Source organism: Ammospiza caudacuta, chromosome 2 (assembly GCF_027887145.1).
Source record: "Ammospiza caudacuta isolate bAmmCau1 chromosome 2, bAmmCau1.pri, whole genome shotgun sequence".
NCBI lineage: Eukaryota > Metazoa > Chordata > Aves > Passeriformes > Passerellidae > Ammospiza > Ammospiza caudacuta.
In genome coordinates, this window is record NC_080594.1 from 12,383,957 (window position 1) to 12,528,135 (window position 144,179).

The 144,179-nt window shown below is 37.3% G+C and overlaps 2 protein-coding genes across 6 annotated transcripts; one reads left to right on the forward strand and one right to left on the reverse strand.

Moving 5' to 3' along the window:
- Positions 1-19,851: 19,851 nt before the first annotated feature.
- CHODL (chondrolectin) lies at positions 19,852-46,554 on the forward strand. Of its 5 annotated transcripts, none has more exons than XM_058800103.1 (8): positions 19,852-20,014; positions 35,227-35,539; positions 36,229-36,386; positions 40,113-40,160; positions 40,529-40,612; positions 41,931-42,033; positions 44,444-44,646; positions 46,058-46,554. In XM_058800103.1, the coding sequence occupies exons 1-7, from the start codon at positions 19,927-19,929 to the stop codon at positions 44,607-44,609; spliced, it is 960 nt and encodes a 319-aa protein (XP_058656086.1). In that variant the 5' UTR covers positions 19,852-19,926; the 3' UTR covers positions 44,610-44,646; positions 46,058-46,554. The 5 variants fall into 5 exon arrangements, with proteins under 5 accessions (XP_058656086.1, XP_058656089.1, XP_058656088.1 ...); XM_058800106.1 differs by having other exon boundaries at positions 44,444-44,522; XM_058800105.1 differs by lacking the exon at positions 44,444-44,646.
- Positions 46,555-50,363: 3,809 nt separating this feature from the next.
- TMPRSS15 (transmembrane serine protease 15) lies at positions 50,364-101,977 on the reverse strand. Its single transcript, XM_058824669.1, has 28 exons — positions 101,833-101,977; positions 98,995-99,125; positions 98,539-98,606; positions 97,713-97,754; positions 95,345-95,481; positions 93,566-93,610; positions 92,513-92,550; positions 90,259-90,364; positions 87,908-88,027; positions 83,041-83,149; positions 80,184-80,293; positions 79,172-79,309; positions 78,443-78,592; positions 76,100-76,202; positions 75,485-75,635; positions 74,144-74,285; positions 70,730-70,819; positions 69,358-69,483; positions 68,784-68,915; positions 66,218-66,328; positions 63,179-63,311; positions 59,326-59,421; positions 56,020-56,069; positions 55,307-55,481; positions 53,564-53,745; positions 53,272-53,367; positions 52,231-52,370; positions 50,364-50,519 (listed from the first exon to the last, which is right to left on the reverse strand). Exons 1-28 carry the CDS (start codon positions 101,975-101,977, stop codon positions 50,364-50,366), a joined length of 3,222 nt encoding a protein of 1,073 aa, XP_058680652.1.
- Positions 101,978-144,179: the final 42,202 nt, after the last annotated feature.

Below are 144,179 nucleotides of genomic sequence, written 5' to 3' on the forward strand. Positions count from 1 at the left end.
AGTCGGATTCATCATTCCTTCTGATGATGGAGGTCCCAGAAAATACAACAGTCCTCCTCTTCAGGCTTCAGCGGGCTTGCACAGCAGACTTCTTAAACAGTGTGGGAAGGCAGGAGTCAAATAAGCACAGTGTGTAAGGTATGGAGAGAGCAATCAAGTTTAAAACAGAAAATTCAAGAGCCTTCACGGATTTGATGAATAATATAGGCATAATTGAAATAAATATTCCCAGATAACATGGAATTTGAGTTTCATTGTTCTAAATCACTAATGGCTAGAAATTGAAAACTGTAGCATTATTATTATTATATTAACTTTATTGGCAATTCAGTTTTCCAAAAACCTACCAATCTTCTTGTCTATGCACAGTAGCTTGCCTTTCTTTCAGATCTCAGCAACAAAGCTCAAACTGCCCTTGCACTGGTTAGCCTGGAAGAATACCACAGGACTCAGGACTCTGTGATCCCCATCATGGTTAATTTAGGGGAGTGCCTCTGTGTTGTGGATGTCATGTGACAGCTATCCAGTCAATATCTGTACAGCCAGCTACAGTCTGTGGATGTACCTGCAGTCAATGTGCATCAATATTGAGTAAATGGATATTGTCTTGTTCCACTGGAATATTGTATGCACCTGCTCAGGAACTGCAGCTGTATTAATGAGAATATTAAAGTGCATATCCAAGGGACTCTTCAAACCTAAGTGCATATTCCAGTCCTGACTGTTGTCACTGATTGAGAAATATGTATTTTGACCAGGGCTCTGTCAGAATTCCAGGGATCTTTGAGCTGAAGAACCTCACTGTGGCTGGGTTCTACACTGGCAGCTGTGCCCTGACCATAGATCTTTCTCATACAGCATCACCTCAGGGTTCCCAGCATCAGAAATTAGATTTTATAACTGCTATCACCCTTTTTGGTCTACTAATGAATAGTTATCTGCATTGTGAGTGCATTTCTTATGGGATGTGAAAAGAACTGGCACCTCCTCAGGGCAAAGCAGCTCTTGAGCTTCTTGCTGTGCACATAAGAACAGACCTCTGCCCCTGTGCTGGTAACCTGAGCTAACCTGACTGCAGCAGAAATGTGTTGCATTTTTTTGCCAGCCCTCCTACATCCCATGATGAACTCTGACAGTGAATTTCATCTCTTCAGCCCACTTCTGAGCAGTACCCACAGTAATAAGGAACTGTGGCAAGGAGTGCAATGGGATATTTTTGGAAATGGGAAAACCCCTCAATTTTCCATAAGACAATAAAATATACTACTGCATGCACTTCAGCAAAAAATTCACAACCTGGCCTTCAGTGTTTCTTTTTTTTAACTGTTGGAAAATGAACAGTATGCTGAAGTTCCATTTTAACTGGTTTTCCTCATTAATTTGGCCTCATTTCACAAATGCAGACTGCTTGTACCAAGCTTTTCTACGCTGCTTTTACTTTCTCTCTCTAGTGTGCCAATAAAAGTGTTTTTCATCTGAAGTCTTGTATTTATTACTTTCAGTCTCACTTAAAGGAATAAATCTATCATGGAGCAAAGTGCAAGTCAATAAAGTAATGTACATAGATCAGAAAAACTTACCAGCTAAGGTAGCTAGTATGTTAGAGAAAATAGAATTCCTTGAAATATACAGTAAGGTAATATTCTTAACTGTAGTTGTAAATTCTGCAGTGAACCAATAAAAGCTTGCTTTTATGCTCTAATAAAAGTCAGTTTTAAATATCTTAGGATGCCTTAGCCTGTTTCAACCTCATCCCTACAGAATTGCTCCTTTGAATTAAATAGAAAATACATTTTATCAAATTTTCTTTAAAAAAATCTTTATTGTTACTATGGCTTCCACAGAAAATCTGTAATGAAGACCTCTATATCCCAAAAGCTCCAGACTCACTAAAACTATATGGTTACATAAAATAATGACCTGGAGGGGAGCTATAGAAATAAAATAAATACCCACAGCCACTTAAGCTGTGCATCTTCTTCTGTTTTTCTGGATGGCTCAGCATAAGCCAGAATGAGCCAAAGCTTACCTTAATGGAGTGATCCTTTGGCTACCTAATTCAATTGGCAGGAAGGTTTCACTCTCTCTTTTTATTTTTTTTTTTTTTTTCAGATGTTTTGCTGGGAATTTGAAAAGCCCAGACAGCAAAGGGATCTATTTGGTGGACTTATCTCTCAGTGTGTGGGCTGAGTGGTTGGCTAGACAACCTTTGGGCTGGCTTCTGTCAAAAATTTTGATGGAACCATCACGCCATCCACGGGAACAAAATACCATCTGTAGTGGGCATTATGAGTGCACTAAAAAACAGGCAGATGAACAGGCACACATGGACATTTGTCAAGTAAACTGCATGGCAGTATGAAAGGCAGAAAAGGCCTTGGCTCTGTGCAAGCCTCGCTCAGCAATAACAAAAACATCTCTACATTATCAGCCAAGTGTTCAGCACAAACCCAAAGCACAGCCCCACTCCAGCCTCTGTGGAGACAATTAACTCTACCCCACCCAAGACCAGCACAAACTCCTAGAGTTTTCTTCAAGATAAGGAATGGTTTGCAAGACTTGGGTATTGCAAATAGCTCCTCTCAGACAGGCCATATGGCCCTGCCACACCACACTGGTTTCAGGATTCTGGGTACGCTGAGCGTCGGTGACTTTCAGATTACATTTGCTCAGTTCACATGCAAAACAGTGTTTTGTTTGGATTTTATTACTAGCAGTTCTGTCACAGCATGCTTAAATCTGAAAGCCAAGCTACTTTTTTTCTTCCCAGCTCATGCATTTTCCAGTAGAAATGAGGTCTCTGGTGGCCTAATTTCACCCCTGCTCAAACTGACAATAGTCTTGTCCTTAATAAGGGCTTCAATCTATGCAATTTTGCATAAGGTGTAAGAGATGAGGGGGTTACACATATGTTATGACAGAAGAACTGACAACCAGATGTAAATCATTCTCTTTTTGTATTGGCACAGCAGCAGGAAAAAAAGAAGAAACCACATACCTGGCAACACTTGCTCCATTTAGATGTGCAACAGGAACACTCAGACAAAGCAAAATCAGAAGTCTTTTCCCCAATCACTTTTCTGACAATTTCATAATGACACAAATTTTGTGTAGTTTGACTGTGCTCTGTGCACATTCATCAGGTTTTGTTCTAGGGTGTTTAACACCGCACCTCTTTTAGTACTGAATGCATTTTTTGCCATTATCATTTCCAGTTCTTCTGAACCTGACATTTTTTTTCAGATTGAGCTTATTTGTGCAAATGGCATACTGCAAACAGTCTGTGAGTACACTATAAAATTCTTTAAAAAAAAAATTATTTTCACTGGTTAGCATTATGATAAGAGTTTAGATATTGCAGTGACTAAACATGTAGATATTTAGCAGCTAAGTTATGAATATTAAATGTTGATGAAATATTTTGTAATATTGAAGACAATAGAAAAACAGAACTGTTTTTACTGCCTTATCTACCAGCTGGAAAGGTTGTCAAGATTTCCAAGTGCTTGATGATGTCCAGTGACACAGCTCAGAAGACTAATTACCAGCCAAGCCAAAAGGCAGATGAAAGGATATATTTTTCTCTTTGAGGAGAAATGAGACTGACTAATTTGCAGAAGAAACTTATCAAGAGGGAATATTCTGCTCTGATGTTCTGTTTTGACTATGCACAATGTCTTAGCAAAGACAATACAAACAAAACACTACTATTAAAATAGAAGCAAAAAGATCCTCTATGCAAGTAGATATCAGCTCCTTGCTGGAATGATTTGTGCCCAGCATTATTATTTATGCTGCTCAGCTGCCCTGAAGCTCTGATTGCTGTTACCACCTTTGCTAGGATGATCCAGAAGGAAATCCTGTCTGCCTCAAATCAGATGCTTCTTTTAAAAGAAAAAGACTGATAACTGGTGTAAGGGCAGTGCTGTCAACCTTACTTTGCTGATTGGGATCTGAAGTACTGCTTGAAACATTCCAGGATTCTGAAAAAGCTAGAAATGAAGCCCGTATGGCCACAGTGACAAAACCACCCTTTCTTATCATTGGTCAGGACAAGGGGGAATGCTTTCAAACTTAAAGATATTAGGTTTAGATTAAATATTAGGAAAAAAAATCTTTACTGTGAGGATGGCAAGATGCTGGCATATTTGTCCAGAGATGCTGTGGTTGCCCCATGCCTGGAAGAGTTCAAAGCCAGGCTGGATGGAGCTCTGAGCAATCCAGTCTGGTGAAAGCTGTCTCTATTTTACCAGGGGGGTAGGAATGAGATGATCTTTAAAGTCTCTTCCAAGCCAGGCCATTATCAGCAATTATGGTGGGTTGAAATGAAATAGGAGCTTTGAGCAGTATCTCTGAGCAAAGGTAAAAGAAAAAAGAAAAAAAGAAGAGAAGAGAAGAGAAGAGAAGAGAAGAGAAGAGAAGAGAAGAGAAGAGAAGAGAAGAGAAGAGAAGAGAAGAGAAGAGAAGAGAAGAGAAGAGAAGAGAAGAGGTCCAAGTTTCTCTGCTGAACACAACAAGGATGTGTAACAGACCCTTGGGACTCAGCATGTGCTGCAGTTCCAGGGCACATTTCACTGTACATGAATTACAGTCTGACCCAGCACCAGCAATGGCCCTGTGGCTGGGAAGCTTCTGAAGAGCTGCAGCACAGGTCTCTGAGAAGCAGTGAGACACATTCTTGAGCCTCATTTCAATCCTTAAGTTCCTGACTGTGTTTCCTTAGAAACAAACCTAAGGCTAAAAGTCTTCCAGAAAAGGGCTACATATGCTTTTATCAACCTCAGTGTAATTTTAGTTTTCTACAGGATTTGTCCTTCCCACCTTCTTGCATCTGTCCTTGTGCTTATTCTTTGTCACACTGTTCTCACCTGAAATTAGCCACTGTCAAGCGCAGAGGCTCAGAAATGGTCATTGTGGGAGAAAAAACTTCACTTGTTTTGATTTTCTTAGTAGGTGATTCCACTGCAGCATTTAGTTTCAGGTTAAAAACTTTGCTTTCATTATGAACTAGAAGTAAGGCATTACTGATCAGATCTGTATTTATATATATATATATATATATATATATATATATATATATATATATATGCTGTGCTGCTATTGTAATTATTGGTCTTGAGTCTTCTCACTTACATTTCATTTTAGGACTTGCAGGTAGAAAAATTAGCCTATTCCTTCCTCCAGAGGGAAAATTCTGCTTTCTGATCAAGTCTATTTAAATTGTCAGAATTGAATCCACAGCATGCAGAGAAGTGTGTGTTCCAGAAAAGCACCTTCCCTAACTTCAGTACTTTTTATGACCATTTAGTTCACCTTTGTTCTCTTCCTCTATTTCACAAAGATGACGTGAGTAATGATTATTATATTAGCTCTGGTACCATGAATGCTACAGCAGACTTACAGCATAATTCTCTTCCTCCTTAGGGAACTGATATTTTTAATCGCAGCATAAGAAAACCTAGTCTGTAGCCAGAATATTTTTCCCTATTTCTGTTTCTTTATTTGTTGTTTTGATGCAATAAATTGATTAGATAGGCTAGCCAGTAGTTTCATAATCCTGTTCTGAGCCTACCAGAATTAATTAATGTTCACATGATACTATTCAGGAAGTATGTTTTAAAAAGCAGAGTACTCATTATGATATAATTGTCAAGGATGCAAATTCACATGGAATAATTGCCAGTAGTTATAGGGATATTGCAAATGGGCAGCACAGCTCTCAGGTGAGGAGGTGTCCAGAGTGCAATGTGTGGTCCTGTGTGAGGCTCTTCTCCCTCATCAGATCTGATTCTCCCTCCTCAGATCTGATTTCCCCTGTCCTGGCTGCAGGTATCAGTGTAATATCAGTGCAGAGGATGTCAAACAGCTACAGAATGGGTCTCAGTGAAATGGGAAATAGCATTAACTGGCTTCACCACCCCATGTGTCAAGTGTGCTCAGTGCCCAGTCCCAACACAGTCTGGTGTTTAACACAGTCCTTTAAAAAATACTTGAGACAGTTTTGATCCAATACTCTTGCCTCAAATAATCCAAAATTAATAAAAAAGGCACGTGAAAATGCATCTGGAGACCTTGTTAGCAGCTTGTTTGCTGTCTGGTAAACATTTCTCAGCATCCACAACAGAAGTAACTTGATAGCTGCACTTACAGACTGCCAAACTGGGCTTTATGTCCATCTTGTCCAGCTTGGTTTTGGTGCTGCACTTTTACCTGGTCTGTCCCACCACAAAAGAAGAGGAAAACCTCAGATTTTGTTAGTGCACAAACACAAGCAGCTTTCATCAAGAACTTTCTAGCACACCCAGAATTTTTTAAAATTTATTGCCGAGGTCAGTGCTGAAGGGTTTTCTCTCAGTCTAATCTCTCTAAGCCCAAAAAGTCAGCCAGTGATGACTCAAGCCCTTCTTATTACAACAACATCACAGAGCTTCTCAAATTTATTAGTGAATCAAAGGGTCATCTGAGGTACTTAAACACTACGAAATTCTGAACACTACAGGATTCTGGAAACGGTGGTGTTCCTATGGATAATTCCTCAGTGTCCTGGCTGCAGAGACTGGGCACAGTTTAGCACCATGTGGGCAGAGCCAAGTGGAAAAAAAATCAGGCTTTGGGACTATCTAATTGCAGCCTTGCTGTGCCTGAAGGGAGTTTGCAAAAGAGATGGAGAGACTATTCACAAGGGCCTGGAGTGACAGGACAAGGGGGAATGGCTTCACACTGGCAGAGAATAGATTTAGATTAAAGATAAGGAAGAAATTCTTTCATGTGAGGGTGGTGAGGCACTGAAACAGGTTTCCCAGAGAAGCTGTGTCTGCCCCTGGGTCCCTGGAGGTGTTCAAGGCCAGGCTGGATGGAGCTCTGAGCAACCTGGCCCAGTGGAAGATGTCCCTGCCCACAGCAGGGGAGCTGGAATAAGGAGCTATTTAAGGTCCCTTCCAACCATTCTACAATTCAATGAGGATTCTGTGGCTTCAAGGTGACATTTAAAGAATTATATTCTTTGTCAAAACACAAAGTCTTGGAATAAACTAACATTTATACTCTGCCACTTTTGTTTTGCACCTTGTATCTGCAGTGGTACATGTGAGTACTGCACACCTTAGGAGCTCTATAGCCCTGAGTTCCTGAAACACATTAACAGCACTGGAATGGGCTAAGGCATACAAATCAGTGTTAAAGGAAAAGTGGTTGCCACAGTGCTGGGATAGAGCTAAATGTGATCTTCAGAGGCTATTAAGTTAATGCTGTATCATATTGAACAAAGTAAAGTTAGCCCCTGATGATTCATGTCCTTTCCACCACAGCTTAATAAATGGATACAGAAGTTATATTGATTTTCATGGATGAGCAAGTAGATCTGAAATCTGAAAACTTGATGAATTATAAATTATGGAATATGGACCATGTGTGATGATCTCATAACCGAGTGAGAAGTCTATTGCTTGAAGAAAGTATGCTGAACTAAAAAGAGTTATTTTGACACACTATCACAATATGTTTTTTCTCTTTCTTTCTTTCTTTCTTTCTTTCTTTCTTTCTTTCTTTCTTTCTTTCTTTCAATACAGTTTGTCAAACTTCTCCTTGTTCTCATTGGGATTCTCAGAAGCTTTGACTCTATCTGCAGAAAGTTCTAATGTGGAATACCTAGTTTGTCTTAAAATGGAAAGTATTAACAGGAAAGTAGCAATGCGAAAAGGGCAACTTCATTCAATACCACTGAATGAAGAAATATGAAGAAAAACTAAGTTTTTGTTGTTTTTTAAATGTGAATTTGACAATCAGGTTCCAGATTCATTGTAATTAGAATCATGAGGAAAAAAAAATTACGAGCAATTTTCTACACAATAGTTTCCTCTGGATTTACTTTGTGGGGGATTTCAACCATTATTCCTATAAAATAAATTTACTTTTCCTAATACAGAAGGGAAAATTCTCAAACTTGTAACTCAGATTTTAACCAAAATTAAGAATTTTCCTAAGTAAATTTTTGCCAGCTTGCCCTGCAACTGTGAAAATATTAGACTTATTAAAGGCCTGAAGATGAAAGCAGACTCTCTTGTTTATTTTTTGTGCTCTACGTGATCAGATCAAAAGTATTAAACAGAGGAGCACTGAATCATCAGAAATGATACTGCACAGGTTATTCAGAGGTCAGGAAGGTGCAAAAGGGAATTTAGTTTCCTTGTGTTTCCTGATGTCTGCAAATTAGTTTAAAAAGTCATTGAGGAGATTTTGAGACTTTTAAAATAGAGGATATTCTCCTTAAATTCATTGCTCATGTTTCACTGTTTTAGTTCTTTTCCCTCTATACCCCTGGAGAATGGCAGTGTAGTGACACTCTTAGAAGGGCCACAATTTTTGCTCAGTATTTATCAGCAATGCTTTTTAACTATAAGTATTAATTTTTAAATAGAATTTTGTCCATGACCTTATTCACATTGACTAAAGAAGAATCCACTCTTCTCCAGAAGACCACATCATGTGTCTCAAAACCATCCCACACACAGCTCCATGAGGTCATGGCAGCCTGGGAACATATGCAGGATATTTGGGAATATTTCTGTTGCATCATGTCAATCAAGATCAATAAAGCCCCAAAGAGATATTGAGTTTGAATTATTTGTGGAAAGAGGATTCCAAAGTCTTGGCTCATTCAAGTCATCAGCAAGCACCTCATGGGCTTCAAGGGAAGAAGGGCAAGCTCTGTGACACACATGTGGTGAGAATAGGATGCCTTTACATTTTTCAGATTTTTTTTATAACATCTAGATCAGAAAAACTAGATTTAAGGTGTTCAGGTACTCAAAACTTCTGAAATTTAGCTCCTGTAACAAACAGCAGAACCTCTCATTCCTAGCCTCTGTGTTTCAAGATGGAAAACAATTTTTATGTGAATGGAAAACTAGGAAGAACACTTAAGAAGAGAGAAAAAACACCAAAAGTTAAAGTAAAAATTCATTTCCACTCAGATTTTCCTACAGCAAAGCTGTTGCAAGTTTTCAAAGATGCCTTGTGGTTATATTAATTTCCTTAACATGCTTAGGAGACAGGTAGAAATAAAGTGCCTTGCAGCATATGCAATTTATCTCATACCTTTTTCTGATGTTTTTAAGGCCTAGACAAGAACAATTATTTCCTGAGTTAATTCAGCACCACAACATTCCCATAGCCAACTAAGACCACTAATTCTATCACAGTCCCCATGCATCTACTTGGCTGCAATTCTGTAGTCCATCTTACTGAAAAAACACTCTCAGGTTTTGCATATTAGGCAGCTGGAACAGCCACAAACACTAAGATGTTTTGCATTTAATGATTTAATCAATTTTGCTCCCTGCTCTCTACAGAGAGGAATTGTGTGCAGCCAACATTGGTGGAATAGAAATTGGGGCAACGAAGAGGGATAAAAGAGAGGTAAAGCAGCATCCAAAGGAAAATATTCATCTAGTGAATGATCATGATGTACTGGAATTATCTCCATGAGTGGGAAATTTACTTTTAACTTGAAAAATAACAAATATTTAATCATGAAAGCAAAAAAAGTCGAGGATTAAACAGTATGATTCTGTTGGGAGTTGAATTGCTCAATTTGAGTGCAGGACAGGAGATTGGCCTCATGCAAAAATCCAGGAAGAAGGGAAAGGAGAATCTACAAAGAAAGAAGAGGAAAATTGCCTGATATTAATTTTTTAAAAAATAATTATATGGAGGAATAAGAAAGTAGCTGTTGTGCATTTACGGGTGCCAAGACACTTTCCTGACACCCCCCTGACCCCAGTAGGCACATTCATAATATTTCAATTACTTGTTTATTTCCTCACAGAAAAACCCAAGTCAACCCAAACAAACAATTCAAACACTTAAAAAAGGCACAAGTACCTAAACTTGATCACTTGGCTAACGTTAAGCTAGTAAGATACAGCAATCTAACAATCCTGACTGTATCAGTCAGGACTCTTTAAATTCCAGCAAAAACATGGATACATGCACCAAATGACATGACCAATGTCTTTTTCAGTTTTATGGCTGAAAAAGCTTGCGCAGAACATAGGAATTAGTAGGTTTTTGCATTGCTTTGTGACAGAAAAACTCATGCTTATAGCACTTGATTATTTTATAGATATCATCACTCTATTTCAGTTGTGGGGAATATTATACTCTAATATGTACACACAGGTAGAATATGTACTAACATATATTACTGTATAACTACATATCTCTGTCTATATAATCTATATTCTCTGATACTTGACACATTTGTATCTCTTTGAAACTAAATGTTAAAAAAATATAGTTTTCAAGATTTTTCTCCTATTAAAGTAATCCTAATTAATCAACAACTCCAAAAGAACAGATATTTAGTCCATAATGTGAGCTTTCAAAGATGAATGAGCAGGTTTTCTGTTGCTTCTTATAGGTATAGTTTAATTTCTCATGAGCAGTTCTACTGCTCTGATGCTGCCAGAACTAAGATAATAGACACCAAAGGCTGACTCCATAGTAGCTTTTAGTCTTTTTTATTTCACTGTTATTTCTTATTTAGTTTTATTTAGCTGAACTGTGAAAAGTAACTTTTATTGTTAGTTAAATAGTATATTTACCTCAGCAAAGTACTTGTTAACAATATTTTGATAAAAAGAGAATCCAAACCCATTCAGAGACACTGGCCTTCACTTGGGAAGATGATCCAAAAAGGCTAAGAGTAATCCTTAATTTTCTCACCTGTGGGGCTGTCCATATGGTGGAAGCTTTGTTGGCAAGACCAAGTCAGCAGTTTCACTACATCCATTCCTCAGTAGCTGAGTTGCAAAACTGTAGCTCACTTGCAAAACTGAGGGCAAGGGGTCACACCACATACAGAAGAATGGCCTGGTAACTCCAAAAGAAATAACGAGCATTGTAATCAGTTTTGTGCAGCAAATTTCCTCCAAGAGGACATGAAGCAATTTCCATCTCATCTCCTCATGGATACTACCTGTCATTTGATGTTCAACTGTGGAGACCTGAAGGCATTCCAAGTTTGGAAACTCACAAACCCATGGGTCAGTTTGTGCAATATAGTGTTTGACAAGAATCATTTTAATGAGCATATATCCTTAAGGTATGCCACATATTTAAAGTCAGAGAATGTATTGCACAAGCTTATTACGTGGAGCTTTTGTTGTACCGAGTGCAGCCAGCACTCTTGAAGTGCCTGTGTTTGTTTTTACTTAGGTTTGCTTAGGATAAAGTCCCTCAGATGTTTGTTTTTGAAGTAGTATCCTGGGTAGCATATCCTCTTGCAAGAAAAATAAGCTTTGTCAAATGTTCTTAAGCATCAGAATCTTCTTCTATAAAGATACATATTCTTTTCCAGGCTTTTACTAATCCAACTTTTTGTATAGGAATTTTTATGTTTAATTTCTAGATTTCTTTTTTTGTGATGCAGATTCCATCAATTTGCTTTCCTTGAACAAAGTCTTCAACTTTTGAAAGAATGGAAGCTTTAATTCAACAATGTAGTCTCATGAGATTATTCAGTCTTCTCTGTAACGATGAAGTAAAATCTACTGATTGGACTTGAGAGGCTGTTTTTTTTTATTATTTCATGTATGTAATCCATTCCACTAGCTGATGCAGAGTATTTTATGTGGATTAATTTCCCCCTTCCCCAAGTGGATGTCAAGAAGTTATAGGGATTAAGTGATGGAAAAGAGGAAAACAGAACAATTTAAGAGCTGTAGTGTGTTCAGATGGTGTCAGTTGCCAAAGCTCAGTTTTGGACAGAAAGCAAAGTCTCCAGAATTCCTGGCATCCCTAGCATTGATTAAACCTTATTGGGAATGCAAGAGCAGTAATTATAACTGGCACTCTTGCTTCTGCAAGGTAGGGAGGATCACAAATAGCTTAGCTCATGAAAAAAGATACTAGATATGTGTCTAGAAGAAAATGAATTCTCTGTCCTGCTGAATCAGCCACCTTATTGCTGCAGAGCTGAATTAGCAACAAGTGACATCTGCAACAGAATTAAGCCCAGCTCTCCAGGAATTAGAATCCTGAAACAGTGAGGAGTTGCTGCCACCATCATCACCTTCTAAAATACTCAGAGTTGTGAGGCCATGGTAGTTCTCCCCGTTGAAGGCAGATCTATGATGGAGCAATGCCCTGAGGTGTAAGTAGTGTTTCCTCTGAGAACCCCACAATTTGTTCAAGACAAAAAAATCCATGGGGGTCATTGGTTTAGTGTTACATGTTAGATTAGAACAGCAATACGACATTTGGGACAGCTTCTTCCAGAGTTCATCATCACAGCTCATTTGCTTCCAGTCAGAGAGCTAGATCATGTTAAGAATGAGCCATACTTTCTTGTCTTTTAAATGAAATGCTAAAAGGCCACTCAACAAGGCAATGTAAGGTATGAATGAAAGGCAGTAATCTTGCTAGAGCTGAACATTTTCCATAATTGGAATTGTAAAGGTTACATGTGCTTGATCTAACAAGTCTATGCTTGTAGGTTTTGCCTAATTTGCATCTAGGTAGCAGCCAGACTCTAGTTTTTCTCCACCCCATCCTCTTCCTCTTCTCAAGCTGTATTCATGTCACTATAGGACATGAAACAACATGAGTGCACACACCGCTGCTCTCAAGGTGAAAAAGAAAAGGGAAGTTTATTTTCTGACTCCAACATTTATAGTTTTCCAAAAGTGACAGTGGATTGATGGTGAAAGTGCCACCTCTCCAATGACACTGGACAAACCAACAGTCCATCAAATTTCTCCTCCTCCATGAAAGAATGCAAAACAATGAGTTATTTACAGAAAATGTGTGAGAAAGTTCACTACAAGAATGTCAACATCAGAAGGCTTAGAAAACCTTAAAAAATCAGGGTGACATATTCATACAAGCTGCCCATCTTCATTGCAGAAAATTTTCACTTTTAAACTGTTCCAATACACAAAAAAAATCCCAAATGTACACAAGTCTGAGGCATTGACTGCACAGACAGAAAGGCCTTGGCACCCCATTATCAGCAGCTGAAGCACAAGAGGAGGGCAGCATTCTCCTCATCACCTCCTATGCTTCCAGAGAGGGGCAGCTTTGGGGAGCCTTGAATTTCAGCACTTGGGGTTAAAACAAAGCCAAGGCTGTGAAGAAATGTGCAAGAAATGTGTTCTGTGTGGGAATGAAAAGACCAAGGTAGCAAGGGCAGCAGCACCTAACCATTACACTTCAGCAGTGAAGCTTAAGAATTAGGATGATTCCTTCTCATAGAGAGGAATTAAAGAGGTGAGCCACTGGATGTGAAGTTCACAGTTATCCTTCAGTGTTCTGAGGCTTTAGCCTGCTGTTGTACTACAGACACCTGCAGTGTCTCTGATCTTGGCCTCTCTCCCATCAAATTTGCGTTGAAGAAGTTACACACCAGAGGGTTGTCCTCTCCCTAAATTGAGCTCTTTCTTAGTGGAAATCTGGACTTAAATGATAGAAGTTTAATCAGATCTGGTGTCTGCACATGAGGATGTCATGAGCCTGGGAGGCAATGTAAAGATTTCAAGCTATGAGCCTTTTCAAGGCCAGCAAGGAAATGCAGGTCAGAGATCCAGGGATTTCTTACTTCTACTTCAGTCCCAGGCAGAGACTGCCAGGCTGGAAGTTCACACAAGGTTGGGAAGCATTGACTACATAACACTAAATATAACCTGACTTTCTTTTGTCAGGCCTCTTGTGTGGAATTTTGGTGTGGCTCTCCAAGAAGGATAATGATTTTTTTCCAGGAAACCTGTTTCTCCTTGAGATTTTAAGTGGTATTTTTATGGCTGGCAAGAGTGGACCAGAAGGGCAGCAGGAAAAACTTGAATCATCAGCTGCTGACATTCAAATAGCCCCTGGAGCCACATGAGATAATCTTGTAGGTTTCTGGTGTCTCTTTTGCTTTGCTCATGTATTTTGGCCTCAGTTGGTCCTGACTCCATTAACTCAGAGTCCACAAAGCTCAGGCAGCAGATGTGTCAGAAGTCACCTCTGCACACATGTTTATTGCACTTTGGGTGTTTTCATCTTGATATTGAGCATATTTGGTCTGCTTTGACACAACACACAACATACTCTCTTTGGGGTGATGTTGCCAGCACCAACATTGCCCCTTCTGCTTGAAAGGGAGAGGAACACATTCACCGCAAACTCATAACACAAAGTGTGGTGAGAGTTTTTGCAAACAAATTGCAAAATTTGATCAGAATGCATTAGAAAACAGGAGAAGGCTGTGAAACAAAGGTCTTATGTTCTCTGCTTCCTGAACGCTGATTTTAGCTTAGTTTGTTAAAAAGTTCAGACATTGACAAAACCAAAGACAGGGGAACAAGCAAGACTCCTTGTTCTACTCAAGAAATACAAAGTCCTTTCCAGAGAAGAAGAGAGAGAAGACATCCCTCCCACTCCACAGCAGCCTGAGTACTCTTACTTCTTCATCTGATGGTGGATCCCGTGTGTCAGCATCAAGACTTAACAGAACCTTGCTGTTTGGGACACCAGGACTGAACAGCACTGCAGAGTTGCTTTCATGGCATTTTGGGGCTTGCAGGACATGATTCACACTCATCATGAGGAGCAAGAATGAGCTGCAGTTTTATCAGCATCTGCAGAGTTCAGGAGACCAACTGCTGAAGGAAGAGGGTTCAGACAGGGTAGCATTGAAGGATTCTTGCAGAAACACCCTTAGAATTATCAAACTGGGATAAAAGGGTGAAGTGCAGAGGAGCAGAATAAGCATTGGTAGAGCCAAGGAGAAGAGAGAAGCTTTGCAATGAAGCACTAGAAAGAAAAAATTACTATGCACTCAAAAGCAATACATGACATTCCTTTTGTCTCCACAGCCTTGAACACTTTCTCTTGGTAGGTACAAATGCCTCCAGGGGAAAGAAGAAACAGCAAAACACAACCCACAGCTCAGTTCCACACGGAAAGGAAAGATCCTGAGGCTGTCAGGTGATCTCTACTGCTGAGCAGACCTGAGTCATCTTTATTGGCCAGGGCATCTCCTCTAAATCACATTTTCTTTTCAAATGCCTGAAAGCAGTTTAGAAGGAAAGAATGGGTGTGTTGGCCCAGGAGTCATGTTTTAATAAACAGAGAAAGTTTTTAGGGGAAAATAAGCACAAAATCAGATTAAACAATCAAAGGGTCTCAGCAAGAGGGAAATGTGCAGTACATATTTCATGCAAGTTACAAGACACGTAAATACTGTTAGTGGCTGTAATACATAGCTGTCATCACCTCTGGTAGGCAGAGAAAACAGGATAACACTATGAAAGAGGAATATTAATCTCAATACTTTTACTCTCACAAATTTCCTGTGTGAATTTGACAATCACCAATAACCAGGGCTTGAGTTCTCATTCAAGCCAAGGATCAAATAAAGATATGCACATGCTTGTTCTCATCCAAAGATAGAACTTAAATTCCTCCAGTAGAGACCAGCTGGACTTGGAAGCTGGGCATATCTCATAAGAGAATATTGCTATGCACTTGTTGCTTCCACTGAGAAGACAGGAAAAGAAAGGGCTAGACATTTGACTCAGCTGTTAATTCCAGTGAACAAGTACTTTTACCCAGAAAAATAAATTTTGAACAATAGTTGTTTTCATTTACCTCCTTGCCTTGAATATGTTTTCATAGCAAAGTTCTGAAGTTGTCAAAATGTTCTTTTTTGGCAGTTTGAAACTCAGTTTACTATCTCAGTTTGGGACAGAACTGCAGACTTAGAATTGCTGCTGGTTTGAGAATCAGGCATAATTAACATGCAGAATTCCATTACTGATCAGTCTGATCCAAGCCCAAGAGATATTAATAATTTGGGCCTCTATCCATGAAGATTTTGCTGAGGAACTAGATTTAATGGGACTTTAAGGGGTGGTGTGTGTGGGGGAAGCATGTCATTTTAGTAGATGTAAGATATCACAGTTTAAAAATATTAAAAAAATTTGTGAACTTAAAATTTTTGTGCTGATATATAAAAAAGTCCAGTGGCCTTTAAGAAATCCTGTTTATCTAAAGCGTTTTGCTCTTTCTTTTTCTTTTTTTTTTTTTTTAAGCTACTTCTGCTATATGTTACATCTAAATGGATTATAATAGAAGGAAATTCAATTACCTTGGTGCTCCTTGGCAGAGCTCGTTGTAGCTGTCAGTCCTGCTGCATTGCACGTTCAGCAGGCACAGTGGCATTTTGTGCTGTGCAATGCAGCACTCTGCAGAAACACCCGAGGCAGTGCTGAATTGGCTGTCCTGGGAGCTGCACAGCCCCAGGTGGGAACTCTGCCAGGGGAGCTGGGGGACCCCTGGCCCCAGCCAGGCAAACCAGTAGCTACCTGAGATCCAAGTAGTTTGGGAATTCCTAAGCCACACCACATTGTGCAGGGTGGACGTAAATTCTGAAGGCACTTGAATACCAAATAATGGTACAGTTCCATTCTCCTCTCCTGTTCCCCTTTTATTTATTTATTTATTTTTCTTTTGACTTGCATTAAACTTATGGGTGAATGCTACCTCAGTTAATGCAAAAAGGGGTGAAGGAAACTCAAAATTTTTTGCCATCCCCTTCCCTCCTCTAGTACATCTTATATTTTCTCAAATGTTTTTAGCATCAGTACTGAATTCTTTTCCGTAGCTACAGAATAAATAACCCATTAAAAATATAATGCCATCATGGCCCCCAGAAACTTGGCAGAAGGAGCTAAGTAGCTTAAACCATTTTTGTAAGCCAATGAGATATCAAATTGGTGGAGTTCTAGCAAAGTTATCTAATAAATTACCCATGTGCAAGCCACTGCTTTCTCCTCCTACTTTCAGGAGCAGGGCAGCTCCAAAGACTAAACTCATGGGCAAATGCCAGAATGATTTTACATATGAGTGAGAAAACTAAAAAGAAAATATTCATTGCTGACAAATGAACTCAGGAAACAACTGTAACTCAGATTTTAAACAGAATTTCATGAAAGTAGAGTATAGAGCTCTGCCACTTTGGGGAATCACAAAGTAGGGGAACTCTTCAGCTGCTGCAAAGAACAACTATTCCAACTTAATGTACTTTTTTTACCCTTCTAGGTTTATTTGAAAACTGATTAGTGATACTGAATAGTAGTAATCTTTAAAATTGTCCAAATCTGGTCTTTCAAGTTCATAAAGCAATGAGAAACTTTTGGTGATCATATTTATAAAAAAATGATTTACCTACTTTTTGGAACAACATTGCTCAATTTTACTTATTTTCTTCTTCTATCTATTAAATAATTTCACTCAGAAGAAAAGTTACCTTAGAAAAGCACCTAGCCCTGATTTGAAGATAGAAACATTTTGAAAGCTTCATATTCAGCTAAACTGTTCTCTTTCCAATTTCTTATTTTCTAAATGAGGAAATAAAAGTTTGCAACATGGCAAATTAATGATGCCAGAAAAAGCACAGTTCTCCTTCAAAGAGTAATTTCATGGACATACAAGTTGCTAGGATTTAGCCAAAATAATTATAACATTTTAATGCACTGAATGTTATTCATATTCTGGGTACCAAAATCTTGAAATATGTATTGTTAGGCTTCAGAATTAGAATGCAATTATTGAATTTCCTAAAATTCTAGGTTGCCCAGTCACTTCACAACACTGTATACAATTTTGGCTAATGAACCAGCACAAAGCATGTCAGAAAGGTGATGCATATTTACTAAAGACAGAATTTGTTGTGTTTCCCTTGCATCCTGCTAATTTCATTGGAAAAGAGGTGGTGTGGATGCCTGGAGCCTTTCTTTAGCTGTGCAAATATGCAATTGCTGCATTTCAAAATGACTTTAGGGGCTGGCAAGCTAAGAGAACTTGCAAGGGTGTAAGAAAAAGATAGAGGACCTTTTCAGTATCTATGCATGGTGTTCAACATATGATTCCCATCAGGTTTGTCCCTTATTATCCATTCATCATTTCTGAGACAGCAGGAGACTCAATGTTCCAGAAAACTAGCAACACCTTTCTAAATTCTCCCACCTCCTTTGGCTGGACATCACTTGAGATCCAAGATTATTTGAAGAAACTTGAACTCCCTCATGTTAGCAACTTAGGAGAAGGTTAAAAACATACGGACTACCAAAAATGCTTTAAAATTCGCATTGTATTCATCCTAGGTCTGGATTGTGCTCTTCTCTTTCTGCATCAGTTTTATATGAAGGAAAGGTTGAATCTCAGATGCCATGGAGATTCAAGGTAACTTCTCCATTTCAGAATTTATTGTTCAGTATGATCACTGCTCAACTTACCTATAGACACAGAGAAAAATTAGTTATTGCTTGGAAGAATAAATTCACTTGGAAAAATATCTGTATCAGTCAAACAAACAAATAACTCTGCTATTAAATCGAAAAAGTTGGTAGCAAAACACAACAGTGCTTGAAAAAATTTTCCAATGCTACTTATGAACCTCAAGGATTTGGGGCCTTTTTTAGTAAAAAACTGATCTTAGGTAGTTTTAAGGCAGCTAGGAATCCATCAAATGTTTTAAAATCCATAATAATCTGAGATGTATTGACTTCTAAACCTGGCTATAAACATCCAAAAGGAAATTGACTTAACAATGTGCCATATATGATTTTTGAGTTTTGAGAAAGATGAAATTAACTGGTAAACCATCTAGTAATTTGCATACAAGATGTCCCTTAAGAACATCTGCAGTGATCTATCACATTTAAAAGCAAAGTAAACGAAGTACACGAGTAACCACAGAAATGTTTGAATTGTATTTGTTGATAAAACATCAGTGTGACTCTGAAGAATGAACAAGTCTTGAAAGTGGTCCTTTGAGGAGATCCAGAGAATTACCAGTGCATTTTTGGAGTGTCAGCAATGTGGATTTAACTACAGTATCTTCTGGGGCAATGAGAAAAGGGGACTTTCCAGTATGTATACTTCTAGTCTAGAATATGTATGTGCTTTCCAGGTTACCTATATACATATATATAGGTAACATTCTCAAGCTGGCAACGGGACATTTTTATTCTTCTTAGACAAAACACAGACCAGGAAGGTCTACAAAGCACTTAACAGCTATGAAGTCCAAACCTGGGTATGGATCACACTCCTAAGCCACGGGGACAGTGACTAACCCTAAATGACCCGGCAGCGGGGCTGGGAGGGACCCGCCGCTCTGCAGCCTCCAACCAGGAGCGGGAAACAACCGCACACCGGGAACCTGTGCCCGAACTTCTGCGGGGAAGGGGCTGGGCAGGAGGGACTGGGGCTGGATCAGGGGCTGGGGCTGGGACAGGGCTTGCGGGCAAGGGCTGGGATAGGGGTTGGGAAAGGGGCTGGATCAGAGGCAGGCGCTGGGATAGGGGTTGGGGCAAGGGTTGGAACTGGGATAGGGGTTGGAGCTGGGGGTGGATCAGGAGCTGGGGCTGGGACAGGCGTTGGGGCTGGGACAGGGTTTGGGGCAGGCGCTGGGAAAGGGGTTGGGAAAGGGGTTTGATCAGGGGCTGGGTCTGGGATAGGAGTTGGGGCAAGGGCTGGGATAGGAGTTGGGGCAAGGGCTGGAGCAGGGACAGGATTTGGGGCTGGGACAGGGGTTGGGGCAGGGATAAGGGTTGGGGCAGGGGCTGGCGCTGGGGCTGGGATAGGGGTTGGGGCAGGGATAAGGGTTGGGGCAGGGATAGGGGTTGGGACAGGGGCAGGATCAGAGGTTTGGGCTGGGACAGGGTTTGGGGCAGGGATAGGGGTTGAGGCAGGGGCTGTCGCTGTCGCTGGGGCTGAGGGCGGTGCGGGGGCGGTCCCTCCCCGGGGGAAGCAGATAAATGCAGGGCGGCGGGCGGCGGGGAGGTGGCGGAGGGCAGCAGCGGAGCCGGGTGCGCGTCCCTGGCTCCCCGCCGGCATCGCCCTGCCCTGAGCGCCTCTCGGAGCCAGCGGGGCAGCGCCATGGGGGCCGCAGGAGGGCTGGGGCTGGCCGTGCTGGCGGCCGCGGTGCTGTGCGGGCCGGGGGCGCTCGCCGGGCGCGTCCTCAGCGGTGAGTGCGCGGAGCGGGAGCGGTGCGGGAGCGCAGCGCTCCGGGGCGGACCCGGGACCGAGCCCCCCTGGCCGAACCCGGCACCGAGCCCGCTGGCCGGACCCGAGATCGGACCCGGGACCGAGCCCGCTGCCGAACCCCCGCATCGGCGGCGAGCGAGCGCTGGGAGCGCATCCCGGGCGCACCTGGCCCGGCGGAGCGGGGATGCTGCTGCTGCTGCTGCAGGGAACGCGGGGGGATGCGGGGCCAGCGCGGGGTTGCGGGCTCCCGAGGCAGCCCCAAGCCCTCTCCTGCCCCGGTTCATTGCCGGCTGCGTTCGAATTGCCTGAAAAGATGGAGCGTCTTGCGAGGAGCGTCTGTCTGTGCGCTGAGTTTTGTTGGCGGCTGGACGGGGATGTTTCTTCTTTGTGTGCGCTGTTGTTGGGAGGAGAGGGCAAACTTTGAAGAGCGTGCGGTGTAAAATAGTTTTGTTGGGTGTGGGTGAGTCCGCAACTCTCAAAACCAAAGGGAAGACAATAGTTTAGAAACCTGTATCTAGCATTGGAGCTTAGGTTTAGTTTAAGAGCTGTAGACTCCCACTGTGTGTTTGCAGTATACAGGTGTATATGCTCAGAAACTGCTAAATTTAGTGAAAAGACCCCTTTTAAGCTTACTTTGGTTCAGACCCTCCAGACTAAAGCTGACAGGCTCTTGGGGGTATGTTGTGTGTGTGCTATACATCCATGCATTTGCCTGGAAACAAAGATTTACACTCTCCACTCTGTTTCTTAGCAAGTTGTGTGTGTATATGTGGGTAAGAACGTGGCTCTTACAAACTATTTCCAAATCATTTGTATACTTTTGTTTCAGAGGCTGTAACAGTAGCATATCAACAAAACTTTTTTGTAGGTTTTTTTTGTTTGTTGCAAGCATTTGATTGCTGAATTCAGATAACTTTCTTAGTTGCAGTCACTGGATCATTTTGATGATGCTCCATTTGAAGCAGGTTCTAATGCTACAGCTGAGATGGGCTCTTAGGGGTTTGGTAAAACAGGATCTTCAGGAAATAATAGCTAAGTAGCAGTGCTTCCAACACTTTGAAAAAGCTTGTTTGCCTCAACAATAACCTGAAATGTTTCATCTACCTCTGTTATACTGTGAATTATACTGGCTTGTATAATTCATAATTGTATAATAATAACATCAAAGCCCTAAGTATTACAATTTCTGTGATTGCTATGTAACACTGGGGTTTTTTTAAGGAATAGTGAAGATTAATTATCTATGAGATGCATTTGGCATTAGCAGCCTCAGTGCAGGAATCCATGTGGCTGAGGAAACCCAGTCCCTTAATCTTCCAGCTGCAGCTTCTGTGTTTAACTGAGACATGGGAAACTGAGGTGCAGCTTTTAAAGCCATGTGTGACGTGTGTATACTGCTTTGTCAGACTGTTCCTAGATGCACATTAGGCTTTGGGGATTTTGGGAGGACACAGACTCTGCCCCACATTTCCCTGAAGCATTTCAAACCATATGATGAGCCTCATGTCACTGAATCATGCTGATAATTCTTGTCTGGTAGAATACAGGAGAGGGTTTGAAGCCACTTACAGATAGAACCATTTTATGTATTATTAGTTCATTGGTTGAAGTTGTATTCATTAGATAAAGGTTTCCTAGACAGTAACAGCCACATTTATTTATTTATGCTTATTGCAGATAATCTTATGTACTGGAAGAACTTCTTTCCCCCTCCTTTCTTTCTCTCAAGGACCACACCCATATCCTGGCACATGCACATGGATAGGTGCAGTGCTAGCAGTAGCTGACACTATTTTAGGCAAGAAATAGTACCACTGAATAATTGGGCAGTGTGTGCTGCCACCTGACTCCCATCTATCTTACCTCTCTCTTGCATAAGAACCAGCAGTTTGGACTTAAGCAAGCTTATGTTTGAAACCTTAAGTCTGAAACCTTATGTTTGAAACCTTTAAGTCTATAACTTAAACAGATTTATTCCTAAAAAAAAAATAAATAAATGTTTATGCTTCAGTCATGATTAATAATCTGGCATAGTAGGAAATTCCATTGCTCTCATTCCAAATAAATAAATAGCTCCTATCACTCCCCTAAGCTGTTTGTGAGGCTGCTTGAACGCTGGCTGGACCTTGTGAAGAGTCCCATTGACTGCAGAAAGTTTGCAGCAGACCTAGCAATAACTCCAGATTTACTACCATTTTGATCACAGTGTCAAGAGGACAGAGAAGAAAAGGCTGCCTTTTCATAATGTAATTTTTTAAAGTAAAGGGTTTCTGTTGCTTTTCCCAAGTATATTAGATTTCCTAGGATATAATTAAAACCATTGTTGGCATCAAGCAATTTGTTTTCTGGTGTTATTTCTTTGCCATCTTTAATTTGGGAAGTCTTAAACAGTGATGCAAAATGCTTTTTAATTTTTAATGTATCTAGACAGATGTTTTGTGAGCAGTGCTCAAAGCCTCCATATCCAACTGTCTAGTGTTGCCTGAGAATTGATTCCTATAGGCAAAAAAACCCAAAGCAGTCTCAGGAGAAAGTGCTGAGTCTGCCTTGCTGTCCCATGACATCATAAAGAACATGAAGTGATGATAATGCAGTTTGCAAAGATGCAATTACTTTAAGTATCTATTGGGCAGGAGAGATGCAAGCTAATCTTATTACTAATCATTTAACAGCCTATGTATTAATCATAGATATTATAGCTTAATGACTGCTGTTTGTCTAGTTGTATTTCTGCAGCTTTTAAAGTTTTGCTTTTTCCTATTGCTGTGCATCAATAGCAGATTAAATAGTGATTTATTTTAAAACAGTATGTATCTATTTTGGTGCAAAAGTACTTGGATATATAAAACACTAAATGAGGAAAAACACTTGGTGAGTCAGGAAAATACCAGAGTTGCCCTTAAACTATAGGCTTTGTTGCTTCAGATGCCTTTAAGGAAGTGAATATATGAATTCACATGGCTTATGATCCGATTTGAGTTCTGCATAAAGTACTGCAAAGTAAGAGAATTAAAGCAGTGTCTTCATAAATACTGGACTGATGACAGATAACAAACCCTTTCTCAAAAGATGCATAATGTAGTTTAATTTTTTTGGCCGGCTTATTACACCTGAGTTTTGTCTGTCAAAGTGCAAGCATTTTCTCTAGATGAAACCTTCTACTATAAAGTTGTGGGTTGTATTTTTTTTTTTTTTTTTGTTGTGAACTGTAAATTTCCAGATAGAAATGCAGCTCAGAATTTGAAAGGATAAAACCTGACAAAAAACCTGACATCTCATCTACATGTGCAACAGCTGTGTGTTGAACACATTTTGTTGGAAATATGTAGCATTTAATTCTGTACTACAAAAGATTTTCTTGGATAGGCATACCCAGATAGTACAAGATCCTTTTTCACAGCTGAAGGTCTCAGGAATCACTAAAGCTGAGACTTGGAGAAGTGCAGGAGAAGCTGGGCACTGAATTCCTTTATTATTCCTTAGACTTCTTTATTATTTCTTCTCCTTGTCCAGCTGTATTGAGCACTGTCTTCTTGGGGGCAAATCAATGAGCTGAGCTCTTAGAGTGAAATGAGGTGATGATTTTGGATATAATAGGTGTTTCTGCTAAACACACCTTGCTGCAAACCAAGAAGTTCCACAATACACTGTGGAATGAGAACCCAGTGGTGGAGTCCTTCTGTAGCAGGGTAGAAATATCCAAGTACTTAAATCAGTTTCTAGAGTCAGATTTCTGTATTAGAGGTGATCCCCCTCTCTGTCAGCCATGTATAGCTTACCTTCCCCATGAGTGAGAGTTGTGCAGGTTGGCCAGGCTGCAGTTCTGTTCAAGGATAAGGAAAGGGATGTGGAAAATCCTCGTGCTGTGTCTCAGACCAGCATGCTACTTTTCCAGGAATACAGCTTTTTTGCTCACAGCATTTTGTTCAAAAATAGAAAGGCATTGGAAAGCTCAAACTCACAATTGTCAAGTCCTAGTTTTCCACTTGGCTAAAGAGCCCAAGAGGAAACCCCTGCCATGGAGGGAGCTATGGTAAAAACCCTGTGGGATGGTGTGGACAATCTGCTTGCTTTCACATGGCTTTTCTTGCTCCCAGAGAGAGAAAGCTGGGCTCTTGCCTGGTTCAACTCATGTTCTGTACCTTGATTTTAACTCTCTGTAGGTCAGGTCTGATCCTATGCATGTCAAACTTCTCAATTAGAAGATGTTTGCAGGGGAACATGCTTTGGTTCATAAAGGGTTCTGTACAGCATTATTTTTCTGAAACTAATTCCCATAATGGCTTTCTCTTTGCAAATCTCTGATGGATCAGAAAAGAAGGTAGATGCTAATGTACAATAGGTAAGATGAAACAATCCTTTGATAGTAATTGCTACACTCTAATCCCATTATAATCTAATTCTTACCTCTCACTCACTAGTTGGAAGTTGAGTTTCTTGCTGTAGCAGTCCCTACTGCCATCACTGACAAACAGTGGGACCTACAGTTCTGACCAATATTAATGAATCCTAACTAAAAGGTTGGCATGTCTCTAAGTAAATCTGAATGTAGCTGCAGTATCCAGCTATATAGGCTCACTTTATAAGGAGGGAAGGAAAAAAGTTGATATTTTAAAAGTGAGATTAATTTCATTTTAATTTGGATTTTAAATATACTGCAGATCTTCACTAATGGATGCTGCTGTCTGTGTTTGTTTTGTTCAGCTGTCTACACAGTGAGGTCAGTGAGTCAGTTTAGCTATGGACAGGTTATTGGGAAGGATTTATGGTTGGTGAGATGAATCCCACACTCATGTATTTCAAGGACTACATGTAATGTGAATTAACCAGTGCTGCTTTGCCTCTGAATTTTCTCTTAGTGTAAATTATAATTTAAAATATTCTAACAGACTTCTCCTCCCCTCAAACTTCCCCTCAATTTTTGCCTTAAGTGAACTGTCATCAATTTTAAGATTCCATGTGGATTGGCTTTTCCCACTTTCTTAGGAGCAGTGAATGAGCAAGGCTTTGCTTGTTGCTTTCTCTTTTAATTGTGCAATTGCCACAAAAAGAAAGCACTCTACACTCATGTGCTGAAATGCATAAAGGGTGTTACACCCTAGGAAGCTCTTAAACCAAGGAAATTAATATAATTTGCAGCCATATATATTAACCAAATCTACTACAAATACTTTGGTAACAAATTCATGAAAGTACACCTACTTGGAAAAAAGGCATTCAAGTTTCACTGAAAATTACTGAGAATGGATGATGCTTGCTATGAAAAATAATTGAGAAGGAGTATGTTTTCTCTCTTCTCGTTTTTTCTTAATTTGATACAGGGGGGATCTGCTGACTGGGGAAATTTGCTTTGACCATCAGGAAAATGTTTTTTTACCCAGAGGGTGGTTGAGCCCAGGAACAGGCTCCCCAGGGAGGTGGTCACTGGTCACACCAAACCTGAGAAACCTCAAGAAGAGTTGGCCAACACTCTTGGTGGGGTTCTTGGGGATGGTCCTGTTCAGGGCCAGGAGTTGGACTTGATGATCCTTGGGGGTCTCTTCCAAATGAATGACACTCTGTGATTCTGTGACCAAAGAGTTGTGAAATATTTCCTTCTGGAGGCAAAAATAAGAAATAAGCCATCAGCAGAAACTGTCAGAAGTGCCTACATTTATGCCTGGGAGAAAACCTGTTGAGGGAACTGACTGATGAGTACAAAAGTGGATATTTGTGAAAATGTCTGCTGGTTTGGGATAGGAGAATAAAACTATTCCCTGCTCCCCTTGGCAGGCACACACACTTAAAGCATTCAGGCTACATTTTTTGTCTATTATGTCTATTCCACAGCAAGTTAACAAAAACTTCTTAGCTGCCATATTATGCCTGTCTTTAAACTTCTGTGAATTTTGTTCTGGGCTTCATGGATACACAGAAAACTATTGATGAATGGGCTTAATTTGAATCACAGAACTGTTTGGGTTGGAAAGGACCTTAAAGATCATCTCATTCCAACTCTCTACCATGGGCAGGGACACCTTCCAGTAGACCAGATTGCTCAGGGCTCCATCCAACCTGACCTTGAACACTTCCAGGGATGGGACATCCACAGTTTCTCTGGGCCAGTCTTGTCAGTATTTATGCTTTTTTAATAAACAGCTGAAATTGTAGATTACTTGGTGTGTCTTCAGGTTATGATATATAAAAAAATTATTGTGTCACTGTGTTTATAAGAATTAACCCATATGTTATAAGAATTAAAAAAAAACAAACAAAGCAAACCCACTGCTAACAGCTTCAGCTGTTAAGGGGGTGTTTTGTTTGGTTGGTTTTTTTTGTTCTAAGGTTTTAAAGTTCTGGGTAAAAGAATCCACATCCCAGAGCAGACTTGTAGATATGTAACTCTTTCCAACACACTCTATATCCCCTCTTATTTTGAATAGGTTCAAATAGATGCCGTTGACACTTGGGTGTTATCATTTGCCTGATCCTGTCCAAGTTTTTGCTTAAAAAAGGGAAGGCAATTGGTATATTTAGGGGGTTGTTTTAGCAACTATGTTGCCACTTTTTGTGAGCCCCCAGGACAGTGCAGCTGTGAGCTGGCCCCTTAGAGAAGGAAGTGGCTGACTGCCATGGCGAGCCCTGTGATATACACCTGTAAAGTTCACATGATCAGAAGAAAGGAAAATAGTTATTACAGGAAAAGCTAAATGGATCTCATGCTTGAAATTTATGATGTGTTAGATAGCTGAAACCAGAGCTGATGCCAAAATGAAGATATGTTTCACTTAGAAGAAAGGAAACCTGTCAGGGCTTTAATGATTTGACCTGGGGGGAAAAAGAAATAGTTTTTGGGAAATACTTTAGAGACTTTTTTTTGACTCTGAGTTATGACTTGAATCAGTGACTAAAACTTTTCCAAAAAAATGGATATTAATTTTCCAGCTGAAGACACCCTGTATTGATTAATGTAATTGTATGTTTTCCTGCAATGGTAATTATGGAGGGTGAAGTGTTGATTAGCTTCTAATGAGGTTTAGACATCAAGCTACTTCTTTACAGCTTTGTTGTCAATGGCCTGAGTTCCCTCCTTTGTGCACCAGGGCTGAGAAGCTAAGTACAAGAAATAAATGTGTGTTGTTTTCTTTGGGAAATAAGTGAATTGCTGTGTGAAGATGGCAGCTTTCATGCTGGCTGGTATTCCAGTTCCAGTACATCAAGAACAAGCCTGAAGCACCACATCAGGGATTTTGAAAATCCAGACAAATTTTGATCTGCTGTGGAAAAGGCAAATTCTCAAATTCTCCCACCAATTTATTCAACACGATGAAGAAGATTTTGCAGGACAAGCAATCTTCCTGCATCCTCCCAAGACATAGAAAAGCACAGGTTCTGGGCTCACAGAAGTTTTGACAAACCTCCCAAAAATAACCTGCTTAGAGCAATACTTGTCATATGTGTGCTCTTAACCACCCATGACCAGCAATCTTGCTGCATTGTGCAGGCAAGCTCTCAGATCCAATTTTAATTGCACTTCCATTCAACTGATGGCAAAATCCAGGTGTTAGAAATGAGTAACATTTAATATATAAATGGACACTGCCAGGTGCTCCTTTGCACTGTCTCCTTCTTGATTGCTTGGTTTTTTTAAAGGTGTAGCTATTATGGGTCTATTGAGGACAGTTGTCATTCAGAAATAAGCCCACTCCCTGTTCCCAAAAGTTCTTAGAAACACAATAACTGATCTAGTAGAGGCTAACATAAGGGTGAAAACCCATTTTCAGCAATAAATCTACTGAAAATCACTTGCCATGGGAAAAGGAAAAAATAAAGTCAAGGACTGGACAGGAAAAATGCATCTTTTATAGCTTCATATTCAAATAACTGTATGGATGGTATAATACAGTAGTTTGATTTTACTTAAAACTTCATCATCCCTGGGTTTTTTTCTCTTTGCAAAAGTTTCATTAATCCTACAGACACCTGTTTGTCTGAAGACCTCTTGCATCATCTTTGCTAATTCACAAGATATGGGATGGTTAATGGCTGAAGTTACATTATCTGGCTTGTGTTTGAGAGAGAATAGAAAAAAAAAATCCTATTTATCATTTCAGACTTGCTGTCTATGAATGCATCCATAACTTTTACTTGCACAAGAATTTAGCAAGAAGGATGTCCACGACAAGAAGTATTTTAAGAATGGCTGATAGATGAGTTTTGCAGTTTTGAGGCTGGGGGAGCCTCCATTTAGGCACCTTAGACATGGTCTTCGTGCTCTGATGTGATGCACACAAACTGTCTGCTGTGCACATCTGCCTGAAGCACAGCTGCTGGACAGGCAAATGTGGCCCTCAGGGTTTTTTTATATAAGCCATTAAAAGTGAACTGGAACCTTTGAAAATTTTTCACCCTGGGAAATCACTTAAGAAAAAGCTCTATGATGACATTTTAGGCATAATCCTTAATCCAGAATAAATCAATAACAACTTTCTTTTCCCTCAGAAGGCTTGGGTTTTCAGGAGGATTGGAGGAAAAAGTACCTGCTAAGGGATGGAAGAGATTGCTGTGAAGATATCAGATAAAGGCTGGCATGTGATCTGTACAGCAGGTTTTATTTGAATGTCAAATTTATGAGCATGTGGAATTCCTTAAACTGCTCAGGACTGTGAGCTGAGAAACATCAGTGGTTTGAACACTGGCTCAGCTGGAGAATGATGTGTCTTGAGTGTTACAAACTTTGGGAGAAAAGATGGCAGCTTGCTTTTATCATAAATGCAGACAGAATGTAATTATAAAATGTTATCACAGTTTTTTTTTAAAGTAATATTAATAATAAAAAAATATATTTGGTGGATGGACGCAAATATGATACAGTAAAACATCAACAGGAATAATGTAATATAGCAAAATGTGAGCAGCAGCTGAACCCAGGCAAAATCTGACTGGGTGATTCAAAGACCATCTGACAAGATGCATCATCTTTGGAACAAAATGTGATTAGGAAAATTTATTACCACTTAGTCTCTTCCTGGCCATGTTCTGGAGTGCATCATTGGGACTTGGTGTGGGGACAGGTGAAAACAAATTGTGCCCAGCATCCTGCATGTTGGTTAGTGATCCCTGAGGTCGCTGAGCTCATGCAAGCTCAAGGCCAAGACTAGTCTTCATAACACAGGCAGAGAAGATTTTGGTTAATTGCCATAGATTTCTGTTTTGCTATTTCATTATCTCTTTCACTTAAGTCCTTGTGTTTTTGTTTGTCACTTTGTTTTCAGAGGTCTCCATCAGGCTCTTGTTGCTCTGGTTATTGTTAAATATTTCACACTGCTTTTTGCCAAGTGCTCTTCTGATTTTTCTGCTGAATCCATTACCTTGGGGAGAAAAAAAGTCAAAATACAACAACATAATGGCTTTGTGCATTCATTTTTTTCTCTCTTCACATATGCTGTGCACATGCAATGGCTGACCTAATGTAGGTGGATGCTAATGGTATCAAACCCTGGATTGCAGGTTAGTTTGTAAAGTTCAAGAAGGGTTAGTTTGTAAGGTTCAAGAGGAAGAGGAATGGGATTTATCAGCAGGGAGCTTATCTTCTACCTGATGTCTTCAAAGACTCCAGCTAAGCGAGGTGTGTCATTCAAAATGACCTCTGTGCCCCTCATGGGCCTGTGGGCGTTTAGTTTAGTAATAAGCCTGATGCTCTTAGGGAGAGAAGTCTTTGGCCTGGGTATTTTATCAGCAATTTTGCTTCTTAATGACACTTTGCTGTAACTTCTGTCATGACAGTAAACAAGGAACCTATTATTTGTTTAATGAAGCATGGTTATTAAAGCATAATGGAGATATAACTGATTGAAATAACAGCTTGCTATTTGCTTATTTGTTTTTTTTTTTCTTGAAGGAGATTTTCTTTCCCCCCTGTACAATTATCTGTAGAAATATTTTAATGAGTAATTTAGTTTAAATATATATTTTTTCTGAGGCTGATATCTAAACATTCTACTATGGAGCTTCTGGGAAGCACCCAAAGATGAAAATTGACCCATATAGATGGTAGCTAGCACTTTCTGGAGCAAATCCTGTTCACTTGCTTTCATCAGCTAATGGGATGATGACACCAAAAAAGGATTATTCACGTTGGTAGTATCTTAGTGTGATTCATTCCAATAGTCTTGCTTAGAAATCTTGTTTCTATTCAATTGTGATAGAAAAATTGGAACTCTGTTTATACAGCTGAAATAACAAAATGTTGCTGTAGAACTGACTGTGGAGTCTGCTGAAAGATCTTAGAATAAGGTAAAGTAGCACATAGTTGATATTTCTGTACTTGTCTCCTGTACAATGTGGTCCGTTCTGTCATTTTTTAGTGGTAAATTATTTCTGCTTTGTAGTTCAGAAATTAGTAGTGAGAGAAAAAAATTGAAGCTTTAAAACCTGACATCTCAGTGTGTTCCGAGAAGAGCACTAAAATGTCAACTGATTTGCCAGCTATTAAGGCACAACTGCAGATTTCCATTAACACATTTATCTGCCACAGTGGAACTGGTTCAAAGTCTGCTTCAAAAGAAGAAAGAAAAGATTCAGAGTAGGTCACTGCCTAAACACAGGGATTAAATTAACTAGAACAAGAGAAATTCACAGCTTCTTCCAGAAAGCTTACTGCTCTGCCTCACACACTTCATTCACACTCTTTGGGTCTATGGGTCTTAATGCCAATTATTTCTTTGTTTCTTGCTGTTTTCTCTATTGGTTTCTGGAGGTATATTCTTGCAGAAATGATCAGCCTGTGAGGAAGAAATTATTTATTTTGCCACAGGTAGAGAGAGAAAAAGAAATGAAAGAACAGTTGGATTTCATTCAAATTTTCATTTTTTCAATTCTTTCACTTTATAAAACTTGATTTTAGAGTTACTTAACCCTGCCCAAACACCTGCAATAAAAACGGTGTCTTTAAAAATTATTCTGGTCAGTTTAAGGGAAGAAGGAAAACGTCTTCCACAAGTCCTCAAGGTTTTAACCTGCAAGCCCTTGGATAGAAATTGGGCCTTCACATCTGTATTCTGACGGCTCTGAGAGGGCTCCCTGCTTTGAGTGCACAATGGGAACAGGCTGGGCACATATTAAGGGCTACAGTAGCTCTTTGCCTTTGTGCATCACAAATGCTTGTCATCCTCCTTGCTGCTCCAGAGAGTCCCAGCTGGTTTCCTTGTGTGGATGATGAGCATTGATGCAGCCCCTGTATTGGACCAGAACACAGCACCGCTTATGGATACAGGCCTTGGAGCAGGTCAGAAACAGCACTTGCTGTGACCTGATGGTCTTCAAGGTCTTTGCCAGCCTAAAAGATTCTATGATTGTGTTTGAGTCCCTATTTAGCAGCTGACTGGCAGATGAGCATCCTGAGAAAGCTCAGCCAGCAAGGATCCATTTCTTCTGATAGAAGGTTTGGCCCAGATTTTGGGATAGTCATAGAAAAGCAGAGGCTGTGCATGAGAACAGAGTGTGAGTGGAGCACTTCAGCCACCTGAGAAACATGCAGGGATGGGAGTGGATTGTGTGTTATTAAAGGCAAAGTTAGCTGTTTTTCCATGTGTCACAGACATCTTTTATGGAAAATCCTTTCCTTAGGATTTTTCCTCCTGAGAAGCTGAGAGGCCTCAGCAACAAACTGTAAACAATGATAATCTGCTGCTGTGGAATGCAACAGGTGCATCTGTGATTGGTCTCATGTGGTTGTTTGTAATTAATGGCCAATCACAGCCCAGCTGGCTCAGACAGAGTCCAAGCCACAAACCTTTGTTATCATTCTTTCTTATTCTATTCTTAGCTAACCTTCTGATGAAATCCTTTCTTCTATTCTTTTAGTATAGTTTTAATATAATATATATCATAAAATAATAAATCAAGCCTTCTGAAACATGGAATCAGATCCTCGTATCCTCGTCTGTTCCCTCATTCTAAGACCCCTGTGAACACAGTCACACCCATGAGAGGGAGGAACAGCACGGGAATATGAGCCATAGTGATCAGTCTGCTCATCACAGCTGGTTGAAAATTCCTGCATGACTGAAACTGTGACCAGGATATTTTGACACCTGAATTTGCTCATAACTTACTACTGGATGTCAAGGGGGAGTATGTGCACAGAATGAAAGGAACCAAGGAAAGTTTATTTCAAAGATTGTCCGGGAAAATAAAAAGAGCAAGACAATGGACAAAGCACTCTTCCTAAATTTACATGTACATCTTGAATTAATGCTTAGAATCCAATCTTCAACTACAGGGAAAGGGGTGGTCACTTTTCCTTGGAAGTGATTAGTGTCCTGTGTAATTCAGTGCTGGGCTGTGGCTGTTTGTGCTGCTGTGTACACATGTGTACTCTGGCAATGAGCCATTGTCACTCACCCAGCAGTGAGGGTCAAAATGTGATCAGCTCCTCCTTCCCTGTGCACTCTGTCTTGTCAGTGAGACACAGCTCCTGGGGGGAAATCGATCATGTTAGCAAAATTGGAATTTCAGCATTGTAGAGGAAGGGAATGAGCTGGGATTTCATTTCAACAATGAGCTTTCATTGTTGCACTTTGCACGTTGGAACATTTAGACTTATCACTTTGTTACTTTGATAATAGTAGTATTTTTTGTTGAAGAAGTCCAGGAGGAAGCCCATTATTTCCTATGCACCTCTGTTAAATGGAATGTCCCTTGCTTCAGCGTCACTGCCCATCTAGGACTGTGGTCCTTCCTGCATTTATTGGGACCAAGGCTCCTAACCTATGTGAGTAAAGGGAAATATCAGGAAAGAAATTATGGCATGCATGGTGTTGTCAGGACATTATCAGAGAAAGTCAAAATTGGCACTCTCTGCCTGGTCTCGGAGCCTGGCTTTTCCCATATCTGTGGCACAAGCTTGTCCTTTTTTTAGACTGTTCTTGTTCCTGTTTTATTTTGGTAGATTAATTACTGATAAACAGCTAAATTTTCAGAAGTCTGTCTGCCAAGGTAAGAATGAGATTAAAAGATACTTTTCTTCCTGATAGTCCTTTTCCAGATGAACTTTAATAGGGTAAAGTGAAGGTTTCAGAGCTTGTTGTTTTTTTTTTTTTAATAGAGATATTACAAGAATTTTTGGAAACCCTAGAAAGTTAAGCATGGTATATCCTTACTGCTCCTATAATTTAGCTTTCTACAACAGAAATGGTTCCAAAAAGATGAGTTATTTTCAGACTTAGCTAAAAGTCAAGAGCTGATCCTGTTTTTCCATTTGTATATTAATGCATCTTTGATGCAATCTGCTTATTCTCTGCAAATACTTGAAATTTGAAATTATGCTCTGTGCAAATACAGAGATGTCTTCAACTCAGCCCTTGTGCTGTCTGCTATTGGAAATATCCTACGTATTAAATACAAAATTAAGCATTGATAATGCAAAAAAATTGAAGTTTATGTAGCTTTTAAGTTTTTTTTTTTTTTTTTTTTTTTTTTTTTTTTTTTTTTTTTTTACTTTGATAATTACTCTTTGAGCAGAGGAAAACATTGCCTGGGAAAACATAAATATAGCTGAAGTTATGTGAGGATGTTGCTGTTTCCCAATTGCAATTTTTTTAAGGTGAAACAGAATAAATCATGTTTAGATGTTATTTACATGAATCACATATCTGGTTTTGCTTAAAAGTGAGACTAAATACGAGATTTTCAGATGCAAATCTGATACAGTACAATAAATTACTGTACTTTGTGCTGGTGTGGCTTTACCTCAAGTGCTGTGAGCAGTTTTGGGTGCCTCAATATAAGAAGGATACAAAGCTCCTAAAGAGTGCCCAAAGGAGAGCTATGAGGATAGAGAAGGACCTTGAGGGGAAGCTCTATGAGGACTTACTCAGGTCACTTGGTCTGTTCCACCTGGAGGAGTCTGAGAGGGGACCTCATTGTGGTCTTCAACATCCTGACAAGAGGAAGTGGAGAGGCAGACACTGATCTTGTCCCTCTGGTGATCAGTGATAGGACCTGGGGAATGGCCTGAAATTGTGACTGTGTCAGGGGAGATTTAAATTGGATATCAGGAAAAGTTTTTTCACCCAGAGGGTGGCTGGGCACTGGAACAGGCTCCCCAGGGCAGTGGTCACAGCACAAACCTGACAGAGCTCAAGAAGCTTTTGGAAAACACTCTCAGGCACATGGTGTGACTCTTGGGCTGTTTTTCACAGGGCTGGAGTTGGAACTCAGTGGTCCTCAGTGATCCCTTCCAGCTCAGCATGTTGTGTGATTGTCAGATTTTCCAGTAAAATAGTGACTTTTGTTGATTTCTAAACAGTCTAGCCTGGTAGTTTTTTATTAGTTTGGTATCCTTCAGTCATTCTTACTTAACAAAATAAATTTTCCTACTTTTCTCCTCCAATGATAAATTTCTATACTGGAAAAGCTTGCTTTTATTTTTTTTTTAAAGAGATGGTTATATTTAGAAGCCTTATTCTGTCCCTAAATAAACATACTGGAGTTCAGTTGTGGCTGATAAGTGAGTGTGTTAATTCCTCATCTTGTATATCTTGAATAAACTCTAGAGAGTTGAAAATTATAATTATTTTTCCTTTTTAGGAAACAGACTTTCTAACAGACTTAGGAAACAAATCTTTCTCAGACAAAGAACTGTAAGGAGCAGACTTTCTCCTCCCATAGACTTTACAGGTTGTGCCTCAGCCCATTGAAGTGAAGAGTTCCTATGGGTTTCTCTCATATACAGCCTCTCAAAATTAAGGTATCAAAAAAAAAAATCAGCTGCTTCTTGCCACTAAACATGTGTATTTGAAACTTTTTTTTTTCAAATTGAATAGCTCTGATTGCACAATAAAAGTGAAGTTGGTCCATTAGTATGCAATAGTCAAGGAAATACACTCCAAACAGATCCTGGCTATAACAGAGAGGCCTGATGGTACAGTCATTATAAAGTAAATATTTTTCTAGAGCCTATTGGGAATCTTCAGTGTTTTGGAGAGTTTCACAGGCCATGGCAAGATGGCATAGATTCCCATGAACTGTGTGCTGTTTGAAATTTAAATTAGAGCACAGGATTTCAGTGGTGCTAGGTTATCACCATGAATCCTCTCAGGCAAAAATCTCCCGTCCTTCACCAGCATACGCATGAAGTGCTGTATTCTTTTCTTGCAGCTTTGGTGTTCATCACTGTGCTCTGAACAGCCCCATGTGTTTGTTTTTCAGGCCAGAAGGTGTGCTATGGTGCCTTCAAGCACTCCTGTTACAAACTAGCCTATTTCCAGGACTTGTCTAGACGCGTGGGCTTCCAGGAGGCCCGCCAGGCCTGTGAAATCGATGGCGGGGCTCTGCTGAGCTTGGAAAGTGAAGCTGAGCAGCAGCTGATAGAAAACATGCTGCAGAACCTCACCAAATCAGGCTCTGGGATTTCTGATGGTGATTTCTGGATTGGGCTGTGGAGGAGCGGCGATGGACTGGCCACGTCGAGTGCCTGCCCCGACCTCTACCAGTGGGCCGATGGAAGTATGTCACCATTCAGGTAAGGCCGTGAAACTGCTCCTTGAGAAGGTTCCAAGGAAAGAAATAGTCCCTGAAATGCTAAACCTTGCTTGACAGCATGAAGTTTGTGGCATCTCCCCCTTGACTTGTCCAGATGAAGGGTAGCTGGCAATCGGGGTTTTGAATTTGAAGATGTGACAGGATGGCATTCTGTGTGTGGCTTCAGCCTACGAATTTCTTTGCTCCCACCCCCAGAGTTTGCCTCTGCAGGATGTTTGGAGGTTGTTCTGCCACACACAGAGTCCTTTAGGTGTGGTCTGAAAGCAGGCAGGTAAATTCTGCAAGGCTCTGGCCACCTCAAATCAGGGAGCCAGCCACCAAATAAATTACTGTGAGATGCTGAGTGTAAATTGTTCTATTTCTACCCTTTTTGAAAATCCTTTAACTTCCTGATGAGGCCAAAGGCCAGAGTAGCAGCAACTCATAGAACTGAAAACAAGGGGACAGATAAGAGTCTTATAGGGAGGAAAGTAGAGCAGTAGGGTGTTATTTCTGCAGAGGTGCTTTGATCAGAATTGTTTAATATTCAGAGATATTCTTGGGTCTTTCACAGAAGGGTTGTGGGAAATGAAGGATGCCTTTGATGATGATGGGACTGTTTGGGTTGATATTTCTACATTGATGCAAATTCTGTTCTTTGTCATCCTGAACCTTATCTTCAAAAACTAGAAACTGGTACACAGATGAGCCTTCCTGTGGAAGCGAAGCCTGTGTGGTGATGTATCACCAGCCAACTGCAAACCCTGGTCTGGGAGGGCCATACCTTTATCAATGGAACGATGACAGATGCAACATGAAGCACAATTTTATCTGCAAATATGCACCAGGTAGGTAAAACTGAAGTTATATTTCACTGGTGGGACGTTGTTTAGGAAAACAATTGTCTCTTGGTTTGTAAGGGAATCTTCAAGTATCTTTTGGCCTGTGGTACTGGTTCCTTTGGTGTGTGCCTGAGCTGGCATTAACAGGGGATATTGCATGTCAATAACAACTATTAAAATACATTTTTAATACATTTAAATAAACCTGTTTATATCTAATAAGAATGATTCGAAAGTTAGCTTCACTATCATGCATTCCCAGGGTTTTTTGATTTAATTAATTCCCTTACAAAGTGTTTTAAGTGAGCATTTTTCTACTTTCTAGGTAGGATGACTATGACATCTTGGTCCTACTGTAAAAAATATAGCACTGTCCTCGTAGTTGCAGCTCTCCCATTTTATACCATCTTACATGTGGTGGTTGTTTTAAGAAGTTATGGCTTGAAGAACGAAGTCCAGAACAGCAGGAAAAATTTCTGCATTCATGCATGAAGACTTAGAGAGATATGAAAAGCAGATGGATGCTAGTTGAGATGGTGACAGAAAAAACAGATCTTAGGCAATTTGGCTGTACTTTCAGACATGACATAAGTTCTGTATATGTCAATAGAGGAAAAGTGAACTATAAACTAGAACAAAAACCAGAAAGGACATAAAAAGTAAACTTTCCAGTTTGAGCCTGTAAAATTTTCTGTTCTTGGCCATACTTAAAGTAAATGCAAACGTGTTTTTCAGCAGGACCATGCAAATGTTTTCAAATAATTTTGGTGTGTTTGTTTTTCAAAACTAAGCTAAAAAAACGCATATGATATTATGGATTTATTTCATTTATTAATTAATAAAAACTCAAGAGGTGGCCCTTGGGAATCTCATGAGGTTTAACAGACCAAGTCCAAGCTGCTGCACCTGGGTCAGGGCAGCCCCAGCACCAATCCAGGCTGGGGATGAGCAGACCCAGAGCAGCCCTGGGAGAAGGCCCTGGGGGTGCTGTGGGTGAGAGGCTGGCCATGGCCTGGCCATTGGGAGGCCAGAGCCCCCCGTGTGCTGGGCTCACCCAGAGCCCGTGGGCAGCAGGGCAGGGAGGGGATTCTGCCCCTCTGCCCCCTGTGCTGAGAGCCCACCTGCAGGGCTGCATCCAGCTCTGGGCTCCCAGCACAGCAAGGACAGGGACCTGCTGCAGCCAGCCCAGAGGAGGCACCAAGGGCATCAGAGGGATGGAGCAGCTCTGCTGGGAGGAAAGGCTGGGAGAACTGGGATTGTTCAGGTTGGAACAGAGATGGCTTTGGGAGGAGCTAATTGTGGCCTTCCAGCACCTGAAGGGAGCCTACAGGAAAGATGGAGAGGACTTTTTACAGGAGTCTGGAGTGCCAGGATGAGGGAGAATGGCTTCAAACTGACAGAGAGTAGGTAGATATTAGATATTAGGAAGAAATTATTTTCTGTGAGGGTGATGAGGCCCTGACACAGGCTGACCAGTGAATTTGTAGATGCCCTATCCCTGGGAGTGTCCAAGGCCAGGGTGGATGGGGCTCTGAGGAACCTGGGATGGTGGAAGGTGTTCCTGCCCATGGTAGGGGGTTGGAAAAAAGCTGTTATTTAAGGTCCTTCCAACCTAAACCATTCTATGATTCTGTGAAATCCTAGTCTTAGCATCTGCTTGAACTATATAATTCTGCAGTTTCCTACCTTCTTTCTCTATGTTGATCAAGAAATAATCACTCTCTTTGTAGAGATCTGTCTACCCATACAGATCCAGACTATTTTGTTCCTCTGGTTTTGGTAGATACATATCTTTTTCACTTTTTGGTCACTTAATGAGGATATTAATGGTAATTAATATTGCCAGCAAATATTAAATATTTGGCAGAGTTGATATACCAATGTGTTTTGGCGTACTGCCACTCCCAAAACCTGTTCCTGCCTTTGAAATTGTTAGTGGTTATCACTCTTTATGATGATTAGTAATCATCATAGGCCTTTCAAGGAAATGTGACAATTTTATCACTTTTAGAACTGTAAGAATTATTTTGAAATAGCGTACCAAAATAAAAATGTTTCATGTTGTTACAAGCCCAACATTTTTATGTCAGAAATTGCAGGCTTTATTAAAAAGGTTTGGTTTCAGGTCTTTTTGTAGCTTTAAAAGCAAACAAATTTAAATAAATTAAATAATTATTCTGTACTAGTGAATGGCTTACCATTTTTGTTGAGATGTGATAAAGAATTGCTTTTTCTATTGCTTTTACCATCTGAGAAAATGCTGGATATTTTGGATTGTCAGGAAACAAGGTGATAATAGTAACAATGAAAATACATTTATATTTCTTTCTCTAGGTAGAAAGTGGGTTATTAGTTTATAATGAGGCATATGAGGCATATAAGGCAAACAGTGCATAGGTAGATTATTGTTAATATTGACATTGTTATGCAGCTAAATGCAGTACTGCTGAATTGTAGCTATTTATTTTTCAAACTGTTGGAGTTGTGCTCTTTAGCAAAACAGAGTATTCTCCAGAAATGTATTTTTCTGTCATATAGAGGAAAGGAGTAGATGCAAAATGTATATAAATAGATATATGTAATTTCTTTCACTGCCTGAAGAAAGTAACAAAATGTTTGTAGGAAAATTACATTTGTTATCTCAAACCAAGTGAGACTTACAAACGACCATTTTCCCCCCTCAAATCACTGTAAAGGCTTCAGTGTCAGCTCTTAGCAGTGCAAAATGCATCCATTTCACCAGGAATGCTAAAGTGCCACATGCATATTGAATTTCATTTTGTTATCCGAGTATGTTGTTTTTCACAACTCTCCTGTCTGTATCCAGTATAGGGTGCATGACACCAACCACAGGCCAAAACAGGTTGCAGGTGACTTTGATAAAGTTGCATCTAATTGTATCATCAGCAGGTCCAGGACAGTGCTCATTAGGCAGCCTTGCTCAAGCAGCAGCTACATTTCTGTTGGACACTTTTATTTTTCCAAGCCCTCCCCTGACAGCGTTTACTGCTGCAGTGTTCAGACTGGCTTTGGGTCATATTGATCATTCAGCAATCTTAAACTTAATTATAGGTTGGTAATTGCAACCTCATTTAGTTCCTGTCCAGCTCCTGTAGGTTTGATTATGCAATCAAATTAAAAACTCATCTCCTCTTCTGCTGTCAAGATACAGCAGCTCAGTTCTTTGGGGTATCTTGGTGTTTTTCTTTATATAAGGCCAAATGGAGCTATTTTTTTACCAGAGTAGGTGAAATAATTGCCTTTATTTAGTAGGCTTTATTGCTGTTTTGATTTCTCCTAGCAGTTTGTATTTATCAAGACACTCAGAGCTGTAGTCTCACAGCACTGTTAAGTTAGTATAACCTTATGATAGAGAGAACTTCATATATTGTTCTAGAATTGTCTGCACAAATGAAGCCTTGGATATGTTAAGAAATTTATTCAGCACAAGAAGTTAGGGTTTGACCATTAGCCATTAAATCAGAGGCCACCAAGAATTGAATCTAGACTAAACTATAGCCTTCTAAGGAGCAAAAAGTATGAACTAGAGGTGATCTGACACTAGTTTGCAAAGAGTCTTTGGTAAGAAGATGAAATTCTGAAGAATTAAGCAATTATTGTTTGGGGAATATATCTATTTCTGTGATACTGCATGAAAAAAAATGGAAACATCTGTTTTATTGCACACATTTTTCATTCTTCAACAATCAATTTCAAATATTGATTTAACAGATAATGTCTTAGAAAAAGAATTAGGAGACAGAGCAGAGCAAGAATACGGTAAGAAATTTTGATGCATTAAATTCCATTGCACTGGTAAATACATAATTATAAGGATACCAATCAAGAGCCTCCAAAATTACTCAAGTTTAACAGGCACCGATAAGAACTGAAAAAACATAGGAAAAATTCATTCTTCAGAGAGCAACAGCTACAAATATATGGCTGTTGTTCAGAATAACACTGCTTGTAATTCTTCCAGATATAATTCCAATTTTGTAATAAAATCCTCTATACATGTATATTTAATAAATCATAAAAATATTCATTTTATCAATATAAATTAAAATATAATTACTATTAATTTATTAACTACATAATGACCATATTTTTCACTGTTTTCCTAAAGTGTCTGATCTCCTTTTCAGATATTTTTCCAACAGTGCCAGCAGGAAATCCTTATGACACAAGCAAACCAGAAGATCAGTATCATATTATTGCTACTGAAACAGGTAATGTGTTCATATGAATGTAGTGTTCTGCTAAAAATATTAACAGTGGAATTAAATTAATATTTCAGTTTCCATTTTTGTCAATAGGAAGAAACAGTCTGTTTCCCTGGGAAGTGCCCTGAAAATACATATGTTTTAATAACATTTCAAGAGTCTTAGTCCCTTTTAGTTGCTGTGGAAACAAATTATTTCCTTGTCTCACCAAACTTAGAATGAACACCATGTCGATAGCTCCCCCAGGTACCCTGTGTTTTTGGAAGACCATGTTAAGAGGAGTTCAGTGCCTTGCTGAGATTCCCAGTAGAGATGATATTTGGGAAGTGGATACCTGCTGCCCAGGTTCTGCAATGCCCCTGGCTGCTTCATTCAGCAATTTATCTTCTGAATGAAATCCTGAGGCTCAGGAAGAGTTGTAGGAACTGAACATGTCTAAGGAGCAGCCCTGGATTTTACAGGATTGCACCATGGGGTTATGGAAAGGGGGTGTTTTGTTTGCCCACTGTATGGTCTGGTTTTGAGCCAGCTTCCTAACTGGTGTTTCCATTATTTTTAACTCCAGAGGAATTATTATATGGATGAACTGTGGTTTGTAATCAATTATAGCTTTTAATACAAACTGTGCGAAGACTCTAAAACTCAAACACAACATGAATTTTCACATTTATTCTTGCTAGGGAAATATTTTCAAAATAGGACAATAGGTAATAAAAGCTCCACAATTTGTACATTAAATGTGTACTAGTGAAAACATGGGCATGTGGTTACAGGGAACAGGACCCTTCTGGAAACTGCAGACCCCATCCTCTATTGTAGGCAGGTTATAGAGTCTCAGCTTGTGCCATTTCCCACTCCTTTTGTGCAGGCACCTGCAGAGGAGCACCTTTAGCTCTCCTCATTAGTCAAGGAGTGAATTTATGTGTCTTTTAAGAGGAAAGGGAAGATGAGAGCCAGGTTCATTCTTCCTGTGGTCCTGCATGGGCAGCATGTCCACATACGAAGATGACAGAGTCTACAGTTGAAATGGACTGCAAAAAAAAAAAATTAGACAGTGAAATGTACTCCATTAAAACACTTGAATTGTGAATTAAAAAATTGGAAAATATCAGAATTGAAGACCTTAAGATATATTTTGGTTATAACTCAAATGCTGCTTTATTCCTGATACTGCTGATTTCTGTTTGGAGCTCTTCCTATAGAAGGAATATATGTGTTCTTTTGTGTAAGTTAATGTATTCCTGTTATTTTACTCCAAATTTTTCCTGACATGGTTAAAAGCATTTCAACACGGCAGACGTTAATGAGAATTTTTGTCTTGTAGGTATAATTCCGAATTTAATTTATGTTGTAATACCCACTATACCACTGCTGCTGTTGATACTGGTGGCTTTTGGGACTTGCTGTTTCCAGATGCTTCATAAAAGGTAAAATATACTCATCCATAGTGGTTTTATGATGCAGAATTCATATTTCCATTGGCAAGCTATTCCTACTGAAAGACTGCTTACATCTATCCCCAAATATGCAAATAAGCACCTTTTCATCTATTAAAATGCAAGTAGTTTACAGCTGTTACAGCTGAACATTCACCTTCAGGCTTTTTCCACAACATGCTGAGATAATTCTAGGTCTCAAAGGATGCTGCTGCTGGGACTCCACCTGTTCCTGAAGAAAGTCTCTTTGCAGACCACTTGATAGGCAGGGCTGTTGTCAGCACTTTTATTTCACCTCTTTTATGGTGATTACTGCCTGTAAAGTACCTGGGCTCTGGGCAATAGCAGAGGGGTCCCTCACAGATACAGGGACTCAATTTCTAACCTAAAGTAAAGGGCTCAATTTCTAACCTAAAGTAAAAATTTGTTCCAAGGAGAAAACTTAAGGGCCAGCAGCTGCTTAATCCTGTTCCACTGCACATACCATACAAGCAACAGACGGACCACTGGAGTGCAGAAATTGAAAATGAAAAGCAAAAGCTTGCTCTGAGCCACACACTAGTGTGACATCCTTTGTACATCATGTATGTGCTTAAGAGGATGCATAAAATAAATAGATATGTATTCATAGCAAGAGGTACTATTATGCAAAAAAGAGACATTTCAGCCTTTGAAATACAGTATAATTTTCTTCAGGCTTTAAAATTCTTTGGACTTTTCATTTTTCTCAAAATATGATTTAGATACATAAAGACATGACAGCATATAATTAATATTTTTTTCTGAAGAGAGTGTTTCTGAAACTCCGAAATATCATTTAGCCTTTAGTTCAGAAAGTGTTTTCAGTTTCATGTAATCCAGAAGAGTTTAAATGAAATATGTTTTGTAGATAAATGCTGTTTACCTAAAATATCAAGAGCAATAAGCATATTTGTAAGCTATTTTCCCTCTTGAAGACCAGGAATAACTAAAAGAAATATGATATCACTATTTTAAGAAATTAAAAAAAAAATCCTCCTTGTTTTTACCTCTTTATTTTTTCCTTATGGTTTTTACTTAGTATTTCCTGCCAATAGCTGCAGTAACTTATTTCAGGTGCGAAAACACCAAATGTGGAAACTCTTTCTGTCTGTGTGAGTGAATGTGCAGTGATATTAGCAGGACTCCTTGGTTCCATGCCTTATTGAAACAAGTAGCCATAAAAAGCAGATATTACAAGGTCTGCATAACAAACTTGATTTTTTTAAAATGCATTTTTTATAAAGAAAAGGAAATTAAAGACTTTCCATATGACAGGCAAATAAGCATTTCACAAAGACTGTGAAAGTTTATGTAGAAACCTCACCATTGGTTGGAAGCTCAAAGCAGAAAAGAGTGGTAAAATAATAATATGTATAACTCTAACAATTGCACAGTAATTGAATTCTGGAACCCTTATTACAGTGGCCCTGGATTTCTTGGTAAGTATAGTACATTTTAGTAGCTTTTCTGGCAACTTCTTCATTTCTGAGAAAAGTTTCAGCCCTTGAATGCTCCTGGGAAAGCAGTGAGAGATTCATGGCCCACTGAAATCAATAGAAAAAGTAGTGTTGACTTCAGTGGGCTTTGATCAGGCCTTTGATGCTATAGCACTTCATCCAGAAGTAATTTATCTGAACTTCCAAGACTTCAAAATTGCATGACACAGATATTGGAAATTCACCTTAGAAGGTTTCCCTTTTTTTTTTTTTTTTTCTGTCAGCTGATTAGTTTGATAGATGAAATGATACAAAAATCAAGGACAAAATGGTTTTGATGCAACACAAGGTTCTCTTTTTTATTGTCTGTTTTTGTTCCCAGAATGTCTATTTTGAGTTACATCAAAACCTGTAATTAAAGAAACGAAACCATTTTAAAAAATCATTTAGATCAAGAAAACTATCACCAAAAATAAAGTATTTTAACTTTTGAAACAAAACTTTGTTTTTTAAAAAATATTTTCCTATCTATTTTCGATTTCCACCTACAACCTGCCTTGCAAACCATTTTTGTTCATCACAAATATGAAGCTCTTGGGCAAAAACCAAATCAGAAGAAGAAACAATCACTTGAACTTATCATCTGGACACTGTAGAACTTTATGAAAGGGATTCTGTCCTGCTGGGGAAGGAGGGACCCCCAACTTTCCACATGAACCTGACTTCTCATTCTTTTTTAGGCTTCCACAACATGGTGACCTTTCCTCTGAAAGCCACAACCCATGGCCAACCAGGACATGCCTAGCTTGAAAGGTCATGACTAATTTTGCCTGTCATTGGGCTCTTGAAGGGTAGTAATGAGGCAGAGCAACACCTCGTCCCTGTAGCTGGCAGAAATGATCAGCTCATTCATGCTTAGATGCTCTCCCTTTCATTTCTTCCAGGGAAGCAAGGAGAAACTGCTTCAAAGACCCATCTCCATTATCATCTGAATGCCTTGCAGAAAGTTTAAATTCCAACCTGGTATATTTCTCAGTTTCTATGATTGCATTTGATGGTCAAAACACCAACATGCTCAAGCTATTTATTGCATCTTACCTTTGTCACTAAAATCTGTTTCCTGAACCAGCTGTGAAAATCAGCATAGGTTTGTTGAAGATAAGCTCATTTGACATACTTGATCCAAGGTATTTAGAAATTGCTCTTGCAGTGTGGCAAGGACTCTCCATTCAAAGCCTTTCATCTTTAATTTATGCCTGCTTTTGCTGGATTAATCCAGAGGGAAGTAGTGACTTCGTTTCTTTAAGAAGGAAGCGCAGGAACTACTCGATTCATTGCAATTGCTTTGTTTATAGCATTGTGGCCTGATCTAAAGTCCACTGAAGCCAAAGGGAGTCTTTCCAGTTACTCCAAAGGGCTCAGGTACATAATGCATTATTTTGTAGGACTTCAGAGGTAAGTCTGGAGGGACTGAAAACTACTGTAGCATTCAGCACCCTCGAAATGCATTTTAAATCAAGTCAGACTCACTTGCAGTTACTCACCAGGAAAGGAGTAAAACTGAATGTATAGGACTGTTGGGACTCTTAGATTTCCACCTTACAGAGTTATATAGGGTTACTTCTCCTCTTCTGGTTTTTATTTAATTGGGAAAAAAAACCCCAAAAAATCACCAGTGTGAAATATTCTATCCAGAGATTGAAGCATTTTCACAGAAATGCAGCTCCAATGGCTCCTGTAGCGGCTTCTCTTTCAGTAGTCTACAGTGCACTGTTATCTCTCAATCTAAGTGAGGGAGGATGGTGTATTGTGGCACTTGTAGCCATGTGGAAAGACTGCCATAAACTTTCAGTGTGCCTCAGGGTTCCCTGGAAAATTCAGGGAAACCACATTAGCAGTATTGCAGAGAAAGTACTTTTTGGAACCAGTTCTCTCTCTTTTTTTTTTTTTAATTGAAAAAACACCAAACACAAAACATGCTATTGAGAGTTTTGACTGAAAACTAGCCCTCAGGAAGCTTTCTACCAGTCATTCATTGCCAGGAGTCTGATCCACATGCCATCACTTCATGAGGTGTCAGGTCCAGCCCCGAAGGGAAAGGGGCTCGCTGGCGCAGGGATGCACAGTGACCCCATTGCTGTACCCAGGGTGGACAGGGGTCTGGTACCCACTGGGGTGGGTGGGCTGCACCTTGGGCATGGATTTGGGGGTTTGTGTGCTCTGCTTCCCCCCAGAGAAGGGAAGTGCTCAGCTCTCACCAGTCCTGGTCAAACGGAGCCATTCTCTGAAAAGGCTGCTCTGTAAGAGAGGTGTGGTTGGATGGGAACTGGGAAAAAATAAATAAAAAACTATCCAGGCCAGTTCAGTGCAGTTCCTGGGACCAGGACTGCTAAGCAGAGTGGTCTGGTATTTTTGGTAATGGATGGGGAGCCCACACTGTGAGAGCACCAATTGTGGCCTTGTGATCCGGGATGGGATGCTCAGGTCTGATCACAGAGCTGAATCAGGACTGCAAAGGCACACATGCACTGAAAATGGTTTGTATTTTTATTTTTCAGTAAAGGAAGAACAAAAACCAGTCCAAACCAGTCCACACTATGGATTTCAAAGACACCCAGGAAGGACAGTAGCATGGAGGTATAATGATTTACTGACTGAAAATGAGGCAAAAATAACATTTTGCAGTGAGGCTGTATTATAATGTCGTCAAAGAACATTAGCTTGGAATGGCTTGAAAATGCAAAGGATCCACAAGAATGAACTGTAAGCTCCCCCTTGAGGCAAATGTTCAGATCATTTTTATATGATGTTTGTTTATTAATTCAGTAACAAAATATGCCATGCTAAATAAAGGGTATGTGTTTATTTTGCTAAGAGATGTAAGTTAGCTAGTTGTGAGCAATGAAACGAACAGAGCATTTGAAGTTTTTACGGGGAAATATCCACAGTGTATGTCAGTTTTAAGACTGTTTGTAGTTAAACAAACCCCTCTGTTTCTTTTAGTCTCTCATGCATTGTATTGTATAGTCAATGTACAGTAAATGGAACTGACAATTTTACAGTGTAACAATTATTTATCTTTGCATAAAAGTTTGATACAAAATATTTGTTTAGTATTTATTTGCACACAACACAGTTTTTGAACCTTGGGAACAAATATTATTTTATGAAATAATGACATGTTTGCTGACAGAAACAGCCACCATATTGTGACATCAACCTGATGTGGCAAAATTCAAGGATTCATCAAAGCCATTTGCTGTCATAGAATGAATTCATTTTGCCAGGGAATGACTATAACTTTTTTTCATATTGGCTCAAGGTCAACATAAAACTTGGAAAGTGATACCTCATTAATGCTGTGCCCTTTAAAGGCAGCTATTAGTTGTTACTTCAGGCAAATATTTTTCTGATGGAAAAAAAATAACATTGGGCAAGAGTTTAAGATTAAAATTAGTTTCAGTAAGTCTACATAAAAAAGGCATTAAAGGTCATTTAAATATAGCTAATAGTTTGTTAGGAATAATATAATGTTGGACAAAGAGAAGAAAAAGGCTTTTTCTTGGAAGTGGCACTCATAGATTGATTTCTACGTTACTCAGACTATTATCTAGAAACAGATTAATTATATTAATTGATGGATAGATTTAGAGGTAACTGTGGTACATTTAAAGCTGTCTTTTAGAGTTATGATTAACATCATTGATGTCCACTCTCTCTGGTAGCTTAAGAGCTTTCTGTGCCTTAGGAATGGTTGTGCCAGTCATTAGAGCAGCCTGGGGTGGTGGCAGTAGCACTCTGGTTGATTTGTTGGTGACAATCTGGTGTCAGAGCAAAAGTTCGGGTATTTTACTGCCATTGCAGCAGGAGGTCAAGAGCCTGAGTTCAACCTTGCTGGCTTTAACACAGATTGATAACCACCACTGGCTGGGGAGAGACTGACCAAAGCAGAGCTGAGGGGTTGCGTGCACTGTGCTGGCTGATGCTCACCACATCACTTCAGACACAAATCTGTCTCAATTTTCTGAGTACAGAAAAAATATTTGAAAGTTTCCATTAATACTAATTGTGCAATTAGCTGCTGAAGCACTTTTGGAAGTATCTTGAAACTGCTGTTATGCAGTGGTTTTTCTTCCTTTTCAAAGGAAACTCCTCCTATTGTTCAGATTAAGTATTGTTATTCCACTTAAGTATTCTATAATTCTTCCATTCAGTAGGAACTTCTTTCATTGTTCAATCCCCACCTTCAGTTTACTTTGCAGTGAGAAAATACTATGATCCTACATGATCACCAGGACCAGAATTGTTTTCCTACTGATGTAAAATATTGATGAACTCAACTGAGGGGAGGAGAGACCTCTTTCTTGAGAAGAGTTGTGGTAAAAAGGACTTAGTTCATTTTTATGGTCTTGAAGGATTAGGTCCCTTTAACTTAGGGATTAACTATTTCTTCATACTTCCAAAGGACATGTAAAGTTGTCACTATCCATATTATGGTTAATGGCAGCAGAAGTGACTTTGAAGCAGCAGTTAAGAGAGTGAAAATACCTTCAGGAGTGTTTTTTACAGAGTGAAAGTGATGGATAGGCAGACATTGGCACTGATCTGTCTCAAACTCTGTGTGAAGGCAGATGGGGAAGTGGCATCCAATGCTTCTGTTGTAGTGTGCTCAGATTTTACGTAGAAATAAGAAATATTGGCTGTTGGGGTGAAATATTTCCATATCTACCACCATATCTGTCCTCTGTTTCAAAGCATCTTGGAACTGACTCAATTGCAAATAATCTGTTCTGCCCAAGTGTTTTAACATAGTATTGACTGGTTTCTTCACAGGTTAATTTGCAGGCAACCAAAGCCGTGATGTTGACCAAAGGCTAGAATGTGATTGACTGAGGTTATGTTAGTTTTATCTAAGCATAATTAATTGAAATAAAATTGTTTTTAAAATTAAAATAGTTTATATGATATATATTTTTATGCCAGGGTTTATATTGTATAAATATATAATATACTATATAATATATTATAACTATATATAATATATTTATATATAGTTATACAGTTGTATACTGTATAATTACACAACTTTTTCAGTCTGATGAATTGTTTTATCAATGTATATCTCAAAATATGCTTTGCATTTTGGAAAGCAAGAAAATGCACACAGATAAAAGTATCTTACTGTATTCCTGGGAAGCACATTTTCTGGTGACCGGATTTGCTTTCAGTTGGCTTTTGTGTTTCATTAACAGACTGAAACACAATGTACAATAGTGATGTATGATAAATAATGTAGAAATCAGGTCATATTTTACTTAATCATTTTAATGTAATTGCTTAATCCAAATCAATTTATACTGGTAGCAAAATGCTCTACTTTTTAGAGTAATAGGAGAAACAATGGTTCACTATGAAAGATAAAATTTGCAGCTCTAGTATTTCAATGTCAAAAAAATGTGTCTTTCATATGAGAGACTCTCTAAAACACCTTCTTACCTTCTCTCTGTCATAATTATATTTCTCTGTGTTCTTTGTGATCACAGATGTCTTTGATAAAGCTACAGATTTTGGTCTGGACCTAATTCTCTAATTACAAAGACCTGAAAGCAGTTTGGGATTTATTTTTTTAATCAGTGACTGCCAACCTCTGTTTGCAAGCATTCCATACCTTCATTTAGGGTTGTAAGAACCAAATCCAGTAAGTGAGAATGCATTTGTAGTTTGGGTATGGAATGATAAATACATTAAGGTCCTACACTGGTGTGAAAACAGAAATAAAGAAGTGCATCATATTATGCTAATACCATAGAATTTAAGGCATTTGAACAAGTAATTATTTTTTAATAGAAACCTATTTACAAAAGAGCTCAAGAAGATAAACCCCTTATTTTAGTTTTCATATTCTTTCCTCTTTAGAATGCTGTAATGGGATACCCTGCTGGTTTTTTTACAAAACCCAAAATATATATTAAAAATCACCAGTACAGAAAAAGCTTGTAATATGGAAACACTATTATTCTTGAGGGAGAACTGGTACTCATTATTGTCAAATGTTTTTAGAAACATCACTTTTTATGAGAAGAAGTTGCGGTATTGTGAGTCTGTGCTTGGGTGTGGAAAAGCACATCTCTATAATTGTTTGAATAATTGCCAAACACTTGCCTAGAAAGAAAACTAAAAAGCTTTATTCAATCCTTTTTTTAACTCTATTAATTCCAAGCACATTACACAAGAGAGAACATTTGGCTGACATTCAGTTTGTTCATTAGAAAGCAGCATGATCCATGGTCAGCCTTTCTGCACAATCCATAAACTTCACTCCAGAGCCTTTTGTAAGAGGCAAGGCAGAGGAACTCCCATGAGCCAGTTTGAATTGAGGACATACACCTTCATTTTGATGTGCACAGAGATTGCTGGGAAGAGCTGATTCTGCATTAATATGAAATTACACATTGAAAACCACAATGTAAAAACGTAAACCAGATAATATTTCACTTGATGTTGACAATTTGGATTCTTTTCCACTGCAGCATTTACCGTTTGCAAACATTTTTTTACTGCCCGTGCTTTGTAAGGCCCTCCACTGTGCAGTTAATGCACTGATGTTCAAAGAATCTGTTTTCCTAAAATCCTATATAAAATAAGAATTAAAATGACAAAACTATTTATTACCAATTATTGAAATATTGTGCTCACTTGGAAATGGATCTTCTTAACAAACAGAAGTTACCAATGTTTTCCTCACCAAGAGTTATTATTTATGTAGTTTCTCTGTGAGATTGAAATGGCAGCCTAGTTCACATCATTATGCAATGTCTTGCTTTCAACATCTGAACTCCATTGCTATAATTGAAAAATATCAAGCTAATAGATGATGGTTTTGATCCAGTCCACAAACATGGTGACTCGAGCATACACTCCTGGTCGCTGGGGAAGGGCACACCCTTCCCCAAATGATGTCACACCAACCAAAAACCACTTGTCCCCATCTTCAAATGTCAGAGGGCCACCTGAATCCCCCTGCAATGACAAATTCAAAAGTTAAAAGTGAGAAGTGTCAACTTTCAGGCAAAGCCTGTTTATGATGTTTATTCATTTTGTTCCTTAATCATAGATGCTCTACCCCTGTATGTCTTTAGCGCCAGAAAGATCAATATGAATATTTCCATGTGAAAAAAAAAAAATTTAAATGATCCATTTATTTTTTTTCTTTTTTTTTTTTTTTTTAATTATGTGAGCTTAAACTGTCATCAGTCTTCTAATACAGGACTGGACTTCAAGAGATTTTTTTAAATCTTATTCCTTTTATGTTCAGCTCTTCATATTTTACAAAGCCTGAGTAAATGTGGAGGATTTTTTTCAATTGAATGTATTCAGCCAAAACACAGTTCTATTTTCTGTCACCTCAGAGTTTCCACAGTTTCAAATTTAGAGAACAAAATAACAAGATTGCCAGAAGAGGTGTTCTTTTCTCTCACCTCCTTTTCAATAGTTTAGCAGATGTAGCATTGTAATAGAGACTGAATTTGATTTAGCTTGAGTGGGGATGAGTCAGCCGTGGGTGTCTTGTTTTGATGAGAAAGAAAACAATTACTATTTTTCATTGTCTATCAAGTTAGTTGAACCAGTATTAATTGTGTCTTCTCCAGGCCCTGTGAATGGATCTTTACCAGAGAATTCTGCAAGGACTCGGCCATTAAAATGGTTCTGCCCATAACCCTGGGGCATCCCAGAATGTTAAAGGCCGTGACAGCAGCCTAAAGGGGGATGTGCTATCAGGAATCACTTGTTTATCTTTGCTCATGGTTGACTGGTCATTGATCACAGTGCTGGTCACTTGTACTCTCTATCACCCTGTGGTCCTACATGGAATTGGTTTTTGTTTTGTTTTGGGTTTCTTTTATTTGTTGGTTTTTTTTTTTTTTTGTTGTTTTGTTCAGTATAAGGTTCAGAAAGAAAAAGGGAAAGAGGAAAACCATGAGGGGAAAGGACATTAGGCTTGAATAGAATCCTTGTTCTAGACTAAACTGGGCAAAAAGTCAGGGCAGGTGATGAAGGCTTAGGTTGGTAGGGCAAGGCAGTAGGAATTATGTGAGAATGCTCCTCATCAGCCTTGAGGGAGGGCAGCCAGTCTCCTTGCCACAGACTCCATATTGCTGGAATAAAAATCACGTGGCAGCCACCTCTGAGGACGTTCTCAAAGAGAAGCAGGGAGTTAAAAAGAGCTGGAATGGATAAAAACGAAACCCACATGAACATATATCAGTGCTGAAAGGCAGCCTCTCTGAAATACTGTGGTGTCTGCTTGGGAAAGGTCTCCAGAGTCTCCAGATTCTGGGGAAAAGCAGCTTTGCTTTCTCTCTTTCCCATAATGAAGGATTTCTGAGACTTCAGTCTATTTGGTATTTATTTCTCTGTTCTCTGCATTTCTCTAAGTATATGCCTCTCACCTTCATGGAATTACTCAGCAGGAATTATTCAAAGCCTAGTGCAAAAAATTCCCAGTCCTCATATTTATCTCCCTCCATGATTGTTTATGCCAAGATGACACACACACACACAAAATTAAACTTGTACCCTGATAAATTATTAAATGTGCTAAGTACCATGAGTAGAAGTTACATTAGTGGACAGGGATTGTTCTGTTCTTCATGAGTGGAGAATCAGGGAATTTTATTCAGTAACTAGATGAGGTTTATCCCAGCAGTGAAAACGAGTTGCTTCTACTTACCTGGCAGGAATCTATGCCTCCCATGTCATATCCTGCACAGAGCATTTTCTCAGTAATATTATATTTTGGCATCCATTGCTGGCACTTTTCATTAGAAAGGAGAGGGACCTCTGCTTCTTGCAATATATTTGAAGAGGGACCTGATGAAAATACAAAGTACATTTACCTGCAGCATTAAATACATGCATCCCACTGGGAATGCTGATGGTTTTGTTCCTGTTCCAGCATGCTCAGCACACTCCTGAGCAGCAGGAATCCCTGCCTTACCGCTGTACTACTCAGGCTTATGCCCCTGTAACACAGTCTCTGATTAAACAGGGCTCATTAACTGAATCCTGTCTTTCATTTTTGTAATGGGACTGAATTTGGTTATAATTGAATCAAGATCACTAAAATCAATGACTACGAACTCACTGTGGGGAGATCTAAGGGATGATTAAAGACTTAGGAATATGGGTTGTCTAGTGTTTCCTCACCATTCATTGTGCAACTTTGGTTATTTAAAGTTTTTTTTTTAAAAATATTTTATTAATTCCTGCCCAAAATTTTAAATGCAATTTAATGTAGAAGTCAATGTATTCAACTGTGGAAGTGAACTGTCATGTTTATTATTTCAGAGAGACTCCAAATCTGGAGCATATGACATACAAACAGAACATACATTTCACACTGCAGTCAGCTTTCTTGACTTCTGGGGAAAAATCATTTTCACATTGTCAGAAAGACTAATCTTCCTCTTCCCCCACCCAATATCTGGAACTCAGATGTGCGTATTTCATGTTGAGAAAAGCAGTCATCGTAACTTCTAAGTGAATGTAAGAAGCTTTCTTCATAGCCTAATTAACTTAGGTATGCATGGGTTTTTTCTAAGAGATATGTTATAAGTATAATTTTGCTTCAGACAAGGAATAGTGGAATGGGATATTGAATTTTCATGTGGAAGAGTAGCTCTCTAAACTATTTGACCTTAGCAACTCCTGTGGAACAGGAAGGAGCCTGCCCTCACATGCCTGTCAGAATTTTTGCAAGCAGATGACCCACCATCATTGCGAATAGCCCCCCACCCAGCAATGGAGCAGTTAATTCCTGGTGGAAACTGTTGATTCTTTTCTGGTAGGCAGATAGGTTGGATGTAATCTGTGAATGAGAAACAAGTAATCAATTTCAGCCTCTTCCCTGTGTTCAGGTTTTTATGAAGTCATACCAGAAAACATTCATTAATTCAAACCCACTTTTTGCCAAGATATCCAGGAATTACTGAGCAGACTTCCCACCACCCTCATATGCTCAGCATAATAGAATAAATGGGTCTTTTGGGAAAACAAAAACTCACCTGTATACTGCACTTTGTGTTGAAGGTGCATCAGAGCAATATCACTGTCTTTTGTTTGCTTCATGTAATGAGGATTTATAATTATTCTGTCAATGTTCTGAACCACTGCTGGAGGCTTTGCCAGGTCTGACTGGCTGTACAAGCCAAGAGCTGCCTGCCAGCGGGATGGCTTCAGCTGTCTCCTAGAAATTGCAAAGAGAGTATTCACAATTAGGAGTGATTAATGGAAGTCTTGAAAAATGTGTATCAGATAAAATGCTGATATCTAGCCTTGTGGTAATCTGTAGCATTTGCATGTTTTGTCAAATAAATAGAACAGGGTAGATGTGCTTAGAATTCTGTGAGTGTCACTGTCTTAAACATCCACACTGCAGATATGCGTTGCTGATTTTTTTATGGTGAGCTTATAATGCATTATTTATAATGAATTAATCAGATGGTGGTGCAGAGGAGGGAAATACATTAACTAAATTACCATGGCTTTTTAAACACTATGAAGAATACTGCTGACTGCTGGCAATTAATATTGGTCCCAGTTAGAAAACTGTAATGGAATGTCTAAGGGATAAGAGGTCTGAGATGTTGGAAATGCTGCAGCTCACAGACTCAGAAAACTAGTCCCTTACTTTTTAATTTCAATCAAACAAGATATGATAAAACAAAATATGGCATAATCTTAATTTAATTCCTTATCTACACACGCTGGTTTAAGGCTGTGTTCATCAGAGAACTTAAATATTTTCTGGTTTTTAATCAATTGCCTTATGATTTAAAAAGTACATTTTCAGCCTGATTGTTGGACTGAATTGGTTTCTGCTCCTCTTTTGGTTTGACATCAAGATGTTCTTTCGTTCTAAACTACGAGCGTCCAAGTTAAATGTTCAGAAGGTGTGAAACCACAAGCTTCAATTTAGGAAAATTCTAGCAAAGGCAAAATTAGATTTAGTTGAAAAGAGTGATTCACGTGAAAAGGTGATTCACGTGAAAAGGAAGTATCAAGACAATTGTGGATTTATTGTGAGGAAACTAAGGGGCTTAATCCTTCTCATTTTAGTGTCTTTGTGTGGAATGTAGTGCTCGTCATGCCATGAGGCAGTGTTGAGATTTTGGCATAGTCTCCTCTGCCTTACCATTTAGCTATTTGTAGTGAAAGCTCTATTCTAATTTTGTTTTTAGGTTTTTTTTGGTTGATTTTTTTTTGCCATTCCAGTTTCTATATGTCTTTTACAACATCTGGTTTTATTGTAGATATTATGAAATATCCTAGAAAATATTTCAATATGCATCACTTCTTGGAATGATACAAATTACACCATAGAGAAGATATCTACTATTGCCTAATCAATGCACATAAGTCAAGAGTCATTCCAGTGATGCACAGTAAATCTTGATCCATCCAGGATAATATGTAGGAGGAATGCTGTGTTTAATTTATGGGATATGATGTCACCTTTTATACCACTGGTAGAGGAATTCACCCAATTTATGGAGGCCTACAATAATTATGGATTAAGTACCAATGCTCAGTATTAATACCATGCTTATTGTTCAGGAAATGCTGCTTTGTTTCCACAATTGTCTGCATTAAAGTAAGGACTGAGGATTTACCAGGAAGTAAAGGAGCCTACAAGTGATTCAAAGCTTGGTAATTAAACCAGGAGCTAGTTAATTTTTCATATCAGTGTCACAATTTGTTCATAATCTGATGCCTCCTTAGTGAACTTGCACATGAAATAACTTTACCCATAGACACAGTGTGCTGCTGTCACCAGCCACTCGTCACTGACAAGGGAAGCTCCACAAACAGGTTGGAAATTAAAATGGAGTGAAACTATCCAGGGCCAAGCCTCTCTTCTGGCATCATTTCCACCTACAATTCTTGTTCCATTATTCTGAGTTACCAGGTTTTTTCCACAAGCTAAGAGAAAGCAAAGTAAAATAAAATAAAATAAAATAAAATAAAATAAAATAAAATAAAATAAAATAAAATAAAATAAAATAAAATAAAATAAAATAAAATAAAATAAAATAAAATAAATAAAGGGATGTTGCATATTTTATTAGACTAGTCAATTTTCTTGGGAAAAACAAGGCTTTGTAGAATCTGAACTGCTATTCAAAAATACTGTGGGAAAAAGTTTGGGTTTTTATGGCTCAAATCAAGATGCAACTGCCTAAGTTGGATTTAGATGTTTTCTTTCCTCAGATCTTCTGGAATTTTTATACATTTATTTTAAAAATGTTTTCACTACAGATCCATCTCTAGTGTACACTTAACACGGAAATTGAGTGAAGACTAAATTTTCCTTTGTTTATACCATTATGAGTATAGCATTTATAGTCCATTCCCTAACCTTTCCATTCAAGCTATAAACATTAGGCTTAATGGTCTGAACAATTTGATCTCTCTGTGAAATATTCCTGGATTCTGTGTACTTACATTGAATTGTACTTACTTTGAATGTTACATTGCAGATGAACCACCAGATTTTCCCGACAGTGTTCTCTAGAATAAATGTGCAATTTAATCACAAGTGTCTGCACAACAGATAACTCTGACTGTCAAATATATATATATATATATATATATATATATATATATATATATATACACAGAGAAATGTATACAATCATATATATGAAAGCACATTCATTTAGCAGTATCAGCCTGTTAAGTATATGTTTAAATTATGTTTTAATTATAAGTATACAACATTATATGTTCTACAACTTTAAATGTATACATTCCTCTTCAGTGGGCACTTAATTGATTTACATTATGGAAATAAAAGTATACTTTTGTGATTTAGGGAAATAGATCATCTGCCTGAGACTTGCAATAAAGTTATAGCTGCCTATGGTATTTTTCCTACCTTTTGAGATGTTTTCAACACCTTACCACTAGAGATCAGTGTGGCCAAAGAATTTAAGAGGTTAGTTTTATATCCCTGCATCATTTTACTAAGAAAATAATGCTACTGTAAAATACACAGTTGCATATGTTAGGCTAAAAATTATTTAGCAAATATATAAAGCCAGAGTCTGAAGAGCACAAGACCATAGATCAAAACTGCTCAAGCATTTCTGATAGCCAGAGGTTTTAATATTATGTTCATAGTCTGTAATGAATCTGAAAGACTTGGGACAGTGTGCGTGCTAGCAATTCAAATCTGATACACACAGAAATGAGAATGAGGGGAAGATAGAAAACCAAGCTCTGCCAACAGTTTGTTTCCAGTGAGCATTTCCACATTTAATTTGTAAATAGAGTAGGTGAAGGGTACTTTAAACATGATAGGGAATGATGTATCCCTCACTGTGTTTGCTCTAAAATTTGTTATCTGCTGTGAGTGTGAGAACTGACCCAGGAATTTCCCAATGGCATAAAGGGACATGAAATAAAGTGGGAACTGCAACCACCCACCACCTCCCCAGTTAAACTTTCACTATAGTGGGGTGCAAATGGGATATTCCTCTGGCCCTGAATAGTGCCACATTGCCATTTTCCATTTCAAGGTAGGTAGCTAATTTTAAGTCTGTAATTTAAAAAGTGGAAACCATTTTCTGTGACATGCATTGAAATCTGTAATCTGACAAATATTAAGAAAACAAAAATGCAAGAAACCAAAATCACCTTTGCATTAACTTCAACTAAATACCCTTTTCCATGATGCCTGCATAGGCTTTCAATGCGGGGGGGATTAGTGCTGCTGTATATTAATTCTTTTATCTAATCCTATGCTTTCTCATAGGTAGATGCATAAACTACCTGAACTAATAACCCAAGTGTCAGATTTATCCCTATAATTTTACATTTTCACTGTAAAGGGAGTTGCCTGTCTCACCACAAGTACCCACTGGTTGGTTGCTTCAGCAGAAATGACTTCATTTGCCCCTGCTTTTTCCTCTTTGTGGAGCTAGCTCCCAGCAGGAGAAGCACATTCCTGCCTGCACTTCAGCCCAACAATTCTCAGCTGCCTCTTGGTCTGCACAGGAGTGGCCAAAAGATACCAGAGGCATGTGCTGAGCACCCTCCTCTGTGCCTCTCTGAGTGTCAGCTGTCAAGCAGCACGCCAGGCAGAAATCTGGAGTAGTTAGGGTATCTGTGAGCATGATCTTCACTTAGAACTGGCAAAGACAATTAGTCCCTGTGGAATCTGCTCACATGCATCAAAAAGGCAGGATCTGGGGCTCTTACAAAAAAATCCTGCCAAAAATCACATTACCTAAGGGCACCAGAGAATTCTTTTGCTGTCTTTGTCATTGCAGATTTCAAGCCCTACTATCATATGTTCCCTCCTTTGTTTCAGTGGTGGATGCACTTGAATAAAAAAACAAAGACAATGTAAGAAATACATTTTATAATCGGATTACCAGTTAGTGAATTCAGTTGCTTAAATTATCACATCTGTGTGATCTTTCTAGTACTCATTATATATAGAAAAACCATGTGTGAATCTGCAATAGTGTCACCCTGCAAAATTATTCCTATCAGCTGTCCGGAAGAAACATGGGAGGAGACACCTATTTCTGCCACAGAAATACAACCAAGATAAATGAATTTATTCCATTTTCTCCTGCTTTAATCACTTTCACTGTTTAACAGGTATTAACAGAAGACATCTTTAAATCATTACTGCTCTTCAAGATGTCTTGTGGCAATGCTGGTTTAGACATTCACTCAAGAAAAAAAGAAAAATAGCCTCCAATGATATTCCATTAGTTTAAGATACTTTTAGCACTCATAAAAATTATAAATGTTTGGGGTTAACAGAGTATAATTAGAACATAAAATGTAACTTTTCTTTTTTTTTTTTGTGTAGACAAAATAATAGACCATAGAAAATTAAGACATGTCTCTTGCATTGTCACTATGTGTTGTGTTCATTAAGGGAAACTGAAAGAACATGGATTCTTGCTGTCCTCAACATGGTTTCAGCATTTTAGCAATTAGACAGTAATTTTCTGGCTCAGTGTTCTGGTAGAAATCCAGAAAAAATTATACAGTAAAGCTCTTATAAACAGAAAATAGTAATTGAAGTCATTACAATTCTTTAAACTGATGATGGGAAGCTTTTCTGCTTGGGAGTTGTGTTGTAAATCCCACTATTTCCTGAGGAGGTAATCCTGGGCTAATATCACATTTTCATTACATTTACAAGAAATTACAAATTTCTAGTACCCTTCAGAATCCCTTGATCGTTATTTGGACCGAGAAAGGTTAGAATAGAATCAAATGTATTCTGAGGATCATGTCATCTAATGATTCACTTGTGAAGGTGCAGACAAATCCAGAAGTCATTTTTTGAGTGGAATTGTTTATTTAAATATAGATTCCTGTCTGTGGATGGCTTAAATTAGCAATCCTCAGTGTGTCCAAAGTCTGTATCAATAAAGTTAAGGACTATAGAGTGTGACTCATCATATTTCAAGAAATGCCTTGATGGATCACATTTTGGATCACTATTTTTCTCTGCTGATTACAGAGAGAACCAACTTTGACAACTACTCTGTAACTATGGGGGATGCTCACTCCATCCTAATTCTTCTATATTATATATAGGCAGTCTTAATTCTATTATATTATGTACTCATAATTTAGAGATTTCTAGATAAGAAATATTTTCATAAAAGAGCATATAATTTCCACAGTAAACGGATAGATATGTCAATTAGGATTTGAGCTATATATTAGTGCATAAATAATCACCAAAACACTTAGAGACATGGTTTGTATGAGGAAGAAATCTCACTGTACCTACCTTTTTGTGAAAATTAGGCTCTGGTTACCTCCTTTGGTGATGGTGACAAATGGGCCATCTCCAGTGAATAATACAGGTGATGACATATTTGCATCCCTAGGACAGAAAGACACGTGCATATATTTAGATATATACCACCAGTGGAGCAATATTTGGGAAATGATTATGCTGACAGAATAAACACCAGATTTTTAACTTTTTTTTCTTCTCCTCAAATAATGACCCTTTAGCAGGGGATTTTTGAGGCTTGAAACTCATTTGGATTAAAATGTGAGTCTCTTACTTCCAGTCTTACATCTTAGTCTAAGATTTCTAATGCTTCATTCATATTGAAAGAGATAGTAATATTTCTTTTCACAGCAGTAAATATTTAGTTTGATTTTTCTGTGCCACAATGAAGGGCTTGAAATACCAGTTCTTAAATGTATGGAGCTAGAACTTACGGCAGTAATAGCTGAATCTCGGGGTATCACAGTCTTGCTTTTTTGAAGGGTGCAGTTTTACTACAATGTCCAGGAAAGAAATGAAATCATATTTTATATAATGAAGAATCTAATTGAGTTTAAAAAAAGTAATTTTCACCTCATAGATCTGTTAAAATCAGAGTGTCTGTGGAATAAGTCAATAGTGTCATGTTTGCTATTGATCAAGAGTGGGGTGCATTCACAGAGTCACAGAATCACAGAACAGTTTGGGTTGGATGGCACCTTTAAAGGTCATGTGGTCAATTTAAAGGAATCAATTAGTCTATTCTTCAACTAATTTTTTGGGGTTTTGTTTTGGTAACAATGGCTTTTTGGTGAGACAAATAGTTTTGACATTTAGAACCCATATCCAGATTTACTTTACAGTCCATTCTGCATCATGCACTTTGTGATACTTCATATGATCAGTTTGGAACACATATCTATGAAACATATTTGCTTTCCCTTGAAGAAGCATGGGGAAAAAAGATAGCTGTGGTTAGACTGAATAATTTTTGGGGGGATGGCAACCTCCCATTTGGCCCTTTAACCTTACACATCTCAGGAGCAATAAGGGAACAATTTGTTTCATACACAAGGAGCACCTGCAGGTTTAATGCACAGGGAGCACCTGCACTGTGTCTTCTCTTCAAATGCAGTAAATCTCACTCTCCTGGGGAGGATGAAGTCTGGAATCTGCCTGCAAATCTGCTGTGTATGAAGTAAAGAGGTGTTCAACAACCCTGCTGTGCCACCAGGAGAGCTGTATGATCCACCTGCTGGAAAAGTCACTATCACTGCATTTCTCAGCCTGGAAGTGCTTTTAGACAGCCTGAGAGGGCAGTGAAGTGCCAAGCCAGGTAGGCAGAGTCAAATTCTGTAATGAAGAACTTTGCTGAGACCAGCAAAGCACTCCCAGGACCTAATTGACTTCTGAAGAATGTTGCAAGTTCATGAAGAAAATAGAATGAAGGGTTGCAGAGTAAAGAATAAAAACTGTCACTCTTGTTGGATTTTTTGGTGTGATAAAATTGCCAGGTCTACCCCCATTCCTGGGTACAATTTAGCAAAGGCCCAGCTGGCTCTGGTCCCAGGGAAACAGGATTATTTTGCATTGGCCCAATGCAATGGTGAAAAGCTCACAGTGTGATTTCCTTGGTTCCAGGAAATAAGATGCTGACAACAGTTTTTAGCAGTGCTGTCAGATGCACACAGCTACAAGTGCAAGCTAAGTAAAGGATTGTTTACAGGTTTCTTCAGAGCATCAATTTGTTCATCTTGCAGCCCAGACTAATTAAGATTTGCAAATTATTTGATTAAGATGTGTTTTGTAGATGCACTATAGGCATGTCCCCAGACTGGCCTCTTGTTTGGTACAAATCACAAATGCAACAGGCACATATTTAATAAATGGAGGCAAAAGGATTCACACTGAGATTTACTAGAACCTGTGAGGAACATTGCACTTCGTAGCCTGGGTACATAAATAATCAGGATATGATACAGGACTCCAATCAGCTCAGTCCTTTTCAGAAATTAAACAGAAAGTGAGACTAGCAAATGTATAAGCAATTAACAGTAAAACTAAATTGTCCTAGATGAACTTTGATCTGTCTTTCTAATAAAACATGATTCTAGGTAGTAATTCAGTGTAGGAGTATGAGCTACAGCCTACTCAGGACCTGCTATTGCAAACATCCATTTAATAACAAATATGGTGATGCTTATTAAGAAATATGCTGCTACAGGGGGACTCAAGGAAAGCAGAATAGTGTGGTGCTCACAGAAGTTACACACACACACACACACACACACACACACACACACACATATATATACATATATATATATATATACACCTATTCATGTAATATATATATAAATATAGACACACCCATGTGAGGATTTTGTCCTATGCTGTAACTTCAGCAGCACCCAGGTTACAAAAATGTGATCCAAGTTAGGGTTAAAAATATTTTTTCTAGACAATGGGAGTATGTAATAAACTGAGAAATGGAATTAGAAGAAATAACTAGGAAGCTTGATAGGAACTCTTTTAGCACGTGCACCTGAGTAGTTTATAGAGACAACCTGAAAGATATTGCTGCAGAATGCTATGGGGGAAAAAAAGTATTAACTAATATTTAAAAGTTAAAATACCATGGAAGGAAAAGCTTGTTGAAGCTTATCAAATATGTCAATTAAATCAGTAGACCACAAAATTACTTCTGTCCAGAAGGGTAAGGAGGCAGGGTAGGGACAGAAAGAATCAGAGACGGAGGCCACTGGCCACTCTAAGGAACAAGGTATTTGACCAGAAGCACGTTTACACACAGTTTGTATGTTCTTACATGTATGCATACTTAAATTACAGCCAGGATTTCTGCATGTAGCTACCTGATTTTTATGTAAACTCAGTACTCACCCAAAGGAAAAAAGTAAAAAACCCAAAAAACCAGCAGACATTCATCCAATTAGAAGTATTTCTGAAATAACACTTGGATATTTTTCTAAGTCATTCTAACTCTGTGATTCTGCAATTAATTTATCAGAAGGGGATTTGTAAGCATCTTTCTTTGGTCACAGACCAAAATAACGAATTACAAGCTCAGAGTTCAGTTTGATTAGTTGTTGGGTGAGTGACATTCCCAAAAAACCTCAGCACTGCAGCAAAGCTAATTATTATTTAGTTGATAGAAGTAGAGTAGCACATGATGTAAGGCCAAAATTTAGGCCATAAATTTTACCACAGATTGAAAAATGCCACACCCTGCACTCAACAATCCCCATGTTTCCTTTGAAAATTCTTCTGAACAGGGACTAAAGCCAAATCTATATTTCTGCCATATACTTCCCTACTCTATCCTCGCTCATTTCTGCCATATACTTCCCTACTCTATCCTTGCTCTAAGTCTACCTCGAAATTCCATTCTACCTAGCAGAATTCCAGAATTCCATTCAATTCTAGCAGAGTATCCAAGTGATGATCTCTACTCGGAATGATCAGCAGCACTACAAAAGCAGAGCAGCCAAGGCTGCTGTTGGCTCCAGCTTTACTCTTGAGCCATCCTTATGGAAGAGAAGATGTAAATGATGACACAAAGTGATAAAAGGGTGATGCATCCACAACACTTTCCCAGTGTTCTCCAGTATGCATCCTCATGCCCAACCTGCCATGTTCAGAGTCATCAATCCTGTGCTGAATGGCATCAGGACAGGGTTTGCCACATTCTCAAATTTGTTGGCACACCAAGCACTCCACTTGACAGAGACAGATACATTTGCCATTTTTTTGGAGAGCACACCAGCGAAACGAGGAGGAAAATGCCAATATACACTCAACAAATCTGCAAACAAGTCACAAAGGGCAATGAATATTTATCACTCACCCCAACCCCAGCAGCTGGCAAACACTGTCTGAAATCTCTCCACTCCAATCCTCTGCACATGCCAGGTGCCACGACTCCCCAACCCTGGCCTGTACCAGCCCTTCGGTGCTCTGAGAGCCATTGAGCAATCTCGCTGGAGAACAAAACATGCAGAAGCATTTTAGATTGGGGGCAAACCACTTTCCTCCCCCACCCCAAGCAAACAGAAATGTAATATAAAGAGATTTATTATTGTCAATGAAAAACATGAGAAAAAGTTAAAATGCTTTACAGAGGTCATAAACCCAGAATCTCCAGGATGTTGAGCTCCCACAGGAAGGAAATGCTATTGTTATTTCCTATATTTCTGCCACGGGAGAGTTTCATACCTTGTATTTTGCAAATGTCTCAGAAATAGACAATAAACAGTACATTTTCCATCAACTCTAAACAATGCATTGTTTTCTTAGTCAGCATTGTATAATTTCCAAATAATGAGTGAAGCCTTAGTTCCATAATGCTCAGTAATACTGACTGGAAATAAGGTTAAAAAAAATTATTTCCAATTCCAATTGCTACTATTTTCACTGCAGTTTTAGTTAAAACAGTCATACTAATAATTAAAGCTCACTGAAAAAACAGTCCTTGTATAAGAACTTTTCCCAAAAGAAAATATTCAGAAAAAGAATTCAGAAAGTCATTAACTTATTGGTAAAAAGTCTTATGCTATTGGCATAGCGACTAAGGAAGTTGGACTGTATGGCCAACAGAATCTCATGTATATACATCTATATAAAATAAGAATTTTATTATATAATCTTAGATTTATATATAATTATGCCAGTAGAGTCTCATATATGTCTTAGCAGCTACAGCTGCATTTTAGGCAGATAACATGTATTGCCACTGTCAAGTAGAAGAAAGCATGCTATGCATTGACATTTATTGTTTTCCAAAATATTTTTTAAAAAAAAATCTTGTGCAAAAAACCTTTTTCTACCAAAATGCTTTCACATAGAGTATCTACCATAGTAAATAAAACATTTAGATTTTTAGAAATGCCTCTGTGACACCTGGAGTGCATGAACCAAAGAGGAGATTTACACTGAATAATTAATTAATGGTAAATTTTAGATTAAATTAAATTAAATTAAATTGTTGAGCTTCTTAAACATCTTGGAATTGTATGCACTGCAAGATTTCTCCAAATTACTTTTGACACCTCTCTTCTTGAGAGAACTTGAACTATAAGTCCTTTTCCTTTCTCCTCATCAGGTCCATGTTCTTATCCAAATACATTATTGGTAAGAAATAATAAAGTCATTGAGGATCCAACAACTGCTTAATTCAGATATCATATATTTTAGAATTTTGGCATTTCTTTGTAGTCCCTGGAAGTTTCAGAAGTTGGAAGATTTGAAAAGACAGTTTGTCTAGTTCAAGTTGCCACTTCTGATAAGTCATTGAAATTGGTTTCAGGAAAATGAGCAAGGCTTTTGGACACTGGAAAGACTCAATGTGAGAGTTTCTAATTGAATTTTCATTTTGTTTTAAGACATAAATTGATTTAGCCAAAGTTAGGATTAAATGGATTTTTGGAAACAAATCTACCAGGCTTTTCATGTAAGGTAATTTGTTATGAAGTAATAGACAATCAGTGGCAAAATAAATCTTTGGGAAAATGTATGTCATGTTAATGTAGGTGATGGTTTTCTTGTTCAGATATTCTTCAGTAATGACTGGAAAAATAAATTCAAGTTTTCTTAAGAAGAAAACTGAAGTGAATTTTGTTCTATACATTTTAAAGGATGAATATGTGGCTATTTTGCCACAAAATAGCCAATGGAACTAATTTGAGGAGTGAATCTGTGTCTTCAGACATCTATCTATCTATCTATCTATCTATCTATCTATCTATTTATCTTTCTATCTTTCTATCTGTCTATCTATCTAATCTATCATCTATCTACATGTATTTGCATATGCCATGTATATTTTTATATATATGCATGTCAAAAAAATTTGAAATCAGCAACTGACTGTCAGCACATATTTAAAACATATCTGACCCCTAGTAGAGCTCCTTAAAACAAAGGAATTGTGCTAAGCTTAAAGACCACCTTTAAATCTTCCTTTAGTTCTCCAATGTAGATTGTCAGAAAGAGCAGTTTAACTGTTGTGCTAGGCCAAACATGATTTTAGCGTTAGTCTTACATTCAAATTATTTATTTCCCTGCTATGTAAAATGAATACAGATACTGTACACATGCATTTTGGAATGAATTTGGAAATTTGCATCTTGGAATTTCTTTGTAAAGAACCACTTTACCAGAGAAGTAAGGAATAGCAGTGAACAATGGATGCTGCTTTTGAAGCTGTGCCATCCATTCACCCCATGGAGTCCAGGTGGGCTGGAGGGTGCCATGTGTTATAGTTTGGCTTCACACCCACAAAACTATTTGGGAATTTCCACCAAGAACATATTTATTCTCTACCCTGCACTGCAGAATTTTCCCTCTAATTAATTACAGCAAAACCCAGTATAATTTGGAAATACAAATTGAATACAGAAGAAAAGCATATGGTGAGTTTTCATTTAATTTTGAGGCCATTAAAAACAACTACAGTTTTCAGCACAGAGAAGCTTCCTACCTTTTCCAAAGTTCTTCATCAGATTCCATACACTATCTCAGAAAAGTGACTGTTTTGCTGGTCCTGACAAGCTCACTGAGGTACTGCTGTGCAAATTGGCATGGCCTGCAGTGCTCTACATCAGCTGAGCTTCTGTGGCTGTTTTCCTGGCAATTCCTGCTAAATATGCATGGCTTGGGTTTGATATTAGGAAAAATGTCTTCACCAAAAGGGCTGCTAAGCATGTCAACCTGCAAAATGATGGAGTCACCATCCTTGGAAGGATTTAAAAATGTGGAGATGTAGCACTGAGGGACGTGGTTTATCAGTGAACTTAGCAGTGCTGGATTAATGGTTCAAATTGATGATCTTAATAATCTTTCCAAACCTAAATTAATCTATGATTTCTTTGTAAGAAGGAAACCTTACTGCATTTTGCTTCGTCAGAGCCATCTTCACACTGAGGGACGTTGTCACACAGGTTGTGCAATGGGATGCATTTCCCACTGCCACACTGATGCTCATCAACTGTGCAAGCCCCTGAAGGGAAACAAGAGAGAAAAATTATTCTGTAGTTGTGACGAAGGTTGATGTTCACAGGAGGTCTCAGAGTTCACCTGAAGAAAACAGTGTAGATATTATGAAGAACCTCTGATTTCCTTTTCTTTCCATTTCCACCCATCTCTCTTTCAAAATAAAGATAATTTTCAGATAAATAGAACATAATTAAGAATAAAATCTGTGGTACTCTGCCTTGTGGTTTCTGCTCTAGTTAGTGTTGCTCAGTTAGTAGTGTTCTTCCATTGCAAGTGATCAACATGGGAGTGAAAAGTCAAATCCTGCCAAAAGTGACTAATAATTTCAATTTTCAAATGTTCATCACTTTCAAAAATTTTAGAGACCTTAAGCTCTGTCAAATCAAGCATATGAGCAAAGAGGCAATGAGAGCTGAGAGTCTCCTTCTGAAATGTATTTGTTAGGAAAGGTGGAAGAAACAAAAGCAAACGGAATGAATGAGGAAAGTGTTCATACAAGTAGGATTAAGCTACTTCAGAATCAGTTATACAATAAAAACAAATGAGGGGAAGAGTAAATGTAAAATTATAATTTTTTCTGTGGCCAAATTACATTTTTAATGGCTTTATTTGTGTTACAGGAAATATGCAGGCATAAACTTAAATTCAACAAATTGTATACCTTCCTGGACGTACTGACAGAAATATTTGATTATCTAAAGTCTTATTTAAAGCAAGATAATTGCTTTAATTGCTTTACTTCTGAATTTTTAATATTCCTATAAAATGATTCATTCATCAATCAGCATGGTTTGTACCAAATGGAAGCAGAAGAATATGGTTTATAAAAAGCTTGAACCAGATTTTCACAGTCAGTATCCATAACTAATGACAGACATTACACAGAACTTAGTTCTTAATTTAAAGTGTTTTTATTATATTGCATGCTGCCAAAAATTATTTCTGTTCAAATATGTCTTACTTTTCCAAAACCCAATATTTCATAGAAAAAATAAAACACAAAGAAAAATCTGATTTCTTCTAAAGTTTATTTTTTTACTGACAATCCTTTTGTCCTTAAGCCTGCATGCTAATGATATTAGTCTCTCTCCTTTGGCTGAAAAGATCATGAATAAGCATAATTCTTTTGCAAATGGAACATTTAAAGTATATTTAACCAGAACTGGCAATGGCAACCCTGAGAATTCTGCCTTGCTAAGCTTAATTTTCATTTTACAAAGTGTGGGCAAGGCTGGCCCAGCAAAGGTGCTGAGCCAGCTAAAAAAGAAAAAGGCAGAGAGTTGTTGGACTGAACAAATGTGATTGATAAGGCAGAACAAGAAGCAGCAAAATTTTCATATGGACATTTAAACTAGCATCTCAGTCTTGCACAATGGGATTAAACAGAGTTAATTTTATAAATGTAGACCAAAGGTGAAGATTTAAAAAAATATTAATAAAAGTAATATTGTTGTTACTATTGTGAATCCATGAAAATCTGCCATTGGCTAAACAAACTGGGACAAACTTGAGAGATTTCTGAGAGTTAAAGTAAGAAAAAGAGCCTAGATCCTTGCTGATCTTCTGTTCAGGTAAGTGCATGGTACTTCACACATTTCTGAATACATACTGCTTTTTCTTTCTCTGTTCTTCTCCTGTCAAACTTTTACAGAAGTAATACAAAGCCTCTAATTAATGCAGTCAAGATGTGGCCTAGAGTTTGTATAATTATTTGTCCTGCTAAGCTTATTACTGTTCCATGTAATTTGCATTATTCTTCATTTTGCATATTTTGGTAAGATGATTGCTGAATTATGAGTGACAAATCTAACTGTCACTGCCCCCAAGAAAATCAAGAGCCTTTCAGGAGGGATCTGCTGGAACCAGAAACACTGCTGCCCAAATATTTAAGAGACTAGTTCTTCTCATATTATTCACACACTGAAGACCAAATTTTTAGAGATGCAAGAAGGACCATATTACAAATATTGATCAGAGTTACCACATACAGTGGTATATTTTCTTTTCTAGTGCATGTTATCAATAGTAAATATTCTACAAATGCATTTAAACACACTTTATTGACACACTGAAATTATTTTAAAAGTGATGCTTTTTCCTTTTTTTTTTTGTTTGTTTGGGGGTTTTTTTGTTGTTGCTTTTTGTTTTTTAATAGGGAATAGTTAGTATTTGCCCTCTTAACATCTGGAATGATTTTGGTCAAAATAATGACTCAATTTTCTGCATAATATCACAGAGTTGCACATGATCTAGACATTGTTCCAATGACACTAAAACAAACCCATCACTTTTCTTGCCAGGAAATATAAAGTACAGATGAGTAACCAGCCTTTTTCTCTTTAACATTTGCATTTTTTTCTACTGAGCAAATGCTGAGAGTCACTTTGCACTCTCCATGTTTTCTGAAATACATTTGGCCAGTAGTCTAACCTTTTAAAAACAAAGGTTCAGATGCTTACTCAGATGGTAGCCAGTGGTGAAGTTTGCAAGAAATCCCTTCCCAGTTGAAGACTTGTCTGTCCGGAGGATCACTGTCATCTGGTTTGTTGTAGAGAAGACATCTGGTAGAGGGCCTCTCTCTGTGTAGACAGCTGTTCACCAGGAAAACATGAGTACATTCAACCTGTTTTGTTTTGTGTATTTCAAAATGTTCTGGGTTCAAAAGCACACACTGCTTCCACAGGGATGTAGCTGCTCCCCCAAACCTAACTCAGATTGCTGTGGTCAGACCCCAACACCAGATTTGACTAATCAGCATAGAGCAATAAGGTTCAGCTAAGAGATTTTCCATCTGTTTGTCCACACACATAAACAGTCTGACTCCCTGAGAATTTCATCTCACATGGATTGCATGGAGAGCTGAGTGTGTGCACATGTTTTGGAAACCTGATGTCACATAAAGTGTGCTTTCTCAAATTTTTTTCTCTGAATTTCCTCTGAAATGAGAGGAATTTAATTTCCATGATATTATATCCATCAGTTTGCTCCAGCTGCCTGATTACATTCATTTTAGTACCCACTGCTGCTACTTGCCCAAAAGTAAAGAATCTGGTCCTCTGCCATCTCTGATTTCAACCACATCATAAATATTTTCCAGATCAAAGACCTGAAAATGAAGCTGGATGTTTTTTCCACTTTCAGCATTCAAGTACCACACACCTGGAAAACAGTAAAACACACACACACACATACAAATCACCTTTTCAGTAGTTACATTCACTGTGCCTTTTTCCTGTTGAAGGCCTTTGGGGGGGAAAAAATTCTCCTAAATTGTTAATAATCACCCAAGAAATTAAGAAGGTTAAATCTTGTATTTAAAAGCTGTCAAGATCCAAAATTCTATTGTTCCTCATTCTTGAAACATTTTCAAAAATTAATTTTAGGCTTCTACAACACAAACATATGTGTTTTTAATCATTCATGTCAGCTGTGTTTTCTCAAGGTAGTATATCCTATTATTTTCTGACACTGACAATGTGACAAATAGTCTTGTCACTTAAGTCTCATTTGATAGTAAGATAATTTTTATAATCAGTCACAGAAGCCTGTCTTTGAAGTTAAAATAGCTCTTTGCTTCTGTTTAGCCTATACTTTCTCATATTTCATCTAAGTGTGGATACTGTAGAAATCTTGTAAAGCAAAAAAAAAAATCATTCCATGGAGTGAAAAGTATTTTCTTACTAGCAGGAATCTCATTTGGGAACTTGTGGAATGAATCATGGAAATGTGAGCCATATCTCAAGCAGAGCAGAAACACAAAATGACAACTCTTATGATTACCATCCCAGCACAATTCTCCAGAACTGAAGGGATAAATAATTAAAATTTCATTAAGAAGCAATGACAGAGCTCTCTTCCTTGCTTTATCCATCAACAAGACATAGTGAACCTCTTTGAAGCATTCACTTTTGCCAGCTCTCATTTAATCTAAATCAAGTAACATCAGTAGAATAACATCTTGCTAGTATGTTAAGAAACATTCAATAAAGGTAGGATTCTTTACAAAATGCATGCACATATTCTTTGCCTCTAGAAAATGTGAGCTATTTAACAGATGATATTAACCTGGCAGATACACCAGGTTATGGCAAAATGGGGACTTTCATCACCTTATGTGCTGCTGCATTGACATGAAGACATTTGACATCAGAGGCAGGATGGAATTGGCCAGTCTGGACCTGTTCCATTGGATTATGCTTGTTTTCATCCCTTTTTAATCAGCTGGCACATGCTTAGCTTCAGCTCAGTACCATATAGAATGCAGTTAAAAGATCCCACTGTATATGCCTTAGATCTTTTTTTGTTTCTTTTTTGTTTGACAGCATCTGAGTTGGAAAAGCAGATTTAGTATCTCTACTTTTATGTGGTTAAACTTCTCCTGAAGTTTTGGAAAAGAATGACTTACAAGAAGCTAAATTAGGGTAATTGTTTGGAAAGTTTGCAGAGCTGAATGTACTGTTTGGCTCCCAGAGTTCAACCGGCCCTCCACAGTCAGCTGGAAAAGAAAACATTTCAAAAACACAATTAACCTGCTGTCTTAATCCTTTAATCTGTGGTAACAATGATAATTTCTAAAAGTAATTTTCATGATTATTGGTCTGCACACTGTGACCATGACAGAAATAAGAAGACAAGAATATGATACAGTCATGTGCCTAATTTACAGTAATAAAAAAGCTAGGACCTAGCTAGTGCCTGACCACTCTTTTGGTGGAGAAATTATTCTTGCAGCATCAGCAGAGATACTCAAATCTAAAGGTCCTTTTTTCATCTAGCAAGTAAACTTTCAGCAAAAAACCACAAACTTTTCCTTTGTTTTCTTCAGGATCCCAAAAGCTTTAACAGCTAAACCTTCTCAGTAGTTAAACCAGTCATTTGCTTTTTCCTTAAAACAACTGTTCTAGTAGGAAAGACCTTTGTCATCAAGAGACGTATGTACTTACAGGTAAAAATTAATAAAATTTCTGTAAAAGCAAGTATTGTAGATATATGTACACACATAAACATGCACTGACAACAGGAACACAGCTAACTGTAATTTATATATTTGATATTCTGTTTCAATTATAATTTTGATGGTGGTTTACATCCCAAATATATCAGCTTTGTGTTCAAAAACTTTACTTGATATTGAGAAATATTATTTCTTTTCATTTTAGCCATCAGAATGACTAAATGAATCATGAGAATAAACTTTGTTGTTTTTCCAATTTTGTTGCTCACAATTACGTCATTCAAAATGAACAGTGCTCCTCCCCTTGCTTCAGGAAATCATAAATCAAAGCAAAATAACTTTACTTTTTTTTTTTTTTTAATGTTTTATTCCTTGAATTAAAATTGTTGCCTCTTTTTTTTTTTTTTTACCTCTCAGACTTTGGCTAAACTTTAACTCTCTCCTCCCCATTCCTTATGGCTCAAATGTGCATGCCATGATGTCTGATAGCATCTTACACTCTGAGCTCCTTGGTTGGGGACTGCATAATTTATAAATTGTGCCAAGTCTGACCACTGAATCCCACTGGCAGAAAGCTAAAAAAAAAAAGAACCAAAACCCCAAAACCAAGAAAAATTTGAACTTCCTCACAAGAGCCATTTTCTAGAACTTTCTATTTCACTGAATCACTACTGGCAAGAAAAGCCAAAAGCTCATAAAAGAAAAGGAACTGTTAACAATCTTATCCTGACTAATAATTATATTATGTTTCAGCCATATGGCTCACAAGGAAGATTATTTTCTATAAATACCATGGACAGCAGATAAAGATTACATTTTTTTAATGGAACATTATGGCTTGTGAAATCTGATCTGGTCTTGACTACACATAAGGCACATTAGTAGTGATCTTTGTCTATCATGGAAAAATGAGAGAAGAAATTGAATTTACTCATGTCTTGAAAAAATGTTTTAAAAATTTCCAGTGATCTTTGAACATAAATTCATAAGGAGTTATTCATACAGCTGAGAACCAAATAGTAATCACTACCATCAATCTTAGTTGAGCACAAGAGATGTGAGAGAGCACAACTTTTCTCAACATTTTAGAAATTGTACATGACCTGTATCTCTGTTCTTTGGTCTAAACTTCAGTTTATATTGACATAAGTATGGAATGTACACTTTTCCACACTATTTGTGTTAAAAGATAGATTATAAATTAACATGAAGATGAAAGCAATCTTTGTTTTAGATGAAAGTGTAAGGTGACAGACTTGTACAAAAGACAAAAGCAAATCTGGCTTTCCCATGCCACCATCAAAAATATCCCTTTTTACATTTCAAGGAGCTTTTGTGGCACTGTGAATGATGCCAGTGACTCGTACTGAAGCTCTAATTCTAGTAAAAGAAATTGACTCAGCTCAAATTCTTTCATGTCTTGTTTATGGACATGACATTTGCAGTGAAATCATTAGTGTTAGTAAGCTTGTACACATTCATCAAAGTCATTTCATGCTTTGAAGATGATTGATAACATTCACTTTTTTTTTCATCAGGTTACAGATAACACGTAGTAGCATGTACCAATAAAATTATGAAAGTTATTTTTTTCCCAAGCAACAGCTTAGACTGTCCTGTTGTACCATGGCTCCCTTTAATCTCTTTCATAAGGAGTTATAAGCCATATTACCATGTCCCTTTTTGGAATGCTAACATTTTATGACCATGCAGTGGGTAGAGATCTATAGTTTGATATTCCTTTGGTGTTTCTCAGAAGCACTCAGCCACTTTTAGCACAGGGCTGTTCCACCACTAATCATGAGTGCTGCTGACTTGTGAGGTGTGTTTACCCACAGCACCTGAAGGTTAGCTGGAGGGGGCAGACATCAGCATCTCTCCACAAAATTACTTTAATAAAAACTGCTATTGAATTCCAAAACTCATTTTGAGAAACTAGGACTGAAATTACTACTGTTATTAAAATTTCATTTTGCTGACAGACACACCTTGTTGAACTTTACCTCCCTGTTTCTCATGATGGAGCTCTGAAACTGCATTTTACTCTTCCATTTAAAAGGCTTTTGCTTTATCCTGATACAATAGATTTGGAGGTACAGATTTGAGGGAATAATAATAGTATACAGTGTTTCAACATGAATGCAATGTGAATAGTCTTACTATTATTTTAATTTTAGACAATTTAGACAATTTTTTAAATTTTTTATGTTGTCAAGAGAGAAACTAGCTGTGCTTTGAAAGACACAGTAAATCTAATAAAAGGAACATGCTCAATTTTTGCTTTAATGATTTGAAGTTCTATCTGAACGGGCCTTTTGTAGAATTTTTTTTGTCCAAAATTTCATCCACTTGCAGAATAAATAACAAAGCAAACCCCATCTGATATTTTAATGATTTTTCCACAAGGAAAAATCATTGAAATATCAGATTTTTTAGATTTTATCGGGTTTTAATTTTTTTTTTGTTTTTGTATTGAATGGGCTTGGACTTCTTTATCATCATATACAACGTTTCCTCTCTCTTTTATATAAGCTATTGAGATTTATAAGGATAGTTACAAGTATTCTGTTTGAGGTTTTTTGTTTGTTTGGTTTTCTTTGTTCGATTTTTTTTTCTGTGAGATTTTCCTGTTTAGCTCTGTGAAACTGGAATGTTTGGAGTAAGCTTTGACCTCTGTGCTTTCCTCTAAAATACTCTGCAGCTGGAAGGGTCTGGAGAGGCATGGAGCTTGATCTTAGTGTGTTATCCCAGAGATAACTTTATGATGCCGATAAGAGGTTTTGATAAAACTGAGGTTTAAAATTCTGACCCACTCAAACTCAGATACATCAAGAGGTAATCAACAGTGATTTGGTGTTGACTTACTGGGAACCAATGGGGTGGTGGCAGTAGTTGGCCTCACAGTGGGCTCTACATAATTGTCTTCATTGCACTTTCCCTTTGTCAGGCCAATGTCGTCCAGGGCTATGTCACTGGGACCACGCCTTTTAAAGGCATCAAAAATAACCTGTATTCAGGAAAAATAAAATCAGATTTTATAATTTAATGAACCATTTTCAGCTCACTATGCTGCACCATTCTGTCTTTTCTTGAATACTCTTATTTCCACTGTAGTCTACACTGGTGCTACACTCAGGGGAAGGTTTGCAGTGAAATTCTCTCTCATTGGGGATGAGGCAGAATTTCTCACAAAACAAAACAGCACTATGCAAACTGAGTGGATCATTCTAAGGAATGTAGTAGCTTCTTCATTTAAATGATGATCATGATTCAAAAATATTCAATACCTTTGCTTTTTATATCTATTTTTAAAATGTAATTTTAAAAGCAGTTCTGCATTGCTCATCAGCCCAAACTTTTCCTGAACTAATGGCACAAAAAGCTAAAACTAATCTCATTTGTTTTTAACTGCTCTTTAATATCCACATATTTAAAGTAATCCTGCAAACAAGGAATTAGAGCTGGTGAACTACAGTAAGGCTTAGCAATCTTTTTGAGATCATATGTGGTTACATATTTCCTGGAAATCCAATGCAGCCAGGTCACAGATGTATTTATTTCCTCAGATGTTAAATGCATCTTTCTAGCAGTGTTTGCCAGAAATCAATCAAAACTACTGTAGCAAGGCAAACCATCCCAAATGCCTATAAAAAGAAATTGTTTTCAAAAGAGAGGTGCTGAAAGAATTGTCTGGAATAAACCTCCTCCTTTTGTTTATAGATAAGTCATGTCAGTTGTTAATCATTGCACTTCCATCTGCAACACACTTTCAGTGGATTAATCTGTAAGTAATTAGTGAAAACACTGATTCACAATCTGAAGTAATTTAAATTGAAATCTTCTCATGGCTAAACATTTCACATCACCCTCACTATTGAGATTTTATATTCCACAGCAGATTTTGATAGGCTTTGAACACTCTTGTTTTGTGGAAAGCTCTCATGATAACATTCATTGTTCCTTGACAATGATCATGTTTTCTGAAATATTAATACTTTAAGTTCCAGAGTAGGGAAAGGGGGCTGTGGAAATTTAAATGGGGATTCCAGTCTTCTGTATGCTAATATTTGTTTGATGGTAGATATTTTAAAATTATACTAAGTATTATCTTTGGAATAGTGGAATTTTGGATTCATTTCACAAAAATCTCTGATATCAGTTTAGCTAAAATAAATGAAAAAAGAAAAAAAAAGCAGCTTAACAAACCTTAAAATCAGAAGTTTCATTTAAAGTTAGTTGTCCATAATTCCAGTTGTTTCCATAGTTTCCTTCTTTCTCAAAAATTATCTTTTCCTGACCACGCTCATTGCTTATGCTGACTCTTAAACGGTAAACATTATCCCCATACATGAAATACCTAGAGGAGGAAAAGCATTTTATTAGAACAAAATCAGAATTAGAACAAAGTCAGAATACATGAAAAAATGTCACTCTTTTTATTTTATAATGTTTCATGAAATCAGGATTAATTTGAAGCAAGCATGAAAATAATATTAATTGTATGTTTAAATTACACCTGGAAGGGTAGAGACCTATTTAAGCTTCATGATGAAAAACATTTCAGGGATTCTAAATATCCTTTTTGCATAGAAATGAATATTGGATGCAGGGTGAAAAAGAAAATACATCATAGCTAACTGCAAAAGTCAAAGCTATGCAGGAGTTAAACTTCAGGCCTGGAGCTGAGACTGATTGTGGAAATCCAAACAGAACCAGGCTGGTGTTGCCGGCACGCTGAGTGGGAGTAATATTTTAAATGAAAGAAAGTTCTTTGGGTACATTCTTAAACAAAATACAAGTTTAGGAATTATGTAACAATACCAGAAGCTTAGACAATAGGTGTCTGAAGGGACCAAAGGCAAGCTCAGGATCCGGACCCGCTCTTCTGTGAATCCAAGCCCAATGGGTGTTGAAATATAAAATCCTGCAAGATAATGGTCACAATTTAGCCAGGACAGAAGAAATATCTTTTTTACTTATTGAATTAGAGTTTTTATATTTAAAACAACATCAAGCACAGATAGTGCTGCATGATTTGGAAGACTCCCGACACAGTAAATGTGGGGGATTATCCCAAGATATGTTCATCAAAGAGATATTAAATTGAGCTTTTAAACTTCTTGGATACTCCTCAGAACTAGATGAGCAATGGGAAATTAGTCTTTTCCAAGTCAGTGGGAATTCTGTCTTATATTCTGTGAAGGGAGCAATACTCCTGCCTTTATAAAAATGTCTTCCTGTTTGATATTGATAGTGATTTTGCTGAAGAATTTCCCAACATTTTCATAATTTGTATCCACAAATGACAATGGGAAATATGGATTGTGTGTTGAGAGGGTGACAGAATGACTATGTGAATATTTTATAGCAAGGTGAGGCATTATAAACCAACAAACAACAAAAAAAACCCCTTTATGTGTGAAATTAAGTTTGTAGCTTTTTTCTGAGATAATTTGTTGCAGCTGGGAATTTGGACTTCTTGTCACCATACGAGGTCACGCCACAGAAACACTGAAATTAGTCATAAGAAATGCAAACTTAGTCAGCTTTAAAATAAAATTCTTGCTTTATTTAAATCATGGGTGTAATCTTTTATTTTCTTCTATCTAATCAATACATATAAATGCAAATATTATATTAAGAAAATTTTCAAATTAATATAGTTATAATTATATGAATTAAATTATATACACTGTATTCTGTTATTTATACGTCCAGATTATCTAGTTTTTTCAAATGAGAGGCTAAAATTCCTGAAAATTAATCTGAAATCTAAATCAGGCCTTTAATTTCCTCTGTTGACTTAGAGAGCCTGCAGTAAAATAGACATGGTGCCTAACTTAAAGATAAAAGTTCTTAATATAATTCTCTGTTTTATCAATTCCCTGAGCATTCATAATCAATTTTTGAATGTGTATTAAGGCCTTTACTTTTCAGGAGAAGAAAAAACCAGAAAAAGTGTTTTATGAATGTAATAGCTTGATATTTATGATGCAATTTACTCAATATACAGGTCAGAAATTTAAATATGCAATACAGTAGTAACATTACACATAGGAACATTGCATATTTCAGCTTAGACTTGGCATAGGAAAACTGAGAGCCCCTAAAATGCATTAATATTTTTTGAGAGAAAGAAATCATTGTCAAGTGTTCTGTTAAAAAAATTTACATTCTTTAATCTGATTTGCATTCTAGGAGCCCAATGGGAAGACAAAACAGTGTTCTGAAGATTGTTAGGAAATGTGCTTTTACTCAGAAAGGGGTGCATAATTTCTATCTGATAAAGTGCAGAATACTATTTTTCTTTTCCCAGGAGTAACTTCTTTCAGAATAATTTGCAATTTTCCCATTCATTTGTCACTGAATAAATTTTATGTAAGTCTTGCATAGAATACATATAAACATTGCAAAATTCAATTTGTATTTTATCTGGTTTTAGCTGGACTGACAAATCAGCTGAGACAGTGATTGTTTGGTTTTATTATTAAAATAGAAAAACACTTATGGAGTCTAATGCAGATATAAGGATTCATGATACATTCAAAATCCAATTCCTATCAGTATTGTCTCTTTAAACAGATTCCACTTTTGATATGACCATTCTTCTAATAAAGTTATTTAACTGTAACAGTTACTGGAGTGTTTGTGGTGTGTTTGGCACAGTAGGTGAGTGTGCTGCGCAGTAACCAGGGACACAGATGCCCCCTGAAAACTGCAGGTCAGCTTTATTCAAATCAAAATTATTTTGTGACAACCATGAGGATGTCAGCAGGAGAGAGGGATGAAAGAGAAGTGATTTGCCTAATAATGCAATTATACTTTTTTTCCCCCCTCAAGTTATACATACAGATTTTTGACCTATAACATTTTTGCCCAATAGAAATTTCTTTCTCAGATAAAGCATTTTGGTGTAATAAAAGCATTGAAATTTTTAGTACCTCACACTTAAATAATTTTACTTTTTTTTTTTTTCCTTTTAGTTTTGGTGTATTTCCACAAGATGGCAATCAGAAGAATAAAACATTTAATCTGGTAACACTGACATTTTTATTGCAGAATAATACAACATTTTAGTAATACCACTATGAAGAATCCATAATGCAGTGACATAAGCTAAATCAAGTTTTTCCTTCAATCTTCAAGCCACTTTTTTGATCTTACCTGAAAAGTTGCCAAATGTATGATCAAATTCAGGACCACTCATCAAGGGAAAGGTAGGACCCTGAACTCTCTCCCAGTCTGAATCATCATCCAAATCTTGTATCCAGAAACAAAAGCCATCTTCAAAAGTGCAGTTGATTTTCTCATAATCTGTGAATAAGAACTTCTAGTAAATAAAAGATGACAGAGATGGTGAGTTTTTTCTTAGAATTACACGGGGAGCAGTGATGAATAATGTCAGTTTTTAAATATGTTTGTAAATCAGCCTACAGTGACTTAATTTCCTCTATAGGAAATGCAACAAAATTACTCAAATAAGCGTGTTTTCCTGAATGTTGTTCCTAGATGTTGTTCTGAATGTTTTATTTTATAAAGACATTGTGGTCAATGATTTCATAGTGTTTAGTGAACAAGCTGGCTGAGAGGAATCTGATGGAGGTGCAGACACAGTTTTATTTATTTATTTATGAATTTTGTAAGACATCACTCTACTGCTAGATACAGGCCTGTAAACATGTGTATGGCCTTTCAGGAATAATTTATTTGATATTTAAATCAGTATGAATTTATTCAAAATGGATCTAGATATTGGACTGAGGCCAGAAAATGTTGCTTCCATTTCCACTGCCATTTTCTCAAACTGAAAGTGTAGATTCACCAAAATTTTGGGATAAAAAAGAAACAAAAAAACCAGACACATACACATACACACACAGAGAGAACACTTACTGTTCAGTTCACTTGCATTAAATGCAGTGTATGTTGCATTAAAGCCATTATAATTCTCTGCATAATCGGACATAAACAGTGCTGTAGCCTCATGAGAAAAAATGTAAATTGTTTCAGGATTGGTCCCTGACAGCGAAGCTGAAAACAAATAAAAAAAAAACATACAGTCAGAGAGAAAATAAACACAGGCACATTAAAATTTCCAGTATTGTCACAAAACCATAGTGGATTAGTTTATTGAGTCTTAAGGAATGCTTTTCCTGTTGTACTGTGATCCTGCTAGAATAGCTTCAAACCCTTGAAGCATTTAGCTGTTTGGCTGACATATAAATATTCTGCATATTCCATCTCTCATATCCACCAATATGGATACCAGCTAGTCTTCTGCCATTTCTCATTCCCATTCTCTACCTATTTCCAAAAATAAGGATAAATAATAATATATCTTTCTGATATACTATTCTTCCTACAGTCTATCTTCAGAATATGTTTTCAATCTCTCATAGAATTCAGCTGTAGAGACTGAGTCTTATGAAAAATGGGTACAATCCCAGTTTTCAGAGTAGAATATAGAGACAAGGTATCATCAGTATTTCAAGGTCTGAGGAAAACAATGTATTCACAAATACTTGGAAAAGATTTTCAGGAAGTTTTGTAGCAATTCTCCTACTTTTTCAGTTTAGATACTTTCATTTTATGTTACTGTGTGTGATATTACAGGAACTTCTGACAATATATTTCCAATGAAACATGGACCCCACAAGACCATGAGGCTGATAAAATTATCAAGATCATTTCAATAAGATCTCAAAAACACAAATAAAAATTTCATAATGTATAAGGGTTTTATCTGGTCAAATTAAAAGGCAGACAGGTATATTGAGATTGTCTAACAGGGTAAATTCATGCAGATCCAGTCTTCCTTTTAAACATACATGTGCAGCTTTTGATACCTCAAAATGCTTATTTTACCACTTAGATTTTAGTATTGTTAACGGAAAAATAAACTTACCTCTTAAAACTTTGTTTTGTCCTAATCCTTCAAAAATACTCAGCTCGTCTGCATATGGTTGTGTTTCAAAAGAAGTGAAGTTCAGTTTAATGGACAACCCTTGAGGCACTCTAAGGCAACAAAGGAAACATAAACTCAAAACTGAAAATCTATTATTTGACTTCAGTAAAGTCATTGAAGTCATTGAATGTTTGAATGATAGGTTCAGAAGCAACATGAAATTATCTTAATCAAGATTATTAATCAAGATGATCTATTTGTCTAACTTCCAGCTTGTAAAATTGCCAAAAAATTTGACATAAACCTTTTGTAACAATGTGCGCACACCTTTAAGCCCTGGAGTTAAGTGTATTCTAGAGATTGAATGTTCTGAACTCTAGAAACTAATTATCAGTTCTAGAAGGGTTTTTTGGATGGTTTTGGCTGGGTTTTGTTGTCCTCTGCATCTCACTGAATTGCAATCCCTTTTTTCATACATTTTACTCTTATATATCTCACTGCTCAGGTAGACTTCCCAAACCCAGAGGAACAGTATCAAGATATCAATATGAACAGCAAGATACCAAAATCTCTGTCCTGAAAGTCCAAAACACTGTCTCTTATGACAAAAACAGGGTTTGCAAGCAGGTTTGATGATGTAAAGTCCACTCTTTGGGAAATTGTTACAAATCAAAATCATCACACCCAAAGTTTAATGACCAGAAGTCACTTGAAGTAAAGCGTAAAAATTCTTGGCCTTATTTTGCTACTGTTATGCTCTATGAATAATCTACAGTTATGCTGTATGAATAATCTATATTTAATTTGTTCTCCCATTTCCTTTGCACTAGACACATATGGTAGTCAAAATTCTAAAACATTACCAGCTTAGTTACCACTATGTGGATTTCTTTTCAAAATTCAGAGTCCATGAAAATAATCTTTTAACAGCAATCTGCTGGTGCCTATCAGTAATGATAAGTAGAAAAAGGTGAAATAAATACTTAGATATTTTGCCTTTTAAAATTTTTTGTTCTTGTAGTAATTTTATATTTCTCCAGATAGAAGAAACAGCTTTGGTTAGAAAAGAGTAAAACATATAGTTGGAAGGTTCAGGAAGCTAAACTTTCAGGGAAATATTGAGCATATTGCTCTCTAAGGAGAGGACGTTGGATCTTCATTTAGAGTTAAAGGGCATGAAAAAAGCTCTTCCTAAAGGTAATGGGGAAATATTTCTAGACAAAGGCAAATCCAATCTCAGATGTATTATAGGTTGCCTTCTAACACATTTTTATAGGGATAATAAAAAATGTAGGTTATTGGAAAACCCAAAAGTTCCCTCATGGAAACAACTCTGGAAGAAAGACAAAATTTGAGTGCCACTTTAAATTTCTTAGGGCTTTACTCTCAGCGTGGCTTGATTTCTTAAAGCAGTTAAGTGGAAAATTAATTCAGGTGGTTGCTTTTTGTCATTTTTCAACCTGCAATTACACATATCTGCAGAACCTCTACTGTATTATTTGCAATTGCTCATGATTCTTTCCAAAATGATGTTTTTAGCAGCTACATCCCTGGTATAGATATCCACCGAGTACAATGCTTTCTGCAGCTATAGCAGCTCTTGGAGCAACACCAACAGTGTAGAAGGAAGGAGGGTACTGGGGCCATGTTTATTTACTGAGCTCAAATTCTGCAATGCCATGAAATGAGGAACAAGGCAGATATACTCAGAAGGGAAAAAATTGTTTTCTTTTCCTGGGACACACCTGTATTTTAAAGCCAGGTGTTGTCAGTAATTACTGGTGAGCAGTACCACTGAGGATGAGAAGGAAAAAATGTGCTAAACAGAAGGAAAACCAAGATTTCAGGGTAAAGATGAAAGTTCTGAACAAAATCAAAGCTTAACACTTTCAAAGGAGCCTTTGGAATGAGAAGCTCGAACCTTTTGCAATTTTAAAGGCAATTTCTTAATCTCCTTTGAAATCTGCCAAATTAATACTTCTCAGAATCAAAGAGCAGCCATTATTATGAAACCATAATAAGAATGACTGCCTTTCAAAGCAGTAACTTCTGAATTGGCAGTCATAGGAGAGATTTTTAGGACTGTCTAACTTGTGATCATCCAATTTTTTTTTTTGATATGTACTTTTGGATGAGATTTATCATATAGTGTGGCTATCTTTTTTCTCCCTGTCCCAAGAAATGGACCTAGAGAGTCAAAATCAAAGAGTTGTCCCTATCTGTAGGTATATATCCTTGATAAAAAAAAAAAATTCTACTTCTTGTTCCTGACGCTTAAGAGGCATTTGGTGCTATTATGTAAAAATATAATATAATATAATATAATATAATATAATATAATAATAAAATATAATAACTTTATAATTCTAAAAGATACTTCTAAATTACATGGGTACACAGATACTCTTAATTCACATATAAACCCTTTACACCTAAGTGACAAGGGAATTCTTGAAAACTATGTTAAAAAAGAATTACATCATATAAAGCCATTATCTGAAGGCTACTATTTCATATAATCCTTTGGGGAAGAAAAATCTTGCAATTATTTCGAATTCTGTGATTTATTTTGAACTTACACTTATGTTCCTCTAGATGTATATAACACACAAGTTTTCTGAAAATTGTACCTAAAAATTTTTGTAAGTGGAAAAAGTGTTGATATAGTTATGGAGCTCATGTATGAAGGTTTTTAAAGAAAAGTCACATAAACAGAAAGGAGAAAATTATATTATATATTTTCTATGCTGAGGTATTTGGGAATAAAAGCAAATGACATAAGACTATTGTGCAGGAAACAAGATCACCTCATAATCCAAAAAAATGTTAGGTACAAAATTATTGGAAAATGGCTTACACTATTATCCATTTGCAAACAATGTTTTCATTATATGGCTTTGGATAATTCATAGAGTGAAAAAACCCAGAGGAGAGAGTCAACATGAATTGTCCATCACAAACTGCAGCTGTAAAGATATAATGAAGAACATTTGTCAGAATGACATTTGAAAAACAGAATCAGAGCCCAAATGTGGATGACCCTGGATATTGATTTACATGGATTACCTTGTAACTGCTTTGTAAGCAACAATAGGAAGACAAAATAAAATACAATATCAATTTATTACCATTTCTAATTCTTATCACTGTTTGATCTCAAAGTACTATAGGAGAAGAAAAGTAGTACAGAAAATTCATTTTTAAATTCGACACAATCCAACTAATCCAAACTAGTCTAAACCAATCCAAATAATTCAAAAACAGCAACCGGATTTAGCTAATCCAATACTTTCATTTTACTCTATACTTTTATAAAAAAGCAGGATCTTGCCTTACCAGTTCTTATCTACAACTACTTTAAATCAGAAAACTGTGTTTGTACTACCAGAGACAATTTGATATCACAGGAATAAAAGCAAAAGGGGATATGGTTGACTATTGTTATCTCTACTTTTATAAGCTTCCTGGTTCCTTGTCTTATATATTACTGAGTACTTGAAGAGATAAGTGGCTCTCCCAAGTTTCCTGTCAGCTATTGAATTCATTCAGCTGAGGTAAATGTCATTTATCATCATCTATTTTTTCAAAGGGCTTTCAATATTTTTTTTCCTTGGCGTTGGTATTCTATTTTATGAAAGTTCTTCACTTAAAAATAGGGGGAAAAGTATTTTTAAGCCTCAGCAAGATTGGAAAGGATAATTCATATAGAGATTTTTATATCAGCAGACACTGAGGAACTGCTGAAGGTTTTGCCTCATCTCTTGAACATTATATTAGAATCTGTCTAATAATGTTTTCTCTTCAGTTTTTCAAAAAGTATCATAGTAGCTTAACACAAAGATAAAATCAATACCACACATGATTATCTGCAGAGGTAAGGACAAGTTCATCAGTTTGAGGCAGCTGATCAGAAATTATACAAAGCTTTTAATTAATTTCTGAAATGAAACCATACCTATAATGACAGTCCAAATTACGAATAACCAAACATATTGAAAATTAAATGGGAATTTTATTGAGCATAGTCTTCCTCTGGGAAATTATATATAAATTAATAAATTGGGCCTCCTTGTGTGTTGATTTTATAAGTGCAAAATTCTTTTGGCCTGTCACTGTAGCAAACACAAAATAAAAGTCAAGCTTTGTTTCATGCAGCCATATACCATAAATAAAGACTGTGCAGAATGAACTTTGCCAACATGCCTAATGCATGAGCTGAAATAGAAACATATTCCCTTTTGCAATCTTTGAGAGGAAAACAGAACACATAAGATTTTAAATACTTAGAAAAGGTCCATGAATGATAGTTATTATTCTATATTAGCATTAGAGCTGGGTATTGGTATTGAAGTACTTTCTTTCTCCACTTTCATTCACATATTTCCTGTCCTTACCAATGAGAAGAAGAAAATCAGTGTGAGAAGAACTGATTGTTCTTGAGCTTGTTATCAATGAAGATTAGGAAAAAGTGGTCCTGTTAACAAGTAAGACATAATCTGATCTAAAAGGAGTCTCATAGGATGGACAACAATAAAAAAGATGAGCATACTTTTCTAATAAAATCAATGACAACTGTTTGCTCATTCATTTCTCTTGGAATCACAGAATGGATCAGGTTGGAAGGGACCACAATGGGTCCAACCTCCCTGCTCAAGCAGGATCAACCTAGAGCATCTGGGACAGGATTGTGTCCAGATGGCTCTGGAATATCTCCAGTGAGGGACACTCCACAGCCTCTCTGGGTGATTTGTTCCAGTGTTTGGTCACTGCACACTGAAGAATTTCTTCCTCATGTTCAGGTGAAACTTCCTGTGCATCAATTCCTGCCCGTTGCCCCTTGTCCCATTGCTGGCACCACTGAGCAGAGCCTGGTCCCTGCTCTGACCCCACCCTGCAGGCACTGACAGACACTGATGAAGTTCCTTCTCACTTGTCTCTTCTTGAGGCTGAACAGGTCCAGCTCCCTCAGCCTTTCCTCATAAGAGATGCCCCCTATTATTATGATTGTTCTTATCTTCTTATTGTTTAATTTTGTTTGTTCCTTATCTCTTAAGAGACAGTGAGTAAATTCAAACAGGTCCTTAGGTGTATGGTTAAGGAATGTGTCAGGAATGAGCAGGAAGAAGCAGGGACTGGTCCTTTTTCCCTAAAGAACCTCCCAGTGCTTCCTCCTTGCAGGGAGCAAGAAGCTGTGGTCAAAGATGGATGGGCATGGAAGTCATTACATTTTGCCTCATCCTGGAGCCCAAAGAAAAGCTGCAGTTGTTCTCCTAAGGAGACAGGAGATATCCTTTGAAGGAGCCACTTCTACTCTTTCCCCAATATGTATCCTGCTGTCTACTTCTATTTAATTCTGTTCCATGGGACATTATGAGGACTTCAGCCTGTTAGCCTTGAATTTGGGGGAGAATCTCCCCAAACTGGTCAAATCCAGCCCACATATTTCACTTGACAGCATCTTCCTCTGCCAAAGGCCAGTCAATTACTTTCTGATTAATCTCTCTCAGTGCTGCAGTGATGTTGTGAGGTGAGTAATCACAAAAAATTATAGTCTAGTCATATAATAACTGCAAAGAGTCTGCAGAAACCCCTCCTGGGATCAGCCTCCAGTCTCCCTTTCTGTACCCCTGCGTGGCTGCTTTACAGCAATGCCAGTCATCATTAGTGGCTGCTGCTCAGACTTCACATTTCTCTAGAGACCCTTTCACTGAAATTGCTAGCTGTACTTTTGTGAAGCCTTTTGTTACTGCACTGCATTGCAGAGCCAGAAAGAAACCTTTCAAGATAATTTTAATCAATAAAACAAACAAAAAAAAGGGTGTTCAGTTGCTTGAATCTCTTCTGAGAAGCTAAGATTTTGCAATCTCTTTTCTGCAATTCCCTTTTCTTTTTTTCTGAAGAAAATTGCACTTATAACAGAGAAGTTCAGCCTGTCACAAAGCTTCAGGATCAAGCTTTGAGATTCTTTAAAAACATAATTGGTCTTTTAGTTGTTTGTTTGTTTTTAGAGCCTAGCATTTCACATGCCTCTGGAAGCTCGAAGCAGACTGCCCTCACTGTTTTCTTCTTATCACAGCAGAATGGAAAGAAGCTTTCCAGATTTCTAGCATCAAATTCTATAGTTAAAAAAACCAAACCCAACAAACAAACAAGCCAAGAAAAACCACTTAGGGAGTGTTAATTGCTCCCATTTCTCCTAAAACATTTGCAATGTTCTATTTGAAATACAACAGAGTTTTAACTGAGAGCTGAGGCTGTGGAGAGCAATGCAGGCAGCATTAACCCACGCACCTCCCAACAAAACTGCAGAGCAGTTGGGTAAGGAGCACTGCAGTCAATTCCTTGGTACAAACAGTTTGTTGGGGAAACCAGGAAGTCACATGGACTCATAGAGTAGAATAATTTAGGTTAGGAAAGACCTCCAAGGTCATCGAATTCAGCCTTTGCTGGATCACCACCTTGTCTGCCAGACCATGTCCAGTCCTTTCCCAAACACCTCCAAGGATGGTGACTCCACCACCTCCCTGGGCAGCCCATTCCAATGCTAGACAACCATCTCTGTGAAGAAATTCACCCTGATGTCCAACTGGCACAGCTTGGGGCCATTTCCTCTTGTCCTGTCACTGGTTACCTGGGAGAAGAGCCTGAACTGCACCTGGCTCCATCCTCCTCTCAGAGAGTTGTATGGTATGAGAAACTGATCCCTGAGCTGCCTTTTCTCCAGGCTGAGGCCTCCCAGCTCCTCATATGGATTATTCTCCAATTTTTTTACTCTTCCTCTCCAGTCCCTCCATGTCATTCTTGTAGTGAGTGGCCCAGAAATGGGCACAGTAGTCAAAGATAATACAAAAGCAAATAATCTGACTGGCACCACAGGATAAACGCTCTTTTTGTTAAATTCCAGTGGGGTTTCAGGTCTGTAATTTCATAGAATCACAGAGTGGCTGAGGTTGAATGGGACCTGTACATGTCATCTGCTCTGAACACTATTTCATATCACTGAGGCAAATCTTCACATTAAATTTGCGTATTATTTTGTAATTTACATAATATTTATGTTAGTAATATTTCTACAGTAAGCAAAAAATGTATAACTGTAGCTATGATATTTTCTGAAAAATCATTTCATTAGGATTTTTCCTCCTGAGAAGCTGAGAGGCCTCAGCAACAAAATGTAAACAATGGTTGTCTGCTGCTGTGGAATGCAACAGGTGCATCTGAGATTGGTCTCATGTTGGACTTTCTAATTAAGGGCCAATCACAGCCCAGCTGGCTCGGACTCTGTCCGAAACACAAGCTTTTGTTATCACTCTTTCTTTTCTATTCCAAGCTAGCCTTCTGATGAAATCCTTTCTTCTATTCTTTTAGTTTAGTTTTAACATATAGATCATAAAATAATAAATCAAGCCTTCTGAAACCTGGAGTCAGATCCTCATCTCTTCCCTCATCCTCAGACCCCTGAGAACATGGTCACCTATAACTTTATATTAAAACAGAAAGACTCTAATATTCATTATTTATTAAGCATATATGCTTCATTAGCAAGAATTTTACAGAACATTTTTCCTCTTGGAAGATAAATATTATAAAAATTACTCATTATTATGTTTAATAGAATTGATTTGGACTTCCCTGTGCAGTTTATTGCCCATGAACTATTTGCAAACAACTGACAGTGTTAAGCATGTGTAAAAAGAATGATTCACAGGAGTTCACATTCTTACCACATCTTTTTTCAGATTCATCTGAACCATCTGGGCAGTTCAAGACTCCATCACAAAAGAATTCTTCACTAATGCAGGTTGCACCATCAGCACAGAGTTCAGCAGGTGGCAAACACTCAGCTGGAATAATAAGGATGAGAGCAATAACAGCACAACAGTAATGCAGTCTCACTACAAAGGAAAATTGACTTACCTCTGCTTGCTTTACCACAAATCAAATCAACCACTCTATTGTGTTTTACAAAACTGCATTTTTAGAAGCCTGGAATGAAATATCACATACTAAAAAGATAAATTTGGCAGAGAATGGAGAGAGTTCTCAGAAGTGAAATATGTTTTGAAACGAAGCTTGAAGCAAGGCTGGAAGAAAATGTCTGTGAATTCCTTTTTTTTTCCCTTTACACAAATAAACTACTTTGTGAAATATAATGAATAACATTTTCCAATTTCTTGTGTTCATATAATGTGAGAAAATTGTACTTTGGTTTAAATAACAGTGAATAATCTCTGGATTTAGGTAAATAGAATTAATTGATTTCTTCAGCTTTAACACATCACACTGTTGCACCTCATCATGCTAAGAAATCAGATTTTTTAACCAGTATATCCTAAAAAAAAGAGCCTTTAGATTCTTAAGCACCAGGATTATCAGAAACCATATTCTGTTCAGATTTACAAATTAAATGTGTAAGTTAAGAGCAAATTTCTGTTAGAAGAATAAATGGGCAGATCCTTGAAATTGTAGGTCCTACTAATAGTCTTTTTCTAGAGCATAAATGTTCATCTACTGCAAACAAACTCTTAGTCTTTAGAGGGTTTTGGTCCTAGATATCTTTAGAATTGAAGTAGGTCCTATTAAAGTGAACAGAAACATGCAGCTAAACTAAGCTTTGGAGAACTACTGATTTGAAAATTGTTAAAATTGCATTAAATTCTATAGAACTATTCACACAGTTCCTTGTCTCTACTTCAATAAATGCTTACGAAAAAGATCAACATTTCTGATGCAAGAAGGAAGAATAGTAATCTGTAAAATTTCATCTTTTTCATTTTTTTATAGAGCTGTTAGTTCTGTAATCAGATTAAGTATGACATTTTACTGTGTGTCCCGGACTGCCATTGGTGTGGATGTATTGCAGCACCTCAAAGTGCTTTACAAAACATTCTCAGTGTTGGCAATGCAAATGTCACAAAGCCACAAGATTTACCATTTTGCATCCAACTGGAAATTAAAATGAACCAAACATACTCCAGTAAAATGTTGGAGGTGACACAGGGCCAGTGAATGAATCTCCGCAGATGAGCAGAGACAAAACTGAGCATTCTAGATCCAGAGCAAAAATTCCAGCCAATAACCCAGGAAGAGATTTTGCACAAACCCATCAGGAAAGAAATCATTGTTTACACACAACCTGATAAATCCTTGGTTTATTCAACTCAGAAAACTAAACAGCACTGCCACCTCCTGGATTGAAAGAAATCATTTTTTCCTGCTTAAACATTATGACTTCTCTTTTAAATTGCAAATTACCCTAAATTGTGCTGTAAGTGTTACATTCAATTAAATAAGGGCAGTAAACACATAAGACTTGAACACATTAGACTGTTTGCAGAAATCATATATATTTCACTATATAAGAAGGCTGGAGAATGTTTTCAAAGACTCAAACATCTTCAGCTTTCTGTCCATTGGAAGTCACACTTTGCTATCAGTTTGCTTATTTTATTTTCCTCATAAAAGTAAAAAGAAAGAATATGAATTTTAAAAAAAGAACAGTTACTATTAGTGCCAATGTGTGCATCAACATGCATAACATATCCAGCATTTTTTGTAGCATGTACAGTCTTAGAAGTCCCTTCTCCTTGAAGAGGTCTCCTTGGTCTAAGGCAAACCTGCATATCCTGAATTTTCAGGAATGGAATACAAGGATTGAATCCTGTGAGGAAGAGTCTGCACATAAGCAGTGCAATTTTGCAGTTTCAGATTGCTCTGTGGAACCTCCCTGCTCCTCCACACACACAGAGTTACTCACCCATTGTTGTTGAGGGCTTGCTTGTGGTGAACTGTCCTGAACCTGGACAAACAAAACCCAAGGTTAGAACTCTACTTCTTGTTGCTGCCCTGCCCCTCCACACACACAGAGTTACTCACCCATTGTTGTTGAGGGTTTGCTTGTGGTGAACTGTCCTGAACCTGGACAAACAAAACCCAAGGTTAGAACTCTACTCCTTGCCTCCTCCCTGCTCCTGAACCCCTCAGCTGTCCTGAACCTGGACAAGCACAACCCAAAGTTAGAATTCTACTCCTTGCCCCTTCCCTGCATATCCTCCACACACACAGAGTTACTCACTCACAGTTGTTGAGGGCTTGCTTGTGGTGAGCTGTCCTGAACCTGGACAAACACAACCCAAGGTTAGAACTCTACTTCTTGCTCTCTGGGAGCGCCTCTGTTGTTGCTTGGGCAGAATTAAGCAGCAACCAATCTGCTTTTATAGCTGCATTATTGCAGATATTAAAGAAAAAAAAAAAAAAAGAAAAAAATGCTCCCCACACTCCAGGTAGTGCCAGCTTGAGTGGCTTGGTCCTGAAGCTCCAGTGTCACAATAAACATAAGAAAAAATTATGTGAAATCCAAGTGTTATTGAAACTAAAGATTCCTTTCCTCCTTCCCCCTTCCCCCCACTAAAAGAGGAGCTATTACTGTGACTTGAGGAGGTCACTGGGGTGAGAGAAGGATGAGAATCTTGTTTCTTGATCAGAAGGTTGGATTTATTGATATATGCTATATAATACATTATAACTATACTAAATAGAATAAGGAGAGAAGTTGCAGAGGCTTGCTAAGCTAAGAATAGAATAGAAAGGAAATCAATAATAAAGTTCTGTGTCTAGGGACTCTGTCCCCAGCTTGCTCTTATGATTGGCCCTTAATTAAAAACATAGAACATGAACCAATCACAAGTGCATCTTATTGCATTCTACAGCAGTTGACAATCATTGTTTACATTCTCTTTCTGGGGCTTCAGCTCCCCAGAAGATAGACAAATCTGAAAGAAAAGATTTTAATGAAAAAATGTCTGCGACAAGGAGCAATTCTTTCTTTTCTTCCCCTGTAAAAGTTCTGACCCGGAGTTGGTGTCAGGGAACTTGTAATGAAACTCGTGGGATCCGTTGAAACAAGAAAAGTTATGACAACTTCAACATTAGTACTAAAAGGGAAATGTACATTTTCTGACAAATAAAATTGCTCTACAAATAAATTAGGAGCTTCCAACCTACCTAGTGTTTGTCTATTTACATACAGAGGTGTATATATGTGTGTGTGTGTGTGTGTGTGTGTGTGTGTGTGTGTGTGTGTGTACATATTTACCCATGAACAAATGCCTGGGTAAATAAGCAGATATGTATCAGTGATTGTAAACTGCAAAACATTCTGGAAAAATGGAATGTGTATGTGTGATTGCTCCAACAGAAGTTCCACTTCATTGAGGATGCACCTGGCATTTCCAGCTCCCAAACAGTCTTTTTTCTTTTCCTCTCTGAATTTGCTTTAGCATCTCTGTTTACTATTTCTACTTTCTAAATTAAGACTCAAATATGTGAGTAGGATAATGATGTCTTTGACTGAAAACAATTCCCAAGTCACTGCAGGTACTGGATCCTGTACCTGTTTATAAGATTAAGGGCCAGAAGGAATAAAGTAGAAGATGCAGTAAGGATTTCTCTTAGTTTGTCACCCATCAGTTTTGTGGCCAGAAGCTGCTGATCACTGGCCATCACCAAATGACTTTTGTTAAGTATTCCTGCTCTCCCAGACCTAGTGCACAAACTTGCAGGAGGATTTCCCACCAATTTTTGATCAAAACTTGCTTATTTAGCAAATACTGTTAAGCTGAACTGGGCCATTCTGTTTACAGTGCATTTTGTGTCAGCAAATTTAGGGACACAATTTCTTTGGCAGAGAGAGAGAAGAGCAGTGAATAGATGGACTATTCTCACAGCTACTGCAGAGAAAAAAAAGCTTAATTCATACTATCACAGGTTTTCAAAGAGATACACACACACACACATATATATATGTGAAACCCAAGTGTTTCAATAACTTCAAAAGATATATATATATATACATATATATTTATATATATATAAAATATATAATATTATATATGTTATATATATTATATTTATATTATATAATATATAATCTAATATTATATAATATATATATGTGTGTGCATATACATATATATATATATTTATACCAACATATCTGTCTATACATTTACTACAGGATAACCAATTTAGAAGGAATTAAACATTCCAAGACATAAAACATACATGCATGCAGGAGCAAACAGTTCTAAGAAAACAGTTATCAGGGAGCTGCATCTTGAAAACTGCTGAAAAATTGTGGTTGCTACAGATGTTCCCAAAAGTGCATGCACAAGTTGACAGCAAAAAGGAAAACACAGGAGGATGACAGAAGCAGCAGTGATATAAGCACAATTACTAGAAAATTTCACTAAAGTTACAGGTTGAGATGGCAAAGGATGATTTTAGGGTCAGCAGAGCTATAACCCTTCATCCAGCAGGTGTAAATGTACCTGGTATGGTAAAATGTGGGTATATTGTGACATTTGGACTGAAACATAAAGAATAAGGAAGCAGGAAATATTAACAAAAATACAAAAATGACCTAAAGCAGACCCAAGGCCAAGGGAGAAGAAATTCACATCAGGAATATTGTTGGCATTCCAACCTTGGGTGCTGACAATTCTCAACTCCCTTTCCCTTTGCTTAGGAACCTCCCCCAGTCTCCAAATTTTGCTTGAGGATGATTAGCAACATTGAACTTAGGAGCAGGGGAGCATTAAGATAACATGCCAGAGGAAGGGACAGATAGGGATAAACCTGAATGTTAGCAGTTTAAACTGTATCTTTGGGAATAGACACAGTACTTGCACACTTTGGACTATACACCTTGGAAGGCCCGTAACCAGACTAACAGTAACTCTTTCATCACTGCGGCTGTAATTAGAATATCAATAAATACTTGTCTCCTATACTTATAGGGGCAGTTGTTTACCTTCTGCTCTGGTACCCTGTGCCCTGGAGAGTTTGTGTGTGATAATTTGAATCCAGTTTGTGTGTGACTATCTGCACCCAGTGCTATAAAGCACTTACTGTATTGTTTATCTCTCTTGCTGACTTTTGGCAGCTTTGTGAGACTAAATTTGTCTGCTTCGTGTCTTATCTATGTAAAACTTCCAGGGATAGTGGAAGAAAGTCTGTCTCTCAACATTGCTTAGTAAATCAATAACCACAACATGAGAGCAGGACTCCCCACCCTGATCTACCTCCCCAAATCTACAAAATCTTCAGCTTGCAGCTCAGCTGGTTAATGGAGACTCAGCCTTTGGTTTGATACTCTAATTAAGCTCCTACAGATTTTGTACAGACTACAGATCACTCAGTGCTTTCTCAAATAGTCAGAAATGGTGAAAGAAGTTAATTAGCACTGAATGGACCCTGGCAGTCAAGCCCCAGCTGCAACCAGTGCAGATGTACTAAGTTAGGTGAGCTGAACAGCAATTCTTGTTTTCCTTCATCTTGTATTGGTAACAAAAATTAGTGCCTGCTTTGAGAAAGATACTGACCTGATGAGGTTAAAGGTGTCGTTGTAGTAGGATTTTCAGCAGCTACTGGAAGAAAACAAGTTCATTATAAGCTTCCTTTATAGCACAGAGTCTAGTTTTAGATGACAGAAATAAAGATTAAAAAGAAATCAGCCATGACTATTTCTCATTGAATCACTGTCAGTGTCCTGCTTCCCTCCTTTTGCCTCATCCTGCTCCCAATCTTTTCTCAAACTCCATGATGTTACCAAGGAAGAAATATCCCAAAAATGAGTTGGAGTTATGAGGTTTCAAAGCCACTGCAGTTCCTTTTAGTCCTCAATCCCTACTGATTGTATTGCACACATAATGTCTTCACCTGGGAAATCTCTCTCAAGGCTTTTTACTCTATGGAGACTTGCAGGGCGCCTGTGTCTTAGAGAACAGTATTTAGAAGAGTTAAGTGAGTTAAAATTAACCTGGGATAGTTTACAAGAAAGAAAGTTACTTTTAATCACTGTGAAAACTCACTTCAAGCAAGTCATGCCTGTGTGACAGCTCTCTCCCTCTCTGAAATAGGAATGACTCTAGCAGAACATATTGAAATACACCATTCAAAAGTGCCTCATATGATTGTGATTGTTAATTAGTTACAATTATTTCATTGAAGCACTCCTGGTAGAATGGACAGGTGATTTCTCACATGAAAAGAGGCATTTCAATGAACCACAGCAATAAAAGTTTGACTACTTCAAAGTTCATCAGTGGATGAACCTTTTAAGAGGCTCTTAATTATTTTTTTTGTGGCATTTCTGAAGTGTAATGAGCAATCAATTTCCACAGTGTTGTGTGGTAATTTGTAATAAACAAGCAGTAAAGAGAACTAAATATGCCCAGACTCTGAATTTAGCCTTTGAATACTTGAAGTCCTTAGCAAAAAATGCAGCTTTTAGTATAGATTAAGAGACATGGCACAGCAGATTGCCACTCCTCAGTTTTTACTTAGTGGTAACTCCAGCAGGTCTTCAAATGTCAGCTTACCAACTTCTGCTTCAAAGAATTCAGATTGTTTTTTAACGTCATCCTCAGTGAAGGGCTGTTTTGAAGGTTTATTCAGGTAAAAAAAAAAAAAAGGATTCTCACTGATCTTGAAGGGCTGCCATTTAGACTTTGATATATTTTCTAGTACTTACATAAAATATCTGTATATTTGCAGAATTTAAAGCTACCTAGTCCTCAAAGCCCTGTTCCTTTCTCCACCACTTACATTTACCTAGGCTCTACAGGAATATGGAGCCTGTTCACTGGGTGCACTGCTCCCAAAGCAGTTTGTTTTCCTACAGGACATATTTTTCAGCAAATGAGTATTTACTCACTGCCACTCTGAGCCCTTCTCTCATTCTTTAGCAGAATAAAATTGTAACTGTATTTACATATGAAACAACATGGTTGGGGCTTAATTGCTTTAATTAGAGGGATAAAAATTACAAATATTATGCTTCATAAGAAGTGAAATTGAGTGGTTTTCAATGGGAAAACGCTACCTTGCCCTTTACTCCCTCCTTAGGGAATGTACACAATGCTGGTCATACTTTCTAGTAGAAAAGGTTGTAAATTCTTCTTTAAGCTGCTACTGAAAGTTATGGAATGTTGGAAAAGTAACAATCCAATTACTGTCTGGGAGACAAAACTTTCCTTCCTGCTACCTGTAGTTCTGAGGCATTTTTAGAATTAAAACCAAAAAATACCCGAAAAAACAACAAAAATGCAAACACAAAAAAAGAAATAAAAACCTCAAAAAAACCAACTTTCTAATATTACCTGTGATTTCTATGCTGTTCACATCAATTTTCAAAGTCTCGGTAGGGTTATTTGCAGTGACACCCAAAACCAGCTCATTTTTTATTTTCTCAACTGTTGCCATCTGGGTAAAATAAAGGGTGAGGATCACAACCACACTAGCAATACAAAACAGAGAAATTAATTAGTTATTCAAACTGATGAAAAAAATCTGCTATGCAACATCATCTAGACAATATTTCATTCTAACTCTGGTTCCAATGGCCAAGGCAGATTGATTTTTAAATATTGGCTGGCAAAGATGATATAAAGAAATATCTCTTAATCATCAGGCCAGTTTGAATCTTGGAAGAAACTTTGTTTTTTCTTTATCTACTCTTACTCTCACTATCAGAAAAAAACCCTACAAGACAACATTCATTTCAATTGCTGCAATAGAGCTGAAAACTAAAGAAATAGCTTTACTGTTGTTCAACAGGTCTGTTAGTCTTAGCCCTAAAATATTGAAGGTGAACCTGGAAGTATTACTAAAATTGTATAATATGGCAAAATATAATACAAAGTGACCATTTTTATAAAGAAAATCTGTGGATGCTGCATTTTTGCAGATCTGCTCTGTGATTGCCTGGATTCTCAAAAGGAAACAATGATGGCTGAAAACAGAGATATTTAGAAATTGTGGTTAAACTGCATTTAACTTCTATGACTTTTATCCAGAGTGTTTTGTTTGTTCTCTCCATCCTTTCTAGACACTATTATGAAGTTTTATATTTGCAGCTAGAGTAAGATAATGTTGAAGTATGACACTTGCCAAAGATAAACATTTTCTCCTTTACTTAAATTTAGGTGTAAACTTTTTTACTCTTAAACTACCCACTTGCAACTGACTCAGTAGTGCTCTTTGTAAGGAGTGATTAATCCTGTGATTTGTCATTTTGCTGAGCATAGTTTGTAGTTTGCAATATGCAGAAAAGCTCTCCTTCTTGCTTATTTCTGATAACCTCCAGGCCATGCTGAGCAAACAAAAGTTTTTATTGCTCTCCTTGTGACTCAGCAGCAGCGTTTCAAGGGTGAAATGCCAAGCAGATTGCCTGAAGGGGTAAACACTTTTTAAATGAAAAGAAAGTAAAGTCTGAGACAAAGTCATTAGATGGAGAAGTTAAAACAGATCCTTACTGTTGTATTAAAAACAAGATCCAAGGTTCAAACCCAGCAGATTTTCTGCAATTTCTATGATTGCTGTGTCAAGATACAGTGGTGGGATGAGTTCTGCCAACACAGATATTTACAGTGCAGATATCAAGATTCCCATTTTGGTTGATAGAAAGAAATAAGCTGTTCTTTGGCATAATTGGTCTCCTCCTAAAAGGTATCTAAATTGACCAGATGAGAAAACTAAAAACCCAGCACTTACAAAGGCAGCCTTGAACAAACCCCTCAGAGATGTCTCCATGTTTGATGCCCAGATTTTGATGAGAAGAGTCCCTTTCTTTGTGCAGAACCCAAATTTCCTGAGTGGATCTACCTACAAGGACAGCACTTTGGAAGTGTTGCTGCTGCTGTGCAGTTCATTCCCTTTATGTTATATAATCCTTCATGAAGTGATCATACTCTGCTTTCTAGCTAATAGGGTTATGTCCTCACTATTCCAGTCAAGATTGCTCCAATATTAATCTGCTTCCCATTACTTATTGATATTCATGGTCAGATAATATCCCAATATCTTGTTTGTGGTTTTTTTTTCAAGGACAATCATTCAAATAAACAAATCTCCTCTACATATTTATCAACTTTATCTACTTACACTGATATCGCAAGAACATGTGGTAGCACAAAACTATTGATCTGTTTTCATGTAATGTGTACTTTAATTTTCTGGGTTCACCTATGAGACAGCAAGTTATACCATTCATTTCCCAGGGTTCTTCAGTTCTGCTAGAGTCAATCTTTTATCCTCTGGTTTGTTCTTGCCTTTCACAGTGTGTCATTAGACTTCTCTTGATTTAAAACTTGAGTTGCTGGTAGTGACATGAGATCTGACCTCAGTTTAACAAGTTTTACATGAGCAAACTCATGTAAAACCTCACAAACCTATATCTTTTCCTTTCTAGATAGTTTCTTACCTCTCTCACTCTTCCATTTTTCTTTCTAAATCGACAGTCCCAGAGACTATCACCTTTTTAAAATCTAATCCTAAAGGAAGTTTTAAGAGAAAAGATGTCTTGAAATTTCATCCTCTTTAGAGGGCCTTATCTAAATTATAAAAATGTTTGGGTTTTGGCTTTTTTTTTTTTTTTAATCTATTCACAGTCCACAGAAGAACTGTCTAAATTACTAGTATCATTGTCTCTTGCCTATATTTTAAGTAAACTTTGTCATATACAATTACCTGGTCTCTGATGTCAATCTGTCATGATCATCTTCTGACCTCCTGTAGAAAAAAGAAAAACAATAAAAAAGAAAAACCACAACCAACACCACATGGTTCCCATTGGGATTAGAATGTTTTGGACACGATGGGAACACATCCTGGAATTGTGTAATAATGAGAAACAGTGTTACAGGTGTTTTGCTAAATCAGAACCTTATTAAGAGTAGTGAAGAAGGAATTAACAGCACAGACCTGGCTGTATAACTTTTGTCAGCAGGTCTTCAGTAGGACAACCTACACCTCAGAATATTGAAAATGAGCTTCACTAAATGAAGCAGATCTCAGTGTACCAAATTTATGGAATCTTTAGGACACAGAAGCTGCAGCGTTTCCTGGTGTCAAGTGACAGTCTTACTTGTTAAAGCCCTAAGGAATGTGAATTAAGTGGATCATAGGGACATATCAGTGCCTGAGCCTCCAGGCTTCGGCCAGGAGATCTCTAACCTGAAATTTGTTCTAGATGGCAAGGATCAGCATCCCTGCAAACAGCACCTTGGCAAAAAAAAAAATTCAGCAGTTTTTTGAAATATGGAATTTTTCTGAGTGGGCGTTAGGGCTCAGCCTTACTGGTTTGGTCGAGGCAGGGACTGCTTGAGAGGGAATTTCACCCAAGGAGACTGGTGACTGGTGTCAAACCGAGCACATTGGAAGATGTAAGATGTGAAAGGCATAATATAGGAGGTTCCCAAGGATGTCTTGATAATCAAGGTAAATACTTCTGAGAGAAATATCTAAGTAAGGACTTTTGACATTTATTTTCAAAGTTAAATTAAGCTGTACCTACCTGAACTGGGAGATTTCACATCTCTCAAACTTGTGTTTCAGATCACTTTCGTGAAAGATATTTTGTACCTATATGAGAAACAGGAATCTTGAACCAATACAATAATAGAAAACCCCCCCAAACTATATCATAATATTATAATAATAAATAATAATATATTAATAAAAATAATAATAATTAAATATTAATAATAAAGTAATAATAATTGAATATACACACATTCTCAAACCATAATCATGGTTTCAGCACTAAATAATTTTTTCTATACTACAAAAACAAAGTATTTCTTTGATGATTCACTGATTTTCTCAAATAAGGAATATATTGGGTTCTGACCAGGCTTAGGACCTGAAATAACCCTTTTTTGGAAAGAAAAAATATCAACAGCAGTTAATGGTAAGAAATTAATGTACCTACAAATAGTCTTGAATAAACCACAACCTGATAGGTTCTTACCAATTTTTCGACATCAAAGGCAAGGACTTTGAAATCAGCTGAGGAACTGTTTTGTAAGGTTGAAGTGAAAGATGTGCCAGAGACTATTTTTAATATTCCCATATAGCTATGAGTAATCTCCTCTGCTTCAACTAGATAATGAAAAAAAAAGGTGTTTTAATTATATAGAAATAAATGAAAAATATTACATTAGATTTTATTTCACACAGATCATCAATACAATGATTTCTAGGTTTTTTTTTACTGCTTTTTGATCAGAGATGTTCTGCCTAGAAAAAAAGACTTTTCAATGTTTACAACAGTTGTATTGGTAATCATATTTTTATGAATTCTATTTGCCCTTAGCTCTCATTACTTTCAGTTTTGTTTTAGATGCTGTTTTCCTGCAACACTGAGTGCATAAAGGATACAATGATATGCCCAGTTCTGTCCAACACAAGGGACAGAGATAAATGAGAAGGCAAATAGGGAATTATGAGTATTTTGTATGTTCTGGATAAAAAAATATTATGAATTATTGCCTCACATTTTATGTATTTTTGCCCTTTTTTATATGCATATGCTGGTTTCAATGACAGCACTGGAAACATCCAGTGTCAGAATAGTGAAATTATTTTTGACCTGACCTTTTTCACCAATACATACATGAAATTCTGGGAGAATTTATAAAGAAATTAGACAACTGATCCTTGCTGCAAACTTAATCTTGATTTTAATATGCTACAGGACATGAGGTATACATAAAGGAATTCATTATACATTAAAAAATTATTTCTTCATTGCGTAACATACTGGAAACTCTCAGAAAATATCTGAATTAAAGTTGATTGATAGGAAATGCCTTTTTCTTACTGGCTGCAGTACCAGTGGTATTTTAGGTTGTGTTTGAAGGCATTAACATCAAAGCAAGTTTTAAGACAAAAGCAGATGTCAGAGACGAAAATATTATCGTTCATGGCTTAAACATTGTTATAAAGAAGTTTTGCCCATTATGGCAAAACAGCATAAAGAGGCTGTGACCACCAAAGCCCTCTCCTCCCTGAGGACACCCCCTAACAGGAACCTGGGCATTCCCACCTGGCCCAAATGAACATTAATCCACTGGATTCTGTGTTTTTCAAGAAACCCTCACCACCAAGAAGATCAACAAGATGCCATCAGGATCCATGGAGTTGATATTTTCTACTTAATCTTTCTCCATCTTACTCTCCCCTCCCAAGCCCCTCTTTCCTATTTCTTCCTTTTTATCTCATACTTATTTACTGTTAGATAAAACCCACACTATTGACTTTGGCATACGGCCTCATTTGCATTTTAATTTGGGCAGAGGCATTTCTAATAAATTTAATAACTGAATCATAACAGCAGATAAGCAATAAATACTACAATGAACAGTTTATTATGGAAGGCATAGCATAGTGACACCAAGTGAATATCAACTAATAATAGCAGACTGCTTTGATCTTCTTTGAAAGCTGGTCTTTAAAACAATTGAAAATCTGTTTAAAAATGTTTCTGAATAGCAAAAGCCTTTCAAAATTATATATCAACTACAATTAAAAATATGTTCTAATCATATTTTTTAAAATATTTTCCTATTTTTCTTCTAAAAACAAAGTCATTAAATAAAAGCCTGTCTCTAGATTCAATAATACACCTTTTTATTTTATTGGAGTGTGATAACATTCTGGTAAGAAGGTAAGAAAGTTGGTGCAGTTTTTAAAATCTGGAAACAAAACCAATGGCAACTGAAGGAACAAGCATGATATTTTGACATAATGTTTTTGGTTGACATTTAACAAATGTCTTACAGAAAGTTTAGTCTTCATGAAAATTTAGCCATCAGAATGAAATAGTGTGGGTTTTTGATTAATAAATCAGCAATGTAGCACAATATTTCTTCAGCAACAAAAATCACTTTGAGACTCTCTCTAGTAGCTCCATATCCCTCACATGTTTTGGAGCCCTGAACTGAATGCAGTCCTCCAGATGTGGCCCTTTCACTTATATACACATGATTTCTTAACCAAAATTTTAATTCCATTTAAAAATCATGAAACATTATATCTATCTATCTATCTATCTATCTATCTATCTATCTATCTATCATATATATCAATATATATAATATATATAAAAATATAATAAATATATTTCAATATATATATATCAATATATATATTGATATTTTAATTTAGTTTGCTTTGAGTATCAGTAATGGACTTCTTCCATTACATTCAGAGCACTGAATAAAGACTAAGAGTGACTTTACATGGGGCAAATAAACTGACGGATGCAGGAACTCTCTCATACCAATAAATGACTTAAAAATATTTTTTAAATAAAAAAATTAATATATTCCAAGGGATGGGCCCCACAAACTTTAGGAGATTATTAGCCTTTCAGTGGATTATTTGTATTCTGATTCAAAAAAATTTCTCTGTTTTCCATATTACCTTCACTAGTTGAAGAATATGGGGGAATAATCCAAGCTTTATGGCTTGGATAGCATCTTAGGAATCTTTTCCAAAGCCTATACCATGAAAATTATTTTATATATCTTCAGAGTATGATTATAGAGCTTGGTGTTTCCCCCTATTTTGTTCACATCATTTTTCAGGGGAGGAAAACACAGTAACCCTAAAACACCACTTCCCCTGCCCCCAGCATTAAAAACATAACATGAAATAAAAAACCAAAAAATCAAAAAAAACGAAAACAAACAAAAAAACCCCAACAACAAAACAAACAAACAAAAAACCCCCTACAATTTTAAGAGCAATGTCTTCAAAGTCTAAGGAATTCCTAGAAGTCTGTAGCTATAGGTTGGCCACTTACCTCGTTCCAACTCCTGGATAGATAACCAAGAAAGTACAATCAGTCCAACACAAACACACACAAAAATTGCAAGCAGAGAAGCAAAGAAAATCTCATAGCTACTAGGAGAAATATATTTCTCATCAGATGGTTTTTTCAGCTTCATTTCTGTCTCAAAAACTTGTGTGAATTAAGGCCTGAAAGGACACAGCTTGAGAAGGAAAGTAATAATCCACACAAAGAGATATTTATAGGAGTTGCTTGTAAATTAATTACATCATAAAACTTCACTGACACAGGTTTTTACAACATTCTGAGCAGTCATAATCATGCACAGGATATGCAAATAAGAAGAAAAGAAATCCAGTCAGAGGGGAAGCACTGAAGACACTTGTCTCAGATAAAACACAAGCAGACCCACAGAAATGTAAGGTAGGTCACTGGATTGGCACTATTTCTTGTAATTTGATATTTTTAAGTGACAATATAAAATATTGCTGCCAAATTCATTGCTTATACGGTTTTCTTTTGATAATTCCTCACAAGGGTAATTACGAGGCAACACTGAAAGCTGTATCTTTCCTCATTCTGCTTAGAAAGTTCTTTTAAAAGTAATTTCATTTATAAAGGAAATGCTGGGAAATGAATTGTTTAGTAATGTGCCATAGCTCAGCAACATGTTCAGCACTGAGCAGTAATTCAGCAGCACAAATTTAATCTGTGTAAGACATGGTTCTTTGACCACAGAACTGGAGAACTAATCAGAGAAGGTATTGTGAAATGCGTACTTGTTTTGTATTTTCTTGCCAGGCATAAATGTGCCATGGGATGCAAGTCCTTGATAAAGTGCTGTGGAGGGTGAGAGCTGCAGCTGTAGTAGAGCAAGAATAAATTAAACAGGCGGTGTAGTAACCAATTTTATCATTTGTTTATAAATCTAATCTGTCAAAACTTTTGAGATTCAGAAAAGTAAAGCCATACAGATTCTATGTTTTGAGCCCTGGAAGTTGCTGTTTCTGACTCTCAATCGGAGTGCTAAACCCAGATTTGTGGCATGACACTCTTCCTTGTGGAGAATCTGGGCACACCAGCCACATTCCTGCCTGTCAAAGGAAAAGGAAACTTCTGAGCCAATCTTTGGAAGAGAGAAGCTCCACCTATCTGTTAATTGACAGAAATGGAGATAATATAAATTGGGAAGAAATGAGAAAGTCTTGAAATGAGGTTCTTGGACGACATAGCAATTCTCTGTCCATATTTCTTCACTAGTCTGAGAACTAGTCCCTTGTGTTACTCTTTGAGAACAATGGTATTTGAAAGAATTGCCATTTGAAAGGATATAAAGCACTAAATCACATTCAAAATATTGTCCTGACAGCAGGAACCTCAATTTAGTGTAATATCATACCATAATGAAAGCAATATAGTAATATTTCACCTTACTAAAAAGAAATAATTATTTGCTTAAACCCAAAGTTTTTAAAACAAAATTCAGTGCAGCTTAATCATACTGCCCTTACAGAGCAAGGGAAAACTGAGTCTGGATCTTGCAAATGGATTACTCTGGGTCAACATGCTAGACAGAGTGGGAATTGCTTTTGTATATATTGTATCTCACAGACACACACATATATGAATACAAATGTGTGTAGATATAGAGGCATACTTATGACCAGGTCATGTTTGTAGTGCTGAGCTCTGCTGAACTGTTCCATAGTGGTGTCTTTGTAACTTTTTGTGCTTTCTCAGCAATAATTTTGATAGCCTTCATTTTTAAGGGGTTTAAGTTTCGACATCTTTCTGAACACTGAGTCTATCACACAAATGGAGGATGTCTCTAAATAATTCACTTTGCCCAGCTACACATATTAGGTTATCCCACACCTAGCAGGGTTGTGCCATTGCAGGGAGTAGGGGAAGGCTGTGAAGAGGAGGGAGTGACAGAGAGCTGTTATGGACTGACCACAAGCTGACTGACCATGGTTTAGTCCTGCATTATTCCTAACCAAATGTTTTTTGTCACAAATCTGAGGAAATTTGTGTTGATGGACTTGTTTGCCATATTTTGCATAATTTATCTGTTTGTATCATTGACACTATATATAATTAATAAAAGACAAACATTTATTACCCAAAGATGCCTCTGCATTTTAAATTCTGAATTAATGCTCTAATGGTGAAGAGATTAGCCCAGAAGATTAAAAACTGTGGCCACTTACAATTCATACAGATTGATTAGTGTCTGGCCAAAGACATAGCTTAACATAGGTAGTCTCAAGTTGGAGTTGTGACTCCTGCAAATGAAGTCATTTGCTAAACAATTTTATCTGCCAATAAGGCCATGGTAGCAATAATTAATAGGCAAGCCATGGACACTGAGCAAATAGTAATTAAAAGTGAGTTCTTGGATTAATTGGTTTGCAAAATATTATAGTCTGTACTAGTATGAGCTGGTTATAAGTTCTAACAGCAGAAGAACCCACATTTCATTTATAAATGAATGCATTTCCACATTTTCATTTGTAAACCTTCAATATGATGGGAGCAGAATTCAACAGTGAGCCAATGCTTGCTTGCCAGCAGTCAGGAATTACAGAAGCAAAGAAGTTTGTACTGAAAGGACCCTATGACAACCATCTGCTTGAGACAGGGTTTACTGAAATTAGATCAGGCTGTTCAGGGCCATGTCAAGGCAAGATCTGAATACTTCCAAGGTGGAAGACTCCATAAACACAATGCATCGACTCCCTCCATGGTGATTCTCTTCTCCCCTCTGTGTCTTATTGGAATATCAGTTGTGCAATTTGTGTTTGTGGCCTATTGGACTTTCCCTTTGCAATTCTGAGAAGAGTCCATTTGCCTTCCCTGCAATCATCCCTCAGATATCTGAAGGCAGCAATTTGACATCCCTATCAGCTTGTCAGGCTCAATCAGTGCTGGGACATTGGGTTATTTGTCCCAGATGCTGGAGTTTGGATTTGCTGACCTTGGTTGAACATTGTGGAATTTATTCCAGGCCATTTCTATGCCTTTTAATGACAAGCACATCCTGTGACTGCAAACTGCCCTCTAGACATTGACTTAATTCTCTTCTACTTTTAGTCCTCATATAATTTTCTTGTTCATTCTTCTTCTGCAGTCTTAGTTGCATTTTTTTTTTAATTTTTTGCACAATCCTAAAATTTGTTTCTCACTTTAATTTCTTTTGTGGGTTGATAAGACTCTTGAAAGTTGGATTTGGTTGGTTTGCTACATGACTAAACTGGTGAAATGGTATGATCCACTCAGGAAAAGAGTGAGCATTAGCCACTGTTACTAACAGTTTACTACTACCTACTGCAAGTTGTGAATACTCACAGTCATGGACACCTTGCAGCAAAGAAATTAATCACCTAAGGAAATAATGCAAAATTAAAAAGAAATGAGATTACTCCATTGAAACAAATAAAATCAGTTGCATGTTATTTTCTAAACTCTAGTTTTATGACACTACTTATGAATTTTATGATAAAATAATACAATATGATTTTAAAATACTTTTAATTATATAAAGGCAAATACTCTATTAGTGTGATGAAAGCCAGAGAAAGATGACAACTTATTTAATTTTGATAATCAAGGTTTCTGTAAATTAATATAGCCATACAAGGGAAACATCATGTTAGGTCATTTAAAAAGAAATAGGCCATTGACAGGGCAGAAATCTAAGAGATTCACAATTTAGGTCATTTATACTGCATCCATATCTGCAGCTCCACAGGTTTTCTAGCCTTATTGGGCTGTTTTCATTCCCTTGCTTGATCAGTTCCCAGCACAGGATGAAAAGACTGCTGACATAGGAGGAGAGGGGATGTTGTGCTCAGATAATTCCTCTAATACATAGACTATCACAAACATACTTAAAGCCTGACATTACATTAATAGCCAGCTCTTTGTGGGAAAACATTTTGTCACCCCCACAGACCTGCCTTGACCTACCAAAATGAAATGAAAATCTGCTTTCTTTTGGCAGCTCCTTTCAGATGCCTAAAGTGTTTGGCCCTTTCCCAAGAAAGACAGAATACCAAAGCAAAAGATTGCTATGAAGGTACAGAAACAGACTGTGAGCTATTTTCACCACAGGAGCAAAAGGAGAAGTTTAAAATGGAGGTTACATGGAAGAGCAACTTCTCAGTAATCAAAGACTGGCCTGGGTTGAAAGGGAACTTAAAGATCCTCCCATTCCATTCCAACCTTCCACAGGAAGGAAAGGAAAGGAAAGGAAAGGAAAGGAAAGGAAAGGAAAGGAAAGGAAAGGAAAGGAAAGGAAAGGAAAGGAAAGGAAAGGAAAGGAAAGGAAAGGAAAGGAAAGGAAAGGAAAGGAAAGGAAAGGAAAGGAAAGGAAAGGAAAGGAAAGGAAAGGAAAGGAAAGGAAAGGAAAGGAAAGGAAAGGAAAGGAAAGGAAAGGAAAGGAAAGGAAAGGAAAGGAAAGGAAAGGAAAGGAAAGGAGGAAGTGGCGGAAGTGGCGGAAGTGGCGGAAGTGGCAGAAGTGGCGGAAGGAAGGTCATTATTAAATGTTGCCTGACCAAAAGTCACATAATATACATCAGTAGTGTGCTATACTCTCTTAAAAGATCTTCTCATGATTGACCCAGCAAGACATAACTCATAACTTGGCAAAGGAGTCCTAGGAGCAGAAGAGTACATAGCCTTTGTACTCCTCCTCTTTTCACCTGTTTCCAGAATAACCCAGCTTGGAGGGCTTGCTGAATTTTCTGTTTTCTGGGATGCTATTTCTCATCCTGAGGTTCTTAGAGAAGACCCCAAAATTTTAAAAGTGCATGCAGTATTAAAGATGTCAGAAATGAGCAATATTATTTTATTTAAATTGCATTAGAGGTGGTACACAAAAGTATTGAGCAAATTTGGAAATATCTGTATTTTAATCAAGAGAAAGGTATGAAGGAACAGTGTCTCTGTTCCCTCCTGAAGTCTTACTGTTTATGATAATAAAAAAATGAACCAATTGACCATGCCAAGCCCTCCAAAACCAAACTGAAAGAACCCCAACCTGCTTTCAAGGCCATGGAACAAGTGGAAGTTCCCCTAGGTCTAGGTTATGTGGGTCTCCATTGGGCTGTGGTATGTCAGAGGTGGGAAGATAGAGAAGGGAAATGGACCTCATATCTGCAAATATCAAAATAATACAGTGATGGATAATATAGTAATGGATGAAGTAACCAATACATTTGCTTTGTGTCGAAGACCATATAGAAACTGACAAAATTTTCTGAGGAGTTTTACATTCCTATCACACAAGCAAATATCTACGTTGTTTTGTGCATTCATAGTTTAAATTCTGACTTCCAGTAAGACCAGAACAAAAAGGAAGAAAAAAAGTATAAATCCCTTACAGATTTTATATATCCCTTGAAAAGTTTCAGAAATGTGGATTAAGCTGAACTATTCAATTAAAAGATCCAAATAAATTGCTGGCAAGTAATCTGTCTTCATGTTAACAAATCTATATCAGAAAAGTAATTAAAGACACTGTTGTCATTAGGAATAGTTCTTCAGACTGTCATAGAAAAAGAATTACACAGAAAGCAAAAGTGGAACATGTCACCTTTCTCTCAATTTGGAGGACGTCCTTTTTAAAGCAAACAAAAACTGACCTTGTTTCAGCACATCCACAAAGATCTCACAGGACAGCACTGAGGTTCTTTTCTGGGTCAGTCCATGGCATGTCTGACTGGTTAGCTGCAGCTCAGCATTCCCTTCCTCTTCCCAGCAGTTTCCAACACAGAATCAAAGAATTTTATTTTAAGTTGGACTCAGAGAAATGTTTCTGAATATATTATAATAAAAAGTGGGGCTAATTAAAGTATCCAGAAAGAAATCTGTGATTAATCCAGTTGACTTCAGCAGAAGTGAACACAGAGCCAGCAACAGGCACAGAATAAAGGAGGAATTTCACCTAACTTTAGAGACCCAATGATAAGGGTAAGAATTTGCTTCTGGAGGCAATCAAATCCTTCTACATTGAAAAAATATCATAAATAAAATCTTATCATAAATATCCAATTTTTAATAAATTAAAATTAGATAAAATGAGAATATTGCCTTTCATTATTACATTATGCCTTGCATTCAAAAAATAAACTGATAGACCACATTGAATTATTTAGCTGAGTTTAAACAACTACATACACATACTTCCTTATATTTCCCCTTATTATTAGGGGGAAAAAAGTGTGTATCATGGGAATAAACTAATCAAGAAGAAAACAGAAAACAGCATGAGCCATCTGAGCAATGGAAAGATTGTGTCAATGCAAAGTTCTCTGTGCCAAGTAAATGGCATGAGTTAGGAGCAGATATGGCACACCTGGGAAAGAATCAGAGTCAGCTCAGCTGATAACACTGCACAGCAAAACAGGCAGGTAAAAGACAAAGGTCAAGAGGAAGTAGCAATATTATTGCTCCTCTGAATTCCCTGATTAACTGATGTAAATTGATGCCATTGTGGAGCAATCACTGAAAACAGCAGTAAGTTTGCCACAATGTAATAGTTTCTATGAATTAAACAAATCACAGGGACAATGCTGTGTATAAAGATTTGTGCCTTGTAGGCTATTATGGAAGTATTGAAAAGAAAATTCAAGGGGCAGGGGAATGGTTCTCCTCTTTCATCCTTACCTTTTGTTCAGAACGATAGAAAAAATACAAACCAAGTTTTCTATACTACACATCAAAGGGCTTTGTCAGTACATATTTGTTTCCAAAGAAGTTTGAAAGGAAATCTTTATCTCTGCTTGCAGGTTAAAGGGCCACAAAACATGGAAGAGGGAAAGGTCTGAAACAAGGACAGATGTTGGGTAGTTTAGCCTCTTTCTGTCCTATGTAAACCACTTCAGGATATCTATAACCACTGCAAAATATGGGGAAAAATCTGGGGGCAAGATTTCCTGTCATTAAAATGCATCTTCATCTTTTGTGTAGTTTGTAGCAGACTTTCCAAAGTTTGTCCATGATACTTAGAAAACTGTTCTTCTTGATGAATACTCAGAGATTTTTGTCTCAAAAATATGAAAAATGGGAAAATTAATTTTCAACTAATAATTAAAACATCAAGATCTGTATTTCATGAGTGTTATTTCAGTTGTCCAATGAACACTCTTGACTGCAGATCTTGATAAACATTGTTATGCCCTGTTCTACATATTGGCTTGTTACAGGTACTTAAGAGACCATTAAATTTTAACTATTAAAAATAAGAATAGCATCTGTTTCTTTCAAATTTAGGTACTTTAAAATTCCCAGGTCCTCTTGCTAAGTATCTATCTCTTTTAGACCAACAGATATTAAAGCTCATCTCTTTTCTTAAGACTGTGAAAAACCCTAACCATTGGTATCTCCATAACCGGAGAAGTAAGAAATGCTTAAGGAGCAATAATTATCTCTGTTGCTAACTTATACAATCAATAACACAAAGATGGCTTGTCCATAACCCTTTGGAATGATTTTGGAAACTGCTATGTGAAACCCAATCTGGTTTTATGAAGCATTTGTTCTCCTGTGTTATGGATGTAGCTTAACTGCCTGAGATTCTGCAGGGCAGACCATAAGAAAAAAACCCTCAAATTTCTCCATTATTATACCTTTTGTTGCCACCTCATGTGGTTACTTTTTAGTTGTCCACGTCAGGCAGAGCAAAGGAAGATCAGATATGTGGGTTAGAAACAGATAACCCAAATAAAGGGGGAAGATGGGAAGAAGTAAATCTGAAATCCTTTCAGTTCACTCCCAAATAACACACAAAATGAGGTGAAGGCTGAGGCCAGAGAGGCTCTAAAACAGAACTGATAAGCATTTACCTAGTGCTCAGTGTGCCAAGTGTAAGAATAAGCTGACTCTCTAAATACACATATTCCAAAGCATATTGGCAGCATGACTTTTTTTGATGTTAAAAATTATCTACACATCCTTCCAAAAACATTCAGCCTCAGCCTTGCTCCTTTCCTTTTGTAATTTGTAGTACAGCTTTCGGTAGAAGCTGAGCCTGACTTGAAAAAGATTTATATCAGTGCAGATCCTTTGAAAAATCCCACTTTATACCTAATGCAACAGCAAGACAACAATTATGTGTGGGTTTTGGAGGAAAGTTGTGATAAGGAAACTATTTTACCTCTTAAAAGATTCCCCAAACCAAGTTAAACCGACCTCAAGATAGAGCAGTAAATGATTTGTTCATTCTTATTTTCTTGTCCTCTGTACATGACCCTCTAAATAACTACTGAACTAAAAGTAATTTATATTCTTTTAAACACATGTGGAGAGATATTCACTTCAGAACTCTATGATAATCCATTTAGCTTCTTGCACCAAATTAACTTTTCACATTGGACCTTTGACAAGATGATGAATAAACAAATTTAAGTACAATTGGTTTCTTGGTTTTACTTTTAACATAATAATTATTTTAGCAGTAGCTGACAGGTAGCACAGAATGATGAGAAAAATGCTGTTGGATTTTGAAAGCAACTAAGCATGTAATTACTTTTTCAAAGATTCAAAGAACTGGGCTCACCTATTTGAACAGGAGGCAGAATTTTGGTCATTGTGTTCAAATTGTTCCTCATTACCCATTGTAATGAACTAGAAAGAGAACACTTTTAATTTCAAAACTCTTTAAATGCTCCCAAGATACTGAATGCAAAAATGTTTTAAAACTCTGTTGTTGAATCTATCAACTTCTATCTAACAACTTCTTTTTTTTAGTGCCTGTCTAAATTGGGAAAAAAACCCTGATATCAAACACAGCAGAAAATACTAGCAATGATATTTGAAATTTTATAGGTTTTTTCTATTTCAAGCCTTCAGCTTCAGTTTTTCTTCATTTAAAAATTGGAATTTCCACTGAAAAACCAATGAGAAGTGGACAACTGAGACACAGGACTACTCCTCATGGAAGGATTTATATCCCAATGTAAATTAACTCTGACAGGTTTCATATGGTTTGGAGGAAAATAAAGAAACAAAAACAAACAGAGAAAAAACTTGCTCTTTTAAGTCAGTCTAAAACATGGCAAAAGCATAAAAATTATTGGAAACAGATCAAATGCAATGATGTCAAAAACCTGGGCTTACAAAACCCTTTAAGAAGTGATCAATATTTCAGATTTCATCTTTTTTTCCCTTGTAGGAAGGAAGGGACAAGCAATGGGAAGGGAATGATTCAGTGCAATTCTACAAAAAGCATTTAAAAGCTTGCAAATATATCTGCATTTTAGCTTGTATTAATCTATCACTATGCAATTACAAAAGAGTTTTAGCATTTCCAGCTAACATATAAATAAATTATTTCAATAGAAAAGTCAAAATCCTGCAAACATTATATTGCCTATGAACCCCTTGATTTTCTCTCAACTTTGCAGAAACAACACATTTTGAAATAATTTACCTTTAAAAATATGTCGTGTTAAGTACAAGCCCAGCACATGGATTTGAGATCTCTGCTTTTTTTCATTTACATACAGAATTGATGAAAGATTACAGAAGTGGAACCAAGTTGGAAATTTCATTGCTAAAAGGCTGCAGTTCCCTCTCTCATACCTCTGTCAATTCTTCAAATTATAAATGCGAAATTAAACTGTTTCAGTCACAAAAGACTGAACTTGAATTTAAAATGGTAAGATCATATTGAGTTGAAAATATAATTTTAGGAATCACTGTTGGTATACAACTGTATTGAACAATTTTCCTCTTACTATGAACTGAAAAAATACCATATATATTTACAGTTACTAAACTTATTGTCTTGAGGACAAAAACTTTTAGCAGACTCTGCTATAAAATGGCCTCAAAGTCTCTGCTCTGAAAGAATTACTTTTAAGTCTAACAAGTTTTTAGAGATTTAAGTTGACAGAACAAGACAGATATAACATTCAGAATCTGTAAATGCTGAATGAGTCTCACATATTTTATAACAAATATTAAACTTCTATTTCTTTTCTGGAAGTAAGAAATAATAATCATGACTGATAATATCTTCTAAAGAAACATACATGACAATTTAATCTAGTTTTTTTTTCTTTTTTCTCATTTCTTAAGTAAAATCTTGTCCTACACTGCAGCACATGTCTGACTTTCTTCCACAAGCTTAGAGTTTCATTTGGGAACACTAAGATCCTGCATTTTCCTTCTCTTGCCCAGTAGTACTTGTTTTTGCTGGTTATCTTTGAGATTTTATCTTTGAGGTCAAGTTTATCCAAGAGAAAAAGAAGGTCATAAAAAATGAAGCCAAATTGTGTCACCACACATAATTTTGCAGCATTTTCAGGAAAAAAGAGTATGTGGAGGCTGAAAAGAGCATGATGTCCCACAAAAAATGATTTTCACTGCAGTCATATGTGAACACATGAACAGTCAAGTAAAAAACACATGAACAGTCAAAGAAAAAGGGTAAATTTTCAGGGGGAAGCAGGCTAGTAAAATGCCTATTAAATGATGTAATGGTGCAACTGTACATATGATAAAATATTTATAAAAATTCTAAAGACTTGAGAAGTAAAAGGATAATGGAATTATAAATATAATTTCTTCCTGTTGTATAATTTATATGTTCTCTATTGACTAGGAATTATGTGAAACAAATTAAAATATTTAGAGATATTTTTGTTTAAAAATATTTTTAAATAATCTCCTGTAAATACATGAAAACCACAACAATTTTGAAACAGATGAGGTTGTTAATAGCACTTACACCACCCTTGGGAAAGTCAACAAGATATATTTTGTCATTCAAAAATCACAGAAATGAAGATAAACAATTAATTAAATAAAAGAAAAAAGCTGAATTTTCACTTAATTTCTAATAACTAAAATCCTCAATCATCACAGAAAATATTAAAATACATATAATTAGGAGACAATCTGTTCAAAGTGAGTTTTAGATTTGGTAAGATGAAAGTTAAAGAGGTAACACGTTGGAAGGCTATGCCAGAAAACTAGAAAAAACCCCACAATCCAGGTATAGAATACCAGAAATATCAGAAAAAGAAAAATTTAAAAAAAGAATTAAAAACAACCCAAAAATGAGAGAAGGTAATGTATTTTGAAAACATCTCAATGTCTAGACTAAACCATGACATAATGTGGAAAAAAAATTTTGTCAGCTATGAGCAATTTAGGTGTTAATTATTCAAATTCTTCTTAAAGAAACTCATCGTTTTCTCTTCTCTTCTCTTCTCTTCTCTTCTCTTCTCTTCTCTTCTCTTCTCTTCTCTTCTCTTTTCTCTTCTCTCTACAGTAATGAGAAATTTTGCGTGTTACAGTGAAGAAGATATCTTTTAAGCCCTATTTAAGCTGTTGAAATAAACAGTGAATTTATACCTGGAAGCTGAAGAAGGACTTTTCATCAGGACCTGTAGTGATATGATAATGGGTACAAATTAAAGGAAGGGAAATTTAGGTTAGACATTAGGAAGAAATTCTTCCTTGAGAGGGTGGTGAGCCCTGGCACAGGTTGCCCAGAGAAGCTGTGCCTGCCCCATCCCTGGGAGTGTCCAAGGCCAGGTTGGATGGGGCCCTGAGCAACCTGGGATAGAGGAAAGTGTCCCTGTCCATGGTAGGGGCTTGGAACAAGATGGTCTCTAAGGTCCTTCCCAACCCTTTAACATTCTGTGATGTTATGCTGACTTGCTGAAGAATGAGAAACACATTCACCTCTAAAATTTTGTATAGAAATTTCTCTACTAAACGTGTCAGAGAATTGCATTTGCCTGCAAGGCTGGAGCCTGGTTGCAGGGAGCTGGGAAAGGATGCTCTAAATTTCCCTTCCTGAATGTGGCTTTGTTGACATCAAAGCTGTTTCTGCAGTACAGCTGGACAGGGACAAGCACCAGCGACTCCTACGGAGGTGCCATTGGTCTCGTGTTGGCACTGCCACTTCCAAACCACAGCAAGGAATTCCAAAGGTTAAATGAGATACAAGCCAATGTTGTTGCAGTGGTTTTCATTGCTAAGCACGATGTTATATGGCATGGAATATCCCTCTGACCTGACTTTGTCCCACCCTGCTTACTGTGGGAGACAGAGAAAACCTGGGCACTGCTCAGCCATAGCCAAAACATGACAGAGGTTCAGACACGATTACAAACATGGTGTTATACAGGCTGCTGTGAAGAAAATTAACTTCACCCAGGCTGGACCCAGTACAGTAGATAAAAATAATATTACTTAATCTTATGATGCAATTTTGTGAGTAAATAAGTATTAATAAAGTAGATATGATAACCACTACATCTACTTCAATGATATCAAGCTTTCACATTGGCCACAGTTGGTGACACTAAATGACAAGGTAAAAAGAGGAAAAAAAAAGAAAGGTGAAGGTGATTTTTCCAATACTTACCAGTATTTATGTAATGAGGAATGTTAACCTCCTGGGAAGGAAACTCTTAACAGCTCAGTTCTGAAAAGTTGCAAGAAGATATGAATCTCAGCATTAACATAACTCACAGTCAGACCAATATTGTTAAAAATCACACTCCTTGCTTGATCTGCCACCCTTTTGGAAACAATATATTCAATATCAGGAGGCAGTCACTGTGTTTATTGTTAAATCTTATTCTCTGCACAGTATTCATATTTTAACTCAGAAAAATAAAACATAGTTTTCTTTTCCCATGTTAGGAAACAAGTTTTTTAGTTCTCATTGATCAGGTTTTATACCACTGTATGAACCGCTGGGATTTCTGCTTTGTGCTACAGGATTTTCACTGACCATCCTTTCGTTCTTTTACAGTCTAACTTTCACAGTCATGTTCCACTGTGCATTGAAATCAATATTACAAATTTGGAACAGGCATTTGACTGTAGCATGTCCATTGCACTCACTGAGCAAGATACCTGCAGTGATAATTTTGGGACCTGCTGGACAGTTCCTATTTTCAGATACCTTAAGATATATCTTTCTAAAAGTCCTCCTTCATAAGGACTGGTTAATGTACACAGATTTTAGACTCCTGGTACATCAAAAGAACTTTTTCAAGAACTTCCAAAGGTTTCTGAATTAGTGGAAGGTGTCTGTCTCCACTGTAGTGGGTTGGAACTGGATGATTTGTAAGGGCCTTTCCAACCCTGGCCATTCTGACTCTATGGAATGCAGAACAGAATATTAGTTTGTGTCAATATGGGTGGGAAAGAGCTTGTTTCCAGCTGTATGACATACTTCTATTGGCTAAATGCACATCTAGGCAAATCCCATATGATCTGTGACTTTAACAGATTTCTCTGAGTCACACAACCTTTTATGCTTTCTAAGCACATTCTGGGCTCTCTAAAGGAAAGGGATTTTTTGCCACTGGGCTATATCAGATTAAAATTGTGCTCCTTGAGCTGGCTCAGCTAAGCCAGACATGACTGAAGAGGGGTCAGAGAGAATTAACCCTTCACTCCACACCACTGAGCTGCTCACAGAAAACAAAATGTGGTCTCCTCACGCTGCCTAACAACATCAAAGCAAATCCAGGCAGGTGATCCCAGGGATTGTGGTGCTGATTAAGTGATACATAGGTTATGTATCATGGATAAGGGAGACAAATTCAGGACCTATATTCAGGTTCAATTCAGTGGGCTACATATGGAACCAGTGTTTGGCGGCCCTGCAAACACCCTGAGTCACTCACTGCTTCCTTGACCTTAGACATCAAGGTAGGCAAAGTGACTGAACTAATAATAGATTTTTTTTCTATAATTCTAAAGACAGATTTAAGTCAAGAACTGAAGCATTTACTTTTTAAAAGCCTTCAATTCTTAAAAAAAGGGAGCTTTGGAAAAAGTCAATAAAATTGTAGCTAAATGAAAAATTGAGGGGAAGAAAACTCTTGTTTTTTTTTTTGGTCTTATTTTTTTGGGTGGTTTGCTGTTGTTTTTTATTTTTTCTGGTTTTGGTCTCTATGTTGTCTGTGTTGATCTCACCCAGGCTTGGCTTTTTGCCTGGTCATTTCCTAGTGCCCAATGGGAAACATCAAGGAGGCAGATGCATCAACTCACTATCTGCAAACTAAGAAGGAGAAAAAGAAAAAAAAGGCCAATTTCATGGCACAAAGAGTCTAAAGTGATAGTGCAGGGAAAAGGTTTCAAATGTCATTACCTGCTGTCAGAAATGGATCTCTAATGGCAGATAAAAGCTGACCGTGTCCCTGAAGTAAAATAAACCAAAGAATGACAGCAAAAGATATTCATAGGGAGTGAAAGGAAAGTGCTTTGCTTTGGAATCAGGCCATAAGGAAAAGTGCAGCTAAGGATAATTCATTTTACAATCCTCCTCAGGCTGTATTAGTCCTTTTGCAATTTTGGAGAATAATAGAACTAAAATGTTCTTTCCTGGAGCTATGAGTTCAGCTTCATTAGGTCTTTTTTCTGTATATTGGAATTTAGATAGCAGGGAGATATGTCCCTTTCATCACGCAAAATGTACAGATACAGATCATTAAATTGTCTCTTCTAATATCTGGAAGTATCAGCTAAGCTTGGGGATGTAGTGCATGTTTCTCCAGAAACAGCCCACCATTTTTCTAGGAATTATGTCAACCAACTCTTAAAAACCCAGCTGGTCATAGCTGGAATTTGATGTTAACTAGGCTTGATCCAAAGTCCATTCAAACTGGGAGACTCTCACTGGCATCACCATTGCAGCCATCACTGGTGGTAGAGAAAGCTCCAGGACATCACAGAATAGTGATTATATTTATAAAAAAAATATTCAAAAAATCATACCTGGATTTTAATCTTACTACACTTCATATTTATTCTGGTTAAATAAAACTGAAATTCAATGTAAATATCTCAGATTTCAGTAATGTTTTAAATCTATATTCAGCTTTTTAAACATATATTTAATTAAGAAATAATTTAAACATTTAAAAGTAATTTTCTAACAAACTGTAATGTATATCCCATTGAGTTATTGCATTTGTCAAAGAGTCAGCTTAGTTTTAAACTCTTCTCAGAATATATAAAAAAGCTAAGCGAAATTAAAAGTCTCTACTTTATTTCAGCCAATAACTCTACAGTGAAGTTTAGTCCCACATTTTAACAAGGGTTTAGGTGAGATGGTGATGATCTTGAGAATGGTTTTAGAATAAATTGCATGATCATGAATACTAAACAAATTAATTGTTGAGGGAAGCATATCGCTGTGGCAGTTGGAAAATCAGCAGGAGAAAATTAAACCTGACTCATAATTTTATCACCAATTCAGTAAAGTATGAAAACACATGCTTAAAGCTAACACAGAGCTGTTAAGTCAAGTCAGCCTCAAAGTGAAGTAAAAAGTCCTCCCTCTGAGGAAGGTCTGTTGAGCCAGAAAGATTATCCAAGGGTAGAAAATTAGTTGGAACATTAAAAATAATTTTTTTAAGGGAAGATGTGCCAATAAAATCAGCAAAGGAGCAAATGTTGTTTCTTTATAAGAAATTTCAGCCATGTCCATATGGCTAGAGAAGTGAATAATTCAAGAGTGGGTCTTAGCTCAAAGTATGGGTGAAAAAGTCGTGGTGAGAAAGTATTTAGTATTAAGCACATGCTTTCAGCTAACTGGGTCTGAGGAAATTTTTCTTAAGGTACTTAAAAGAAGCCAAACATCTCCCTGAATTAATCTTAAACTACTAGTGTTAAAGGAATCCAGAATGACTTTCACCATATTTAGGAAAAAAAGAAAAAAGAGCTGGCCAAAACCCCCAAACCTAGTAGTGCAGGTTGAATTCCCAGGCCAAATGTCTGGAAAAAAAAGAAAAAAAATACTCCAACTCATGGTAAGCATCCCAAATGAAACACAGATGTTAGGAAAACATAAGAATTAGCACATGGACATTTTAAAAACAATTCACTCAGAACAATCTATTTTTTTTTTTTTTCACCAGAAGAGGAAGAGAGCAGGTTTAGACAAGATAACACAAAAACAAAAACAAAACAAAATTCCCCGAGAGGTTGCCCATCCCTGGAAGGCCAGGCTGGATGGGGCTCTGAGCAACCTGGTCTAGGAGAAGGTGTCACTGCCCATGGCAGGGAGGTTGCAATGAGATGATCTTTATGTCCTTTCCAAGTCAAACCATTCTAGAATTCTATGATAGCAAAGGTTTTAGATTGGCTTAGTCAGATGTTTTGACTTAAGCAGATTCCTCATTCTGTTTTATATATAAATTTATCATAATGAAGCTTTGCAAGGTGTTTGCAAAGCTTTTGAAATCCTCTCAGAAATACTCTCAGAAAGCTCTTATCAGTGGTTTGGTACCTGGAAGGAAGCCTGTTAAAGAGTTCCATAAGAATTATATTTCAGCAGAAATAACTGCTTAACAACATTATTTCTATGTAAACACAGTTGCATATATGCAGATTAAAACATTCACATTTTATTCCTTTGCTGTTTCTGATTAACTTCAAATAAAACCATTTTGCTATTGATTGGAGTTAGTCTTTATTGTGCTCTGTTCAATAACTAAAAGAGGAATATTTTATTCCAATCAGATTAATGGCAAATGGTCATTCAGGGTTGGAAATGTGAGACAGTGAATCAGACATGAAGGAAGTAAACTCACTTTTACTGACACTGTAGTGTTTTCAGGTTACAACAGACATATGTCTTTTGTAACACTCCCCTTCTATTTTACAGTGATTTCTAATTTTACATAGAAGTATTTTACAGATTTCTGGAATAAAAAAGGAAAAAATCAAAACAACAAAAACCAAAATACAACACACACACACCTCCAAACCCTCCAAAATAAAAGGCTTTTCATTATTCATATTCAAATATTACCCTGAAAGTTTCAATCCTTATGTTTTGCTGGGAGTACAGTTCAAAGCACTGCTTTTTAAATATTCCAAGATCTGAAGGAAAACCAAGGCTTCCCTCTGTGAAGGATTAATCTGCCCACCGGAGGGCAGTGCTGCTCTTTCCAAATCCCGTATTTTCCCTCTTTTATTTGGAAGGGAGAAAGGACAAGCATTAGAAAGAAGCCTGGGTTTCAAGGCTCTTAGTGTTGCTCTGACAGCTTAGGATAGGGAAAACACACAGAAATATTCCCAAAATTATGTTCTGGATGGAGTTAACTAGCCACTGAAACCACGACTGAATGAAATCTTTGTGTTGATACTTCCAAAATTTAGTTTTACCCTGATTTGACAATACTCAGCCTATGAAACTTTGATAGAAATAATAGATCTCAGTTTGAATTACATAAAAGAAAAGAACTTAACATTAAGCTCTATTTCTGAAAATGCCAGCCTTGATTTCCTACTCCAGAGAGACATTTTTCCTGATTTTTTATTATGGTTGCAGTTAGGAAATTTTAGAAAATGATTACAAACTTTGTTTCTGGTAAAAATTGTAGTCACCAGAAATTGTTGTATTTATTCTTCACACATTATATTTTGGTCTCTGAGTAATTATCAAAATAGTTTCATTCTTTCATTCACTTGGAAACTGATGATCACACACACTATGCTAGAACAAATCTACCTCTTGATAAAAGGATTGCCTCTTCCTAAAAATCAGGAAAAGCAATGCATTCCAGATGGCTACACAGACTCCTTAGGCATGGATCCTTCAGCAACACACATGTTTATGTACCTTCTAGACTAATTTTTTATTCAAATCCTTGAAAACAAGGTAGCACACCACCAAAAATTAATTTAGCCTATTTTTGTTGAAAACTTTCATAAAAAGATAAAAAAAGGGATAAAAGCTGTTGATGATTTTTTATTAGCATTTGTTCTTACCCTCTATACTGCATTCATTAAGATGAGACAAGCATTCCTTAGGTTCTGCTTTACCAGTACCTATGTAAATATTGCTATTTAATCAGCTTCAAATGTGTGAAGAGCATACAATGGTTTATAATCACTCAGGATTTCAGCACAGAAAAATAAAACTCCAAAATTTTTTTCTTCATGTTTACAGAGCCCAGAAATATCCCACAGAATTTCTAAGGTGATACATCTCCAGCATGGTGGTGATTTTATGCACAATTTAGTGTAGTCTTTTCTACAGGATTTTTGAAGAAATCCATCCAAGCTCAACAACAGCTGTAGATGGGAAATGAGATTGAATATGTCAAAGGAGATTTATGTGTGAATCATTATTTATAGGCAGAAGAGAGTGATAGCTGTCTTGGGGAAAGAATTGTGGTCCTGAAGCTCTCATCCAGTTACATGGGTTTAAAAAAAATAATTGCAAGAATGAGGATGACCTGCTTGTGAAATTATAGTACTTTTTGACGCTTATATCTCAGATGATGTTGACATAGTCAACAAGGGCATTTGAAGAAAAATAAGAGGAAAAATAGCTGTCAGCTTATAAAGAGCTAGTGGATCTACTTGCTGTAGCTAATGTATCTACTTGCACCTTTTTCTAACTCCTCATTTAAATTGGGCTTTAGTTTTTCTTGCAATGAAGTCTGGTGGAATCTGCTGTTTTAGCTGGAGGTTCCACATGTAAACTCTTCTATAATTTCATATGTACTTATCTTTCAATCTTCATCACTTATTGTGAATGTTGTGCTAGGCCTTGATTTTGCCTCAGGGTTTGCTGTGACTTAAAAATAGATGTGCAAATCAGTTTTGCTTATTACCTTGCACAGACCTGCTGTATGAATAGCACTGAACACCATTAAAAATAAGGAGATGGGTGGAGTGGAATACACATTAAACATGGTGCCAAGAATTTCCTGTTAGCCTAATAAAAATCTTAACATAAATACAAATGAAGAAGCAGTTATTAGAGTTACAAAACACTAACATGTAGTTCAAAATAACAAATAAAATAAAAACAACTTACTGACTATAAAAGCAGAGCTGTACAGGTAGAGTTACAAGTTGTCTGTGCCTCTGACGTGTTATGCTCATCTTTTCTACAAGTGCTACAGTCAGTTGTGACAATTTTCTTGAGGCAGAGAGATCTCGAGTGGCATCAGCATACCAAAGACTTTTCAGGAGAAGGATGCTGATGGTGGATTTTCTTTTGCCTCTCCTGCTGCCTTTCCTTTGCTCCCAGAGAAAGGGTGGGAGCTGCTCTCCAGCCCCCTAGCAGGGAGCTGCCTCAGGCTTCATCCCCTTCCCTGGTGGCACTTCCAGAGCTGGAGCTCAGACAGGCTGGGCAGGGGGAGCCCAGCTCATCACCCCTCAGTCTGAGGATATTCCATGGACAGAGCAGTGCAAATTACACCCAGGAGAAAAACGTATTACTGGTAGTTCTAAGCAGGTTTTCTGAGGCTGTCCTAAGAATTTTTCTCTGCCTCAGGGAGAAAACACTTTGTTCCATGTATAAATGATGCCCATTTTAGTTCCTGGGGCAATGATTAGAATACCAACTCACTCTGGTGTTTTCTAGAAACCAGAAGAAAAATTAAGGGAACACCAGAGACACCTGAATTTATATTGGAAAGTTGATTTTTGCTGGAGTTAATAGCTAAAAGTAGAATGAGAAAAAAAAATCCTATCCTTTAACCACACTGTAACTGTTGTGAAGCAGCAGGAATACTTCCATAATCAATCAGCCTACTCCTAAGTGGATCCAGAAGACTTACATGTAGAAAATTATATTATATTAGAAAATTATGTTATATTATCTCTTTGAAGAAAGTCATTGGGAGAGAATATTTAGCACATAGAGTCATTCACGAATCTAGAAAAGTAAACTAGGTCAGATTGGAAAAAAAGAATATTTATTTTAATTTTGCCTATTTAACTTGGGAAAACATTCTCTCCCTTTTCTCTCCCATCAGAATCAACCCATGAAGGAATCCAAGTAATCCATTAAAGAATCCTCAACAGACAGGAAGATCACTTACTGGGAAACCATTAGCTATGCAAAGAATATTTACTTTTATCAGCATGTTTCAGTTGCAAGAAGAAATAACAATCTTTCATCCATATTAATGCAAATAGGTACAAGCTATCTGTAATAAATATTACATTCTGGGAGAATCTTCCAAATAAAGAATATGAAAAATGGATGCTTCTTATAAAGATAAATAATCAGTCTAAGAAGAAAATGCATGTTGACATTTCCTATGGCAGTAGACACCTACAGCTCCTCTCACAGAAGTTCTGAGCACTCATCCACCAGCTGTCATTCCAGTTTTCCTGGGTCAGAATTTCCTGAGCCAGCCATGACACCTCAGTTACAGAACAGTGTATCTGAATGTCTGACTTTGAAGAGGTTGGTGATTGTGCTGCATTCCTTTAGACACTTCCAAAGCATTAGAGGCTAATAGATACCATGTGGGCCCTATGATGCGGTCTAGGGAAGAACAAAATATCCTTCTGAATTCTTCTTTGAATAAAGATAACCTTATAATACCCAGTAATTAATTTGGCTATCCTGGGAGTTTTGAATTCATGCCTGCATGACTCCAGCTGTTGGCCCAACAGCTGCCCCATTTTTGGCCTGACACGCTCCCCATGCTAAGACCTGATGGATGCTCTCTACAAAGACAGAACAAGGTGTTGTTGGGATGCAATGCATGGGAAGGAGTACAGTTCGCTCTGCAGCCATTATCACCCTAACCTTGCCCTTTCCTGAAGATATCACCTCCTGTCCTCTTGCACAGCAATTGTCTGGAAGTCTCTTCAGAATCAGGAAGTAATGGAAGTCATGGTATTGACCAAACTTCCAGGATGGAAATATATTGGCTTGCCTCAAGCTTAGCCTTAGGCTCTGCCAGAGGGCATTCAGACTGGACATAAAGAGGAATTTCTTCACTGAAAAGGCTGTTAAACATGAGAATGGGCTGCCCAGGAGAGTGGAGTCACAATTCCCTGAAGGTGCACAAGAAATAACTGAACGTGGCTGTGGTGTTTGTGAGGGTCCCCAGAATAAGGGATGAGATGAGGATTTGACTCCATGCTCTCAGAAAGCTGATTTATTTTTTTTATTTATTATATGATATTTTATTATATTAAAGAATGCTATACTAAAACTATGCTAAAGAAAGAGAAAAGATACGTCAGAAGGTTTAACAAGAATGATAAAGAAAAACCCATGACTTCTCAGAGCCTCAATACAGCTGGACCATGACTGGTATTAAATTAAAACAATTCACATGCTGGATAAACAATCTCCAAATCACATTCCAAAGCAGTAAAACAGAGAAGCTGAAGCTTTCCACTTTCTCAGGAGAAGAAATCCTGGCAAAAGGATTTTTCAGAAAATATCATGGTGACACATGGCTCTTGGTGTCATGGTCTGGTTGACAACGTGGTGATCAGTCAAAGGTTGAACTCTGTGATCTCAGAGGTCTATCTCAACTATAGGGATTGCATGAGTCTTTGAAAGAATGTTGAAACAGTTCCAGCAGCAGCTGGACTGCCGAGGCTTTTGTGCTTCCCAGAGTGATGCAGGGGAGGAAGATGAAGAATGAGCTCTCTCACCATTTTGCTCATAGACATGTGAGTCTGTACAAAGGGAATTGAGGCAATATTTGTCTTGTTTGGTTTTATTTTGGCTAATGAGCTCATAAAATAAAGCTTAATTTACAGAGACCATTGTTCCCTAAATTTGAGATATTCAAATGGACTGTGACAATGATGTTTACTGAAAGAGGACCTCACACTCCTCTGGTGCACAAATAGTATTGTGATTAGGACAAATAATAACACTATGAATGTTCATATTAACTTAATTATTAGTTATCATTGCTAGCCGTGGGACCAGTGAAGTTGTTGATGACTGCTGCATTCATAGACCAGGTGGAAAAGCAAGATAAGGAGCCCTTGGAACAGCTACATCCAGGCTGGTATTGCACAAATTTGAGCAAAGGTTGTCATATCATGTTATAAAAGTCTGAGATAGTTCCCAAGCAACCTGTTAAACATGCTTATAATGCAGTGTGTTCTGTACTGCCTGTAGAGTAAATAAATCTGTTCTTGGCCTAGCAGGCTTTTTTTTTCCTTACTTTTCCTGCTCATTTACTCAGCTTTAAAGCCGATGAACAAAAGTGGCAATTCCTTGCAGCCTTAGACATTACTTCCCCCAGTAGACCCTGCCCTTCAAAAAATTCAATGGGCTCATCTCTCCTGTCAGGCTTGGGAAAGTCAGTTTTGAAGGTTAACACTCAAATGGGACCTTCCAAAAGTGATCAGCACTTCTGTTCTGTACTGTTGTGAGCTGTCCTGAAAAAGAAGTCTGAGCAAATTGTACCTCCTCCACCATTTTCAGTCTGTTTCCATCAAGACCAGTAGCTCAGAGTCAATTTGATATTTTTAGGCCAGGCCTGAGGTGTGTATTACTTCTGGGTATCTTAGACAAGAATTTCTAAAGCAGCTGAAATTAAAAAGAATGTTGATCTCCCCCAGTACACAGGTTACCAATGGGATTTCAGAAAGGAGCACAACCTCTCATCACATCATTATTTGATCAGGCAACAAATATGACTTGCTTAGAAACTCAAGGGTGGCAGAATTCTCAGTGTTTATGTTCTGTATGTTAAAATGATAGCAAACCATTCTAGAGGGTACTGGTGTCACAACAGAAGCTCTGTTGTTCTCTTAGCCCCTGCACAACCTTCAGAGAGTGACCTGGCTTGGAAAGGACCTTAGAGATCATCCAGTTCCAACCCCCCTTTTATTAAATAAGTGTTCTGGCCTTGAGCACTGCCAGGGGTGGAGCAGCCACAGCTTCTCTGGGCATCTCACAGAACTCTCCATTTACATCTTCCATTTATGAACAGTTATTTTTTTCCTTTTCTAGCCTCCCACTATGATCCCGGAGGAGGTACCTATTTCTGGGAATGGTTGTTTTATCTGTGACCTAAACCACTGGAGTTTTTTGCATCTTTAATGATTGGCTACAATCCCATTGTAGGAATGCTGTGGCAATAAAGAAAGAGCTCCACAGCTATAAAAAGCTTCAGGCCAAGTATGATTCTGTCAATGATTACAAACACAGGAAAATGTAGAGAAAATGGTACATTTTGGTTTGCTTAATATATGACATGACAAAGATCTTGGCACTTCCAAACAAAATGAGTTTATTGCAGATTGGAATATGGGAGAATAAGGCTGCAGAGAGTGCAAATAGAAATAATTAGACACGAGCAGTAGCTAGTCTAGTGAGCAAACATTATAAAGATTCTTTGAAGAAAAAATAAAAAGCTGAAAAATATCTGAAACCCAGAAAAAAATACTTGAAAGTGTTGAGATACCTTTTTCTCCACACTTCAGGATTATTCTCCATTCTCAGGTGTGAACTTCACAGAGACTAATAACATAAACAAAGAATCCCCATGATACCAGAACTTACTCTCCATGAGAAATGAAGAGAGAGAAAAACCTTTAAGTGATGCATTGTTTAAGCACTGACCTGTGCAATGATAACCAGCATTCTGACAAAAAAAAAAAAAAAAAACAAAAACAAACAAAAAAAAAAAACAAAACAAAACAAAAAAACATAAATTTCTGGGTCACACTTTTCAGGGAGGATATTCTGAAATATTGCTCTGTATAATAAGATTATGAATCCAATAGGGATTTCTTCTCCATTCCTGCCTAAAAAACTAATATGAAAACACAATTCCTGCAGTTTCAGCTGGGAATCTGACTTTCAGGACTGTATACTTTTATCAGTCCTAATACCTGCATTTCTGTATGTATGTGGAGTTGCACTTAAGTAATCCCAACCCATTCAGTGTTACTTTCAGCTGAGAGCACAGAAGGTTAGTTAATCATGGAAGGTTAATTTTGCAAGCTATACTGGGCATCTGAACTGCTTATTGGTCTTCAGCTTCCCTGGCATATCATTCCCAAATATATCAAATGAAACCTAATCTCTTCTTAAAGCAAAATGAAAGCTGGATCATAATCACTTCTGCTTTGGAGCCTTTTGGAATGTATTTTGTGGACTGGAAAGAAAATGTGCTTGACCTAGCCACACAAAAAGCATAGAAAATGGAAAAAATTCTGACAGTTAGATAATTACACTTACTCTGTTAGCAATTGTACCAAGATAAAGTACATTCAAGGTCAAAGAAATTAACAGATTCAGTGGGTTTTGACTTGAGGTCATCCATAATTTTTTCATACATACTTCAGAGCAGCACAGCCTAGTTTTCAACAGAGAGAGGAAAGGCAGTAAAACAGACAAATGGCACAGAGGGGAGGAAAGAAATTGTGTGGAGTGAGTTGGCAAATCATAACAAGCATAGAAAACAGTACTGGGAGATAGAGAATAGGAAAAGGAAAAGACAAGGAAAATTTTCCTGACCATAAGGAGACCTTGAGCAGCTGTCCATCTGTTTTTATATTGCATCTAATGGCAGAAGGGTCACAAAAATTACAGGCCAGAAATTCCAGAACTATGGTACCAATACCAGGGACAGTAGAGGACCACTAAAAATAACTTAGGACTCCCCACCAAAACCTGATTTTGTCACTGTGACTGCTAACTAGTGTTTCGACACTAGAAACCATTGAAATGCATCTTCATGATATCTTGGCCAAGATATCATGAAGATGCATTTCAATGGTTTCTAGTTTTGAAACTATTGTAGTCTTAAGTAGTTGCTGTATGTGGACTCCCATTATTGAAAGTATTCAAGGAAATATTTCACAGGTATTTTGAAAGATGTGAGAGAGCATTTGCATTTTTACAGTTTATGTACAGTTACCTTTTAGTAAACATACTTCTCTCTAGTTGCAGATTCCCCTCTACTTGAAAGGGGAAGTTTTTCCTCCTATGTATTACAAAATCACTATAATTTCTTTATTCTCATTGTAGTTTCTCAAGGCAGTGTTAGACTCAATAACAGAATATACATGAAGAAATGTTTTCTATTTCATGATTTATTTCTGAGAATATAATCTTAGTTTGGAAAATTGACTTTAAATGTTATCACTTTAACTAGAAAATGCAGACCTGCACAACTTCCTGGTTTTATTATCCAATGAGCTCTCTTTGGGCAAAGAGTATTTTCCCTAGAGATTTCAAGGAATACAGAAGAAATATGTTCTATGTCAATATCACAGAAAAATCTTAAAAAAAACAACCAAACCATAACTAAGTTATATTTGTACCATTATTTCTTTTATAAACTGCTAGAAGTCAATTATCAACCACCTAAATCTCTAAATCATATCTTTTGCTGTCATTCAATTCCAGCAGAAAGAAAGAAAAAGGTTTTCCTATTTGATTACAGCGTAAATATTTAAGTGGTATCGAAAGTTAATTGCTGATTTTTCTTCCTTTTTTTTTTAAACTATTATTTTCCAACTAAATTATCAAAGACACTACGGCATAAAATATGAATTTCATCCTGTGGATGGCACTCCTGGACTGTCAAAAACCTAGACTTCTGAGAACTATGCCTTTGATGAAATTTTAAAGGGAAATTCAGATTTGTTTGTTCCATATCCACAATATTCAGAAGGCAAGACTAAAATAGCCAAGATACTTGTAAAATGACTGCAAATGATATTTATTAAGTGCAGGTAAGCAGTTTTTATAGCCTCAGCACCCAGTCAAACTGTCACAGGTAAGTCCAACAAATACAGTATTTCTTCAAATGAATGAGAAGCTAAATCTGCTGGGTAAGCAGCAGCAAGACATTATTACAATCCCAGAATAGTTTATGTTGTACATGATTAAAGAAAGAGACCTGAAGCCAGCTCCAGGTCCAGGAGAAAAAAGCAAGTGAATTGCTCTTTTAGAGGGTGATGGTTTGACCATGTCTTTTTCTCTCCCTGGGCATCCTGAGATAATTCTCCCAGTCTCTCATGTAGGAAGGATGAAGATGAAAAAAAGCTTTGGGGTTATTTTTCAGTGATGAATCTTTTATGATGAAGAAGGGAAACACAAGGAACACAAGAAAGAATACACATGAGTGGCCCTATATTTGCTTTTTTGTCCAGCCTAGAATAAGATTCTCTGTTCCTTGGGGGTCACCAAGGTCCCTAGCCTCTCATTGCTGAAAAACTAGCACTTAAGGCCAAGCAAAGTGAAAAGAAGAGACATTTCCACAAATGAAAATAAGCAATGAATTTCTGAAAGAGCAATTATAAAGGTTATAGAGAGAAAACCATTGAGCAGGACTGTTTGATTTTGATCAGAAGACAGGTAATAATGACTTCATCCCTGCCTTCATTGCTCAGGGGGACTCAGAGCAAGGGGTGCAGGAAATACTGGCCACCAAGCAAAATTATAAATATATATATATATATATATATATATATATATATATATATATATATAATTCTATGTATATATATCTATTTGTATAGATATGCATGAAATATATCTGAAAAAAAGACCTCCTGTGCTTGTAAACTTCTTGCTAAACACCGCTAGGCTTAAAAGAAACCCATTTGAATTTTTTTTTTTTGCATCTACCCTCAATTCCTCTTCTTTTTCCATTTTTTCTGTCCCAAACAATATCATACTAAGCACCTGCTGTTATTACTATGTTCTTACACCCATTTGGTGTAGCTGTGTTCTGTTAACAGGTTTTCCTATGGAAAACGTGGCATCCAGGGGTTACATCCCCCAGCTCAATCTAACTGCTGTGACAAATGGGATCATTTACAGGACAGTAAACAGTCACACACTTGTAGCTATTTTCTGCATCCAAGCAATAAATTTTAATGCCCTAAACAGACTGTGCTCTATATAAGCAATCTGTAAATCAAGATAGTAAGTAGCCAAATAAAATTGTTCGTCCTTTAGTGAGAAATATCTTGTGAAGAGGGAACACAGAGAAATTAATGAGTTAAGTGTCATCTCTGCAAGGAATAGTGGAAAACAAATTAATAATTAGGAATTCAAGGTCACCCTGGCAAGAGTTGATCAAGAGTTACATTTTGGTGAAAACACCATGAGTACATTAAACTTCCTTGCTGCACAAACCAAAAAAAGCTTTCCCTAGAAAACATCAAGCTCAAAGTGGTGTGCATCCTAGATATTACCTCAGGCAAATCCAAGTTCAGATTCATGGCTAGTACTAGCCAAATGTACACAGCAGTGATTATTTGCTTTAGATAAGTATCAGTTTATAAGGATGACCAGACTCATTGTAGGTATAACAGTATTTCCTCCAAATTAGAAGATGTGCTTAAGTTAAAATACTTGTGCTATACTGCATGTTCATTCTTGAAATACAACTCAGCTTCAAATGGGCATTAAGGCTCATATCTCCAACATAAAAACATATTTATTAGTCTTAGAAATTCAATTAAGTGAAGTGAGCTGAAAAAAATATCTCAAAAGAGAAGATTTTTGTAAAGAATGGAAAACATTTTTAAGGAGGTATTTTTTCTTCACAGCTAACTTAGCAACCAATTTAAATATATCTAGCTCAGCCAGAATTGCTTTACTTAAACACCAACTGCATTTCACAAGCCATTAATGACATCATATGAGACAGTTTCTCTCAATACCTCTGAGAAATTTTCAGCATGCTTCCTTCCATATTACTGCCTGCTTCCAACAGATCTTCACTAAAGCATTCAAGGTGCCCACATGGATGTACCAGAAAAATTATTTCCTTGCAAGAAATATTTACCAAACCCTTATTCACTTCAGTGCCTCAGCCTACCATTGCTCATTCCAGACCACAAGATTCAACACTTGTCCTTTAAACAAATGACAGCAAATATCTTCTAAAACGTCAGACTCTCATTCTGAGCATAGCACTCATTAGTGCAAAGGACAACAAGAAATAAGCTTAAATAATTTATACTGGGGTGGATCTTCAGAGAATTTGGTTGTCACTCTGCAGAAGCTACAAGTCACCGCTGGAAAAATGGTAGCTGCATCATTTGTGAATTTTCTGTTCAGCAGTATCTGCTCTACAAGTACTGTATTCAAGTGCATTTCAATACACTGCTTGTCAGATACCAGATTCTGAGTGAAACTCAGCTGCTTCAGCATAATAAAGCAGCAAGAAAGATGGTATAAAATATTGTGAAGCTTTTTTTCTTTTTCTGTCCACTGTTAAACACCCAGACCCTCAGGGGTAATGAAACTCTCTCAGCACTGTTTTTTCCACAGCACAAAAACAGCACACAGCAATCCACACAATATATATTTTTTAATCTAAAAGCTCTTCCTCCACATTGAGCTCATGTCCTGAGGTGCTCCATTTTCCACGACTGAAGTGAAGGAAGTCCAGGGCTTTTGTTCTTTCTCAAGACAGACAGAAGAAGCCACCATTGTCAGGATTATTGCCCATAGCCCATAGTGTTACAGACAACTGACACCAAGAAAAAGGCAAATCCAGTCAATGCCTTCATGTAATGCATGTGCATGATAAGGAGATTTCCCAGGAAAAGACATCACTGATCATTACTGTGAATCTGGAGCTCATATTTGCCAACCTCTGCTCAGAAAAGCCCTGCTCTCACTCTGGAGGTGATTTAAGAGATGTGTTCTTCACCACATGTGCAGTCCAGAGCCCATACAAAGAAAATAGATCCACAGAAACTGGAGATTATCTCTTACTGAGAAAAAAGGAATGAAATAGTGTGTGCAGCTAGCAGCACAAGGAAGGTGGCGTTTGAAAACAGCCAGGTGTGTGATAACTAGCAGTAAGAACTGAGTTTGAAGAGAGAGAGGGAATTTATTTCTGTGTGATAAACTGTAAATATCTTAATCCATTAAAGGTTTGAGACTGTTGAGAGGAAGAACTAAATAGGTCTGTGCTACATCACAGCAGTAAATGGAGATACTGAGAAACCTATGGAATTTTATGAGAAGTAAGTTCTTACTCTTTTTCTAGGAAGGTAAAGACAATTTTCCGAGAACAGCACAGGCCACAAAAATTTGGAGAAGTCTAATGACTTTCAAAAATAGAAGTGTCTCCTCAGTGAACAATGTTACCACTTCTAATCAGATGAAGCTGAGCTGACTGTCAATGTGATGGCAAACCAGCCCTTTGTGATATCCACATGGTGGGGCAATTTTTCCTGATTCTACTTTAGGACTAAAGGAAAGTGGGGGTTAAATGCTGCTAACTCCTCTTAAACTGACTAACATAGCCGGTTGTCCACAGCTGCTATACAAGTCAGATGCAACTGTGAATTACCATGTTAAATCTTCCTAAAATCAAGATTTTTCCTCTTTCACTGTTTCATCTATTTGAAATGGATTTCTTCCCGTGCTCACTTTTCTATATTTTCAGCAACAATTTCTTCTTCTATTCTTAATGTAGGCTTTCCTCCTATCAATTAAATTTAGATTAGTGAAAAAGTCAGAGAGTGTGGCCTGAATCTGGTGTCTTGATACTTTATTCTGATGCTGCATGTCTAGCTGCTAACTGGATAGAAACCTACTTTTGTGTCAGATATCTTCTGAATTTTGACTGGCACAGATAATTCTAAGACAAAGGCAGAATTCCACACCTAAAATTAATTTTGGGATTAGAGAATAGGGTCCATCCTATTCCATACACTACTGTAGTCCTACACTTGCAGAGTAGAATTTCTGCCTCCTCAAATATTCCTGGTGGTTGGATCCTAAAAGAAAATCACAGGAGATTTTCAGAGACCATAGACAGCTCTCTGGATTTGTGATAGAGAGAAAGGAAGGTAAATGAAAGGACCTGAAGAAACATGACGTATTTTAACATGTCTTATTTTATTGTGTTTGGTAGTTATTGAAAAGGAAGTCCACAGCCAACCAGAGAAAATCTGGAGCTGTAAGGATATAGGAAAATACAGACCAGCTCACAAGTCAAATTCTGAGATAACAGCTCACCTTAATCACCAATTCTGTACTGATGTGGATGCAAATTATGTGCTGTGGAAAAAATGAAAAGTGGGATGTTTTACTTCAGAATTTCCAGGAAAGCTGTGGAATTTGGAATAGTGATGTTGCATAGGCTGCATCAGCCCCCAGCAGTGTTTGTGCTGATGGAGATGAAATTATTAACAAAACTGCATTAGATGGAACAGGCCACTGAGTAAGCAGCAATTAGGGAAGGGGCAGCAGGGAACAACTATTGGAGTAGGGAATAGCTAACCAAACATGATAGAGGTGCAGGAAGCTAGAAATAGGTGTTTCTCAGAGGAGAAACAGCTCAAACATGATAAGCTGCTGTTTAGATAAGGACTCAGTTCCTGGCAGCACCTTGAGAAGATCAACTGTGAAGGAGGTGAATGCTCCATGATAGAAAGAAAGCAACCAGGTGATGTAGCAGCTGCCTCATAATCTCATTGGAGAAGTGAACTGTGAAATAGTTCCAGCCACAGAGTGTAAGGTTTTTATCTTAGCTGTCTACTTTGGGGTGTTCTTTTCTTTTTTTTGTTTGATAAAATAAAGTCAACAAGCTGATATTAAGCAAGCAGAGAAAATCAGTTCAGTGAACCCAAAAAGTGCAATTAAATTTTCCTGAAGTTGCAGGATGAGGCTTGAGCTGCCATGAACTATGACTGAACACAGCATCCTTGTCCATTTTCCTGCATATCAATCCTGACAGGACAGGCATGTTTACAAGTCAGTGAGTGATTGGGGTGGGAGTTAAAAACGTGATACACTGTAGGGAAAGTTTAAACTGCAGCAAATATTTTCCAGCATTGTAGAACCAGAACCACATAAGCACTAGAACAAAAGAGAGCAATTGCACCCAGTCTTTTTAATCACATGGAGTACAAAGTCTTTAGGATCTGAAATACCCCTGTTCTGGGCCACAATTTGTTCAGCCTGCTCCTGGTCAGTTTTTTTTTCTTCCTTTAAACATTTCAGGAGATGATGAGGAGAGAAATGGATGAACTCTTTTGGTGGTAACAGCTGGTGCTTAGCTGTCATCCTTCCAAAGGGCCCAGCAGCCTCTCAGTTATATGACCAGGTGTTTGTTCTTGGCATGACAGAGGAGGGGCTGCCAAGCATCCACAAAGGATGGGGACACCAGCTGTGAGCAGCTATCATCTTTTGGGGGAAAAAATAGCCATTAGCAGAGCATCAGGTATCTTGGAAAAAGGCAAAAAACGAGATCAGAAAGTCCTGATGACAGTCAGCCTATGGACTACATGGGCTAGGCACACAAAAATGGAACTAAACTTTTCCCATTGAATTTTTTCAGTGATTTTACAGCCATTTGCAATCCTTTTTTAAAAAAGGAAGTGAATCTAGACCTTTCTAGAAAATTCTTCTTTGTTACACAGAAATTAAGGCAGAAGTATATCTTCAAGTTTTTTTCCCTACTTAATTTTTGCTTTCCTAAGCAGCACAGTCCATGTTTCAGGAGCCTAATATTTTGATTTATAACTCCGAAACAATGAAACACTTCCCTTACCTACATTTTTTTTTCATTTTTTCTGTGATCTTGGCCTTCCACATGGAGAAAAATTGATATTTCATATTTTATTATTTGTTTGGGTTTTTTTTCTGCTTTAATTAGGACAGGTTTAAATCACTAGCTATGGAAGGGTAATGCTGTTTACTCTCATCAGGAGAGTCACTCTACTTGGCCTTGCATTTGTGATTTTTATAAAGACTGCCGTCTGAAAAAATATTTGTGCCTGAAATATGTGAAGTTGTAAGTTCATGCATGAGCATATCATAACAACTCCATCTTTACTGTTCATATCATTCTAGCAATCTCTTCAGCGTGTCCCATGTTCCCATCGTGGGTGTAATTTCATGGTCATTGTCACACGCACACGAGGGAGGTATTTCCACAACTGCATTACTGGTTGATGGTGGAAGAGAAATATAAAATATTATATTATATTATATTATATTATATTATATTATATTATATTATATTATATTATATTATATTATCTCCCACCTTAATATATTGAAGATCTACTACTGACTACTCTTAAAATTTCTGGAGACCTGGAAGTCCCTCATGGCAGCAAATGTCATGCAGTTATATAAACACTGACAAACAAAAAAGCAAAATGCGTACCCAGAGCATCCAAACTAATTACATTGCCATTAGTTAGTTCATTGCCATCTGATTATGAACTTACTATAATATCTATTTTATTGAAATACATTTAGATGTCTTTTTTTAATCAGCAAAAATAATTTTGAAATTGTATAGCCTTCACTCTCACTCACAAAATTTTGTCCTTTCTTTATTGTGTGAAAGCTTGTCAATAACCAAACCCTGTGTCAAAAGGGTCATTCATTGGTACCAAGGAACTTCACTTCTGCACTGGAGAAACTTCTGTCCATGCTTTGGTCTCCTGAATTTCTAGGAACCCAGAAATACCCATTATACAGACTGAATATAAGCAGCACAATGTGTTTGGCCATGTAGGGTAACACTCTCAGGAGGAAACCACTGAGCCATTGAAATTGTTTTTAAATTTAGTTTAATTGATTGACTAGCCTCAGATCTTCATCAGCAAATGAAAATAACTGAGTGTGGACACCAAATATATATATATATTTAAATATAAAATAACTGAGTGTAGACACCTTTCAGCCACGACTTTGCATGCCCAGCAACAGCCACTGTTCTATAATACAAAGTGAAACTGAAAAAGAGCCCAGAGTCTCATCTGAAGCATTTAAACATAGAAAATAACTGCAAATAATGACTTTTTGTAGTTTAAAGTCATTTATGGCCATAGGAAAAGGTTTAATGGTTAGGCCATAAAAATAGGTCATTCTATTGTTTGTATTATCCATACAGATAAGAAAGGCAATATTGGCACTGGTTTCCAAACAAACTCCAGTTTGTCAGGCTCTGCTTTATCTACCTTGGACTTAGCTTACTTCAAACCCTTTTATGCTTTTCTATTCATTGAGGGAATGGGAGAAAAAAGGGAACCTCTTTAAAAAAAAAAAAAAAAGAAGAAAAGAAAAGCATCACATTTTCTTCTCTTGCGCTTTGTTAGTGTAAATCCCAACAAGTGCTGCAAGGAGAAAAGTAATCTGGAAGTGCTTTGAAAGACACTGCCAATGTAGCTTTAAAACAAGATAGAAAGAAATCAGTTAAAAACCAGGAGATTATCCTAAAATCTGGAAATACTCCTAGATGTATATTCATTATGAGAAATAGAAAGAAAGCAGGACAACAATCATATCTAAATGGTCTCAAACAAGCCCAGGAAGCTTTACATTCAAATGGGAGCCACAAAAATAAACCAGCTGCTCATTTTTTCTTCTTTTTCTAATTTGAGGAAGAGAATGGATTTTCTCTTAGGAGTACTCTGCACACAATTGGAGGCACTAACAGTGACACAAAATAGGCATAGAAATCAGGTCTGAACATAAGTTATCACTTCTTCCAGGGTTTTTGGCTTTTGTTGTTGTAATTCTATTTGTTTTGGTTTTAGGAGAAAGTGGAAATTTGCCCTGCTTTCTGAGCAAATCCAACTGTATCCAGTAAAGACTGGAGCAGCATTTTAATTAAGAATCAACTTAAGTGTTGATAATCCAATCAAAGGAAAAATTTCTATCTTATACCATTGTATTGAATATGCAACTGTCCAAGGACTGTGCCTATTACCATGATGGTGAAAGCATGGGGAAGAGGACTGGAGGGAAGAAAAGCGTTGAACAACAGAGGAAAAAAGTTCCTATTCTTCAATTACAAGAGAGTTATCCTGACAGAAAAATGTACTGAAAACTTTTGAGCTTCAGAGTCACAGATAATTTTGCAGACCTCAGCCTAAAATTTACAAATGCCTTGAAATTTCAGTCTAAAACTATTTCAGGACTAAAATCTGCCCAAAGTATTTCATGAAGACACTGTGCAATGCAAAAGATCCATTGAAGTTTTGTGAGTTCTTTTAAAAACCTTAAAGTCTGATTTATTCCCACTAGGTAATGAAAATGAAATACAAGTCTTGCAAATAAACAAATATTTTAAATGAAGACAGATATTCCCACAGTACTACAAGCTAAATTAATAAATAAACACAAATCCTCACTCCACAAATACCTTCATTTCATCTCTATGTCTATAAAGACAGGCTCTATTTATTTCCATGGATACTTAGCACTACTTGAAAGTCAACATTTAATTACCACTACAAATCTTCAGCAAAATAAACACTGAGGTGGTAGTGACAAACAATTCATAATCCACCTTGTTTTCACCTAAATTGAAAACTGCATTATTTTGAATTTAAACCTCGTCTCTCTTGGGGTTCACTTCAGCTTGAGCTCTTAAGATATTTGCTCTTCTAATAGCTACATGATTGCAGTGGCTAGACATGTCTTCTCTTTATTAATCTATATTTAAACATTCAAAAGTAATGGTAAGGACTTGACAAGTTAAGGAGATTAAGATTTAAGGCTAATAATCAGAGAGAGCTTTTATTCCAAGCTTTTTGCTGATTAAGGGAAATGTCTGAAAAAAGCACATTACCTTTTGTTTGGCATATGGGAAACAGAGAGAGTGGGACAATGCCACTTTTATTGCATTTGAGAGAAGTAATTTTTTGAGTAATTTGAGAGAAATAATTTTTAATAGTTTAAAATTTTGCTAGAGTGTAGTCTGATTTTTATATAACACAAAATATGATAATATAAAAGTTTTTCAGACTTTTTCAATGGAAATTCTTTGATCCAAAGCTGTTCTAGCCCGTAACATTAACAGATGCCATGCCTTTGTAGCCATATACTGTCACAGACATCTTCTATGAAAAATCCTTTGCTTAGCATTTTTCCTCCTGAGAAGCTGACAGGCCTCAGGAACAAAATGTGAACATTGATTCTCTGCTGCTGTGGAATGCAACAGGTGGGTCTGTGATTGATTTCATAGAGTTGTTTCTAATTAATGGCCAATCACAGCCAGCTGGCTCAGACTCTCTGTCCAAGCCACAAGCCTTTCTTTTCCTATTCTTAGCTAGCCTTTTGATTAAATCCTTTCTTCTATTCTTTTAGTATAGTTTTAATATAATATATATAATAAAATAATAAATTAAGCCTTCTGAAACATGGAGTCAGATCCTTGTTTCTTCCCTCATCCTAAGACCCCTGTGAACACCGTCACAATATACCTGCAAGAACTTTGGGTCATGCATTTTAAGAATCTCTGTGATGCTCTACATGGTGTAAAATAGGTGCCCGTGTACTAAAGCTGAGGGAAAATTTAAACAAGCTCATTTGAGTCTCTTCTGCATTTCCAAAATTTCTCATGAGACTTGAAAAACAGGAAGGATCCTCCCCATCATCTAACAATTTCTCCAACTGCAGAAGCCTCTTCCTCCTACTAACTGCACTCTGCCCTTCCTGGAGCAGCCCTTCCCTACAACTTCATGGAGTAGCTGTTCTGCAGGGAGTAGGATCAGCTAGAGGAGGTTTCCTAGAATCACAGAATGGGCTGGGCTGGGAGGGACCTTAAAAATTCTCTCATGACAACATTGCTGCCATGGGCAGGGACCAGGTTGCTCAGAGCCCCATCCAGCCTGGCCTGAAACATTTCCAGGGATGTGGCATCCACAACTTGTCAAGGAAACCTGTTCTAGTGCCTCAGCATCTTCATAGGGAAGAATTTCTTCTCAACATCTTATCTAAACCTACTCTCCTTCATTTTGAAGCCCATCCACCCTGTTCTGTTACTCCAGGACCTCCCTCTTCTGATTGCTTTCAACAAGAGTAAGACAGTTATTCTGAAATAAGAATAATCTGTTCTGTAAGAAGTTGCCTATAAAAAAACATGATTATAGAAATCCTAAGTAAGTATTTCTTCCCTAATCTGCTCTACTGGACACCAAGATCTTCTTATGATTTCAGTCTCTGAGTAGTTGAGCTGGTACATCATCATGATCTAAATGCTGTAAGTCTTTCAGCCACTCTCAGCTGTTGCAGGGTGAGCTCCTTTGCACGCAGTGGGCAGTGTGTGCCAAGAGCACTCACTGATTTCTTTTTGCACAGAGGTCTCTGTAAATGTGCTCAGTTCTGGACATTTTGAATATAGGCTGTGTGATTCAAACAAAAAAAAAAAAGAAAAGGTGAATACTTTGGGGGATAATTCGCTTTTTCCTTGCACTTCTCTAACTTCCCTTACCAAGGTTTTTTTTTTTTTAATAATCTGCATTTTAGATATTCAAGCTATTTACAGTCTTTTACAAAGCTGAGTTTCAGTTTAAGAAGTTTCATTTTGATAGTTGAAAGGAATTTGTCTGCTTGAGTTCAAGTTGTCATCTATTCAACAACAGGAATAGATCACTGTAGTGATCAATACAACTTTCCTTGTGCAGGCTGATGCCCAGGAGGATGAAACAAGAGGCATTTGAGTCATAAATCTTGAGTTCTTTTTCTAACAAGCTGGTAATTTTTGGGGTAGGAGACAGGCAAAAGCTTCACATTAGTCATAAGGGAAATTAACATGTTACTGTTTTTAAGGTTGTACAAGGTATTGTTAAGAAATCATCTGGAAGTTTCTTTATGCTCCCTTCAAGGCTTATATGTGTGGGGAAAAAAGAAAAATATCTTTCCTTTTGTCATCAGATTTCTTGATGGACTGTGGGGAAGCAAAATTAACTAGAAACAGTAAAGCATAAACTTGATATTTAGCTAACAAAAAAAGGCATCTGATGGGGCAGCATAGCTCATTCTTTATTTTTATTGGCCTTGGAGTTGCTTAGATTTTTTCCTTTATTTAGTTTCATAAAAATAACTCCACTCACCTGAGTGCTAACTGCTAATGAACTTCCACCCCCTTTCAACCTTGAGATAAAATACCCAAGAACAAAACTAACATTCATAGCAGCAAGACAAAGGCTGCACAGCTCCCCAGATCTGCAGCATTTGACTCAGACTGCAAAGCTGAAAGTGAAGGAATTTAGCAGCCCTGGTGGACAAAGAGTCATAATTCTTGGGAGGACATATAAGTGACTTGCCTGTGGCATTTCTCTAGACTCAGTTCCTGACTAAGGCTTTTCCTGCTGAAAGCATAGTCCATTTTCATTTCTTTTCCCCATGAGATCCTATGACTGCTTTACTACTTTCATTTACAGCAGTAGCGCTGTCATTGTGGTGCTACATGGACATCAGTACATTTGATTACAGGAGAAATTTATATGCAATCTTTTATAACCCATTGCTCTGGGCTCTTTCAAATGTTTCTTCAGTTCTTGAGCTTTTATGAAGTGCTGGTACCATTTAAAGAAAATGATTGCAAATATCTCAATGAGACTTTTCACTTATCCAAACTATGCTGGGCAACGTTGCCTCCCATGGATGCCTACAAGGAATCCAGAGAGAAACTTTTCATCAGAAACTACAGCGAGAGAACAAGAAGGAATGTGTGCAAATTTACAGAGTAGGGTTAGATCAGATGTCAGGAATTCTTTTCCTGTGGGAGTGGGGAAGCCCTGGCACAGGTTGCCTGCAGAAAATGTGGAAGCCCCACTCCTGGAAGTGTTCAATGGATTTATTGAACAACCCAGGTTGGATGGAGCTCTGAGCAACCTGGTCTAGTGGAAGGTGCCACTGCCCATGACAGGGTTTTTGACCTTGAATATCTTCAAGATCCTTTTAAGATCCAACCCAAATCATTCCATGATCACAGCCTCCTTATATTGCATGATCCTCACCAGGAACATCACAGAATCAGAGACTGGAGATGAGTTGAGGCACATGAACTCAGAATTAAATAAAACCTACATCAACAGGACAGAAAATAATCTGTTCAACGACAGATGCTGTTATGTTTTCCTTAAATTTCAGACAGAAAAATGCAGACACACTCTGCGGACATCATTTATAGTAAATCCATTGTTTCCAGCCATGCTCCACATGTTCAGTACTGTGTCAGTGACTACACACTGCAGACACAACCACAAACCTCAGAGGGATGTCAAGATGAACTGCACAGCTACTATCATATAGCTGGAAATCCCTTATCACCACATCTCTTCCATATGTATTTTTCTGTCATAAAATAATTTGGTTGATATAGACAACCTGTAAATTATAAATAGATTTGCAATTTATATTGCCTTGCATTGAATTAAAATCTAAGCATATCAAAATGGCATAAGAGATACTTGCATATTAATTTTGTGTAAATATTTTACCTAGTTGCATGAGCAACTACTTGAGATACTCAACAGACAGGCATAGTCATGTGTCAGAGAAATCTAAACTGAAAATAAAAAAATGCTGTCAGAAAGAGGACAGGTTAAGCAAAAAGGATTGTTAAAAGGCAGAACTTAGTCCAAATACACCAGAAGAATGCCTAGCAATGCTAAAAGAAAAGATAAGCAGGAAAAGGAGGAAAGGAGCCATCACATTTTGAAAAGGGGGATAACAAAATAAAAACATGAGGCAGAGTAAGGAAGATTAAAGAAGAAAGGAGAGAAAATAATTTATTTTTCAAGTTCACTTACTGGAATTTTATTTTAAAAAGTGTCAAATTTCATCTCATTAAAAAAAGTACTTAACGTAAAGAATTTATGATACAGATTCAACTTGAGTTAACTTGTTTCCTCAAGAATGGTGAGACGTTCTGAAGTACCTTTTTCTTTTAAATAATTACATTTTTCAAGAATTCTCAAGAATTTAATTGCACTTCATATGCATCCTCTGTCACAATGGATAACAGTATCAACCTGTCCAAAATATATTTAACTTTATAAATTAGAAAAATCTGTACATTGAAATAGGGAATGTAGGTATTTCCTAACTAGCTGATAACATCCAGCAGGAAATGCAAGATGTCCCCTTTGGAGATGTTGCCATCATTACTGTTTATTACGTTACTCAGTGAGCAGGCTGCTCCAGTCACTGTTGAGTCCCATGGGTGCAATTCTGTTTCATGACAGACTATATTTAAACACTTTGATTAGTGGTATGGTCTTCCTTTCACATAAATTCAGTGGGTGCTTCACCAAACTAGACACAGGATCTGCCTGTGGGGGAACTGCAAGATTGGTCTCTAAATACATTGAACAGAAAATCAAGGAAATATAAACTCAGAGCATGCCAAAATATTTTGTCCCTTGAAGGTAGAAATGATTTATGCAAACCAGTTTATTCTTTGTGTTGCAGGCATTAAGCAAAGCCAGAGCTTGCTAAGGAGTTATCAGGAGAGTGGGAGAACAAGCTAAATGGAAATCCTTTTAGTGCTGTCACTGGTAAATTTGGTCTATCAAGACCACAATAAAAATACACAGAATAGTCAGTATCAGGTTAATTCCCTTTGTTGATTTGAAAAGTGGGAATTTAGCTGGAAAAAATTTTGAATCTGAAGCAGTTTTGTATTTCCAGGCATCTATCGCATATTTAAAGCATGAGATGCTTTATCATTCCACTGCAAAAAGAGGAGCCAAAAGGAAGCATAGTATCAGTGCCTATGTTATCAGGGCATTCCCATATGAAACATAAGAAAGAATTGTCAGGGGAAATTCCATCTGCAACCTTCCTTCAGTTTAATCTGAATTAAAATAGTAAAAGTACATTTTTCGTAACATTTAGAAATATTTTCATAATTCTATCCCTCAAACTGAAGACTAAAAACGTAGGTTGAATTCAAAAGCATACCATTTGTTGTGTCAGCTGATTGCAGCATTTGTGAAAAGCAAAATCATTGTTAGTCTTCTGCCCAAAAAATGTCAAGAACCAATTTTCCCATATTGACCTTCCCATTAAATCCACGATATGCATATGACAAAGACCCAAAGACATTAGAAAAGTTTTAGAAACATTTATTATATAGCAATATTTTTTTTTTGCTTGAATGTTTGGTCAGCGGTGTCTATTTTATTTATTTTGCTTCTCTTACAGCTCAAGCAAAACCAAACAATTCTGTGGTAGGGATTTAAGTCAACAGAAGCCAAATCTCAGCTTTGAAATTTTCTAATGTAGTTTTTGCTCACCCCTGAGACCTTTTTATTACGTGGCACAGCTGAGTCAGACCTGGCAACTGTCTTTTAGTTGAGCAGGGAAATGTCTCAATCTGTTATGCTAAAGCCAGATGGCCACTTTTTCAAGTGCTTTTCAGCTTGAAAAGCAGAAAGTCAGGATTCTGTGCCAAAGACAGCCCCTGGAATCCATGGGTTAGGGTCAGAGTTGCACAAATGCTCTATCAGGGGCCTGGGGGACAGGCTGTAATTCCCAGAGCTCATTTGTCTCCTATAATTTGGGATACTCAGAGAGGATAATGGCTGGGGGATCATTAAGGTTAAAAAAAAGATAATAATCTAATGAGCAACAGATGACTGCTGGGAAATACATAAAGGCATGTTTGTGTACTGTGTGGGCAATAATCTTGTTTACAATCACACCACCACAGATTTATTATGTGTCAATGCAAGGTTTTATAAAACCATACTTTAAAATATTATCTTGCATTCAGTGTTCACCACCACATCAATTGCTAAAATTATGTGCTTGCTTCAAGGTATTTTTTTTTCTTAGAACATCTGTGCATGTTTGATATCAGCAGTGACTTTGCTGCTAGTTCCAATAACCCTTGCATCAACTCATGTAAAATATTTTCTCCACCTCCACAGAACCAAGTGTGAATTTTGCTGAAGCATTTAGTTGTCAGGAGTGAACAGAAAATATATTTGGCAAGCCACAGGAAAGGCTGAAACCCCTGTGGAGCTCTCTGGGAATTTATCTTAAGCAGTGTCCAAAATGAAATTCAGAAAAGCTGTTTAGTATGTTCAATTCCCCCATTTAATCTACATGTTTCTACAATTATTGTTCTAATAGAAAAAATGATAAAATGAAATACTGTTGCTGGTTACTACTAACAACTGCAGATCAGAGAGTAAAAAGCTTTTAGAACTTCTTAATTGAAGTAAAAAAGATGAATGTATAAATACTGGCAGGAAATAACTTATCACTGAGCTGCTACAGCATTCTGACATCTTTGCAATGAAATTTCAGTTCAGGTCACTTCCTATTTTACATGCCTTTTTACTGTTTACTTTTCTAAAGCATAATCATTTATCAGATGTGATTTCAAGTGTAACTTTTGAGATACAGTGAAGAAAACATTATACTGAACTACTTTATCTGCAGCACCACATCCTGCATGCCGTGACAGAATCACAGATGCAGCTATTGTGTATTTGCCATGCAGAAGCACTATCAGCTCTCATGCCTCTGGCATAACCCAGGAGACTGAGGGAATAGAAACTTTCAATTAAAACCAGCTCTTTTTTTAGCATGAACTCAGCTTAGAAGGATTAAAGGTTTACAAACCAGAGGTTACGGTAAGGAACAATCATCACGCTTGTCATTCCAACTTAACTGATATAAATATTTAAGATAGTAAACGTTTTATTTTATTTTTATGCACTTATTGTTTTTTCGGTCTTTGAAAATGCAGCACAGGCTACACCACATCAGGTTTGATCCTGTGCTCTCTGCAAGCAGAGAAATCTCATTAGAGGCCATCACTTCCAGAGCTGTTCTTTCAAAGAAAAGACATGCTTTGGATAAGGCCCCCCCCTAAAAAAAAAAAAAAAAAAAAAAAATCAAACGACAGACAGGGCAGTGATCCAGATGAACCAATAAAACCCTTTCTTTAGCTACAAGAAAGATGTTGGAAGGTCACTATGTCTTCAGTCATTCCTTGTTTTCCCTCATTTATTTCTCAAGTCCACATCACAACCCAAAGAGAAATTTTAACAAGGCTGAAGACAGATCCTCATTAATTAACTCCTTCAGGAGAGAACTGAATCCTCCAAGAATAAACTGCACTTTTTCATGCCTTATCAACACCAGTTTTTCTTTAAAGATGCTTCTGCTCTCAGAGAACTGAAATTCTTTTCACTAACGGGGACAGCACCTCAGGCAAACCCTCTGAGCTGTGACACCAGCGTTACCTTGTGGTAGAACGTGGCTTGGTTTATGGCTACTGCCAGCAGAAGTAAGAGAGCGCTCTCCAGCTGTGGGAAATGCAGACTTGTTGATCCCAGGGGAAACCAACAACAGAAGAGGGAGAGGGCAAAGTTACAACAGCTTGTAAGGAGGAAGGGATACAGGGGAAGAGTCAGTCCTTGGACAAATAGGGGTTGTCGGATTTGACAAAGAAGAGAGTCGGATACAAACCACTGACTTAGGGAGAACACCAATGGGGAGAACTTGAGGTGGAGCCCCAGCCCCTGAACCCATCCCTCAACGCTCTAGCTGGAAGTTCCTACAAAACTCCAGAGAGAAGGGTGGGAGCGCCAAGTGACAGCAGGGCACTGAGGATTTGAGAAAGGGTACATTAATCTCCAAGGAAACTGGGAAGGAGTTGGGATAACTGGCAGCATAAAGGAGGGAAGGGAGAAGAACCAGGGCAGAACCATTACATGATAGGGGTGAACAGAACAGTCCAACTTATACAGACAAAACACAACATTTCCCCTTCTGTTTAAAAAAAATTATGAAAGGTTATTTCCAAATAATGGAGGAGACAATTAAAACTACAACTAAAACTACCAGAGTTAGAAGCACAGAAAATCGACCCCACCCAACCTGAGAG

Excerpts from the sequence above, each read along its gene's own strand:
- CHODL (XM_058800103.1), top strand. The coding sequence starts at position 19,927 with ATGGGGGCCGCAGGAGGGCTGGGGCTGGCCGTGCTGGCGGCCGCGGTG. Across the intron at positions 35,540-36,228 it reads GGAAGTATGTCACCATTCAG|AAACTGGTACACAGATGAGC; the intron begins GTAAGGCCGTGA and ends TTCAAAAACTAG. Across the intron at positions 42,034-44,443 it reads TTCCAGATGCTTCATAAAAG|GGAAGCAAGGAGAAACTGCT; the intron begins GTAAAATATACT and ends CATTTCTTCCAG.
- TMPRSS15 (XM_058824669.1), bottom strand. The coding sequence starts at position 101,977 with ATGAAGCTGAAAAAACCATCTGATGAGAAATATATTTCTCCTAGTAGC. Across the intron at positions 98,607-98,994 it reads CCTTTGATGTCGAAAAATTG|GTACAAAATATCTTTCACGA; the intron begins GTAAGAACCTAT and ends TTTCTCATATAG. Across the intron at positions 63,312-66,217 it reads CTCTGACGAAGCAAAATGCA|CGAGATTGCTCAATGGCTCT; the intron begins GTAAGGTTTCCT and ends TTTGTTCTCCAG.